The sequence below is a fragment of the Pongo pygmaeus genome, chromosome 1 (assembly GCF_028885625.2).
Source record: "Pongo pygmaeus isolate AG05252 chromosome 1, NHGRI_mPonPyg2-v2.0_pri, whole genome shotgun sequence".
In the NCBI taxonomy this organism is placed as follows: Eukaryota; Metazoa; Chordata; class Mammalia; order Primates; family Hominidae; genus Pongo; species Pongo pygmaeus.
The window spans coordinates 165,962,869-166,084,764 of NC_072373.2; the positions used below are offsets into that span (position 1 = coordinate 165,962,869).

A 121,896-nucleotide genomic window follows, 5' to 3' on the forward strand; every position below is an offset into this window, starting at 1 on the left:
CCCCGCCCCACCCCCCAATGTCTCTAAGTATAAAAAAGATGAAAGTGGCAGAAACTGATTTTTTTTAGGGGAAAAGCAACGAAAACAGAAGAAATATAATCCCTGGACAGGCTGTTCTCTGTGAGAAGATGTGACTTCTCAGGCACTTGTCATGTGGGAGTGGCTGTGGCAAGGATAAAGGGGATGCGAGTATAACCAGCTGGAACAGGGAAAGCTGGTGAGAAGGTTGTTAGGGCGGAAGGGTAAGAGGCTCCCAAGAATGGAGTGCTAGAGCAGAGGACAGGGCAAGTGATTTAATGCATTTCTGTGGACTGAATTTTTGGACTCTGTATTCATTATCTATATGCACCTAAGTATTGCAAAACTTGGCCTAAAATAATATAAATATTTATCTCACACAGTTTCAGTGGGTCAAGGGTTTGGTAGTGGCTTAGCTGGGAGGTTCTGGCTCAGAGTCCATCATGCAGTGAGGTATTGGCCAGGCTTGACTAGGCTGACAAGAGCCACTTTCATGATGACCTACCCACATGGCTATGGGCAAGAGGCCTCAGTTCCCCACCACAAGGATCTCTCCACTGAGCATCCTCATGGCATGGTAACTTGCATCCCCCCGCCCCCCCACACCCAGATTGAGTAATCCAGGAAATAGCAAGATGAATGTGGCAATGTCAGAAATCACACACAGTCATTTCAGCAATATCCAACTAGTAACACAAGTCAGTCCTCTCTGGTGTTGGGGCAAGGGACCTACATAAGAGTATGAATACCAGGAAGTGAGAATCACTGGGGGCCTTGGAGGCCAGCCATCACAGAGATCCTTAAATGTTTGAGGAAGACCTGAAGAATTAAAACTTTTCATTATAGGCCACGTTCATTAAATGCTTTGCTGCACAGAAACTGAACAATTTTGACTTCGGTCTTTATGTGCTCATTTTGGTGCCTTTAAAACCTATTTTACAGATGGAAAATATTAGTCTATGTCAATAACCATTAAGGAGTGGCTGATCTTGGTCCACCCAAATCCGAAACCCACATAGCTTCCACAGGGTGAGACTAAAGGTAGGAAAACATGTTAAGAGGCTCTGCAGTGACAGTCCGTAGTTAAACAGTAAGTGGACTGCAGAACCAGGATGTGATCCCAGTTATTTCTTGCCCTCTAGTCCAAACTCATTCTATTGTTCTGGACAATAGAGTTTCTAAATTTCTCTTTCTCTCACTGTTTGTATTCATTTATTCAATGAATATTTTAGAAGCATAAAAACATTAACCTCTTCAAAGGAAAGGATTCTTTCTTATTAATGTTGCTATTCAAACATCAAAAACAATGTCTTGAACATAGTAGGTAATCAATATATCTTATTTTTTGATTGCTTTAATTTTATTATTAATGATTCATTACCTTGGGCAATGTGTCAGTCATGGTTGTCAGAAAAATAGAAGTTACTGTAGGCATTTCAGGTTGGAAGCGAATTTAATATGAAGAGATAGAAGCTTACACAATCCTTGGAAGGGCTGAGGAGCAATGATTGGGAAGACTGCTGCTCACTACCAAGGAATCTGTTTACCAGGAATCCTGGCAAAGCCGCTACCAGGATCTAGGCGACCCGCAGCACCTAGTGATGATTCTCAGGATGGTACCTAGAAACCCCACAGCTGCCTCCAGAAAACAATGTCTTCCCCTTATTCATCTTCCAAATGTCATGTGAATATCTCTCATTGGCAGAGCCCCTGGTGGAAGGGACTCCGAGAAATCTAATTTCTAGGTTTTCAGTGTCTGTGGTACAAAAGACAGTGATGGGGAGCATACTGACCGTCAAAAGACATTATCTGGTGTAGGTGATTGACGCTTTCAGATTCTTATGGCTAATCTTAAAGGGAACTTGCATTTGCTTATTATGATACGATGTTCTTTGGAGGGCTAACAATTCACGTGACAGCTAAGATCTTCAAAAGAATTATTAGTCTTGTCTTTAATAACGTTAACTATTAACAGTAATTATTATTCATAGTGACAACAACAGCATAAGTCAATCAGTATGATCATGAGTTTTAGAATTCTAGAAACCTAGATGTGAATGTCTGATCTGTGACTTTGGGGAAGTTATTTAGCCTCCTGACCAGGATAAAGATTTCTCATTGGGATGGAGATAATAGAATCTTCCTCGTAGGCTTGTGGTGAGGATTAAATTAAGTAAAACCTATAAAATACCCAGGAAATACTTAAGAAGTGGGTGCTCTTTTTATTCAGTACCAATCACAAAATACTTCAACATACATGATGACATGTGACTAGCCCAATTGGGAGGGGAAACATGAGGAGGAAGAGAAGAGTAAGAGACATGAATTCAAGGAAGGGTCTAGAAGGTTAGAGGGAAAGGCCGAGATGCAGGACCCCGGGTGAAGGGCTATAGTGGGGGTGGCCTGGCAGGCCCCAGGAGAACACTAGGCTTGGAGCTGGCATAACCATCATCTTGTCAACAGCCTCCCTCCTGATGTCTCTGTTTAAATTGGAGGACAGGAAATAAAAACAAGTGCTGAGTCTATAAAGGCTCTGAATGCTAACGTCTGAATGAGGACCAAAGATTTAGATACTTTTTTTTTTGCTAAATATTAAAACAATAGTGTAAACACTGAGGCTTTTCTTTTGCCCCAGCTCCAGCCCCGGAGGCTTCTGTGGCTCCATTTATAACTAACAGATGAAGAGCAGAGACTGTGGGCTTTGCTAGGCCCATTAACTTGGTCTAATTATTGGAAAATGTTTTTTCCCAGTGATTAATCACAGATGAAATATTTCAACTCACTTCATGATTTTTTTCCCTTACCGTTTCCAGAGCAAACATACTCACACACTTCTCTGTTCCTGTCCTTTGCTTTGGGAACAGACACTCCATCACGCACATCTTGGGCAGTCTTGGAGAAGCACCATGCTGCCCCCAAGGAGAGCAGGAATTCAGGGCCACACTTCTGAGAGGGCTACATCCTGGTCTTCAGCACCCCAAAAGCCACCCATTTGGGTGTCCTTAGTTTTTGATATGGGAACTCGATGTTTTCTCAATCAAGTCAAAGCATTTGTAGAAATAAGTTTTATAATTTGTATTAATTTTTAACACATTCTAACTTAATGTGTTCGTTATACACATTTGGATTTAAGTCAATTTCCTTTGCAACTAGGCTGCAACCCCTGATCCTGAATAGAAATTGAGGAGCTGGTGCTTTTCATCACAGCTCTGCCTCTTGTTAACTGTGTAGTTATCTATGTCACTTCTGTAGGCTTCAGTTTCTTCTTCTGTGAACATGGAATAACCTCCCCTATTTCTCGGAGTTGTTATGGATATTAAATAGGTAACATATAAAGCACACAGCATGGTATTTGACAAATAGAAAATGGTTAGTAAATAATTATCATCATAGCTAACCAGCATTAGTCCCAACATCATACAATTAGTAAAAAGCAGAATCAAAATTTGATCATGTACATCAACCTAAGACGTTTCTGCACAACAAAGGAAACAATCAACAAAACGAAAAGGCAAACCATGGAATGGGAGAAAATGTTTGCAAACCATAAATCGATTAGGGGTTAATGTCCAAAATATGTTAGGTACTCATACAACTCAATAGTAAAAAAAAAAAAAGTATTTTAATGGGAGAAGAACCTGAACAGACATTTTTCCAAAAAAGATATACAAATGACCTGCAGATTTATGAAAAAGCATTCAACATCATTAATCATTGGGGAAATGCAAATCAAGACCACAATGAGACACCACCTCACACCTGTTAGGATGACTGTTCTCAAAAGTCAAAGGGTAATAAGGGTTGACAAGGATGTAGAGAAAAAGAAAACATTTATACACTGTTGATGAGAATGTTGATTCGTATAGCCATTATGGAAAACAGTATAGAGGTTCCACAAAAAATAAAAAGTAGAACTACCATGAGATTGATCTGGCAATCTCATTCCTGTGTATATATCCAAAGAAAATAAGATCACTACCCCAAAGAGATATCTGCACTCCCATGTTTATTGCAGCATTATTCACAATAGCCAAGATATGAAGACAACCTAAGTGTTAGCGGTAGATGATTAAAGAAAATGTGATATAGATCATGGAATATTTTTCAGTCTTAAAAATGTCACCATTTGCGACAACATGGATAAAGCTGGAGAACATTATGCTAAGTGAAATAAGCCAGATGCAGAAAGACAAACACCTTATAATCTCACAAACGTAGAATCTAAAAAAGTTGAACTCATAGAAGCAGAGAGTAGAAGGGTGTTTACTAGGAGTCAGGGGGTGGGGAAAATAGGGAGATGCTGGTCAAAGTGTAAAAACTTTCAGTCATAACATGAATAAGTTCTGGAGACCTAATGTCCAGTATGATGACTATGGTTAATAATAACGTATTATATACTCAAAATTTGCTAAGGGAATAGATCTTAAGAATTCTCACCATGCACACACAGAAATGGTAACTCTGTAAGGTGATAGATATGTTAATTAGCCTGATTGTGGCAATGATTTTACAATGTATACATGTATCAAAACATCACAATGTGTACCTTAAATATATACATTTTTTTTCTTCTTGAGACAGAGTCTTGCTCTGTTGCCCAGGCTGGAGTGCAGTGGCACTATCTTGGCTCACTGCAACCTCTGCCTCCTGGGTTCAAGTGATTTTCATACCTCAGCTTCCCAAGTAGCTGGGATTACAGGCATGAGCCACCACGCCCGGCCTACAATTTTTATTTGTCAATTATACCTCAATAAATCTGGAAAAACAATACAAATGATATACACACATACATGCATAATATGCAGCTGGGGAAAGAGATCCATACAGGGAAGTAGATACCACTCTGTTAAAAATAGTTATTGCTTGATGGTGGGATAATAACAATTTTGTTTGATGGATTTTCAAATCTTCTATAATGTAAATTAAATAGTTATAAATAAGAAAGAAGCAAAAAAAGATTTGACCCCAGACAAGACTAAAAAACCCTCTGCCCTTTCTACATAGAATTCTGCCTTCCAGCTGGGTGAAGGATTCAAGACTTGTTTCTTTGCTTTACATACTTGCCAGCCAGAAAAAGAACAAAGACTTGGTTATTTTCATCCAACAGGTGAGGTGGGGGGATAAACCAGACCCCAAAGAGCAATGAAAGGAAGCACGTGATAAGAGGACAAATAAGAGGAAAAGGAAGTACCAGGGTAGCACAGAGATGAGGGGAGGCTTAAATTAGGTTTAACTTGAGATTTGATAAGCAGGAGGCAGCAGGGGGCTTCTTGTTTGCACTTATTCTCTTAATTGACAGACATCCTGGAGCCAAATCTTTCTCTTGAACTAGGGGTGCAGACTTAGGTTGAAGACCTCGCTTTGCACTTACCGGGTATGTGAACTTGGGGCATCCCTTCACCTCAATCTGGGTCTCGGTATCCAGTTTAATAAAAAGAGGGAGTTGGACTCCCCTCAACTTCAGCTTGTCCTGGGAGAATGTGGTGCTATTTTCATGGTCCCACGACATTTTGTAGGGTTATCTTGTTTTACTTTGGGCTTGTTGATTCTAAGTAAGAGAAACCCTATCAAAATCAGTTTAGAGGCCAGGTGCAGTGACTCATGCCTATAATCCCAGCACTTAGGACAGCCAAGGTGAGAGGATCACTTGAGCCCAGGAATTTGAGACCACCCCTGACAACGTAGCAAGACCCTGTCTCTACAAAAAAAAAAAAAAAATTAGCCAGGCAGGCATCGTGGCACATGCCTGTTGTCTCAGCTGCTCTGGAGGCTGAGGTGGGAGAATCACTTGAGCCCAGGTGGTCGAGGGTACAGTGAGCAGTGATCACCTCACTGCATTCCAGTATGGGTGACAGAGCGAGACTGTCTAAAAAAAAAATAAGTTTAGAGAGGTGAGGGGAAGTATATATTACATGACTCTAAGAATATATACCTCACTTTTACCCAAGAACAGAAAAACATTCTGGTTTCATAACTGGAAAAGCCCAAGGAGAATTCTCTCTCTCTCTCTCTGTTTGGCTCTATAGTTGCTTTTTCTTGCTACATGTCTGCTTGCCTCTCATTTTTCTTCGCAAACAAGATCTCTCTGCTTGTTCTTTAATATACGAAGCCTCAAAACATGCAGCCCACCTACCAAAAAACAACCCTGCCTTGGTTCCCATAACTTCACAGATGCATCTCCTACCACTCACTAACTCAATTTGTGCCCCAATTCCACAGTCTTGGAAGGGAAACATGATTGGCCCATCTGTGGCCAGGGAAAGCTGCTTGGTCTGACCATCTGTGAGTAATGATCCCACAGTGGAGGCCAGTCCCTGTCCTTTGGCAGGGTACAGTAGGAGTAGGATGGGAAAACCATTCTGGTACTTGTCCTTTCCTGGCATTGGATCAACTTCAGTTCCATTGCTCCCACACCAGACTGTGAGTTCCTCCTTCATCTTTGCATCTCCTGTGCCCAAAAGAGGGTCTCAGAAATCACAGTACTTGTGGAATTGAAAGGATACAAAATAAAAACAACATTGAATGTCCACATAGCTCTTTACAGTTTACATTGCAGTTTTCATATGCATGATCTCATTGGACTCTCACAGAACTGCAAGAAGTAGGTATTATTCTTACTCTCGGTTTACATCTGAGGAAAATAAAGCTAGCTCAAAGTCACATTACCATTAAGTGGTGGAATCAGGACTCAACTCTCAATATCATGGCTTGAAATCCCAGCATCCAACTACATGGTACTAAGGATTCTCTGGTCCTAACATCAACCAATACAAGGACATTTATATCATTGTGTTTAAAAAGCAAAAAACAAAAAACTCCACATTCCCATGTTTCTTGGTAATTATTTCCATCTCCCAATGTTAGCTTTGTTTCATTATATGGCCAATAAGATGTTGCACTTCTAAAAAGCATACCACATTGGATCTCCTTTTATCCTCAAAGATATATTTCACTTGAAAGTGGGGAGAATGGAGAGGAATTAAGACCCTCACAATAAAAAAGAGGAAGGCTCATGAAGAGTGGTCTGGCTAGTCTTTAATGAGAAGCATCAGACTCCACTATTGAGGCCATCTGGGGTGGGGGCTGGGAATCTGACTGAGGTTTCCAGTATAACTGTAGTCACAGGCAGTCCCAGGCATCTGCATGAGTAGCCCTCTACTATTGAAATGTCAGGAATGCCTTTTATTTCATTGACTGGTATAGGCCATGTCTTTGGCTGACTTGGTAGTGTTTGAGTAAATCCTGACCAAGGCTTTCAGCTTTCATCCCTGGGGCACTGCTGCCTGGATAATCGAATTCTTTCAGAGGTACTGTCTTTTTTTTTTTTTTTTTTTTTGAGACGGAGTCTCCCTCTTTTACCCAGGCCAGACTGCAAGCTCCGCCTCCCGGGTTCACGCCATTCTCCTGCCTCAGCCTCCTGAGTAGCTGGGACTACAGGCACCCGCCACCACGACTGGCTAATTTTTTTTTGTATTTTTAGTAGAGATGGGGTTTCACCATGTTAGCCAGGATGGTCTCGATCTCCTGACCTCGTGATCCGCCTGCCTCGGCCTCCCAAAGTGCTGGGATTACAGGCGTGAGCCACGGCGCCCAGCCAGGTACTGCCTTTTAAGAGCAATAATACACATATTATTATTTATTGATTACCCTGCAATGTGTCAGGCAGGTAGTAAACAATTTATCTAATAATATTCATTTAATTTTCCTCACAACCCCATGAGATAGAGTAACATAGTCCCCATTTTATAGTCCCCATTCAGGGTCACTGAGATCTACAAAAATAGAACAAGATCCCACAGCTAATAAATAGCAGAACTGTCATTTAATCAGTTAGCCCAGATTTGGTTGGCCCCAAAGTGAATGCTCTTAACCATTGGGTTCAGGGTCTCCTAAACCTGGAGGGGACATGTGGAGCAAAACTAGCTATGAACCCAATTTTACCTATTCCAAAACCTGTGCTTCAAAGAGAACACTCTGCTTTTATATGCTTTATAAATTTAGGTTCTACATAACATTTTTTTTTAAGCTTCAAAGCAAAAACTATAATAATTGTTGTATTAAGCTGCTCTTGCATTGCTGTAAAGAAGTACCCAAGGCTGGGTAATTTATAAGGAAAAGAGGTTTAATTGGCTTGTGGCTCTCAGGCTGTACAGGAAGCATGGCCCTGGCATCTGCCTCTGGTGGGGCCCTCAGAAGCTTACAATCATGGTGGAAGGCAAAGCGAGTACAGACGTGTTACATGGAGAGAGTGGGAGTGAAAGAGAAGGGGAGGTGCCATACACTTTTAAACAACCAGAGATCAGGTGAACTCAGATTGAGAACACACTCATCACTCAGGGGATGGCACCAAACCATTCATGAGGAATCTGCCCCCATAATCTGAACACTTCCCACCAGACCCCACCTCCAACACTGGGGATTACAATTCAACATGAGATTTGGAGGGGACAAATATCCAAACCATATCGATTGCGATAATGACTTTGAAACGTACTCCACTCCACTGTCATTCAGAATTTCTCCCAGTTGTTTCTCACCACCACATCCACCTATTTCCCCTTCTTCCCAGGCATCCGGCTAGACCACCTGTCCCCACCTTCTGTGTGCTTATGAGTGGCCATGTGACTGAGTGCTGGCAGGTGGCCTCTCCGAATTGTTCTCTCTGAGGCAGAGAGAATGCTGTGTGCCACATCAGGCCCAGTCCTTCCCTTTCTCTCTTCCCTGTCTGCTGGCTGGATATCTGCCCCCAGGGGGACCTTGGAAGCCACATGTTGACAATGGCAGAGCCTCCGTCAGTCTGGGTCCCTGAAAGATTCCGTGAGGCAGAACACCCATCCTCATGCCCTCTACCAATTCAACTTTGCTAGAGTCAATGAAATTTCCTAGTTAATCCACAGCATACTCTCCCCCTCCTGCTGGAACTTGTTTATAAATAAAAGGCTCATGTTTGAACCAGGCCTTGCTTCACAACGAGGCTCACACCATAATATTCTGAAACCTGGTCCATGACCTCATTTACCTGTATGTAGTGATTAGGAACCTTTGGCTGCCACCATCCCAACTCTGTTACCACCCGAATTATTTGTTTTCTACCTATAGCCAAATTGATAACTGCGAAGCATTCTCTCCACTCTTGCTTAGAAGACAGCTTAAACTGATTTAGCCGTTTTCTTCCTGCCTTTTGGCCACATGGTTCTCCCTCTTTTGTTTACGTCTAATTTTTCCATCCTCAGAGCTCTAGAGTAAGACTGTACCAGAGAGGATCCCATCATTTTAAAGATTTCGCAGAGAACTTTAAGATTCACTAGTCCACGTCTCTCATTTTACTGATGACAGAAGACAGGCCCAGGAAGATAGTCACTTGCTATGGACATACAATAGTTAGTGACAGAAGTGGTGCTAGAACCCAGGGCCAGGGCTAGGGTAGGGTGAGCAAGGCACCCAGGATGTACAGTTCAGGGAGGCACTCACTCGCAGCTGCTAACCCTGGGTTCATGACCAAGAGCCCTCTGTGATGTTCTTTTCTATAAGGAATAGCCATGTCTACAGCTGAGTAGTGTCCTCAGACTGCTTCTCGCTCCTAAAAACTCAGGAGCAAAAAAACTTCTCTTTATTTTGAATTGTCACTGCCTGTTTTAGTTCATGCTAATGTAACTCCCTTGGAAACTTTGTACAAGAGTATAGCGCACTCCATTAGACAAAAACTACACTCAACATTCTTTGCAAGGCAGACCTTTCTTTCTTGGCTTACTCATAGATAGTTTGAGATTAGGCTTCTGTGACACTGTATCCTGAAGACCTGAAAAGAACAAACCCTGGTGTGGCTGAATAAGAAAGAACTTCTGCCTGTCTTTAAGGTGGAACATCCATCTTTTCCTGCCCTTGGAACTTATGCTACCAGGAACTTACGGAACTTATGCTACCAGCTCTCCTTGTTCTCAGGCCTTCAGATTTGGAGTGGAACTTACAACACTGGCTCTCTTGGTTCTCAGGTTTGGGGACTCAGATTGCAACTACACCATTAGCTCTCCTGGGTCTCCAGCTTGCCGACTGCAGCTCTTGGGACTTCTCAGCCTCCATATTTATGTGAGCCAATTCCTTATAATAAAATTCTTTCCATATATATGTATGCATTTTCATGTTATATGTTTTATAGCATATAAAACATATGGACTTGGTTGGTGCATGCATATTTGTGCATGTTGGGGTGTGCGTATGCATATTCCTATATATTCTTTTGGTTCTGTTCCCTGGAGAACACTGACTAGTACTTCCACTATTCCTGCAGCTGTGGGATGGGCACAGGGAATCACCATAATGCTTAACATCGATCAAGTGATTACACCCCAGGCCATGTTCTAAGTGGCTTACTTCTATTGACTTATTTAATTACCATAACAATTCTACGATGTAGGCATTTTTATTGTAGCCAGTTAAAAAAGATGAATTGGAGATACAGAGTGGGTAAGTAACTTGCCCAAGGACACACAGCCACCAATGAAAGGTCTGAGTTTGCACCCAGGTGATCTGACTGTAGAACTTGAGATGTAACCACTCTGCTTTACTGACTTTCTAAAATGGAAAGGAAGTGGTGGGGGAATGAGCAAGACAGGGAGGAGCTAACGGATGATACAAGAGAGGTCTTCAGCGCCCAGATCATAACGAATTTTGTGAGTGTCTGCAAAGTTCACGTAACCGCTTTAAGTGCTTCTTTCAGAGACTCTCAGGATCTATGTATGTGCACGTTTTACCCCTCTCGCCTGGCCCAGTTGGTTGAACTGGATCCAACTTGGGCCAATAGTAATCTTTTAGGAATTAGGAATTAGGACTGAGCAGTTCTGGATTGGTCTGGACAGGACTGTTAGAACTAAAGGGAGTACATTCAGGAACGGTGGGAGCCACATTCTGCCCGCCTGTGGCCTCGAGACGCCTGGCCTTGACAGAAAAAGAACTATAAGTGCAGGGGAAAGCAGGGAAGATTGACGATGAGTCTCCTTCTGTTCTAGGTCCCAGCAGATCCCTGATTCCAGCCTTCAGGTCTGTGAGGGCCTCCCAATTCCCCCGTTTCCTTCTTATATTAGGGCCCATTGATATGCGGCACTTGCTGCAAACTCCTAGGGATTTTGTACACCCAGAGCATGAGCTTAAACTGTATTTGAAGGTGACAGGGGCCCTCAGAACGATTTAAAAACAGGTAAGAGAAAGAGGGGACAAAACTGTCTTGTCTGTACCAAAGGGTGGAGATTACCGAGAGGCGAATCTGGACTCAGAAAAAAGAAGAACTTCCTAAATTAATGCTGTCCAAAACCAGAACAACTCGATTCCTGAACTGTAAGATTCCCTGGCACTTGCTTGGTGCAAACCCAGAATAATCAACCACGTAACAGAGGAAATTCAAGCTTCAGGAGGAGCAGGAGTGACCAGGGATGACTTCTGGTGTGGCTTCCATATTGAGGTTTTGTGATCCTGTGACTCTGGACTGAGGCCTGGACAGTTTTCAGCCGGCTCTTTGTTTCTGGTGAGGAAAGAATGCCTGGTTTAGAACACACAGTTGTACCAGCTGCCTATGCATGAGAGCGGCTGTGAGAAGATGCTGGCTGCATGGGCCCTGCACTGTCAGTGTGGAGGCAGGAGCCAGGGCCTTTCTTGTTTCAATAAACAGTGTTTCTTCCTCCCACCTGCCATGATGAGCTGGCCAGTTCTGTGGGTATGTTAATGAGCTTCTCTCTGGTGACAGAGACACAGCATAGGACACAGCTCCTCTGGCCCCTGAAGGGCAATTAAGTCCCAGTAGTGTCTGAGAGCCTAATGGCTGGCTTCTGGGACTCCACTCACTCTTGCATACATATTCTCCTTCTCTCCATCCCCACAAATATTGTAGCTGTCTCAGGTTCTAAAAGCAATAATGACTTCTTAGTAAAGACATTCTGAAAAGCCTAAAGAAAATAGAAATGATTCAAAATCCTACCTCTCAGAAATAGCTACTACTCACTTTTTTGGTGAACCCATGGCCCCTCTCTCACACACATCTCTCATTTAATGATCTCATCCTTGGAGCTGTTGTGTAACCTGCTTTTTCACTTAATCACCTCTCCCAGACATGTTTTTATATGTCAATAAACACAGACAGCCCTGATGCTCCTCACTTCCCCCTCTTCTTCCTGTTAGTTTTCCTGCTTCATGTGGATTGCCTGTCTAGCCCAGCCAGCCAAACGGGCTTCCTTCCCTGAGACATCATTAATTGAACAAAAGCCTCCACAGACTCGGGGCTGGGCACCAAGGCAGCCGCCCACTGCCCAGAGGCTGCTCAACCCTTCTCTGCCACAACCTTCCTGCTGAGGCTTTGCAGAGACCGGCTGCCAGAAAATCACAGTGAAAGAAAGTGACAACGGAAATTTCTTTTGGCTCCTTGGCTGCCTTGTCTTGCTCCTTCTTTATGGAATTCCTGGTTTGTCTCTAATTATCTAGCACCCGGAGCTTCAGAGCAAAGCCACGCTTCCAGCCACTTGTCAAGGGAATTGAGACACTATAGAAAATGCACGAACGTGGCTTTGGACCCATAGACGCTTGGCAGATGAGAGCTGTGGCTCCTCAGCATGAAGAAGGGTGCCTGATTCACAGGGGAGATGCCTGATGGGGGGGCTGCTGTTGGCATCCCCACGGGAACGTTTGTCCTAATGGGGGCCTGACTCCCTCATCACTGGCTTGTCCCAAAACAACAATCAGTGTTTCCAAACCTATGCCTCCTCTTTGGATTTTTGTTTTTCCTCTAGTTGGAGGGAATAAAAATAGCCCATGATTTCTCAAGCTTGACACTACTGACATTTGGATAGCGTAATTCTTCGTTGTGAGGGGCTATTGTGTGCATTGCATGACACTTAGAAGCATCCTGGTGTCTATCCACTAGATGCCAATAGTATGTCCCTCAGTGTGACAACCAAAAATATCTCCAGATGTTTGCCAAATGTCCCTGGCAAGCAATGTCACCCCCGATTGAGAACCACTGGGGTAGAGGTTAACAGGGTGAGCACTGCAGCCAGACCAGTCTGAGTCCAGGTACTGGCACTGACCCTTGCTTAACTGTGTGACCTTAGCAAAGTTACGTGAACATTTTTGGTCCTCAATTTCCTCATCTTTACAATGGGGGAAGCAACTATATCTACCACAAGGGGTTGATGAGAGGATTAAATATTATGAGGGAAGTTCATTGGTTAACAAGAGACTCAGGCCGGGTGCAGTGGCTCACGCCTGTAATCCCAGCACTTTGGGAGGCCGAGGTGGGTGGATTACGAGGTCAGGAGTTCAAGACCAGCCTGGCCAAGATGGTGAAACCCCGTCTGTACTGAAAATACAAAAAAATTAGCTGGGCATGGTGGCAGGCACCTGTAGTCCCAGCTACTCCAGAAGCTGAGGCAGAGAATTGCTTGAACCCAGGAGGCAGAGGTTGCCGTGAGCTGAGATCACGCCACTGCACTCCAGCCTGGGCGACAGAGCGAGACTCTGTCTCAAAAACAAACAAACAAACAAACAAACAACAAGAGTCTTAAGGAATTATCCTATTTTGTTTTCATAGTAATTGTTTGAGGTGGTTAATAACAATATCCCCATTTTTCAGAAGAGAAAATTGAAACTTAGGGACATTGGATGACTTCCATAATTAGTAAGTGGCCTATGATGTTAATTCCTAGAGAAAAGGAACTTCCCGACCACGCCTGGGATAGGTTACTTATATGCTGAGATACCAATTTTCTAAACTTAGGGGTGGCTGGCAGAGGCTGGTGTGTCGGACCCATGGACTAGTTATCTCAGTTTATCCAGCGTACTTCATAGATGTCATCATTTTCTCTGTATGCCAGATTGTACATGAAAGCCTTATGTACTCCAAGGCATTGTGCAAATGCAAGTTGTTATTATGGTACAGACCTGTCCCTCTGAGAATGTAAATACACAAGGATAGGTGTCTTTACTCTGTAGAAATTGGACCTTATTGACCTTGAAAATCCTTTTTACTGCTTAGGATTTTATGGATCCAACATCTTACAAGTGAAGATGCTAAGAACCAGTGTTGATGATGGGGAAAAGGAAAGAAAGGCTGAGAGTAGCCAGAGCTGAAGAGTTGGGAAGGGGCTAAGACCCCAAGACAAACAACAGGACAGAGTGCTTCCACAGATGTTTTGATGGGAGGCTGCTTCCTTTCTGAAGATAGGTCTCTCTTCTGATCCATCCCAAACTTCCAGAATCAAGACTTAATTTTGACCAGGTGTGGTGGCTCATGCCTGTTATCCCAGCACTTTGGGAGGCTGAGGCGGGCAGATCACCTGAGTTCAGGAGTTCAAGACCAGCCTGACCAACATGGTGAAACCCCATCTCTACAAAAAAATACAAAAATTAGCTGGGTGTGGTGGCACATACCTGTAGTCCCAGCTACTTGGGAGGCTGAGGCAGGAGAATCGCTAGAACCCAGGAGGTGGAGGTTCCAGTGAGCCGAGATCAGGCTACTGCACTCCAGCCTGGGTGACAGAACAGGGCTCCATTTCAAAAAAACAAAAAGGATTCAATTATGGGTGAATAAAGAAATGAATAGATAAGTGGTAAACACAGCAAAATGTTAATAATGGCATCTAAGTGGTGGGTGTTTGGGTGTTCATTGTAACGTTATTTCACTTTACTGTATGTTTGAATTTTTTATATTAATAATAAAAAGAATTTAATCTCTGGTAGAATCAAATATAAAGTAAACAAGAGAAAGTATCCAGAGGCCAGAGACCCTGTCTGAGGATATGTACAGGCATCAAGACCTCCTCTTCTCACTCTGAACCAATGAACTCCTGGGCAAGTGCTGCTGGGCTGTGGTTGCCCCCGCTTCAGTGCCATGTCTGTGGTCATGGAGTATAGGGGTGGCGTGGCAAGGGGCAGAGGGGAGGACAAAGCGAAGACGCATTGGGTCATGCCCCCAAATGCTACAATTTTTTATTTTTATTTTTATTTTTATTTTTTTGAGATGGAGTCTCACTCTGTCATCCAGGCTGGAGTGCAGTGGTGTGATCTCGGCTCACTGCAACCTCTGCCTCCCAGGTTCAAGGAATTCTCCTGCCTCAGCCTCCCGAGTAGCTGGGATGAGGTGCCCACCACCATGCCCGGCTAATTTTATTTTTGTATTTTTAGTAGAGACGGGGTTTCACCATGTTGGCCAGGCTGGTCTCCAACTCCTGGCCTCAGGTGATCTGCCTGCTTTGGCCTCCCAAAGTGCTAGGATTACAGGCGTGAGCCACCGCACCTGGCCAACTATGATTTGATTCCTGTGCTGTCTCATTTCTCCTTGCCCCTGTCTGCCTTCCCTCCCCCTGGAAGACACTTGCTCACTATGTGAGTGTGGAAAATCACAATCTCTCTGTGCCTCATTTTCCTTATCTATAAGGTGACAATTCCTGCTTAATGTTGTTTTGAAAATGAGAAAATAATGTAGCTCTTCGTGATGTCTAGCACAAAGTACATTCTCAATTAATGGAAGCTATTAATATTATCATCACTATTATATTTCCCTATTATCCTTCAGCCCTTGTTTATAGACATCCAAATTTCCATATAATTGAAAGAATGGTTTACTTACATATACAATTCTTTTTTTTTTTTTTTTATACGGAGTCTCACTGTCACCCAGGCTGGAGTGCAGTGGCACGATCTTGGCTCACTGAAGCTTCCACCTCCCAGGCTCAAGCAATTCTCCTGCCTCAGCCTCCTGAGTAGCTGGAATTACAGGCGCGTATTACCACACCGGCTAATTTTTGTATTTTTAGTAGAGACGAGGTTTTGCCATGTTGGCTAGGCTGGTCTCAAATTCCTGACCTCAAGTGATCCATCCACCTCAGCCTCCCAAAGTGCTGGGATTACAAGCATGAGCCACCGTGCCTGTCCCATATAGAATTTTTGACACTGGAAGGCACCGGCTGTCTGGCTCCTAAGTGCTAGGGTAGCATTGTCAGTCTCCCAGAAATTTATTTATATTAGTCAAGCTCATAGAAGGCTGAAATATAAACCCAAATGTCAATTTGTTGATTTACTGAGAGAAATATAGCTGTCTCCATTGTACAATAAAAAGAGACAGAGAGAAAGAAATATAGATCAAAGGGTCTAAGGTCTAAGGTCTCTTAGCCATTTTCTAACTAAGAGAAGGGCTTTCCTGATTTATACAGTGATGAGTTGGCTTAACATAAGAATGGATTGTTGATTTGCAGTTTAAGAGAACAAATTTTTTTCCTACAGCAATCATGCTAGGAGATTAATGAACAATAAGATGCTTATCAGCTTTCCAGCTTTTGTGGTCATTCCATGTTTTATAGTTGGAAGTTACTTTCCTGTTAGATTAAACAGGAAGTCTGAAATGAAGAGTCTTAGAAGAATTTTTTGAAATCTTGAATATCTTTAGAATCTTCTTTTTCTTTTTTTTTTTTAAACATGGTCTCACCCTGTTGCCCAGGCTGGAGTGCAGTGGTGTGATCATGGCTCACTGCAGCCTCAACCTCCTGAGCTCAGGGGATCCTCTTGCCTCAGCCTCCAGAGTAGCAGGGCCACAGTTGTGTACTACCACACTCAGCTCATTTTTAAAATTTTTGTAGAGACTGGGTCTCTCCACGTTGCCTAGCCTGGTCTCCAACTACTGGGCTCAAGCAATCTTCCCACCTTGGCCTCCCAAAGTGCTTAGATTACAGGCATGAGACACTACAACCAGCCCTAGAAGCTTCTTGATACTTCTTGATAACATAATATTTTTTAAAGTCATATTTATTTAAATGTATAATTCTAAATCTATCATTTACTATGTGGGTAGTATAGGCACATGATTAAAAAATCGAAAGTATAAATGGCATGGCAATGATGGGTCTCCTTTCTACCTGTGTAGAAGTCACCCACTCTCCCTTCTTACAGGAAATCACTTCTGTTAGTTTTTTTACCTATTCTTTCAGAGATATTTCATGCATACATAAGTAAACAGGCTATATTATAGTTAAATACATCCTCTTACCCACCTGTCTAGACTCTGGGTCCTTGTGCTTCTGAGGACTCTGAAATGTAAATGTCTTCCAGCTGCCTTTCCTTATCTCACTGAGGAGGAACTGACTAGCCCAGTACTCTGAATGGTCATGGTACCTGTGTCAACAAGATGATTTCCTCTCAAGCCTTCCGATTAAATGCCATTGTGCCTTATGGCCTATATTTTCATTTAATTTTAGTGAAGGCTGAAAGAAAGATTTTAAGTTTGTAATTTATGTTTCCACACACTGATATCAGACACAACAACATGCAACTTTGATTTTGAAGTGAGCAAACAAAGGAATCAGCTTTCATTTTATTGGTGCTAAGTCAAGTTCCTCACACAGAAGGTGTATTGATTAAAGTATGCCGATTTTGCTGGGCATGGTGGCTCACGCCTGTAATCCTAGCACTTTGGGAGGCTGAGGCAGGTAGATCACCTAAGGTCAGAAGTTCGAGACCAGCCTGGCCAACATGGTGAAACCCCTTCTCAACTAAAAATACAAAAAAATTAGCCGGGTGTGGTGGCGGATGCCTGTAATCCCAGCCACTCGGGAGGCTGAGGCAGGAGAATTGCTTGAACCCTGGGGGTAGAGGTTGCAGTGAGCCAAGATCACACCACTGCACCCCAGCCTGGGTGACAGAGTAAGACTCTGTCCCAAAAAAAAAAAAAAAAAAAATTGCTGATTTTATAGTCCGTTTCTTGGAGAAAAATCTGATCTACTTTTTTTTAAGGGTACAACCTAGTTAATTCCAAGTACTTTTTACACTATTTTTTTTATTTTGAACATATTATGAATATTTATTTAAATATATTTTTAATGATGCAATGTCATAAACTCTGGTCTATTGTAGGGGAGACCATCTGAGACAAGATAGAAGTAGTAGGCTGTGTTTTCCACAGACGGTCACCACAGTGTCTCCCATCCCACATGCTGCTTTATGATGTGACCTTGCTATGCCCTCCATCAAGAGGTAGAGCCTCTCACTTAGAATCTGAGCTGGTCTATGAGTCAGTTACTAGTAACTAGTAGAATGCAGCAGAAGTGGTACTGTGTAATTTCCAAGGCTAAGTCAAAAAACATCCTGTATCTTCCCCCTGGCTTTCTTAGGCCTCTCCTTGAGTAAGCCTTGACAAGAGCCTTGAGACCTCTGTGCTGGAGAGGCCACATGTAGACACTTCAGTTGACAATCACAGATGTCTCTAGTCTTCTAGCCATCCCCACTATGGCACTAAGCATGTTAATGAAACAGTCTCACACTCTTCAGATTAGCCCATCTGCCAGCTGAGTACTGCAGCCAGGGAGCAGAGGAGTGACCCAGCCATGCCCCACTGAAATTCTTTTCCCACAGAATCCATAAGATGTAATAAAGTGGATAATGTTTTAATCCTTTAAACTTTGAGTTTGTCCCACAGCACCAGTAACTGGAACGAGGAGCTTGGGGAACATTACAATTTTAAGAAACATTCAACTAATATAGTGTTATCTATATGTTGGGCACTATAAAGATTCTGGGGATTACAGCAAACAGTCAGATGAGACCCCTATTTGCAAGGAGCTTCCAGATCACTTAATGGAAGTCAACTTGCAGATAAGATAAATACAACCAAATAATTTTATAGGTGCTGTGGTAGAAATATATATGAAATAATATTGGGGGGCATAAAGTAGTAATGGGAAACAACTTAAGTCACTCAGTATTCTAGAAGTTTTGCTACCTTTTCTTTCTTCTTTCTTTCTCTCTTTTTCTCTCTTTCTCTCTCTTTCTTTCTCTTTCTTTTTCTCTCTCTTTCTCTCTCTTTCTTTTTTTCTCTTTCTTTTTTTCTCTCTCTCTCCCTCTCTTTCTTCTTCCTTTCTTTCTTCCCCTCCCTCCCTCCCTCCCTTCCTCTCTTCTCTTCTCTTCTCTTGTCTTTTTCTTTTTCCTTTTCTTGACAAAGTCTCACTTTTCACCCAGGCCTGAGTTCAGTGGCACGATCTCAGCTCACTGCAACCTCTACCTCCCAGGTTCAAGTGAGTCTCCTGCCTCAGCCTCCCCAGTAGCTGGCGTTACAGGTGCCCACCACCATGTCCAGCTAATTTTTGTATTTTTAGTAGAGATGGAGTTTCACCATGTTGACCAGACTGATCTTGAACTCCTGACCTCAAGTGTGATCCACCCGCCTTGGCCTCCCAAGGTGCTGGGATTGCAGGCGTGAGCCACCACCACACCCGGCTGCTGCCTACTATTTCTTCTAGTCCTCAGCTTCTGACAAGAATATGTTGACTAGAGGTAGGAATAGAAAACACCGTTGTCTCATTTCTAATCTCAGAGGAAAAGTTTTAAATACTGTAGAGGATGAGGTTAATGTTTTCATTTTTGTTTTGTAAATACCATATCAAACTAAGGAAATCCCCTCTATTTCTTAATATATTTAATCTTGAATGAGTATTGAATTTTGTCAAATGCTTTTTCTGTATTTATAGGTATGATACGATTTTTTCCCTTTATTCTGTTAATGTAATGAATTACATTGGTTTTCAATATTAAACCACTTTCACAATCCTGGAATAAATCTGATTTGATAATGACATACTTTTAATATGTTGCTGGATTTGATCTGCTAACATTTTAAGATTTTTTATATTTATGTTCAGGAGAGAGATTGGCCTGAATTTTCCTATCTTATAAGTAATGTTCTTGTAGTTTTTTTTTAATCTCAAGGCTATATTGGCATCATAAGATGAGTTGGAAAGTATTCCGCTTTATTATTGTTATATAGGAAACTTGGTGCAAAATGATATAATTTCTTCCTTTAATAATTGAAGAATTTACCAGTGAAGCCAGCTGGGCCTGTATATTTAATTGTGAGAATGTTTCTAAGTAAAAAATTAATTTCTTTATTAGGAATAGAACTATTCAGATTTTTTATTTCCTCTTGTGCCAGTTTTCTAGGCTGTGTTTTTCAAAGATGTTGGCCATTTTATTTAAAATGTCTACTTTGTTGGCATCAAGTACTTACCATATTATCTTTTTAATGTCTACTGAATTTGTAATGATCCCCTTTTCATTTCGGATTTGGTAATTTGTCTTTTTCGTTTCTTGATTACATTGCTAAAGGTTTTCAAAGAATATTTGGTTTTCTTGATTTTCTCTATTTTGCATTTGTTTTCTATTTAATCCACTCTCTATTATTATTGTCTTCTATTTTCTTTAGGTTTACTTTGTAGTGTTCTTATATTATTTTTTATTATTATTATACTTTAAGTTCTAGTGTACATGTGCACAACATGCAGGTTTGTTACATAGGTATACGTGTGCCATGTTGGTTTGCTGCACCCATCACCTGATCATTTACATTAGGTATTTCTCCTAACGCTATCCTTCCCCCAGCCCCTTTATATTCTTAAAGTTAAAAATTAGATTATTGATTTTTTCACCCTTTATTTCTAATATGTGCATTTCAGGCTCTAATAATATCTCAGCAATAGCTGCAACCTGGGTACAGAAATTATCTCAACCTGGCTACAGAAATTAGCCAGGCATGGTGGCACACTCCTGTAATCCCAGCTACTCAGGAGGTTGAGGTGGGAGGGTTGCTTGAGCCCAGGAGGCAGAGGTTGCAGTGAGCTAAGATTGCACCACTGCACCCCAGCGTGGGTGACAGAGTGAGACACTGCCTCAGAAAAAAATTTCAATTCAATTTCTTCCTGCTTCAATCTTGGGAGGTTGTGTGTTTCCTGAAACCTATCCATGTCCTAGTTTGTGCACATAGAGATGTTCATAGTAGTCTCTGAGGATCATTTGTATATCTGTGGTATCAGTTGTAATGTCACCTTTGTCATTTCTGATCGTGCTTATTTGGATCTTCACTATCTTTTTCTTGATTAATTTAGCTACCAGTCTTTCAATCTTGTTTGTGCTTTCAAATAACCAACTTTATTTTTCAAAGATTCTATTTGCTTTTTTTTTTGTTTTTTTGTCTCAATTTCATTTCATACTGCTCTGGTCTTAGTTCTTTTCTTCTGCTAGGTTTGCGTTTAGTTTGTTCTTGTTTTTCTAATTCCTTTAGGTGCAACATTAGGTTGTTAATTTTTTATCTTTCTTTTTTATGCAGGCATCTAGCACCATAAACTTTCCTCTTAACCCTGCTGTTGTTATATCTCAAAGGTTTTGGTATGTTGTGTCTCTATTTTCATTTGTTCCAAAGAATCGTTTGATTTCTGCCTTAATTTCATTGTTTCCCCAAAAATCATTCAAGAACAAGTTGTTTAGTTTCCATGTATTTGTGTGGTTTTGAGAGTTCCTCTTGGCATTAATTTCTGATTTTATTTCACTGCAGTCGAGAGAAGATGTTTGAGATGATTTCAATCCTATTGAATTTATTGGGATTTGCTTTATGACCAAACATGGTCAATCTTAGAAAATGTTCTATGTGCAGATGAGAAGAATTTATCTTCTTTGTTGGGTGGATAATTCTATAGATGTCTATTTATTAGGTCTATTTGGTAAAGGGCAGAATTCAAGTCCAGAGTTTGTTAGTTTTCTGCCTTGATGATTTGTCTAATGGTGTTGGTGGAGTGTTAAAGTCCTCCACTATTATATGGCTATCTCTTTTCTTAGGTCTAGTCTTATTTGTTTTATAAATCTTGGTTCTCTGATGTTGGGTGCACATATATTTAGAATAGTTAAATCTCCTTGGGCCAGGCACAGTGATTCACATCTGTAATCCCAGCACTTTGTGGGGCTGATGCTGGAGGATAGCTTAAGCTCAGGAGCTTGAGACCAGCCTAGACAACATAGTGAGATCTCATCTCTACAAATAATTAAAAAAAATTTTCTGCGCATGCTGTCCTGTGCCTGTGGTCTCAGCTACTAGGAGGCTTAGGTTGGAAAATCACTTGAGCCTGGGTAGTTAAGGCTGCAATGAACTGTGATTCTGCCACTGCACTCCAGCCTGGGCAACAGAGACTCCATTTCAAATAAAAAATCTTTTTGTTGCATTGAACTCTTTATTATTACATAATGCCCTTCTTTGTCTTTTTTTTTTTTTTTAAACTATTGTTGGTTTACATCATTGTCAGCAAACTATGGCAAGGACAAAAAACCAAACACCGCATGTTCTCACTCATAGGTGGGAACTGAACAATGAGAACACTTGGACACAGGAAGGGGAACATCACACACTGGGGCTTGTTGTGGGGTGGGGGTAGGGGGGAGGGATAGCATTAGGAGATATACCTAATGTAAATGATGAGTTAATGGGTGCGGCACACCAACATAGCACTTGTATACATATGTAACAAACCTGTTAAAGTATAACAAAATATATATATATATAAAATAAACTATTGTTGGTTTAAAATCTGTTTTATCTGACGCAGGAATAGAAACCTTTGTTCTTTTTTGTTTTCTATTTGCATGATAAAACTTTCTCCACCTCTTTACTTTGAGCCTATGGATGTAATTACATGTGAGATGAGTCTCTTAAAGGCAGCAGAAGATTCCACCTTGTTTTTTTCTAATTGAGTTTGTCACTCTATGTCTTTTAAGTGGAGCATTTGGGCCATTTATGTTCTAGGTTAATATTGATATGTGAGGTTCTGTTCCTGTCATAGTGTTGATAGCTAGTTGCTTTGTAGTCTTAGTTGTGTAATTGCTTTATAGGGTCTGTGGGCTTTATACTTACGTGTGCTTTTATGACAGCAAGTATTATTTATTTGTTTCCATGTTTAGAACTTCTTTGAGCATTTCATATAGGACTGGTCTGGTAGTGACAAGTTTTCTTAGTGTTTGCTTGTCTGGAAAAGACTTTATTTCTTCTTCATTTACAAAGCTAGTTTGGTGGGATATGAAATTCTTGGCTGGCATTTTTTTTTTTTAAAGAAAGCTAAAAATAATGCCCCCAATCTCCTCTGGTTGTAAGGTTTCTGCTGAGAAGCCTGCTGTTAGTCTGATGGGATTTCCTTTTCATGTCATTTGGCCCTTTTCTCTAGCTGTCTTTAAGAGTTTTTCTTTTGCATTGACTTTGGATAGTCTGATGACTACATGTCTTGGGGATGGTCATCTTGAATGGTATCTCACAGAAGCTCTCTGAATTTCTCATATCCAGATGTTGATGTCTCTAGAAAGATTAGGAAAATTTTCCTGAATTATTCCCTCAAATATGTTCTCCAAGTTGCTTTTTCTTCTCTCTCAGGAATACCATTAAGTTATAGGTTCAGTCACTTTATACAATCCCATATTTCTCAAAGGCTTTGTCCTTTTAAAAATTACTTTTGTCTTACTGGGTTAATTTGAAAGACTGTTCTTCAAGTTCTGAAATTCTTTCTTCTGCTTGGTCTAGTCTATTGCTGTAGCTTCAAACTGTACTTTGAAATTCCTATAGTAAGCTTTTCAATTACAGACATTTTATTTGTTTTTTTCTTAATATAGCTATCTGGTCTTTCATAACCTGAATAATTTTTCTGATTTCTTTGTATTGGGTTTCAATTTTGTCTTGGATCTTGTTGACTTTCCTTGTAATCCATATTTTGAATTCTTTTTCTGTCATCTCAGATATTTCAGTCTGGTGAGGATTCATTGCTAGGGAGCTAGTGTGATTCTTTGGAGGTACTGAAACACTCTGGCTTTTTATACAGCTTGAATTCTTGCATAGATTCCTTCTCACCTGAGGAAGCTGCCACTTCTTATCTTTGAATTTGCTATCATTTGATTGGGCTTTTAACATTTTTAAATTATTTCTTCCCTTCAGGGTATGACTAAGGTGTATATTGTATATGGTGTATGTTGTATAATGTATGATCGTTCGGCTTTGCTTCTGGTTGTTTTCAGGGAGCCAAGGCTCTGTATGTGTTCCTTTCTCAGATGCTGCTTGTAGCAATGTATTAGATATAAGGGCTGACACACTATCTCCTGCAGGATTGAGGGTGTAGAGGTCTCAGGAGGCTTATCTCATGGATTAGCACAAAGCCCTTGTGATAGCAGGTTTTTTGTTTGGTGGTGCAGTTCAGGCTGCAGTCCAGACACTTAAGAGTAAGAGCCAGCATGAAGGCTGGTGCTGAGTGGAAGCACTTGTCCTGACTAGGGTGGTAGGAAGAGATGATGATGGGGTGCACTAAGGTCTCAGGGGAAGGATGAGATTGCACCAGCTCTTTGTCCTGAGCTGGCAGGAACATGATCTGCTTTCCTATTATGACACTGTCACAGCACTCATGACCTGTTTACAAAGGCTTTGTCTTTTGATTCCCAGCTGCAGTGTGTCCAGGGACCATGGGTACATGTCTCTGAGGGCTACTACTAATATGGGGCTTGGGGCAGAGCCCCTTCCTCCAGGCCTCACAACTCTGCAGTCTGTCCTCTGTTGTTGGGGTACTGCTGCTTTATGTATGGAGGGGGAGTTGGGCTTCATTCTTCATGGAAGTCCAGGCAGACATTTCAGCAGGGGTGGAGCCACGCAAAAAGTGTGGAAAGTGCTTTCTTTGAGTGCATGTTCACTGTCCCCAGCAGGAAGAACCACTGCTGCACCCACAATAGCGTATGGGGGTGGAGGCAGGAGATGACCCCGCCCCGCATCTGTTCCTGGACTTTGGTGTTGCCGCCTTCAGTGGTTGGTGCTGCCGCCTTCAGTGGTTGGTGCTGCATTCACATTTCCTTTGTTTCAAGGGGGCTTTGGTGAGCTGCACTCCTTCCTCCCTTAGGAACAGCCCACACCAAAGGTTAGATCTCCACGGGTCCCACAACTCCCCAGGGCCCTGCTATGCTTGCCAAAGTCAGAGCAGGTTGCAGGGTATGTTTGTGGGGAATCTGGTGGTTTGGTGGCTTAAGGGTTTAAAATCCCCAGGTGGGGCAGTGGCACCACCACTATAGCACCTACCATCTCAGTTTGGGTCTGAGGGGTGTGTGAACCCACCAGAGTGGGCTGGATACCTGGCTCTGCCCTTGGGAAATCCTCAAATTGCCACTGACAGTATTGCCCTAGGTCATGAGGGCAGAGGGGCTCCCCAACAGTTTAGCAGTCAGCAGAATGTCAGAGGAGTGAGAGGAAGAGAGAAGAGAAGCACTCCCACCTACATTTTCCATGTGGCTTTGAGCTCCTCTGGTGTTAATTCCCATAGACACGTGAACCCAACTTTTACTTCTTCAGTCTCATGACATTGCTGGAAGCTCTGTTGTATTCTCTTTCTATGATTAGCTGTCTTCCACCCATCTTCTTAGCCTCTCATCTCACTCTTTAATATTTAGCAAATAGGAAAAAGTCCTGATCCAATTGTCAGGTTCAAGTCAGTAATATTTCCTTCTTTCTAGGATCTTGATCCTTCATATCCTGGATGCCTCTTCAACTCTTATGACTTCAAGAATATTTTTTAATATAGCTTTTTTTTTCCTTATCTTGATTGTGTTGCTACAAGTTACTCCATTATAACCACAGTTAATTTAATTTTAAATGTAGAAAGATTCCACATACATGACTAATATATTCCCTCATGAAGCCATCTATTAGTTCTGTCTTACAATAAAACCTCAAATATATATACAGAAATCTTAGATTCTCAGGTTACCAGAATGAACTTGGATATAACCAAAAAGGTTCAAATAACTAGACACTATAAATGTTACCTAAGATGGGAAGTCTTAATAATACAGTTCCAAAAATGGCTCTGATGGTTTTAAGGCAAATTCTTTAAAAAAAATCCATAAGGGGTAAAATTTTACCCATGAAAATTAATCTCACTTTACAAAGCAGTAAGTGAAAGAAAGAGGATTAGCCCAGTGCCTGATGTATGTGTGCCTAAAAATGTTTATAAGATAAATAAAAGAAAATGGGTTGGAGCTGACAAGCTTGTAAAGGGGATTCTGATACTGAAAAACCATAATGCTTGAGTTCCGCCAAAATTAAAAAAGAAACTGATAAGGACTGTGAAGATGATGATTCCTTTGAGTGAAAGAACAAGCTACTTTGATCTTTCATTCAAAGAATGGTTTTACGGAAAGATGGTCATATTACTCTACACAAAAGTCATGCGACTGAAATTTCTCTCTACTTTTATGAGGAAAAAAATGGCAAGATAGCAACCAGATGGTAAGAAAAACAGGTTTAACAAACCTCAGATTAGCACTTAAATAACTCAGAATACAGATTCAACTGCTTCGACAGACCTAAAATAACATGCTTTCAATTATATAGATCAGGAGTCAGCAAACCATGGTTTTGGGAACAAATCTGGCCCACTACCTGTTTCTGTAAATAAATTTTTATTGGAATATAGCCACACCCATTCTTTTATGAATTGTCTGTAGCTGTTGTAGAGGTGGTAGCTGTGACAGAGATTGTATGGGCTGCAAAGCCTAAAATATTTACCATCTGATCTTTTACAGAAAATAGTTGCCAACCCCTGGTATAGCCATTTTTCTTTTGTGTAAACCTATGAGCAGTTATAGGGGCTCTGCTTTGTGAAGTCCTCAGCGCCCCAGGATCTTTCTATCTTGTCACTTAACCTTCTGTAAGATGTTGCTTTTGTCTTCATAGTCCAAGCTCACCATGAGGTCTGCATGACGTTCCAGTCAATCTACATCTATTGTATAATAAGCAAAATGGTCTTCCAGTTAAAAAAAAAAAAGGTTAAACTAAGTTCAATATATCCTGTTTATTAAGGTAGAAAAGCAACATATTTTAAAAATACTTCCATTTTTAATTCTCTGTGCTTAAAGGGGAAACTTGATCTTATATACCTCTCCTTCCAGGCATCATGGATAAAGGAAGTGTTGCAGTATAAAAGCTGGAGAAAGGACATTCTTTGGAATCAGACAGAGATCAAGCTGAATTTCTCAACTTTGTCCCTAAGGAAGTCAATTTTTTTTTTTTTTTTTTTTTTTTTTTGAGACAGAGTTTCACTCTTGTTGCCCAGGCTAGAGTGCAATGGCGTGATCTCGGCTCACTGCAACCTCTGCCAAGCGATTCTCCTGCCTCAGCCTCCTGAGTAGCTTGGATTACAGGTGTGTGCTACCTTGCCCAGCTAATTTTGTACTTTTAGGAGAGATGAGGTTTCTCCACGTTGGTCAGTCTGGTCTGGAACTCCTGACCTCAGGTGATCCACCCGCCTCGGCCTCCAAAAGTGCTGGGATTACAGGCGTGAGCCACTGTGCCCGGCTGAAGGCCAATTTTTTAAGCCCTCTGTGCTTCAGTTTCTTTGCCTCTAAAAATAGGTTGCTAAGTGAGATAGTTTAGATATTTGCCCCACCTACATTTCATGTTGAAATTCAATCCACAGTGTTGGAGGTGGGGCCTGCTTGGAAGTGATTAGATAATGGAGGTAGACTTCTTATGAATGGTTTAGCACCACCCACTTGGTGCTGTGACTTCTCACAAGATCTGGCTGTTTTAAAGTGGGGCACCTTGCCTTCTCTTTCTCTTGTGCCTGTTTTCACCATGTGATGTGCCTGCTCCCCCTCTGCTTTCTGCCCCTGTCATGATTGTAAGTTTCCTGAGGCCTCCCCAGAAGCTGAGCAGATGCCAGCATCTTGCTTCCTGTATAGCCTGCAGAACCATGAGCCAATTAAACCTCTTTTCTTTATAAATTACCCAGTCTCAGGTATTTCTTTATAGCAATGCGAGAACAGACTAATACACTGAGTAAGTAGTTTTGAAGAGTAAATCCGATGTATATGCTGTGCTAGTAGGTTCTCTATAGCTGTTGGCTTCTTTTCTTTTCATGAGTTTTTTACTTGTGCCAATACGAACTTGATCCTTGGAAATGTTAAGCAGACTGAAACCTCATTGGTTCCCATCCATAGAAACATACCAGGCCCTGCACATATTCATATATTTATTATAAACAACTTTGTGTAAATCTCATTTATGTATAAATAATTTGTGAAGAGCCTAACTGGGAAGTACATCTTTCTGCAGACACTAACACTCAGGAAGCCTATGACCATTCTTAGGTAGTGGGGCATTTGTATTGGAGAGCATCATTGTATACTCTACTTGAAAAGCCTATAATTAATGTCTTAAACCACAGTATATAATATAGTGTGACAGGCTTCTTTTGTGTTAACAAGAAGTTACTCAGTAATTCATTTCCTAGTCCTCTTACTGGAAATCATGATAAAATAATGTGGTTTTAATAAGGCTCTAATATGTTTTTCCAAGAGAATTCTGCAGTGCTTTAACAATTATCATACCACAACTTTAAGGCACTATTGCTTCAAGAATAAGTATAGCTTGTTACCAAAGGAGATGATATGTTCAGGGCCAGGAATGGGAAGTCTCAAACATGTTATACAATTAAATATAGAGATTTAATTGATGAATGCTTAGAACAAAGACAAATCTGAGATTTTAGCATGTGAGATGAAACAATGGTTCCCCTTCCCTGAAAACTACTGCTCACTAAGGAAGAAATAAAACAAAGAAAAATATTAATGCTTTAAGCACTAATTGCTTTCAATGTAGTAACTAACCTATTTCAGGTGCTTAATAATATTTCTCTGCTCTTTGGGGTCCTTTGTTCATCTTAATGGGACTAATTTTGTTTTGATGTTAATTGTCCTTTAATATTTTGTTTAATTGTGCGATATGTCTCTAGGTTTTTTGAAAAAGGGAAAGAATTAATTTTAAGCAGAAAGCCAAACAAACAAATGCATATGATTCATTTTCCCTGAAAACATCTGAGTATTGCTCTGTATATGACTAACTAGACTTATCCTTCAATGAGCCAAGTATTTTTCTTATACGCACATTATAAAATTTAGCAACAAGGAGGATAAGTGACCACCAACATTGATTTAATTCAATAAACATTATTTAAGCACCTATTCAGTGAAGACAGAACAAGATGCAGCACATGAGGATACAAAGGTAGATAAATGGTTCTGTGATCTCATAGTATGATAGAGACAAATGCATACAAAAATGGTATTGATATATGGGCATCCATGAAAATATAATAACTTTCATTTCAATTAGGCTTTTATGGTTCATGATATGGTTTGGCTCTGTGTCCCTACCCAAATCTCATTGTGAATTGTAATCCTCATGTGTTAAGGAGAAACCTGGTGGGAAATAATTAGATCATGTGGTGGCTTCCCCCATACTGTTGTTCTCATGAAATCTGATGCTTTAAAAGGGCTTGGCACTTCACCTGCCCGCCCCCACCCCCTCCGCCACCAACCCACTGCAGCCATGTAATATGTACCCTGCTTCCCCTTCACCTTTTGCCATGATTGTAAGTTTCCTGAGGCCTCCATAGCCATGCAGAACTGTGAGTCAATTAAACCTCTTTTCTTCATAAATTCCCAAGTATCATGTAGTATCTTTATAGCAGTGTGAGAATGAACTAACACAGTTTACAAAGGACTTTTGTGTTCCATTCTTATTCATTTAGATCCCACAAAAATCCATGAAGTATATGAAGACTGTTATCTCAGTTTTACAGAACACTGTGGTTCAGAGTTGTTGACTACCCTAAGATTATATAACAAATAAGAAGGAGAGTCAGGCTCCAAGTCTTTCACTCAATTCTCTGTATTATTCTGCTTTTTGTATATAACATGAAAGGACAGGGCATTAGTGAGTTCTCTTTAAGTAATGCTATGGACTGAATTTTTGTTTCTCCAAAATTCATGTGTTGAAGCCCTAATTTCCAATGTGATGGTATTTCAAAGTGGGACATTTGGGACGCACTGGGAACCTTTGGGAGATAATTAAGTTTATCTCCATGAGGGTAGAGCCCCATGATAAAATTCGTGCCCTTATAAAAGAAGAAGAGACCAGAGCTCTCTCTCTCCACCATGTGAGGATACAGCAAGAAGGTGGCCATCTATGAACTAGGAAGAGGGTCCTCATCAGGTACCTAATCTGTCAGCACTTTGATCTTGGATTTCCCAGCATCGAGGACTATGAGAATAAATGCCTGTTATTCGAGCCATACAGTCTATGGTATTTTGCTACAGCAGCCCAAACTCACTAAAGCAAATGTTAAGTCCAAGAACATATGCATTTGTCCTGTCAGGGAAGGCTGACCTGCTTATGTCACACCCAAATCATTTTACTGGCTTCTCAAGCCCTGGATGAAGTCCAAGTTCCTGGACCTAGTAGATGAGGCCTTCCATCTCTGGTGGTTTTTGCCAGAAACTTTGGCTTTATGTTTGCCATTCTCATCCTTGACCTCCCGCAGTACGTTGGCACTTGCAGTTCCTCATGCACTTCACATAGTTTCCCACCTTTGCCCAAGTTGTCTTCTCTGCCTGGAATGTATTTTTGTCCCATTTAACCAGACAACCTCCTATCATCTTTAAGACTTGGCTATTCTACTTCCTATTGGAAGCTTTTCAGACTCTACCAGAATCAATTTGGTTTTCCTCCTCTATGTTTCCATAATATGCTAATTGTATTTTCCTCATTTTAGTATACTCATGTTTATGAGCCTCTTTCCTTTCGTAAACTTAAGTCGAATGAGGGCAGGAACTAGGTTTTATTTTTCTCTGGTACCTCTCACATAGAAAGTGCTGAGGGCTGTACAAATGACCAGGTTCATTAAAAACATAATCACCCCTGAAGTGAGGCTCAGGACTGTATATGACAGAACAATATAGGTCTTATATATTTTAAGGGTTGCAATTGGTAGATAAGAGAAGTTGCTCACTGGTTACATCAGTCTATCTGCCATCCCCTTTAGTCTGGACTGGAAAATGTAGTAAAGACAGAATACAGTAAAATCTTCCTAGTAAAGAAGAGGCAACTAAATAGAGATAGTCTGAAATGTTGAAATAAGCAAATTATACTTTTATTAAAAGAGAATAGTAATATTATAAAAAGTTTAAATCAAAGATGCTTTATTCCTAGAAGCAGATAATTAGAGGTAGATAAAACACAAACAATTGTCTAGGTCAGTCCTAAGGTGTAATTATTACACACACACACACACATACACACACTCACACATGATACTGAATTTCACTGCTAATACAAACAATGAGAATAAGAGTAACATAGTAATCCTATTACTACATTTCTCTATTCCAGCAGTTACCCTTCCTTTCTCCTAGTTGGACAATTAGTACCTTTTCCTTTTATTTTTTCCGACTTCATTGAGAAAAGGGGTGTTGTACTAATAGTAGCACCTAGAACCCTGACTCCCCTGTTCAGGAATGGGGGTCGATTGTGCCACTTGGGTCACCAGGCAACCCAAAGAGAAACTCTGAGGCCATCTGGCCCACCATATTTTTCATCTTCTCCCAAACTTACCATGACCCAAGCTAAACTTGATTTCTCCCCAATTCCCAACCTGTTCCTCCTGCAATCCCTATCTCAGTAAACAACAATTCTATCTTTTTAGTTGTTCAGGTCAAAAGCCTTGGGGTCATTCTTGACTTGCCTATTTTTTTCATATCCTATATCCAAACCATTAGAAATCTTGTAAACTCTGCATTCAAAATATCTGATCACCGTCCTCATCTTCACTGCTACTACCCTGGTTGAAGCCATTACCATCCTTCCCTTAGATTTTTACACTAGTCTCCTAATTGAACTCACAGCTTTGCCTCTGCAGCCTATTCACTACCCAGCAGCTCGAGGGATCCTTTAAACTATGTCAGATCATGTCCTACCTCAGCTCAAAACATTCCAAAGGTTTTCATTTCACTTGTTTAAAATTTAAAAATGTACAGGGTTTTTACATGACCTCCTGCCACTGACCTCACTGTGTTCATTTCTGCCTCAGCCATGTGGGCCTTTTCCTTGTTCTATTATAAAACACATGAATAGACTCCTGCCCCACGGTTTTCCTTCCTGCTCTTCTCTAGGCCAGGAAGGCTCTTCCCATAGACATATGCTTAGACCATTCTTTTTCTTCAGGTTTCTGTTCAAGTGTCTAAGATGAGAGAGGTGTCCTGTGCACAGTCTACTAAGTTCCAGCCCTCTTTCCTCGCATTTCCTATCACTCTATTTTGTATAGTTAAAATAAGGGATAATCAAAGTATGATTTCACAAATCACAAAGAGTATTGCCATACAAAGATATTTTGTTTCTTTTTGAATCACCTAAAGAAGAATAATGAGAACAAATCTAGAGGGAATACACTTGATAGATGACGTACATTAACCACAGAGTGAGTTCCAATTTTGTTAGAGTCCAGTTATTCGTCTAGTTGCTCAATTAGGATAGAAGCAGGGCCTCTGTGGAAAGTAAAGTCTAAGCGAAATTTGAGGCATACTGTCAAAGGAGAGGTTCTCAGGAGAGATGACTTGACCAACACAGGAGAGATCCATGAAGGCACCTAAGGTCTCGCGATGCTAGAGGGCAGTGCTAGTGTTAGCCGAGGAGGCTTTAAGCTCAAAGGCTAACTAAGCACGGCCTTGAAGAAGTGACTGATAGAGTGTATACTGCCACAGGCTGAGCATTCAATGTCTGCCAAGCTCTTGAGTTTATATGTATTTTGGAGTCCGTAATTCATGGATGAGTTAAGGTCAGTAACTAATGGATGAGGTCTGATAATGTGTGACATAACATTCTCAAGGGGAAGGAGATTACACTTCAAATTCTTATCATAGCAAAACTTGTCACTCATGTAGCAAACTATGTAAGTGTTTGGAACAATTTCAAAGCTTATCTAGATGTGCTTTTCTTTATAACTCTTATTACCACCTGATCTGTTATATACACAGTATATATTTGTTATTACATTTATTACCTCTTTTACCTCTAAAACAAAATTAATATCTGCGTGGAAAGGAACTTAGTATTTTACCCTGAAGCATCTGGAGGAACTAAAATGTACCTGGCACTTGGTAGGCACTCAGTACATATGTGTTGACTGAATAAATGAATGAATAAATGAACATATTACTTATACTGCAAAAATTGAAAAGATTAATAATACTTCATAATGGTGACGATATGGAGAACTAGCATTATACTCCGTTGGAGGATGAATTATTTTAGATTGCTAATTGACACTTGGAAATATCCATCAAAATAAAACATAAATATTCCCTTTGCTCCAGCAACTCAATTTCTAGGAATTTCCACCATAACAGTACTAGTTCACAAAGAAGATGGCCAAACAACAGTTACAGAAGTATTTTTTTCAAGAATAAAATAAATAAAAACAACCTTAATGCCCATCAATAGGGAATTAGTTAAATAGATTTCGTTGTATTGGAAAACGGTTTTGAAAGCAAACAAGGCAGATCTCTATGTTAATGCTGCCTGGGATCTGGTGTTGAGGAAATAAATAGTAGGTTGTAGAAGTACATGAATAGAATGGTCCTTCTTATTTTTTTCAAAAAGAACATTACATAGGTTTACATGTACACATGCTTACACACATTAGATGGTACGTGGTAGGATGTCATCAGCTTGGACTGGTGATTATCTCTGAGGGGCATGGGAAGGTGATTTTGCTTTCTGATTCGAGCACTTCTCAGCTATCTGAGTTTTTTCATCATTATTTTAAATGATGGAAATTAAACATTTTTACTTTATTTAAAAATTATTTTTCAATGCCAAGTTTCTCAGAAAGCCTAAAAGAGCAACAAAGATCGATATGAGGACTTGGTTTGAATATTGGCTCTGTAACTTACTAGCTATGTGACCTTTAGCTATCAACTTAATCTCTCTAGAAATCACATCCATTACTTGACAAGGAGGCAGGCAGCATATGACTCCCACCTGGTTGTACAATGGGGAACATTTTGGACACTGAACCACACTAAGGAATAGTAGACAACTGAATAGATGAGATTTTGGAGAGGAGGTTAGCATAATGCTGTTTCATGTCATTTAATATTGACATTAATAGGCTCCATAAAGCTTCTTCCCTTTTTATCCAGGATGTGAACCAGACATCTTTAAGATTGCAGCAGTTAATTTTATCCATTCGAGCTTCCCAATCAATGCTTTTACTTGGAAAATATTTATGCTTAGGATGCTGAAAAGCTTTCTCTGCAGTCAGGTCCCTAAGGCATTCTAATATCACTTTCTAGAGTTAAGTGCTGAGGCCTTGGGACCTTGATGTGAGAAACAATAAATAATAATGACTACAGCACTTGGCAAATATAATGCTCTAGGCAAAGTTGTAGAAAGAATACTCAAGCATGCAGAATAAACAAGATAATATATATAATATAACTTTCTCAGTTTTTGATCCTAAAAATTAGAAGCAAAAACAGCAGCTGTAATTTTGAACGTTCGACAATCACCTTGCAAGCATTTTGTATATCAACTGTCATTGCTTATTAGTGCACGTTTCCTTTTCTTTTCAGTCTCTGTCTCTCTATTTCCACTTGCACTCACCAACCTCATCCTGTAAAGCCCTGTTTACCCTCAGAATCAACTGCTGAGCTCTCCCTCTCAAGGTCCTCGCTGGTATCCATTTTCTATGTACCCCCAGAAGATTCAACTTCCCACATCACTAATTTCAATATGTCCGTCTTCAGCTTAAGTGTTTCCTAATAGATGCAGAATAAAGTTTAACTTTTTAAAATTGGTACTCAAGGCTTCTTCTCTAATCTGTTTCCCTCATTTTGTCATAAGAGAAAGAGTAGAGTACGTGGTGTTAAGAGACCTGGGTTCAAGTTTCAACTATGATTAGCTTGTTTGGATTTCTTGATCTCTTTTAGCTTCAGTTGTCTCATTTGTAAAATGAGATTTATAGTAATGCCTATCTCTCAACGTTATTGTGAGGATCAAATGAATCCATGCTTGTGAAAGCACTCTAGACAGTAGGCACTGTAAAACACAATAATAGTAATAATATTTATTGAATACTTGTATGAATCCAAACCTCACAGCAACCTAGAAGACTTATTACCATTTCCATTTTATAAACAAATGAGGTACACTTGGGTTAAATAAGGCATCCTGGTTACACAGTCAGGCAGTGGCACAGCTAGAAGTCAAACCCAGGCATGTGGCCCAGAGTGCATGCTCTCACCACTCTGTAGCACTGCCACTGGACGTGGTGACTGCCCCTTCCTGACAACGAGACAGTCATTCAGGCTCCCATGCCAGTTAGTTCTCTGTTCTCAATCTTTTGGAGCATACACACTCATTAGATGGATCTATTAATAATTCCTCTATTTTCCAGCGTTCAACAGGATAGATGGTGCCCAATGATCATTTCTTGAATAAGTGAGTATTATCTAATTCCGTATTCTTCAAACTTACCCATTTATAAGAATCACCCTGGGCACTTGTTAAAAATACACATTTCTTGCACATTAAAACCACAATGCGGTATCACCCCTCTCACCTCTCAGAATGGCTATAATTAAGAAGACTGAAGATAACAAATGTTGGCAAGGATGTGGAGAAAAGAAAATCCTTGTATACTGTTGGAGGGAATAGAAATTAGTATAGCAATTAGGGAAAACAGTACGGAGTTTCCTCAAAACACTAAAAATAGAACCACCATGTAATCCAGGAATTCCTGGGTATATATTTAAAGGATATGAAATCAGTTTGTCGAAGAGATCTGCACTCCCATGTTCATTACAGCGCTAGTCACAATAGCCAAGATTTAAAATCAACCTAAGTGTTTATCAAGGGATGAATGAATGAAGAAAATGTGGGATACATACACGATGGAATACCATTCAGCCTTAAAAAAGAAAGAAATCTTGTCATTTAAAGCAACATAAATGAGCATAAAGAACATAAGTGAAGCCTGGGCATGGCGGCTCAAGCCTGTACAGCACTTTGGGACGCCAAGGCGGGTGGATCACCTGACGTCAGGAGTTCGAGACCAGCCTGGCCAGCATGGTGAAACCCCATCTCTACTAAAAATACAAAGATTAGCCAGGGGTGGTGGCACATGCCTGTAATTCCAGATACTTGGGAGGCTGAAGCAGGAGAATCACTTGAACCTGGGAGGCAGAGGTTGCAGTGAGCAGAAATCGTGCCACTGCACTCCAGCCTGGGCAACAAGACCGAAACTCTGTCTCAAAAAAAAAAAAAAAAAAAAAAAAAAAAGAAAAGAAAAGAAAAAAATGAAATAAGCCAGGCACAGAAAGTCAAATGCTGCATGATCTCATTTTTATGGGAATCTAAAAAAGCTGAATTCAGAAGCTGAAAGCGGAATGGCAGTCACCAGATGCTAGGGGTTGGGGGCACCTGAGGGGATGTGGATCAAAAGGTACGGAACTTCAGGTAGAGAGGGGGACTAAGTTCAAGAAATCTATCGTACATCATGGTGACTATAGTTACTGACATATTTTGTCTACTTGAAAATTGCCAAGTGATTATATTTTAAGTGTTCTCACCACAAAAAAAATGATAAATATGTGAGGAAATGCATATGTTAATTAGCTTGATTTAGCCATTCCACAATGTATACATATACCAAAATGCCATTCCATATGCAATAAATATATATAATTTTATTTGTCATTTTTAGAAAAATAAAAGTATGCATTTCTGTGCTCTATGTGAGACCAGCTGTGAATCGGTAACTCTGGAGGTGGATGGAACTAGATAAATCTAGTGTTTTATAAGTTCCTCAGGTGATTCTTTTAATCAGATAAGGCTGGCAAGTACCAGTCTAATTCAATACATCTGAATCTCCCGGGAAGCTTTTCAAACCAGGCAAACCCATTTTTATCTCCACCTGCCTTCAGAGATTCTGATTAAGTCTAGAATATGTCTTGAAAAAACTTCTTAGGTGATTCTTATGCTTCCCTTTCCCATCCCTGCCTCAGTTAAAAACTCATTTCTACTTGTTTCAGTGTATAATGTATACACTGTGGTCCACAACTTCACACTTCCACCCCAAAAGAGACTGAAATATGGATGCTTTGGGAGGCCAAGGCGGGCAGATCACGAGGTCAGGAGATCGAGACCACCCTGGCTAACACGGTGAAACCCTGTCTTTACTAAAAAATACAAAAAATTAGCCGGGCATGGTGGTGGACCCTGTAGTCCCAGCTACTCGGGAGGCTGATGCAGGAGAACGGCGTGAAGCCGGGAGGCGGAGCTTGCAGTGAGCCAAGATGGTGCCACTGCACTCCAGCCTGGGCCACAGAGCGAGACTCCGTTGCAGAAAAAAAAAAAAAAATGAAATATGGATGGTAAGCTCTGTGTTTTATAATTTTGAATCCAACACATGCCAAGGACATAATGGCATAATGGTTGTTCGGTTGAATTAAAATTTCTGTTTTATTCCCTTATCCATCCCTGGGTTCAAGTTTAAACTATGATTAGCTTGTTTGGATTTCTTATTTACTCATTTTATAACTTAGTTACTCATTTTCTGCCTAACTACCTTTTGACCTGGCCATGTGTCCAATCTTTTGGTTTAATTCACTTGTGTCTTTTGCCACTTAGCTATCTCCCTACCCTGGAATCCATAGTCAGTGCCTTCAAAACCCACCCTTATTGGAATCCTACATTATTTCAATTTGCACACCCTAATAATTCAGGCCATTTGTTGACCCTCAATGCCAATAAGCCTCTGCGCTTGTCCTTCTTTTTTAAAAATATAATTTATTTGTTTTAATAAAAGTAGAGATGAAGTCTTGCTATGTTGCCCAGGCTGGCCTTGAACTCCTGGGCATAAGTGATCTTCCTGCCTTGGCCTCCTAAAGTGCTGGGATTACAGACATGAGCTATTGCACCTGGCCATTGCCCTTCTTAATGATATATACCCAACAAGGTCTGTTCTGCTATAAATGAATCATAGATCACCCTATGATATGATCAAACACACGGAGTGCTCATGCAGAAAACATCTCCCTAACAGACCTGCCCAGGTGCCTAGAATTTCTAATACGATGCCTGTACATCTCTCCAGAACAATGTGAACATGACATGGGAGCATATTAACATCCTCATGAACACACTAGTTTATCCAGGCAGCTGAGAAGAAGGCCTAAGTGTAAAACATGGCTCTAGTCAGATGGCCTGTCTGGCACGTAGGCAGACACTCTAATAGGCACTCTGAGATACAAGCGTTCATGACCCAAGAAGGACATAGAAAAGGGCAGAGATATTTGGTCAAGTTGAAAAAGGAAGACCCAAAACTTAGCTTGCCATGGAACACTTTCTGAGAGTTAGGAATCTAACACTTTCTAGTCATTTGATTTATATAATTTCTAACTCCACAAACTCTCTTAATCTGATGATTTTAAGATGCCCATTCTTATTGCTGCTCATTTAGTTTTTTTCGTCCTCTCATTCACTCTCCAGACCCACTCTTATTTCTTTTCCTTGTCTCTAAAATCTTTTAACCATGCTCTTTTCCCTCAGGATTTTCCTGATTTTTACTTCTCCAACTCTCCTTGAATGTGAGATGTTGTTAGTAAAGAAAAAAAAAAAAAGACAGGGAAAAAAGATTTCAAGTTGGAATTCATTATTTGTCTGCTCTACTATTGTGTGTGTGTGTGCATGTGTGAGAAACTTTGAGACGGAGAGAAAAAGGAAACAGAGAGACAGAAAGGTTAATTGATTCTGTATTTTCCTTAAAGAGAATTAGGAGTTCACTGTGTTATGTAATTATATAATATGATTGGATTTATTTTTTTCTTTCACTTTTTTCTTTTCTTTTCATCCCTCCCTTTTCCTTAAGTTGCTTTGAATTACAATAAAGGCTAAACAATCTGCCTTTGTATGCAATTTGTGCACAAGCTGCCAAGCTGGCTGCCAGGTTTAGTCCTGATGTGATCAAAAATGGTTGGGTTACAAAGCCACTGAAAAAACCGGTTTTCTACAGGAAATAGAAATTTATTAAAATCAGGCCTCCCCAAATGCCCTGGCTGTTAGGCTGGCAGCCTGCCAGGTCAGCAGGGCTGGAAGAGAAGGAGATGAGCAGATGTGATCGTGCAGCCCCTACTCAAGCCAGGCGGTGGGCGGGGAGCACTGCAGGGTCCTAGAGAAGCAACTGTCATACAAACAAAAGAATCTCCATCAAGAACACCAGAATTGTGGTTTCCCAATCCCTGACATTTTTAGGTTTTCTGGGGTGTGCCATTTGGATTCTGGCCATTCATGGGCTCCCAAACTATATTTCAAAATCTCTAATTTTTCCCAGCAGAATAAAATGTTAATACCCTTACAGGGTCTTGGGTTCTAACGTCAACAAAGATCCTTAACTTCTTTGAGCCTCAGTTACCTCATCTCTACACGGGGAATAATACCTACTCCACGAATTGTGAACTTAAATGAAATAACAACTGAGAACTGATAAGTATTGCCATTGTTATCTCCTTCCACCACAGGATGGGCTATCCCAGGCAACTGGCTGCCTCTCATTAACCACTGGTTTGGATGCTGCTTTGGTTCCGGGCACAAGGCCTAAAGAGGCACTGGCCTGGCTCTCCTGGGTTTCTTCCGACACTGTGATAATACTGACACTTACTCAGGGCTTACTTGAATTTGGACCAGCAATTGCTCTAGGTGCTTTAGAACTATTAACTCATTTAATCCTCACATAAAACTTCTTAGTGGTTACTACTCTTATCAGATTAGGAACCAGGACAGAGAGAGGTGTTGCTCACCCACGGCCAATGTTTGGTGGTGTTCAGAAGGGAATCCAGGCAGTGTGGCTCTAGAGCTGTGCACTTGAATGCAGTGCTGTAGAACCCAAACTCTTTCTTGTTAAGGAAGTTTTTAATGTGTACTTTTCAGAGCATTAGCATCTAATGCAGTGCTGGGAATTTGGGAAACAGATAAAAGACAGATACTGCAGGAGTAATAAGGGATTGGGGAGGAGACGCAGCTCAGATTGTTCTGGGGTGGGGAGCAAGCACATCTTGCGATCAGACTTTCCTTGGGATGAAGTGCCTTGGCAAAAGTCTTGGGGTCAGAGCCCACTACATTTCCCCAGGCCTGGTCTCTTTCCCACTTCCTAAGCTTCCTGCCTAGCTCCACTCCTCTTAAGTTTTCTGAGCAGCCTTTGTGCCTAATTCTCTTGCCTCCTCTTTCCACCATCTTCAGACACAATAATTCTAGCTAGCATTTATTGAACCTGATACTGTGTGAAGCACTTTGTATGCATTTTATTATTTAACTCCAATAATGACTCTGTGAAATAAGTATTATTATTTTCTCCATTTTACAATGAGGGAGGTTTTCTCCATTTTCTCCATTTTACAATGAGGCTCAGAGAGCCTTTGTAATTTGTCTAGGGTCACATCACATAGCTTGGCGCACAGGTCTGAACTGAATCTGGCTGAATCCAGAACCCAGCTTTTTCCATTTGCGATCAGATTAAAATGGATATTAAGTTTGGCCCTGGCAGGAAAAAATAGTCAGTCAGCCTGTCTGTGGGGATCTCAACTTATTAGCAATATCTTGTCCCATTCAAAATGTCTTAATCCTTTATTTTAGTAAATGGGTCCATCATCCCTCATGTCAACCAGAATCCCTGACCCCTCTCTCCTAGAGTCCAATTCATCACCAAGTCTTCTACACAACCTGGAATCCATCCGCTTTTTGTCTTCTCTCTGCTCTGCCCTTGGCAGGTCTCCATCACTTCTCATGTGGTTCCTGTCTCAAGCATGGTCTGGCCCCTGCCTCTTTCTCTTACCTCATTTCTCTTACCTCTTGCCCATCAATTCTGCAATACAGTTATAGCCAACTATTTTCAGGTCTTCTCAGGTGTTGTGTCCCCTCACCTGTGTCTGGTAGGTTGCAAGGCAAGCTGTTCCCTTGGCCCATGCACTCTTCCCCATTTCTCTCTATTGCCCAGTTAACTCCATTTATTCTTCAGAACTCAGATTAAATGCTGTTTCATGCAGGGAGCTTTTCCTGAGCTCTTAAATCTGGATTAAGTGTCCTCCTGCCCCCATGACTCCCAACCCGGCTTGAACTTCACCCATCACACCACTTCATTTTATTCCAACTCAATAAATATTGTTGAATATGTACATAAACGAGTGAATAAACAAAAGAATGAGCTGATGGTCCCTTGTCCCCTCCAAAGTCACTGCCATTGGTCAGGAGTGAGAAAGTAAAACCTAGACTTGAAGTTCCTGAAGAATAAAAATGGAGTATCCGCTCTTCTGTTTGTTCTCTGCTATGACTGCCATATTCTCCAATTTACAAACACATTGATTCAAACACCAAAAATGTATGAGGCCAATCCCTTATCCTACCTCAATCCCAGGCAACCATAGCTGGGAATGGTGATCACTGCATCAGATGAGCAATATTTACTCTGCTACACTTCCTCTTATTAAATCATACACCAGAAAAAAGATTAAGCAACAAAAAAGAACAAAGATACTTTTGTACACCAATGAGAACACATAGAATGATTCTGCCTCCACCACGAAAGCACCGTTGTCTCTGCCTTCTCTTCTCTGCTGTCCATGTAGATGCATTACAAAGGGACTTTAAGGCAACATTTAAATAATTATTGAGTACCTAGTACATGTCAGACACTGTTGAAGGTGCAAGGGCTACAGCACTGAGGAAAACAGACAGAATTCCAGTCTGTATGGAACATAAATTCTAGAGCCAGGAGAAATGAAGGCAGATCTCCAAATATGGTTATGATGATCAATTTTTTTAAAAAATGATCTATACACATTAAAAATTAGAAGTGTCTTACTTTTTACCAAATAGACAAAGAACCTGTCTTGGCATAACATTTGGGGGCAAGTTGCTTCTAGTTATCTAGGACAGTCCTATCCTTTCACAATTCACATTGCATAGTAATGATCTATTATTGAAGTATATCCTGGACTATCCCTATTGCCTAGTACAAGGCCTGGCACATAAATGAACAACTGGAGACTTTTTTCACCCTAGTAGTAGAGAGAGGTTTATATTGATTTATCTATGCTTTCTGTACTAGATTGCAAAAGTAACCAAAATTCTTAACTCCTCCTTTCATTTATGTCCTTGGTAATATGGCTTCGTGGTCCTTCCCATAAAGAGTTTTCCTATAAAGACTCGATTCGCCCTCCCCTCAAGTCTAGTCTGGACCTGTTTTGGCCAGTAATTTAGCAGAAGTAATGATGTGCCAGTTCTGAACCCAGGCCTCAAGAAACCTTGAACATTTCCTCTCTCCCTCTGGATACCAGTCCAGTTGCCCCATGACCAAGCCTGTGCTAGTCTGTTGAAGGATGAAAGACCAAGACGAACAAAGACAAGCTGTCTCAGTTGAGTCCCCGTAGACCAGACAGACTTCAGCTAAGCTGGATGCTGACTGCAGATACATGGACGAGCCCGACTGCTACAATCTGAGAAGATGACTCTGACCCAAATTGCTGATATGAAGGATTGTGAGTTAAATAAATGGCTGTTGTTTGAGCCACAAAGTTTCAGGGTGGTTTGTTACATAGCAAAAGTTAGCTTTTGTGATCAATAAATCCACTGCCATGCCCTTATAGATGTTAGGATGGATTAATGAGGATTTGTGTGTATCTAAAACCAGAGAACCCTTGTTCACAGAAAGATTGTACTTACGACTTAACTTTAGAACAAACTGAATGTGGGGAAAATTCAGATTTGGGGAAAATCGTGAGCTGGTTTTTTGAAGCATAGAAATTAATGTTTTTCTTTAAATTCACATGATCTCTTTTTAAACTGAAAGACAAATTGAGTTTGGAAGAGTCCATCTACTTGGATCTAAGTTTCCCAAGCTTTGTAATAAAATTCAGACTAAAGAAGAGTCCAAATCTTTTATTCATAATTAATTGTGTATTTTTTTTTTTTGCCAGAAGGAGACAGGATATCATTTAGATGCTCAAACCAAACTCCTGGGGTGCTCCTGGGGTTCATGTCCATTTAAGCTTTCTTGAGAGCCTAAGAACATTCTTTAGATTTCCTTTGATATGGCTCCCTTCTCACTTTTGGCCAAATTAATAAAATTAATATATTCAACCCCAAGTTAAAGATAAAAAAGAATTATTGAACTTTTCTGATTCTTTCTTTGTGAAAATTAAATGTTTTATGTGGGACAATGGCACACGACTTAAAATTTTATCAATCAGCCTATCAACTGGGGGTCCCCAGGTCTAGAGGAACTGGATACTTAAGTCTCAGAATGTTCTTATTGACAGAGTGAAATCAGCTGTGCAACTCAGAGCTTTTCTAACATGGCAAAGTCTTGAATGTTGAATCTTATTCCCCACCAAACCCCCAGGTCCAGAACACTGTAGTTTACTGCCCCTAGATATTAACCAAATTGCTCTTGATCATAGAGCACCTGTTCTCCCAGGCCCTGTCTAGGTCTCTTGGATTCTAGACCTGCATCTTACACTGCTGAAGGCTGACATTAGGCCATCTCTTTCTGGGGCCACCTGGACTGACCAGCCTGACTGCTGCTACCTGTGTTCCACTGTGTTATGACCTAAGAACATCCTAATTTATGAGGTGTTAATGGACTGTTTACACCATTGAAGCCTACAAATTCTGAAATGCAGCGTGGGCCTAATCATCCCACAGTTCACTTATTCTAATCTATTTTAAGACTGGGAAGAAAGTACTTAAAGGAAAACCCAGGATTAGGTCCCTTTTATGTTGATTGATTTCACAGAAAATCTTAGAAACCCCTGTCCTAGCCCACCCAGAATATTTGGTCACCTAACCAAGATGTAAATGCCTAGAATTCTCTGTCTCCCATCCTCTTCAAAGTGAGTCAGATATTTCGGCAAGTGCAAAAATACAATAATGTAAAATATTTTTAAAAATATATAAAATTATCCTTTCACTTATCAGTTATTAATGCATATTAAAATGTAGTAAAGGCTATTGTAAACTACCCATTAAATCATCAATGAATGACTAAATAAGTATGGATAAACTATATTATTAACAGAACTGACTTTTTAAAATTTTGCTACCAGTTTGGTTTCTAGCATTGAGGACACTGAGTCACCCTTTGCTCTAGAACAGAAGTAGCAGCCAGCATCACTTCCCTTCCCTCTTCTTCCTTTCCTCCTATCTTGAACAAACAGATGAAGTCTGGAACTGTATCAGCCTTTTTTTTTTTTTTTTAAGACAGTCTTACTCTGCTGCCCAGGCTAGAGTGCAGTAGTGTATGATCATAACTTACTGCAACCTAGAGCTCTTGGGCTCAAGCTATCCTCCTGCCTCACCTTCCTGAGGTGCAGGCCACCATGCCCGGCTAGCTATAAAAAAATTTTTTAGTAGAAACAGGATCTCACTATGTTGCCTAGTTTGGTCTCAAACTCCTGCGTTCAAGCAATCCTTCTGCCTCGGTCTTCCAAAGTGCTGGGATTACAGGTGTGAGCCACTGTGCCCAGCCTTCTAGCAGACATCTTGTAATCAAGAAGCAAAAGGCATGGAGACAAAAGCTAGCATCCTAAAAATGGTAGCGAGGAAAGAGAAGAAGCTTGGTCTTTGATGGCTTCATTGCCTAACTAGCTGGACCAATGCCAGCAACTGCCCACCTAAGGGCTCCTTATTTTGTGAAAAAAAAAAAAAAAAAAAAAATGAGTCTCTACCTCTTTAATCCTCTAGTAGGTCTTTTGTTATTTGCCACGGAATGTAGGAAAAAGTTGACTCATATGACACAATACGAGAACTCAGTTATTTAAACAATTTTGAACACTAAAGTAATATCATCTTATTAGTAGCCCTCACTGGTGACATTGAGGTTTATTTTAGATATATTCTAAGTTAATTATTGCACATACACTTACTTAATGAGAACAATATCTTAGTTATGAAGTTTTCCTTAAAAATGGATGGCAACTTGTGAATGCATCTAGTATATATAATTTTCTCCTCTACAGAAAATATTTTTTTTCTATCAGTGAAGCATTGTTAACATGAGCTAGTTGTTGAGACATGCAAAAAGCCTCAGGAGATCAGGATGGATGTTGTAATTGTATTTGTTGAAACAGAATTCAACTTGTAAATATAATTACCCTTGGCTGTTCAAGTGATCACTTTTCATTTAGATTCCAGTCTGGTCCTTAGAACTTGAAAGTGAGACGAAGAGTCGGGGAGAGGGTTTGAACATTGAGAGGCCGTAACAAAGAATGAAAAGGTCTGGGGTTGGTTAGTACAGATCGCAGAAGGGTATAGAACATTTAAAATTAGCCTTCAGATCTATTAAGGGATACTGCTCAGAAAATGAGAGCCAGCTGCGCTCCACCTTTTATGATGAAAACCCCAAATCAAGTGGGCTTATACTTTTGCATCTAGGAATCAGATTAGCCAAAAAGAACTCTCTCCTGGGAGGTGGTTAAATACTGGAGTTGAATATTTAGATAAGGTTTGAGATCTCACCCTCTGGAGAGAGTGGCTTAAATTTAACTCTAGGTCTCCGTATATTCTGAGTTAACTGCCAAATAACAGAGATGCACAGGATCCCCCTTCATCTCCCAGCCGACACCATCACTGTCATCTCCTCGTTAGGGGCATCCATGGCCTGTAAGGGAGCAGCAGGGAGGCAAAGGAGGTCTAGGTGGCCGGCAGGCCCCGAAGCTTTCTAACTGTCAGCCCCTAGGGAAGTCCCTCCCTCCCTCAGGTAGGAGGGGGAGCAGCTCTCAGTGGATGCACTGATGTCTGGAAGTCATTAAACAAAACTCAGGCTCATTCTCATCTACAAGAGGGTGGTTTCTGTGTGGTCCTGCCTGAAGCCAGTGGTGAGGACTGACTGATTTCTCCAGGTTGGCTCTATGATTTTATCAACGTGAGTAATTTGTAAGCTCTGGGCTATTTTTCTTTCAGTAAATCTTTCCTAGTACTGAGTAAACATCTTCCTTGGGAGGGAAAACAAAGTATTCCGCTCTTATAAACTGGTCACGTGTCGCACGAGCCTTTAAAAGCATAAAGAGGCTTGGTGCCTGGCTTCCAGTGAAGAGTGTCTCTTAAGACTTAAGTGCATGAAATAGCTAACTGGCGCCATCTGGAGGGGAAGTGGAGTCTAAACAACAACGCAAGTTTAAAAAACATTGACAATGACGTACCTGCAAAATTTTATAATATTTATTTTCTTTTATTTTTATTTTATACTTTTAAGACGGAGTCCTGCTCTGTCGCCCAGTTTGGAGCGCAGTGGCGCGGTCTCTGCTCACTGCAACCTCCGCCTCCCGGGTTCAAGCGAATCTCGTGCCCCAGGCCTCCGTAGCAGCTGGGACTACAAGAATGCGCCACCACTCCCGGCTGATTTAGAACATTTCAAAAAATGAAATTCCCTGCTTCTCTCTTCTCTCTTTTCAGAATCCATCCAGACTGATCACAAGGGGGCTGGGGCCTCGCGTTCCTATAGAACCTTAACTTCAGATCTGGTATCATATCCAGTGGAGGGTATGAGTCAGTTGAGCTTTACAATACATGACACACTCCGTTATCAAATGGCACGATTTGGCATGCCATATTAATCATATTTGAAATTAATCTCAGAATTACATTGTGTCTCAAAGTGTCATCCACTAATCGTCTTCATCAGAATCAGCTGGGATTTTTTTTTGTTTTTGTTTTTGTTTTTTTGATGGAGTCTCCCTCTGTTGCCCAGGCTGGAGTGCAGTGGCGCGATCTTGGCTCACTACAAGCTCCGCCTCCCGGGTTCACGCTATTCTCCTGCTTCAGACTCCCGAGTAGCTGGGACTACAGGCGCCCGCCACCACACCCAGCTAATTTTTGTATCTTTAGTAGAGACGGGGTTTCACCATGTTAGCCAGGATGGTCTCGATCTCCTGACCTCATGATCCGCCCCCCTCAGCCTCCCAAAGTGCTGGGATTACAGGCGTGAGCCACCGCGCCTGGCCAGCTGGGGTAATTTTTAAAACTGCAGGTTTATAGACTTCAGTTCAGGCCCTCTGAATCTTAATTTCTTTCATAGTGCATGGGATCAATTAACTAAATAGAAGTAAATTTTGGTTTTTATTTGATCAAACACAAATATAGCGCTTACTATAGGCCAGGCGCTATTATTAGCACTTCATAAATATTAATGTATTGATGCATTTATTTGTTTTTTCTCAACAACCATAGAAACCTAGGTGTATTTGTCCTGTTTTGTTTTTTTTGAGACAAGGTCTTGCTCTGATGCCCAGAGTGGAGTGCAGTGACATGATCACAGATCACTGCATCCTCGATCTCCCAGGCTCAAGCAATCCTCCCACCACAGCCTCCTGAGTAGCTAGGACTATGGGCATGTGCCACCAGAAAGCTCTACTACATGTATCTGGTCTCTTGATACTTTCCTGGCTAGCTAAATATTTAGCTAAATATTGAACCCGGAAGGCAGATCAATAAATCTGACTGAGAAAAATGAGTGAATACTGGTGAGGTAAGCAGAGATGGGGGTCAAAGGCAGAGACATATTTTAGAATAGGAGAGACCCAAGCATATGTGTAGGTTGAGACAATATGGCAAAAAGAGACAGAGAAAATAAAGTTATAAGAATACGAGGAGATAGAAGGTCAAGGCTGAAGAGAAAATGGCATGTACTCTGGGATAAAACAGAAGAGAAACATTAGTAAATAGCGACATCTCATTGCTTGAATATGGAGGAAACAAGACAAGAAACGAGGCAGATGTAAGTCCATGTATAGATCCCGCTACTTGGGGTCATGTCCAGCCTCTGAAGCTCTTAATTGCTCCCCTCCTATCCCAGCCTCTTTCTGACCCATTCTTTGCCTGCAAAAACTTGTGTCCAGTAGCCTAACAACTGTGGGAGTGTCACACCATTGATTGGCATATGGCAATGAACACCCCTAACTTTGGTAACTTCGTTCTAAAGGAGTAGCACTCAAAAAAGTCAAAGCAACATCTTTACTGATTTGTACTTATATTTCTGATTTGTACTTATATTTCTGATTTGTACTTGCAGTGAGCGGGTGAGAACAACTTGAAAAAAATGAAATCCAAGTTCTGAGAGTCTTCCAAAATTGCTCCACAATGCTGGGCTATGGCGGAGGCTGTTTATTTTTTTAATCTGATAATGTTCTGCTTAATCTTCTAAAGTATTTGTATTGAGAGTGTTGGTCCAGGAGATCAGATCTTCCACTTCCTCTTCCCTGGGCTCATCTGTGTCATTTTCATATAATGAAGTGTCACTCTTCCACCCCTCCTCTTCTGTTTCATAAATGTCTGTGATGCTGTTTATTGCAGTTGGTGACTCAAGAAAAATTTCATCTGTGGTGGGAATTATAAAAAATAGAAATTTAATAGACATAACAAGAAAAACAATGAAAAGAGAAGTGTTCTTGCATTTGTAGGATAATGCCAAAGACCATCTGAATGAATGTGAGCAAACTTTTTTACACTTTCTAAACTTCATGTTTTATAAGTAAATTTATTTGTCAAAAATCATTCTTTCCATCTTGCTCAATCTTTTGATGCTTTGTTAGTTCATTCATTTAGCATACATATTTACTGGGTCTCTGCTAAGGGCCAGTTGATGTGCAAAGGAAAAGCTGCTTTGGGAGCACAGGGAGGGAATCACTATGTCTAAGTGAAAACAGACTCGGACTTTGAAACAGGAAGACCAGTTTGTTAGACAGAGAAGGGAGGTCAGAACACGTTAGATAGAAGAAACAGCACACATCATATAAGCACAAAGGTATGAGAGGACTTGACAGGGTTAGGGGTGATCAGAATGGATTCTCCCGCACTTCCACTGTGCCAGGTGCGGTGCTAAGCAGTCGACAGCTATAATATTATTTAACTCAGACACAACCCTTGTGATGGGTAGGTATTATTATTCTTATTTTACAGATGAAGAAACTGAGGCTGAGCGACCTATAGTAACTTGATCAAAGATATCCAGCTAATAACAAGACTCGTCCCAGATCTGTCTATCCAAAAACACAATGTTACAGTACACAGAAAGTTTCGTGGAGCTGGAAGGGAGGCTGAAGCCAGATCAGGAAAGCCTCATATGTCATGCAAAGGACTTTCATCTTTATCTTATAGGCCTTGTAAACAGGGAAATAAACTGATTATACTTTTCAAAAGGAGAATATGGATATAATGTCTATATTTCTAGATCTATATTTCCACACAGCATGGGGACCTTGCTTTCTGGGGATGAACTCTAGCTGGTACTATTTATGTTCTGTTAACTCTAAAATCTCACTGCATTCTCTTCCCTTTTACCTAGTTGTCACCGGATTCACTGCCGATTATGGGTTCCAGGACAAATTTTGTTTGCCTCATATGTTTATTTCCCTCACACATGAAATAAACCCTGTAATATTTGCTGTCTTCTAATGCTATAGACATGGGCTACAAGTGACTTGTTTTCCTTCTGTCTTTGCTTTATAGAAAGATACACCGACAGACCGGGCATGGTGGCTTACACCTGTAATCCCAGCATTTTGGGAAGCCAAGGCAGGTCGATCACTTGAGGTCAGGGGTTCGAGACCAGCCTGCCCAACATGGTGAAACCCTGTCTCTACCAAAATACAAAAATTAGCCGGGTGTGGTAGCAGGAGCCTGTAATCTCAGCTGCTCTGGAGGCTGAGGCAGGAGACTCACTTGAACCCGGAAGGCAGAGGTTGCAGTGAGCTGAGATTGACCCACTGCACTCCAGCCTGGGTGACAGAGTGAGACTCCATCTCAAAACAAATCAAAGAGAGAAAAATACACAGAGAGATTTGAGTTTACACAGTCACTATTATCCTATGGTTATCCTGAGGCCCACAGTGATTTTTAATTTTTTGTACTTTCGGTACTAATATTTAGTTGTAATTAATTTAAAACTAAATTCAGTCTGTGCCTTGAGAAAAGCATCTACTTTATTTTCCATGAACATATTATTGATGGACTAACTCCAGTTCTTTCTAACCATGTTTGGGCCTTTCTGACTCCACATGCTTTTGATTACAAGAAATATAAAGCCAAGTCAATCCAGTTTAAACAATAGGAGAGTGTTTTATCTCACATAAGAGAACAGCCAGAGTGGAGAGTAGGATTGAATGTTGCAGTGACTCCACAATGTCACAAAGGACACAGCTCTTTTTACTGCTTGCTTTGCTAACTGAGGTGTTGTCTTCATCTTCAGGTGCATAGCAAGAGAGCTACGGCCATTCTAGTAACCACACCGGACACAGCAACATCCAGAGGAAAAAGCGATCTTCTCACCAAGATCTCATTTTTAAGAGTGGACGAGAAAACCATCCCCTGAAGCGCCCAGCATATTTCCCCTCAAGTGGGATCCTGTCACATGCCATTTCTTTTAATTTAATTTAATTTTTTTTTTTTTTTTTTTTTTTTTTTTTTTTTTGAGGCAGGGTTTCACTCCCGTTGTCCAGGCTGGAGTGCAGTGGTGTGCTCTCAGCTCACTGCAACCTCTGCCTCCTGGGATCAAGTGATCCTCCCACCTCAGCCTCCCAAGTAACTGGGACTACAGGCATTCACCACCATGCCCAGCTAATTTTTTTTTAGTAGGGATGGGGTTTTACCATGTTGGCCAGGCTGGTCTCAAACTCCTGACCTCAGGTGATCCACCCACCTTGGCCTCCCAAAGTGTTGGAATTACAGGCGTGAGCCACTGCGCCCCGCCCCATTTCTAAACTAGTTACTGGGAAGGGAAATGGGATCACCATGATTGGCTGAAGTGAGTTGCTGGCGTGGAATGAAAGTTGGGAATCAACCACCTTGACTATTTGCCCTCTTAGTTCCTGCCCTGTTAAAAACTCCCAGGAAGCATAAAAAGAAACCTGGCTAGATCAGCAGACTATAATGCAAAATAAATATAGAAATGTTTCTTTAGAACATAAAAAACAATATTATTTTGAATTTCTCTCCTCCAGGAAATCTTAAGCATTATAAATCCCTCTGAGACACCTTGGATTTGGTGGTTGGAATCAGTAATACAGGTGGGGATTTTGTTACTATGTTAACAAAATAAGTTATGGAAGCACAAATTCTAACTGCCTTATATTTTCCATGCCTTTCTTGGGTTGGATCATGGAAACTCTGCCTCTGATAATTTATTTTTAATCTGAAAATAGTTTAGCTAATAAAGATATTAAAATCTGTGCTGACTGATGGGCTCTGATGATTGCCAAATGGTTTATTTCTATTCAGTCCTGTTTTCAGCCTGGGTTCAGTTAGGAAAACAGAGCCACTACAAGTAATACAAGAGTGAGAGTCTAACACAGGAATGTGGGATTATCCAGCTGTGGGAGGACCCAGGGGAGTGAAGATCTGGAAGCTACAGCTGGAGAATTGAAAAAAGAGCCGTGACCCACTTTAGCCTGATGCACTGACATGAGTGGGAAACCAGGAGCTCATGGAGTACAAGAAGCTGCACACATTTAGCCACCCAAAGTGGGAAAAAAACGATGAGTTCATGGGGATATTTGTGCAGCCACCATGTCTGTGAAGTGAGGCTGTGGAGAGATGTGTGAAAATGCCATATCTGAGGAACCCGCCATGCCCGATGTGAGCAACTTCCCAAGCATAATGGCCTCGACTTCCCTCCTGCCTGCCAAATCTCTGGTGAGTTTCTCCTTTTGGCAAACTATGACATGCCATCCTTCTCTGCAAAAGAGGGACACACACTTCTTTCCTTTTCTGAGTCATACTTCCCTTTGATATCCTATATAAGTTCACTCTCGCTACATAATAACTCTCTTGCTACATAATAAACAACCACAAAATCTTAGTGACATACACAGCAATAAGTATTTGTTTTGGTCACATGTCAGCAGGTCAATAGGTGGTTGGCTTCTTTGGCTGGGGAATGGCTGGGAAACGTGGGTGGGCAAGCTCAGATCTGTGCCTTGAATCTTTCTCTGTGATTAGAGGGCCAGTCCAGGCACGCTCTTGTGATGATGGCAGAAGAGAAAAAGAGCAAGCCAAATCATGCAAACCCTTTCCAAACCCTGGGGGCACACTGCACCCACTAATATTCCACTGATGAAAACAGGTCGCAGGGAAAAGCTCAAAGTCAAGGCACAAGGAAATACATTTTGTTCATGTGGGTGGAGCAGGAATGAATATTTCTGAACAATAATCAAATTTACCACAACCTCTCAGGTATAGTTTCTTCCAGAGTAGACAGAAAGAAGAGTCTATTCCATGATTAAAGACGACAAGGCTCAGCACTGGAGAGCTAACCAGTTTCTGGACATTAAACTTAAAATGTTGTCCCTTCCAGCTTGCCTTTTTCCCACTTATCATGGGTTTTCACCTTTTTTCCCCCCAAATCACAAGGCAGATAAAAACATGACAATTTTACTTCATCCTACTGTTTACTTACTCATTGATAGCTACTGTATGCCAACCACTGTGCTGTGGAAGATTGGGAGGTGAGCAGTCCCTTCCCTCAAGAATCTCACTCTTTTTCAAAGGAGACAGGCAGTAAAGAGAGTGATAACACAGCATGTGTGCCGAACAGACTCCAAGATGGCCCCCAGAATCCCTGCATCCTGGTATTTACACCTGAGTGTAAACTCCTCCTTTCTGAGTGTGGATAGAACCCATGACTTCTAACCAATAAAACAGGATGCAAGTGATAAGGTCTCACTCACATGATTATGCTACATCACATACGACTCCATCTTGCTATCAGACTTGCTCTAAAGACTCTTGCTGGATAAAGTAGGAGGCCAGGCTGGGAGAGCCCACATGGCAAGGAACTGTGTGCAGCCCTCAGCAGCTGAGGGAGGCCTCCCGCATATAACCAGCCAGAAGCTAGGGCCCTCATTCCTAAAGACAGAAGAAAATGAATTCTGTCGATAACCTCACTGGGTTGGGAAGCAGATTCCTCCCCCATTCAGACCACTAGGATGAGAATGCAGCCCAGCCAAAGCCTTGATTGCAGCTTTCTGAGACCTTAAGCAGAGGATTCAGCTAAGCTGTGCCTGTACTCCAGGCCCACAGAAACAGTAAAATAATAAATGTGTGTTGTTTTAAACCATTCAATGTGTGCTAATTTGTGACACAGCAATAGAAAACAAATAGAGAATGATACGGCTATGGTAGAAGGGCTATGATAACCCACAGAGAAAGTTGCCTAGAAAAGGTAATACCCGAACTGAATCTCAAAGGATGCATAGGCATTAGAAAGTAAAGAAGGGGAGAGAAGAGCATTTAGAGTAGGGGTATGAGAAAACACAGTGTACTGCTCAAACTTTTTTATGAAATGAGGTAGGGAACAAACAATCATGACCCACTAGCTTAGTGTAGCATTTAGGTTGTGAAGGGGAGAGGGAGGGACTGTCAGTGCAAAGACAGAGACAAGTATTAGAGCATTAAGGATTTTCTGTGTCAAAGAGTCTAAATTTTATCCTGAAGGAAAATGGGAAACAAAGTATTTTAGACCTGGTAAAAACATAAGCAGAGCTGAGCTATAGAGACATAGCTTTGTCACCAGTCTGACAAAGCATAGACAGAAATTACTGTAATCACCTCAACTTAACCAAGTGATCTCTTCCACTGGTGAAGATGGTGGGGATGTTGAAAGACAGAGATTGCAGAGAGGAGTAGGGAAATCATGGAGAAAGCAAAGAGCAAGGCTGGAGAAGGCAACATTTCCTACCTCACAGGTACCCTGAAATCTGGAAGAAGGCAGAGTTGAATGGAGAAGGCTGAGGCTGGTAATACAGAGAAGGAAATCTGCGTGGCACACCAAACAATTAGGAGGGAGAGAGGTGGATACTGAGCAGGGAAAAGAAACTTGGAGATGTGGGGGCAGGGCCCTTGGAGAATCACTGAATAAAGGTGATTGCCTGTGCCTGGCATTTATATGCTGTTATGTTTAGTGGCCAGGTGACAGGAAAAAACAGTAACTATTTTTTTTTTGTACTTTTCAGTTCACAAAGAAATTGTCTATACATGGAGTCACTTAGTCATAAGAATCCTGTGAGTAAGGGCAGAATTTTAGCAACTAGGATTTGTTGAACACCTTCCACGTACACAGTACTAGCTGAGGATGAAAAAAACTAAGTTCAGAGGTTGAGTGACCTTTCCATAATAGCACAGAACTGGAATCTGAACCTAAGTTCTCTATCCCCAAATGTCATGCTTTCCCCTCTATACCAGCTGACTTCCATGGTAAGTTACCAGCTCTCCCTGCTGAAGACTCACTCTCAACCTATCCCAACAAGTAAATGTTAATTTTTAAAAGAGCACGAAAAACAACTCAGCATTGTTTCTTTCTTTTCAGCCATATTGCATATATCTTTGAATATACAATGAGTTTTAGGGATCAGTTTATTAGTGCTCTGTGTGTTTTGGCTGCTTTTTCATATTTTGAAACTTAGCCTTAAAATTTCAAATTGTATATCAACCTATTAAAGGGTAGTAAGCTTGAAAATATAAGTAATTCAATTCTGTCAAAGTTCCAATTCCTATGTGAGTAATTTACCAAATTAATTTGGAAAGTCAGAAAAAGTTAAAGCAACCTTAAAAGGAGAACACAAGAATTAGCCCTCATATATTCCAACTTATTTAAATGGAAAAAAGTTTAAAGTTATGCATATTATGCATAATATGTTAGTTATAAAAGCAAAACAAATAGAGTGAATCGATTTACTTAGAGTTGGCCAGAGCTTAATTTCTTCCATTGAGTGATTGACTTCATGAGGCATTCTATTTTTTCTAGCAAGCCAACACTTCATAACCGAATACCTAGAAAGAGAAAAAGAAAAATGAACTAAATCCCCAAATGAATTTTGGTAAGGGTATATTTACTTCTGAGAAAAATAAATGAAACAAATGAAACATAAAAGTAGAACAATAGGCTTTGAATATGGAACCATTCTGAGTGTTGACTAATTTAATGGTAAAGTAAAATTATTTCAATATGTGCTTTCCAACAGAATAGAAGTTGGAAAAGCAAATGAATATGACATAAGTTTACTATTGTAAAAGTAATAAAAACATCATGTGGTATAGCAAGGTATATTAGTTTCCTTGGGCCACCTTAACAAATGACCACAAACTTGGTGACTTAAAATAACAGAAATGTAATCTCTCATAGTTCTGGAGGCTAGATGTTGGGGATCAAGGTGGCAGCAGGGCCTCCCTCCCTCGGAAAGCCCTAGGGAAGAATCTTCTGTTGCCTCTTCCTAGCTTCTGCTGGCTGTCAGCAATCCTTTACATTGCATGGCTTATAGCTGCATCACTCCAGCCTCTGCCTCCAATGTCACATGACCTTTTCCATGTGGGTCTCTGTAGTTCTGCTCCTCTTATAAGGACAATAGTCATTGGACTCAGGGTCCACCTAAGTCTAGTATAGCCTCATCTTAACTAATTATTATTTATATCTGCAAAGACCCTATTTTGAAATAAGATTCTGGGGGGACAGGTGTTTGTTTTGAATCATGTGGGACATGATTCAACCCACTACACAAGGGAGAAATTCTATCAGAAAAATTAATGACTCATCCTGGATAAAACAACAGGCTTATGGGAGACATCAATGAGCCCAAGTCAAGCTATTAGAGCATTTCCTTGGAGAAAGAGTTTACATAGGGAAATGAAAAATTTTACAAAATTTTTTTGGGGGACGACTACTTTTTGGGATACATGATGAAAAGAAAACTTTTGGCAACAAAGTTTTCTTGAAGAAAAGTAGATGGCATAGAAATGTTTTTGTCAAAAACAAGAAATGGGGAAAGGATTCCCTATTTAATAAATGGTGCTTGGAAAACTGGCTAGCCATATGGAGAAAGCTGAAACTGGATCCCTTCCTTACATCTTATATAAAAATTAATTCAAGATGAATTAAAGACTTAAATATTAGACCTAAAACCATAAAAACCCTAGAAGAAAACCTAGGCAATACCATTCAGGACATAGGCATGGGCAAGGACTTCATGACTAAAACACCAAAAGCAATGGCAACAAAAGCCAAAATTGACAAATGGGATCTAATTAAACTAAAGAGCTTCTGCACAGCAAAAGAAACTACCATCAGAGTGAGCATGCAACCTACAGAATGGGAGAAAATTTTTGCAACCTACCCATCTGACAAAGGGGTAATATCCAGAATCTACAAAGAACTTAAACAAATTTACAAGAAAAAAACAAACAACCCCATCAAAAAGTGGGCAAAGGATATGAACAGACACTTCTCAAAAGAAGACATTTATGCAGCCAACAGACACATGAAAAAATTATCATCATCACTGGTCATCAGAGAAATGCAAATCAAAACCACAATGAGATACCATCTCACACCAGTTAGAATGGCGATCATTAAAAAGTCAGGAAACAACAGATGTGGGAGAGGATGTGGGGAAATAGAAACGCTTTTACACTGTTGGTGGGAGTGTAAACTAGTTCAACCATTGTGGAAGACAGTGTGGCGATTCCTCAAGGATCTAGAACTAGAAATACCATTTGACCCAGCCATCCCATTACTGGGTATATACCCAAAGGATTATAAATCATGCACTATAAAGACACAGGCACACGTATGTTTATTGTGGCACTATTCACAATAGCAAAGACTTGGAACCAACCCAAATGTCCATCTATGATAGACTGGATTAAGAAAATGTGGCACATATATACCATGGAATAGTATGCAACCATAAAAAAGGATGAGTTCATGTCCTTTGTAGGGACATGGATGAAGCTGGAAACCATCATTCTGAGCAAACTATCACAAGGACAGAAAATCAAACACTGCATGTTCTCACTCATAGCTGGGAACTGAAAAATGAGAACACTTGGACACAGGGCGGGGAACATCACACACGGAGGCCTGTCGTGGGATGGGGGGATGGGGGAGGGATAGCATTAAGAGAAATACCTAATGTAAATGACGAGTTAATGGGTGCAGCAAAACAACATGGCACATGTGTACCTATGTAACAAACCTGCACTTGTGCACATGTACATTAGAACTTAAAGTATAAAAAAAAAGTTTTTGTCACACAAGTGTACCTCACTTATACAATATTACCAGAAAATTCATTCATTTAATAAATATTCATTGAACACCAACCTTGTGCCAGACACTATTTTAGGAGCTAATAATATAGGAAGAACAAGACAGACGAGGTCTCTGACTTCATGGAAGAGACAAAAATGAACAAATATAAAAATCATGATAAATCAGTAGTGATACATGCTATAGTGAAAATAAAGCCTCCAATAAAATATCGTGTGAAAGTAGTGAGAGCAGACATCCTTGCCTTGTTCCTGACATTCAGGGCAAACATTCAGTTTTTTTAGCATTATATATGATGTTGGCTATAGTTATGAAAATAAATATGCTTTATCAGGTTGAGGAAGTTCTTTCCTATTCTTAATTTACTGAGAGTTTTTTTTTCAATGTGTGAAAATCTCCTTGATCTTTTATTTTAAAACTCTCTCCCATCTTTGATAGATTTTAATTTTAATTTTATATGAAAATTTTATTGGGGTGAAATTCACATAACATATAATTAGTCTTTTTTATCTTCAACTTTTATTTTAAGTTCAGGGGTACATGTACAGGATGTGCAGGTTCGTTACATAGGTAAACGTGTGCCATGGTGGATTACTGCACAGATCATCCCATCACCTACATACTAAGCCCAGCATCCATTAGCTATTCTTCCTGATGCTCTCCATCCCCCAACACATCCCCCTCATCAACAGGCCTCAGTGTGTGTTGTTGCCTGTCATGTGTCCATGAGCTCTCATCATTCAGCTCCCACTTCTAAGTGAGAACATACGGTGTTTGGTTTTCTGCTCCTGTGTTAGTTTGCTGAGGATAATGGCTTCCGACTCCATCCACGACCCTGCAAAGGACATGATCTCATTCTTTTTTGTGGCTGCATAGTATTCCATGGTGTATATGTACCACATTTTCTTTTTCCAGTCTATCATTGAAGGGCATTTGGGTTGATTCCATGTCTTTGCTCTTGTGAATAGTGCCGCAGTGAACACAGGCATGCATGTGTCCTTATAACAGAATGATTTATATTCCTTTGGGTATATACTCAGGATTTGAACTGCTGAGTCAAATAGTATTTCTGCTTCTAGGTCTTTGAGGAATCACCACACTGTCTTCCACAATGGTTGAACTAATTTACAAACCCACCAACAGTGTAAAAGTGTTCCTTTTTCTCTGCAACCTTGCCAGCATCTGTTGTTTTTTGACTTTTTAATAATTGCCATTCTGACTGGCGTGAGATGGTATCTCATTGTGGTTTTGATTTACATTTCCCTAATGATCAGTCAAGTTGAGCTTTTTTTCATGTTTGTTGGCCGCATGTATATCTTCTTTTGAGAAGCTTCTGTTCATGTCCTTTGCCCATTTTTTAATGGTTTTTTTTTTCTTGTAAATTTGTTTAAGTTCCTTGTAGATGCTGGATAGATGTCAGATAGATAGATGGCAAAATTTTTCTCCCTTTCTTTAGGTTGTCTGTTCACTCTGATGATAGTTTCTTTTGCTGTGCAGAAGCTCTTTAATTAGATCCCATTTATCAATTTTTGTTTTTGTTGCAATTGCTTTTGGCATTTTCGTCACGAAATCTTTGCCTGTGCCTATGTCCTGAATGGTATTGCCTAGATTTTCATCTAGGGTTTTTATAGTTTTGAGTTTTACATTTAAGTCTCTAATCCATCTTGAGTTAATTTTTGTGTAAGGTGGAAGGAAGGGGTCCACTTTCAATTTTCTGCATATGGCTAGCCAGTTTTCCCAGCACCATTTATTAAATAGGGAATCCTTTCCTCATTGCTTGTTTTTGTCAGGTTTGTTGAAGATCAGACAGTTGTAGGTGTGTGGTCTTGTTTCTGAGTTCTCTATTCTGTTCCATTGGTCTATGTCTCTGTTCTTGTACTAGTATCATGCTGTTTTGGTTACAGTAGCCTTGCAGTGTAGTTTGAAGATGGGTAGCATGATGCCTCCAGCTTTGTTCTTTTTTGCTTAGGATTGTCTTGGCTACTTGGGTTCTTTTTTGGTCCATACAAATTTTAAAATAGTTTCTTCTAATTCTGTGAAGAATGTCAATGGTAGTTTAATGGGAATAGCATTGAATCTATAAATCACTTTGGGCAGTATGGCCATTTTCACAATATCGATTCTGTCTATCCATGAGCATGGAATGTTTTTCCATTTGTTTGTGTCCTCTGATTTTTTGGAGCAGTGGTTGTGGTTCTCTGTGAAGAGGTCCTTCACTTCCCTCATTAGCTGTATTCCTAGGTATTTTATTCTTTTTGTAGCAATTGTGAATGGGAGTTCATTCATGATTTGGCTCTCTGCTTGCCTGTTGATTGGTGTATAGGAATAATAGCAATTTTTGCACATTGATTTTGTATCCTGAGACTTCCCTGAAGTTGCTCATCAGCTTAAGAAGCTTTTGGGCTGAGACGATGGGGTTTTCTAGACACAGGATCATGTCATCGGCAAACAAAGATAATTTGAAGATAACTTCCTCTCTTCCTATTTGAATACCCTTTATTTCTTTCTCTTGCCTAATTGCCCTGGCCAGAACTTCCAATACTATGTTGAATAGGAGTAGTGAGAGAGGGCATCCTTGTCTTGTGACAGTTTTCAAGGGGAATGCTTCCAGCTTTTGCTTATTCAGTAGTTCTGTTTATGTGATGAATCACATTTATTGATTTGTGTATGTTGAGCCAACCTTGCATCCTAAGGATGAAGCCAACTTGATCACGGTGGATAAGTTTTTTGATGTGCTGCTAGATTCAGTTGGCCAGTATTTTATTGAGGATTTTTACATCAATGTTCATCAGGGATATTGGCCTGAAGTTTTCTTGTTTCTTGTATCTCTGCCAGGTTTTGGTATCAGGATGATGCTGACCTCATAAAATGAGTTAAGGAGGAGTCTCTTCTTTTCCATTTTTTTTGGAATAGTTTCAGTAGAAATGGTACCAGCTCTTCTCTGTACCTCTGGTAGAATTCAGCTGTGAATTTGTCTGGTTCTGAGCTTTTTTTTTTTTTTGGTTCGTAGGCTATTATTGCCTCAATTTCAGAACTCATTATTGGTCAATTCGGGGATTCGATTTCTTCCTGGTTCAGTCTTGGGAAGATATGTGTGTCCAGAAATTTATCCATTTCTTCTAGATTTTCCAGTTTATGTGCATAGAGGTGTTTATAGTATCCTCTGTTGGTTGTTTGTATTTCTGTGGGATCAGTGGTGATATCTCCCTTATCATTTCTGACTGTGTTTATTTGATTCTTCTCTCTTTTCTTCTTTATTAGTCTAGCTAGTGGTCTATTTTATTAATTTTTTTCAAAAACCCAGCTCCTGAATTTGTTGATTTTTTTAAGGGTTTTTTTGTGTCTCTAGCTCATTCAGTTCCCCTCTGATCTTGGTTATTTCTTGTATTCTATGAGCTTTGGGGGTTGTTTGCTCTTGGTTCTCTAGTTCTTTTAGTCGTGATGTTAGATTGTTAACTTGAGATCTTTCTAGCTTTTTGATGTGGACATTTAGTGCTATAAATTTCCCTCTCAACACCACTTTAGCTGTATCCCAGAGACTCTGGTACATCATCTCTTGGTTCTTATTTCTTTCAAATAACTTCTTGATTTCTCCCTTAATTTCATTATTTACCCAGGAGTCATTCTGGAGCAGGTTGTTCAATTTCAGGAGCAGGTTGTTCAATTTCCATTTAGTTGTGTGGTTTTGAGTGAATTTCTTAATCTTCAGTTCTAATTTGATTGCGCTGTGGTCTGAGAGTCTGTTATGACTTCAGTTCTTTTGCATTTGCTAAGGAGTGTTTTACTTCTGATTATGTGATGAATTTTAGAGTAAGTGCTGTGTGGCAATAAGAAGAATGCATATTTTGTTGTTTTGGGGTGGAGAGTTGTGTAGATATCTATCAGGTCCACCTGACCCAGAGCTGAATTCAGTTATTGAATATCTTTGTTATTTTTCTGTCTTGATGATATGTCTAATATTGCCAGTGGGGTATTAAAGTCTCCCACTATTACTGTGTGGGAGGGGGAGTCTAAGTCTCTTTGCAGGCCTCTAAGAACTTGCTTTATGAATCTGGGTGCTCCTGTATTGGGTGCATATATATTTAGGATAGTTAGCTCTTGTTGTCAGATTGAACCCTTTACCGTTGTGTAATGCCCTTCTTTTCTTTTGATCTTTGTTGGTTTAAAGTCTGTTTTCAGAAACTAGGATTGCAACCCCTGCCTTTTTCTGTTTTCCATTTGCTTGGTAAATTTTCCTCAATCCCTTTATTTTGAGCCTATGTGTATCTGTGCATGTGAGATGGGTCTCTTGAAGAGAGCATACCGATAGGTCTTGGCTCTTTATTCAGCTTGCCACTCTATGTCTTCTATTTGGGGCGTTTAACACATTTACATTTAAGATTAGTATTGTTATGTGTGATTTTGATCCTGTCATCATGATGCTAGCTGGTTATTTTGCAGACTTGTTTATGTGGTTGCTTCATAGTGTCACTGGTCTGTGTACTTCAGTATATTTTTGTAGTGGCTGGTCATGATTTTTCCTTTCCATATTTAGTGCTTCCTTCAGGAGCTCTTGCAAGGCAGGCCTGGTGGTGATGAATTCCCTCAGCATTTGCTTCTCTGAAAAGGATCTTGTTTCTCCTTCACTTATGAAGGTTAGTCTAGGCAGATATGAAATTCTGGGTTGGAAATTCTTTTCTTTAAGAATGTTGAATATTGGTCCCCAATGTCTTCCAGTTTGTAGGGTTTCTGCTGAGAGTTCCACTGTTAGTCTGATGGGCTTCCCTACAGGTGCCTTGGCCTTTCTCTCTGTCTTCCCTTAACATTTTTTCCTTCATTTCAACCTTGGAGAATCTGATGATTTTGTGTCTTGGGGTTGATCTTCTTGTGGAGTATCTTATTGGGGTTCTCTGGATTTCCTGAATTTGAATATTTGCCTGTCTTGCCAGGTTGGGGAAGTTCTCCTGGATGATATCCTGAAGTATGTTTTCCAACTTGGTTCCATTCTCCCAGTCTCTTTCAGTTACCACAATCAGTTGTAGGTTTGGTCTCCTTACATAATCCCATATATCTTGGAGGTTTTCTTCATTCCTTTTCATTCTTTTTTCTCTATTCTTGTCTGCCTATCTTATTTCAGAAAGATAGTCTTCAAACTCTGAAATTCTATCCTCCACTTGATCTATTCAGCTACTGATACTTGTGATTGCATTGTGAAGTTCTAATGTTGTGTTTTTCAGCTCCATCACGTTGGTTATGTTCCTCTCTAAACTGGATATTCTGGTTATCAGCTTCTGTATTGTTTTATCATGATTCTCAGCTTCTTTGCATTGGTTTACAACCTGTTTCTTTAGCTCAGTGAAGTTTGTTATTACCCACCTTCTGAAGCCTACTTCTGTCAATTCAACCATCTCAGCCTCAGCCCAGTTCTGTACCCTTGCTGGAAAGGTGTTGCAGTCATTTAGAGGAGAAGAGGCACACTGGCTTTTTGAGTTTTCAGCATTTTTGTGTTGACTTTTTCTCATCTTTTATGGGCTCATCTACCTTCAATCTTTTTTTTATTTTTTATTTTTTATATTTTTTTGAGATGGTGTCTTGCTCTGTCGTCCAGGCTGGAGTGCAGTGGCACAATCTCGGCTCACTGCAAGCTCCAGTTCCCAGGGTTCATGCCATTCTTCTACCTCAGCCTCCCAAGTAGCTGGGACTACAGGCGCCCACCACCACGCCTGGCTAATTTTTTGTATTTTTTAGTAGAGACAGGGTTTCGCCATGTTAGCCAGGATGGTCTCGATCACCTGACCTCGTGATCTGCCTGCTTCCAGCTCCCAAAGTGCTGGGATTACAGGCGTGAGCCACCACGCCCAGCCCTACCTTCAATCTTTGAGGTTGCTGACCTTTGAATGAGGTTTTTGTGGGGTCTTTGTTGTTGTTGTTGTTGTTTTCTGTTTGTTTTTCTTTTAACAGGTAGGCCACTGACTGTTAGCAAATGTGGGGCTGCTATGGTTTGCTGGGGGTCCACTCCAGACCCTAGTTGCCTCCGCTTTTCTTATACTTGGCAGTAACACCAGTGCAGGCTGCAAAACAGCAAAGACGGCAGCCTGCTCCTTTCTCTGGAAGCTCCATCCTAGAGGGGTACTGACTTATTGCTGGCCCAAACACTCCTGTAGGAGGTGTCTGGAGACCCCTATTGGAAGGTCTCACCCAGTCAGGAGGAACAGGATCAGGGACCCACTTACAGAAGCCATCTGGCTGCTTTTTGGTAGAGAACGTGTGCTGCATTGGGGGGGACCCTTCCTCGTCCAGACCACCTGGCCTCTCCAGAGCCAGCAGGCTGGAACAGCTGAGTCAACTGAACCACAGAGATGGTGGCCACCCCTCCCCCCAGGAGCTCCATCCTAGGGTGAGATCAGAGTTCTGTCCATATAAGCCTGGCTAGGGTGACTGAAGGCCCCCTACAGGAGGTAGTGAAAAGGAATGGACTGGGATCTCGATTAAAGAAGCAGTCTGGGCACAGTCTGGCAAAGCAGGTGTGTTGTGTTGGTGGAGAGACCCCTCCTCGTCTGGAATGCCTGGACTCTCCAGAGCTGGCAGGCTGGAATGCTGAGTCAACAGAACTGCAGAAATGGTGACCGCCTTTTCCCCCAGGAACTCACTCCTGTCTTAAGCAGACAGCCTGTTGCTGCTGGTTGGCTGGAGTTCCAAGCTAGTGGGCCCCAACTTGTGACGTGCTGTGAAAGTGGGACCCTCAAAATGGTGCTGCTTGGCTCTCTGGATTCAGCCCCCTTCCTAGGGGAATGTATGGATGGATCTGGTGCCTCACTGGGGGATTCTAGGACCGGATTATGTAAAACACCTGAGTCTCTGTGTGTGTGTGTGGCTGTTCTGCTAAGATTACACACAGCTCTGTATATTGGACCCAAGGCCCTGGTAGCAGGGGCTCATGACGGGATCTCCTGATCCATGAGTTGCAAAGATCCGTGGGAGAAGCATGGTTTCCTGGGCAGGGTCACACACTCACTCACTGCCTCCCTTGTCTTGGGGTGGGGATTTTGTTGGCTTCATGCTGCTCCCGGGTGGGCTCTCGCCTCACCCTGCTTTGCCTTGCTCTCCATGGGTTTAACTGATTGCCTAGTCAGTCCCGATGTGAGAACCTGGATACTTCAATTGAAGGTGCCAAATTCACTTGCTGCTCTGAGTTTTTTTCTTTTTTAAATCAGGAATGGATACTGAATTTCTTTTCATCTATTGAGTGGATCATATGGTTCTTCTTTCTTATACTAATTTACATTGTTTGAAATTTTCAAATGTTAAACCAAGGTTACATTTCTAGTATAAACTCCATATAGTCATGATGAATTATCATAGTTATTTACAATTATTTATCAAAATTAATCCTGACCAAGTACAGTTTATATCAGGAATGTAATCTTGATTTAACATTGCAAAAAATCTAACAAATTTTAAAACTATATTATATATGTTATATATATATTTAGATTAAATATACTAAAATTTTTGCATCTATGTCTGTGAGGCATATTGATCTGTAGTTTTCATGTACTGTCTTTGGTTTTGTTATTGAGGTAATGCTGACTCTGTAACACGTGCTGGGAAGTGTTTCCTTCTATTTTCTGAGTTTGTGTATATTAATGTTTTCCTTAAATGTGTGGGAAAATTCTCCAGTGAAGCCATCTAGGTTTAAAGTTGTCTTTGTGTGAAGGCTTTTAACTATAAATTCCTTTATTAGATATAGGATTACTCAGGTTATCCATTTCTTTTTAAGTGAGCCTTGATAGATGTTGCCTTTCAAGAAATTTGTTCATTTCAACTATGTGGTTGGATTTACTGGTCAAAAAAAGTTTTTATTTTACCTTCATTTTAGAGAGATCTTTTCACTGGTTATAAAATTCTATGTTTAATAATTTCTTTCAAGCACTTTGAAGTTGTCATTTATTATATTTTGACTTGCAAGGCTTCTGACATGAAGTTTTTGGTTATTCTTATCTTTGCTCTTTATGTGTAACATGTGGGGTTTCTTTTTATCCTTTGCTACTTTTAAGATTTTTCTCTTCATTTCTGAGTTTCAACAATTTGATTACGATGTACTTTGGTATGGCTTCTTTATATTTCTGTTTCTTGGGATTCATTGAACTTCTTGGTCTGTGAATTTGCAGACTTCATCAAATTTGGAAAATTTTCAGTCATAATTATTTCTCCAAATATTTTTTCTGTCCCCTCCTCTGGAACACCATTTATATGTATCTTATACCACCTGATATTGTCCCACAGCTCACTGAGGCTCTTTTGTTTCTTTTCAGTCTTTTTTTCTATCTTTTTTTAAAGTGATTATATTGCTACACTTTCAAGTTCATGGGTCATTTCTTCTGCAGTGTCTAACTTGCTGTGCTTCCCATTAAGTATATATATTTTTAAATATTTGATTTATTTTTATCTCTAGATATTCCACTGGTCTTTTGTATATCTTCCATTTCTTTCATCATATTCATGTTTTTCTTTAGATACTTGAGTATATTTTATAAGATGTATAGTAGCTGCTTTAAAGTCTCTATCTGTTAATTCTATCCTCTCTATCACTTATGGATCTATTTGTATTGATTTAATTTCTTTTGGTTATGGGTCATATTTTTCTGCTTATTTGTATGACTGGTGATTTTTTTTTTTTTTTTTTTTTTTTTTTTTTGAGACAGAGTCTCACTCTGTCACCCAGGCTGGAGTGCAATGGCATGATCTCGGCTCACTGCAACCTCCACCTCCTGGGTTCAAGCGATTCTCCTGCTTCAGCCTCCTGAGTAGCTGGGATTACAGGTGCCCACCACTGCACCTGGCTAATTTTTTGTATTTTTAGTAGAGACAAGGTTTTGCCATGTTGGCCAGGCTGATTTCAAACTCCTGACATCAGGTGATCTGACCGCCTTGTCCTCCCAAAGTGCTGGGATAACTAACAGGCGTGAGCCACCACACCCGGCTGACTGGTAATTTTTCAGTGGGTTGCTGGACATTGTAAATTTTAGGTTATTAGGTGCTAAATTTTGTTATGTTTCTTTAAATCTGATTGTTCTTCATTCTGGCTCACAGTTCAGTTTTTTGTGAAAATCAGTTTGATACCTAATATGGCCCCACTATAAAGCACAGCTCTTCTAAATTTTAGTCAATGTCTGTTAAATTATAATGTCTCTCCACTCTAGCTGGCAGGATTTCCAGCTCTTTGTGAATCTTGTGTAAGTTTAAAAAAACCGTTAGGATTTTATTTTCCTCAGGGCAAATATGACTTTAGAAAACAACATAACTTGATTTATACCTTTTCTTCCCTATTGACAAATCTTTGTCTTCAAAAAATTACATAAGCAGTAATTCCTTCTTTATTCAACCATTTGCCTTTATATAATTAAAACCACAAACTATAAAAACAAAAATTTTTAATGTCACTAAAATATGCAAATCAAATGACTGTGAAGTAAAATGTCATAATAGTAAGTTAAAAAAAAAAACAAGTAAAATGACAAACACTAATGCTTGTTCATTTTTAAATTTCTCACATAGATTGGGGCACCACAAATTGTAACATGTTCTTGAAAAGGAGCTTTACATGTATAATAAGAAGAATAAAACTTATTGTACCCTTCCATTAGTAATTTGACTTTTGGTAACATTTTCTAAAAGAACTTTTTTGCTTCCTTCTCATTCCTGCCTCCTTCTGATAAAATGCAATCTCATATGACTCTGGGGAATATACCCCTTCCCGCCTCAACCCTGCTCAGACAGAGAACCTGAGCAGGACCTAAGCCAACCCATGTATCGTATTTCTCTGGTCACAGGGAGAGGGACTGAGGGGAGAGAAAGAGGGACAGGAGAGGGAGGAAGGCTGTAGAAGGAGAACGAACCCATTAAAATGTGGGAGCAGAACACCAAAGAAGGAGTTCTAGGAAAAAAAATCATATGTATTTGTGACTCATATTAAAACTGTCTTAGTTCATTTGGTGTTGCTACAAATACCTGGGAGTGGGTAATTTTATAAGGAAAACAGGTTTATTTAGCTCGCAGTTCTGCTGGCTGGAAGACTGGGCATCTGGTGAAAGCTGTTTCCACTCACGGCAGAGGTGAAGGGGAGCCGGTGTGTGCAGAGGTCACAGGCAAGAGAGGAGGCAAGAGAGGGAGGGGAAATGTCAAGCTCATTTTTTTTTTTTTTTTTTTTTATGAGACAGGTCTTGCTCTGTCACCCAGGCTGGAGTGCAGTGGCACAACCATGACTCACTGCAGCCTCAACCTACTGGGCTTAAGTGTTCCTCTCTCCTCAGCCTCCCACTTAGCTAGGACCACAGGCATGTGCCATTATGCCTGGCTAATTTTTAAATTTTTTGTAGAGATGAGGTCTCACTATATTGCTCAGGCTGGTCTCAAATACTGGCTTCAAGCATTCTTCTTGCCTTGGCCTCCCAAAGTGCTGGGATTACAGGCTTGAGCCTCCATTCCCAGCTGCCAAGCTCTTTTTAACAACTAGCACTCCCAGGAACTAATGGAGAACTTACTTATCCGCCATACTCCTCCACCCTCCTTCCCTGCCCAAGGGAAGGCATTAGTCTCTTCATAAGGGATCTGCCCCCATGACCCAAACACCTCCTATTTTCCAACATTGGGATCAAATATCAACATAAGATTTGGGGAACATCTAAACTAGCACCATATATGTTTGTGACTCATATTAAAATTCCTCTTTTTCAGGAGAGAGGAAGGGAGAAGCCCTAAGCCATGGTGTTTATAGTAGGGGTAGTTCCACTGGATTTTGTGCTACAACCAGAAATCCATGGTAACATTTTGAGGCTACATTGGAGAGCGAAATTGATGGAATGAATTATATCCATAAGAGGGGACCAATAAAGAATACTGAATTCATAAAAATCAGCTGAAAGAACGGAGTGTGTTTATTCTAAAAAAGAGATGTAAGAGGAAGTAGGAGAAAGACATGATAACTATCTTCTGAGACTTCGAGGGCAATTTCACAAAGCAGAAATGGCCTTATTTGTGTTGTTTCCAAGGACAAGTGGCAATATTTTCTTTTCTGCCCTATATAGCCTCCTTTGAATACTGCCTTCCACCAATCCCCAAGGCCATCCCCAGGTCCTCAGTGTCTGACATGGTGCCTGCTTGATCTAAGGAAAAAAGCGTGGCTTGTGGTATCTGGCAGGCCTGCATTTGAATTTCAGCTTTGTTACTAAGTATATAACCTTAGGGAATTTTCTTTAACCTTTTCTGCACATCTTCTTTATGAAATGGAGATAATTTCCCATTTCTGGAATGGCTGACTATCAAAAGGTGTTAGATACAAGCTAGAACTGAAGAGGATTAGAGCTATTTAATGCTTCTTGAATTATCAAGCTTCTTATCTCTAAAAACATCCAAGCAGAGACTAAATAGTTGCTGGGCAAAAGTCATTTTTTCCTAAAGGATTTTCCTGCCTTTGTTTATAATTTTTCCCACGTCTGTATTTAAAAATACAGGCAGTGTCCATTCTAATGCTAATTCACTTGTTAACCACAAGATGGCAGTCAAGATTTAATTTTGGGGAATAAAACAAGCTAGCACTCCTTAAAAAAATGCATTAAATACATAATTAAGTAAACTTATAAAAAACATGTTTAAATTCAATAACCCTGAAAGGACAGCACAAACATATATTAAAAGAATCTACTCAGCATGAATGTTTTCCATATAAAGGGGATCAAACATAGGTACACCAAAAGAAAGATTACTTATCTTTTGTGAGTTAATACATGCTCACAAAATCAGACACCAAAGAAATGTAGAAAATATATTTATTAGCCCCTTAATTTAAAAGACAGGACAACTAAGTCCAGAGTATGATTTACAAATATAAGAAAGTTTTTTATTGGTATTTGATATTGCACGGATGTTCTTTTTTTACATATAAGAAAAAAAAGAACTAACATTGTTTAATAATAGAATTTAATATTGAGAAAAAACACAACTTTTTCACAAAAGGTAGACTTGATTGGGCTTGCAATTGGGTAGGCAATATTTTTACGCTTACCTGAACAATTTAAACTTTTAATAAGTACATATTAGTAGGCAAGTAAGAAACAGTTTAGTTTTAATTTGAAAATAAAATTTATGTTTATCAGTAACCTCAGGAAAACTCGCTAATCTCTGTGCCTCCATTTCTCTCACTGGTAAACTAGAGATAATATCCATCTCCACCTTTACGGAACGTCTGGGGCGTCAGGGGTTGGGAGATGGGTCTTAGGAGCGGTCATCCATTGAAAAGGTTAGGAATCAGGTCTTGGGCTGTGAACAAGGCAAGCAAAGTGGTCTGACTTGGAGTACAGGTTGATTTGTTGTGGCTTTGAAGGAGGCTGATGGGTATTATTGTGGGTTACACTTACACGTGTGACTGTCAACTCCACAGGATGGCCAATATGAATTAGGAAATGAAGGGAGAATGCCGGGCATACAGGAAGTACTCAGCCATGTTAGTTCCGGTTCCCTCAATACCTCCTCAGTATAAACAAGAAGCAATATTCTTTTCTAAAGCGACACCAAATGTAAACCACCACCAGAACTGATAAGTTTTATTTAGACAACTTGCTAGCTGCCAAAGCTTAGAATACTGATAAAGATTTTTCTGTTGTCACAGAAGCAATCATTAGCTAGAGTATGGCACAAGCATAGTTTTATATGTGCATAACCAAGAACACGCGAAAGAACAGCTTTCATTGCTTTCTGATTTTATATCTTTTACTATTTCTCTGGAGAACTTAAATACAAACTACTGATTAGATTACAGATTCATATCCTTTAGCGGAAAGACAGCACTTTCATGAATACAAAAGACACTCAAGCCAATAGGAAAGAAAAAAGGCTTTAGAAAGGAACACCAAACCAAATAATTGATTAATGAATATTTATGAGCTGCTTATAATGACAATGTTTCTATTAATAGTAACAGACTTGCCAAATTAGAGATTTTGCATAAAATATTCATGATAGCCATTTACATTTCCAGTTTTCAATCACTGTTTCCAACTACACCTTAGAACTCCCAAAATAGAACCCTAAATCTTTACATTGGAATGAACCTTAAAAGTTTGCAACTAAATTTTATTTTTCTAAAATGAACTGCCTTCACATTTAATCCTAATACTAATTGAAAAAACAGGGTGAGGATGCGTTTTTCAACTAACATTAATTGAGTGCCTACTATTTGCCAGGCACCATGCTAGGTACAGAGAATGCAAAGGGACACAAACATCCTTGTCCTGGTCCCTCTTCATGAACAGATGAATTTCCACATCACACATGCTGAAAGACGTGGGAACAGAGAATATGGAGAGAGAGGATGGGGTAACTGTGAATGCCTGAGCTTGTCAGTGACTGCAGTGACTGTCTCCACAAAAAGATATTTGGGCCAACTCTTCACACCATCTTTGTGAAGCATTTCACCAGGCAGAAGAAATGATGGCAGTGGAATAGAGAAGGAAAAAGAACTAGAGGCATATAGGAACTACAATAAATGTGGTTATGATACGTGTTGCTTTCTAACCTGAGAAAAGACAAATTTTACATGTTTCCAACAGATTGTTTTTATTCTCTGAAAAGTAGGCTGGCATTGTCAGGCCTCTGAGCCCAAGCCAAGCCATCACATCCCCTGTGACTTGCACGTATACGCCCAGATGGCCTGAAGTAACTGAAGAATCACAAAAGAAGTGAATATGCCCTGCCCCACCTTAACAGATGACATTCCACCACAAAAGAAGTGTAAATAGCCAGTCCTTGCCTTAACTGATGACATTACCTTGTAAAAGTTCTTTTCCTGGCTCACCCTGGCTCCAAAAGCTCCCCCACTGAGCACCTTGCGACCCCCACTCCTGCCCATCAGAGAACAAACCCCCTTTGACTGTAATTTTCCTTTACCTACCCAAATCCTACTCTCTTTTCGGACTCAGCCCACCTGCACCCAGGTGATTAAAAGCTTTATTGCTCACACAAAGCCTGTTTGGTGGTCTCTTCACATGGACGTGCATGAAATTTGGTGCCGTGACTCGGATCAGGGGACCTCCCTTGGGAGATCAATCCCCTGTCCTCCTGCTCTTTGCTCCATGAGAAAGATCCACCTACGACCTCAGGTCCTCAGACCAACCAGCCCAAGAAACATCTCACCAATTTCAAATCCAGTAAGCGGCCTCTTTTTACTCTCTTCTCCAACCTCCCTCACTATCCCTCAATCTCTTTCTCCTTTCAATCTTGGTGCCACACTTCAATCTCTCCCTTCTCTTAATTTCAGTTCCTGTCATTTTCTGGTAGAGACAAAGGAGACACGTTTTATCTGTGGACCCAAAACTCCGGCGCCGGTCACGGACTGGGAAGGCAGCCTTCCCTTGGTGTTTAATCATTGCAGAGATGCCTCTCTGATTATACACCCATGTTTCAAGGGTGTCAGACCACGCAGGGACACCTGCCTTTGTCCTTCACCCTTAGCGGCAATTCCCGCTTTTCTGGGGACAGGGCAAGTACCCCAACCCCTTCTCTCCTTGTCTCTGCCCCTTCTCTGCTTTTCCGGGGACAGGGCAAGTACCCCAACCCCTTCTCTGCTTTTCTGGGGACAGAGCAAGTACCCCAACCCCTTCTCTCCTTGTCTCTACCCCTTCTCTGCTTTTCCAGGAGAAGGGCAAGTACCCCTCAACCCCTTCTCCTTCACCCTTAGCGGCAAGTCCCACTTTTCTGGGAGAGGGGCAAGTACCCCTCAACCCCTTCTCCTTCACTCTTAGTGGCAAGTCCCACTTTTCTAGAGGAGCGGCAAGTACCCCAACCTTGTATCTCTGTGCCCCAATCCCTTATTTCCACACCCCAACCTCGTATCTCTGCACCCCAATCCCTTATTTCCACACCCCAACCTCATATCTCTGTGCCCCAATCCCTTATTTCCACACCCCAACCTCGTATCTCTGTGCCCCAATCCCTTATCTCCGCGCCCCAATCCCTTATCTCCGCGCCCCGACCCCTTATCTCTGTGCCCTGACCCCTTATTTCCATGCCCCGACCCCTTATTTCCGTGCCCCGACCCCTTATTTCTGTGCCCGACCCCTTATTTCCGTGCCCCGACCCCTTATTTCTGTGCCCCATCCCTTATTTCCATGCCCTGACCTCTTATCTCTGCGCCCTAACCCCTTTTCCCACTTTTCTGGAAGGTAAGAACCCCCGAACCCCTTCCCTCCATGTCTCTACTCTCTCTTTTCTCCAGGCTTGCTTCCTTCACTATGGGCAACCTTCCACCCTCCATTCCTTCTTCTACTCCCTTGGCCTGTGTTCTCAAAAACTTCAAACCTCTTCAACTCACACCTGACCTCAAACCTAAATGCCTGATTTTCTTCTGCAAAGCTGCTTAACCCCAATACAAACTCGACAGCAGTTCCAAATAGCCAGAAAATGGCACTTGGAATTTTTCCATCCTGCAAGATCTAAATAAGTCTTGTCGTAAAATAGGCAAACGGTCTGAGGTGCCTGACATCCAGGCATTCTTTTACACATCAGTCCCTTCCTAGTCTCTGTGCCCAGTGCAACTCGTCCCAAATCTTCCTTATTTCCCTCCTGCCTGTCCCCTCAGTCCCAACCCCAAGCATCACTGAGTCTTGCTAATCTTCCTTTTCTACAGACCCATCTGACCTCTCCCCTCCTCGCCAGGCCAAGCTAGGTCCCAATTCTTCCTCAGCCTCCGCTCCTCCACCCTGTAATCTTTTTATCGCCTCCCCTCCGCACACCTGGTCTGGCTTACAGTTTAGTTCCGTGACTAGCCCTCCCCCACCTGCCCAGCAATTTACTCTTAAAAAGGTGGCTGGAGCCAAAGGCATAGTCAAGGTTAATGCTCCTTTTTCTTTATCCCAAATCAGATAGCGTTTAGGCTCTTTTTCATCAAATATAAAAACCCAGCCCAGTTCATGGCTCGTTCGGCAGCAACCCTGAGATGTTTTACAGCCCTAGACCCTAAAAGGTGAAAAGGCCATCTTATTCTCAATATATATTTTATTACCCAATCTGCTCCCAACATTAAATAAAACTCCAAAAATTAGAATCTGCCCCTCAAACTCCACAACAGGACTTAATTAACCTCACCTTCAAGGTGTACAATAATAAAAAAAAAAGTTGCAATTCCTTGCCTCCACTGTGAGACAAACCCCAGCCACATCTCCAGCACACAAGAACTTCCAAACGCCTGAACTGCAGTGGCCAGGCATGCCCCCAGAACCTCCTCCCCCAGGAGCTTGCTACAAGTGCTAGAAATCTGGCCACTGGGCCAAGGAACACCCGCAGCCCGGGATTCCTCCTAAGCCACGTCCCATCTGTGTGGGACCCCACTGAAAATCAGACTGTTCAACTCACCTGACAGCCACTCCCAGAGCCCCTGGAACTCTGGCCCAAGGATCTCTGACTCCTTCCCAGATCTTCTTCGCTTAGTGGCTGAAGACTGACGCTGCCCGATTGCCTCGGAAGCCCCCTAGACCATCACGGACGCCGAGCTTCGGGTAACTCTCAGAGTGGAAAGTAAGTCCGTCCCCTTCTTAATCCATACGGAGGCTACCCACTCCACATTACCTTCTTTTCAAGGGCCTGTTTCCCTTGCTTCCATAACTGTTGTGGGTATTGACGGCCAGGCTTCTAAACCTCTTAAAACTCCCCAACTCTGGTACCAACTTAGACAATACTCTTTTAAGCACTCCTTTTAGTTACCCTCACCTGCCCAGTTCCCTTATTAGGCTGAGACACTTTAACTAAATTATCTGCTTCCCTGACTATTCCTGGACTACAGCTATATCTCATTGCCGCCCTTCTTCCCAATCCAAAGCCTCCTTTGCGTCCTCCTCTTTATCCCCCCACCTTAACCCACAAGTATAAGATACCTCTACTCCCTCCTTGGCGACTGATCATGCACCCCTTACCATCTCATTAACACCTAATCACCCTTACCCAACTCAACGCCAATATCCCATCCCGCAGCACGCTTTAAAAAGATTAAAGCCTGTTATCACTCGCCTGCTACAGCATGGCCTTTTAAAGCCTATAAAATCTTCTTACAATTCCCCCATTTTACCTGTCCTAAAACCAGACAAGCCTTACAAGTTAGTTCAGGATCTGTGCCTTATCAAATTGTTTTGCCTATCCACCCCGTGGTGCTAAACCCATATACTCTCCTATCCTCAATACCTGCCTCTACAACCCATTATTCTGTTCTAGATCTCAAACATGCTTTCTTTACTATTCCTTTGCACCCTTAATCCCAGCCTCTCTTCGCTTTCACTTGGACTGACCCTGACACCCATCAAGCTCAGCAAATTACCTGGGCTGTACTACCGCAAAGCTTCACAGACAGCCCCCATTACTTCAATCAAGCCCAAATTTCTTCCTCATCTGTTACCTATCTCGGCATAATTCTCATAAAAACACAAGTGCTCTCCCTGCCAATCGTGTCCGACTGATCTCTTAAACCCCAGCACCTTCTACAAAACAACTCCTTTCCTTCCTAGGCATGGTTAGCGCGGTCAGAATTCTTACACAAGAGCCAGGACCACACCCTGTAGCCTTTCTGTCCAAACAACTTGAGCTTACTGTTTTAGCCTAGCCCTCATGTCTGTGTGCAGTGGCTGCTGCTGCTTTAATACTTTTAGAGGCCCTCAAAATCACAAACTATGCTCAACTCACTCTCTACAGTTCTCATAACTTCCAAAATCTATTTTGTTCCTCATACCTGATGCATATACTTTCTGCTTCCCGGCTCCTTCAGTTGTACTCTTTGTTGAGTCTCCCACAATTACCATTGTTCCTGGCCCAGACTTCAATCTGGCCTCCCACATTATTCCTGATACCACAACTGACCCCCATGACTGTATCTCTCAGATCCACCTGACATTCACCCCATTTCCCCAAATTTCCTTCTTTCCTGTTCCTCACCCTGATCACACTTGATTTATTGATGGCGGTTCCACCAGGCCTAACCGCCACACACCAGCAAAGGCAGGTTATGCTATAGTACAACCCACTAGCCCACCTCTTAGAACCTCTCATTTCCTTTCCATCGTGGAAATGTATCCTCAAGGAAATAACTTCTCAGTGTTCCATCTGCTATTCTACTACTCCTCAGGGATTATTCAGGCCCCCCTCCCTTCCCTACACATCAAGCTCGAGGATTTCCCCACCCAGGACTGGCAAATTAGCTTTACTCAACATGCCCTGAGTCAGATAACTAAAATACCTCTTAGTCTAGGTAGATACTTTCACTGGATAGGTAGAGGCCTTTCCTACAGGGTCTGAGAAGGCCACTGTAGTCATTTCTTCCATTCTGTCAGACATAATTCCTCAGTTTAGCCTTCCCACCTCTATACAGTCTGATAACAGATGAGCCTTTACTAGTCAAATCACCCAAGCAGTTTCTCAGGCTCTTAGTATTCAGTGAAACCTTTATATCCCTTACGGTCCTCCGTCTTCAAGAAAAGTAGAATGGACTAAAGGTCTTTTAAAAACACACCTCACCAAGCTCAGCCACCAACTTAAAAAGGACTGGACAATACTTTTACCACTTTCCCTTCTCAGAATTCAGGCCTGTCCTCGGAATGCTACAGGGTACAGCCCATTTAAGCTCCTGTATAGACATTAGGCCCCAGTCTCATTCCAGACACCAGACCAACTTAGACTGTGCCCCAAAACAACTTGTCATCCCTACTATCTGCTGTCTAGTCATACTCCTATTCACCATTCTCAACTACTCATACATGCCCTGCTCTTGTTTACACTGCCATTTATGCTATTTTTCCAAGCCATCACAGCTGATATCTCCTGGTGCTATCCCCAAACTGCCACTCTTAACTCTTGAAGTAAATAAATAATCTTTGCTGGCAGGACTATGCTGAATCTCCTTAGGCACTCTCTAATCAGATATCCTGAGTCATCCCAATTCTTAGACCTTTTATACCTGTTTTTCTCCTTCTGTTATTCCATTTAGTTTCTCAATTCATCCAAAACCATATCCAGGCCATCACTAATCATTCTATACAACAAATGTTTCTTCTAACATCCCCACAATATCACCCCTTACCACAAGACCTCCCTTCAGCTTAATCTCTCCCACTCTAGGTTCCCACGCCGCCCCTAATCCCACTTGAAACAGCTCTGAGAAACATCGCCCATTCTCTCTCCATACCACCCCTCAAAAATTTTTGCCGCCCCAACACTTCAACACTATTTTGTTTTATTTTTCTTATTGATATAAGAAGGCAGGAATGTCAGGCCTCTGAGCCCAAGCCAAGCCATCGCATCCCCTGTGACTTGCACGTATACGCCCAGATGGCCTGAAGTAACTGAAGAATCACAAAAGAAGTGAATATGCCCTGCCCCACCTTAACAGATGACATTCCACCACAAAAGAAATGTAAATGGCCGGTCCTTAACTGATGACATTACCTTGTGAAAGTCCTTTTCCTGGCTCATTCTGGCTCAAAAAGCTCCCCCACTGAGCACCTTGCGACCCCCCCACTCCTGCCCACCAGAGAACAAACCCCCTTTGACTGTAATTTTCCTTTACCTACCCAAATCCTATAAAACGGCCCCACCCTTATCTCCCTTCGCTGACTCTTTTTGGACTCAGCCCGCCTGCACCCAGGTGATTAAAAGCTTTATTGCTCACACAAAGCCTGTTTGGTGGTCTCATCACATGGACGCGCATGAAAGGCATGAACTTTCCTCTCCTCCTGTCCCCAGGAACTAAAATTTATTGAATGCCTATGTGTGACACTATATTAATTTTTATTTTATATATATAACTATATATAATATACACATTTATATATAATTTTTGTTCATATCTCTTGAATGAAATCATATATATAAAATAATAAGCGTCAAGTGCAAAACAACTTTGCAAGATAGGTAAGGTTATCTCCATTTAACAGATAAAAAAACAAGTTCAGAGTGGTTAAGAATTTCTCTAACATCTGCCTGACTCTGAAGCTCATGTTCTTCCCCCATGCTGCTTCCAAAGAAAGATTTTTCATCTGCAAATGAGGGCCACAGTAAAGTTTTAAAAGCATGAATAATAGTGAACTTTATGAGTGCTTGCCATGCACCAGATACTGTTTGAAGCATTTTACATATATTAATTTATTTAATCCTCACATCTTCCCTGGGAGGTAAGTACACTTATTACTGCCACTTAACAGATAAATCTGAGGCACAGAAATAATCAGTGACCTTGCTCAAGGTCACAGAGCTGGTAGTTGGCAGAGCCAGAATTCAAATCCAGACAGTCTGGCTCCAGTGCCCCTGCTCTTAAGAGCTCCACATTCCACCTTTTAACTAACCAAATCCTAGCTCTAGACCAGCAGCAAAGACCTTGCTGATCCAAGGCAGAAGGTACAAAGTGGTAAAGAGGTCTTAGGTTCCCAAATAATAGTGAGAAAAAAGAATTCAGTGTGGCTTAAGAATAAGGTATTGATTGATGAGGGGAGGGAAGGAAGTAGCAGGAGAGACAGGTTTCTCTTTTTCTTCAATGCTATGCAAATAAAGGGTTCTCAATTTACATTTCCTGTTTTTTTGAAACAGGAAATTTCAGCGTAAGGAAAGCATTTTTGAACATTAAAAATTGAGAGACGCATAATATGGCATGCACAATATAGACAACATAGACCAATTACTCATGTGCATAGATCCCCAAACATTTTCTACTAGATTCTTTTTTTTTTTTTTTTTTTCCATTTAACCCTGAGTTGACACAGCACATGTTTCAGAGAGCACGGGGCTGGGAGAAAGGCCATAGATCAACAGCATCCCAAGGCAGAAGAATTTCTCCTAGTCAGAACAAAATGGAGTCTCCTATGCCCACCTCTTTCTACACAGACACAGCAACAACCTGATCTCTCCTTCCTTTCCCCACACTTCCCCCCCCTTCTTTTCAACAAAACCGCCATCGTCCTCATGGCCCGCTCCCGATGGTCGCTGTCTCTTCGGAGCTGTTGGGTACACCTCCCAGACAGGGCGGCCGGGCAGAGGCGCTCCTCACTTCCCAGATGGGGCGGCCAGGCAGAGGCGCTCCTCACTTCCCAGATGGGGCGGCCGGACAGAGACGCTCCTCACTTCCTCCCAGATGGGGTGGCAGCCAGGCAGAGGCGCTCCTCACCTCCCAGACGGGGCGGCCGGGCAGAGGCGCTCCTCGCTTCCCAGAGGGGGCGGCCGGGCAGAGGCACTCCTCACTTCCCAGACGGGGCGGCCGGGCAGAGGCGCTCCTCACTTCCCAGACGGGGCGGCCGGGCAGAGACGCTCCTCACTTCCCAGACAGGGCGGCTGGGCAGAGACGCTCCTCACTTCCTCCCAGATGGGGTGGCAGCCAGGCAGAGGTGCTCCTCACTTCCCAGACGAGGCGGCCGGGCAGAGGCGCTCCTCACCTCCCAGACGGGGTGGCCGGGCAGAGGCGCTCCTCGCTTCCCAGACGGGGCAGCCGGGCAGAGGCGCTCCTCACTTCCCAGACGGGGCGGCCGGGCAGAGACGCTCCTCACTTCCTCCCAGATGGGGTGGCAGCCAGGTAGAGGCGCTCCTCGCTTCCCAGATGGGGCGGCCGGGCAGAGGCGCTCCTCACTTCCCAGACGGGGCGGCCGGGCAGAGACGCTCCTCACTTCCTCCCAGATGGGGTGGCAGCCAGGCAGAGGTGCTCCTCACTTCCCAGATGGGGCGGCCGGGCAGAGGCGCTCCTCACTTCCCAGACGGGGCGGCCGGGCACAGACGCTCCTCACTTCCTCCCAGATGGGGTGGCAGCCAGGCAGAGGTGCTCCTCACTTCCCAGACGGGACGGCCGGGCAGAGGCGCTCCTCACCTCCCAGACGGGGTGGCCGGGCAGAGGCGCTCCTCGCTTCCCAGACGGGGCGGCCGGGCAGAGACGCTCCTCACTTCCCAGACGGGGCGGCCGGGCAGAGACGCTCCTCACTTCCTCCCAGACGGGGTGGCAGCCAGGCAGAGGCGCTCCTCACCTCCCAGACGGGGCGACTGGGCAGAGGCACTCCTCATTTCCCAGACTGGGCGGCCGGGCAGAGGCGCTCCTCACTTCCTCCCAGACGGGGTGGCCAGGCAGAGGCGCTCCTCACTTCCCAGACGGGGTGGCGGCTGGGCAGATGCGCTCCTCACTTCCCAGACGGGGCGGCCGGGCAGAGGTGCTCCTCACTTCCTCCCAGACGGGGTGGTGGCCGGGCAGAGGCGCTCCTCACCTCCCAGATGGGGCGGCCGGGCAGAGGCGCTCCTCACCTCCCAGACGGGGTGGCCAGGCAGAGGCGCTCCTCACTTCCCAGATGGGGCAGCTGGGCAGAGGCGCTCCTCACTTCCTCCCAGACGGGGTGGCGGCCAGGCAGAGGCACTCCTCACCTCCCAGACGGGGTGGCCAGGCAGAGGCGCTCCTCATTTCCCATATGGGGTGGCGGCCGGGCAGAGGCGCTCCTCACTTCCCAGATGGGGCAGCCGGGCAGAGGCGCTCCTCACTTCCTCCCAGACGGGGTGGCGGCCAGGCAGAGGCGCTCCTCACCTCCCCGATGGGGCGGCCGGGCAGAGGTGCTCCTCATCTCCCAGACGGGGCAGCCGGGCAGAGGTGCTCCTCACTTCCTCCCAGACGGGGTGGCGGCCAGGCAGAGGCACTCCTCACCTCCCAGACGGGGTGGCCAGGCAGAGGCGCTCCTCATTTCCCATATGGGGTGGCGGCCGGGCAGAGGCGCTCCTCACTTCCCAGATGGGGCAGCCGGGCAGAGGCGCTCCTCACTTCCTCCCAGACGGGGTGGCAGCCAGGCAGAGGCGCTCCTCACCTCCCAGACGGGGCGGCCGGGCAGAGGCGCTCCTCACTTCCCAGACGGGGTGGCCGGGCAGAGGCGCTCCTCACTTCCCAGACGGGGTGGCCGGGCAGAGGCGCTCCTCACCTCCCAGACGGGGTGGCCAGGCAGAGGCACTCCTCACTTCCCAGACGGGGTGGCGGCTGGGCAGAGGCGCTCCTCACTTCCCAGATGGGGCAGCCAGGCAGAGGCGCTCCTCACTTCCTCCCAGACGGGGTGGCGGCCAGGCAGAGGCACTCCTCACCTCCCAGACGGGGTGGCGGCCAGGCAGAGGCACTCCTCACTTCCCAGACGGGGTGGCGGCTGGGCAGAGGCGCTTCTCACTTCCCAGATGGGGCAGCCAGGCAGAGGCGCTCCTCACTTCCTCCCAGACGGGGTGGCGGCCAGGCAGAGGCACTCCTCACTTCCCAGACGGGGTGGCCGGGCAGAGGCACTCCTCACTTCCCAGATGGGGCGGCCGGGCAGAGGCGCTCCTCACTTCCCAGAGTGGGTGGCCGGGCAGAGGGGCTCCTCACATCCCAGACGATGGGCGGCCAGGCAGAGACGCTCCTCACTTCCGAGACGGGGTGGCGGCGGAGCAGAGGCTGTAATCTTAGCACTTTAAGAGGCCAAGGCAGGAGGCTGGTAGGTGGAGGTTGTAGCGAGCCGAGATCACGCCACTGCACTCCAGCCTGAGCACCATTGAGCATTGAGTGAGCGAGACTCCGTCTGCAATCCCAGATCACTCGAGGCCAGGAGCTGGAGACCAGCCCAGTCAACAGGGCGAAACCCGTCTCCACCAAAAATACAAAAACCACTCAGGCGTGGCGGAGCGCGCCTGCAATCCCAGGCACTCTGCAGGCCGAGGCAGGAGAGTCACAGGAGCCTGAGGCAGGGAGGCTGCAGCCAGCCGAGATCACGGCAGTACAGTCCAGCTTCGGCAACAGAGGGAGACCAAAAAAAGGAGAGGGAGACCGAAGAAGGAGAGAGGGAGAGGGGGAGGGGGAGGGGGAGAGGGAGGGGGAGCTACTTGATTCTCTATGAATTGTCCTCTTTATCATACCCCACGTATTTTGATGAACACAAGACTTTTGATAATTACTTCAAGAGAAGTTGAATTTTGCCATTCTTTAGATTTTTTAATTTTACTATACCTCTAACATTTGCATAGTCAATATTTATGCCACAATAAAATGCAGATAAATATAATATCTTTTTAAAACGGTATTTAAATGGTGGAGTTTTTGACTAATCAACACCAGCGTTTCAAAGCAGCAAATATCATTTGATCTAAATATATTCTCATCAACCACCAGATGGCATAAGGTGTGAGGGTTTTATTCTGACAGGGTCACTATGCACATGATAATTTGACCTATAACTTTGAAATAATGTATTTGGAAAAATGTTCCAGCACTCAAACAGCTCACAATTATTTTAGCCATGTGTAGAAGTGGATGGATAAATTGAAAATGACATGGTTCTACTTTTTCTAAATTTTTGGGTTCTGCGGGATGTTGGCATTACATAATGAATCGATGATCAAACAAATAAAACAGTTCTGTTAAAGGAAATAAAAAAGGAAGTCACGTCAAAGAAAAATTAACCTTATATTCTAAGTAGGTTTCCGCAACTCTAAAAGAAACTTAAAACATGCCTTCAGGAAAAAAACATGCTTATACTCCTTCAAATTTTGCTTGATAAAAACTTTCTACTCCCTGTAATTTATCCTGAAAGCAGAAAAGTATATCAAATGCAAAAGCTTTTCTCTACTTTAGCTTGAAAGAAAGTTGTTACAGAATCAACAGAAGAAAGAAAATCCAACTGAAAAACTCAGTCTGAACTATACGATGTTAAAGGATAGGGAAGTATATTTTAATATACTCAATTTAAAAAAAATATATTCAATTCCTCAATTGCTTCACAAATTCAAAATACAGCACCGTTATCTTTATTCATCATGTATTTCCATCTAGAAACGAGGGCACATGGTTAACAGTAAATTGAAGAGCTAAAAATTGAGATAAATGAGATAAATGCAAAAAATAGGATCTTTAATTCCCCTACCTTTATGGTAGCACACTCACTGACTACCTTGGAATAAGCACACCAGAACAAATGACTAGCACAACACAGCCAATACCACAGAACTGAAATGGCATCTTTGCTGTAACATGATAAAGCAGAAAAACTGCCTTCAGGGGTCAAGAGACCAAAGATGAGATTAAAGTTCCTTCCTTAATGTGGTCTAAGAGTCAATGATTTCTAAAGATATAATAATTTATGTTTGTATTTTACTATATCCTTCCTCATTAGATTTAATATACTTGGTTCTTGAATGAGAAATCTGTGGGAGAAGAAACAATGTTTGGAGCTAACAAAAGGATGAAAAGCTAATTGATGATACATAGTTTTTTGCTTTTTTTTTTTTAAAAAAAAGCTATTTCTAAGTCACATGTTGATAAGGATGATGGAAATGAGAGTAAGAGAAATAATGGGGAGGATATTATGAGATTTCTCCACTGCGGATCGTGTCCTATCTCCATCTTTGGCAGCAAGTATGTAGCACAGATATTTCCTGCCTGGGTTCATATGAAAGCAAGAAATGATCGTTTCTTTCATTCTTGTTCTTATACTGAGAAAAGGGTATAAGTTGTTATTTCCAAGGGTTTCTTCTGTTATTTCCAAGTTGGATAGTAGAAAGTGGAATAATAGACAATTCAAGTTAATGTACACATTCAAGGCACTTCATATTTCTTACTTTAAATTCCATTCTTTATGGTGCTGTAGATCCATTTTCTTCCATTTGTAATACTGTCCAATGAAATTTGGATCTTTGAGCACTGAAATTAGAATATTAAAAAAAGAAGCTATACATACATTCTTTAATAATAGTTAATAGTTAAAAGTTAAAAATCATTCACTTCTCATTAAGTTGATATGTGGCAATAACATACACTATATAATTCAAGTCATATTACAATCCTTAGAAACTTTCCAAATTTCTTGCTTTTATTGGAACATCATAATATTAGATATTGTTTGAAATAGATAGATTGTGACTTGGAAGTTATTTTCATTATAATGAAAAACATTATATATCCTTTATCGTGTTAAATAAAATTTATAGGAGACCATTGTTTTGGACCAAACACCTACCTTAGGCATTAACAGACCAAACCAAAATGGAGTCACTCATGCTAAGTGTTATGCAATAAAACTGAAACTTTAAGGAAGCAGGACAATCCTAAGCAGATCAGTTTTTTCAAAAGAAGAGATTCACAGCCACTGGTCAGAAGGGGCCCAGTCAACTTGAAGTGGCATGATAAGGAAGTCCCTGTGCTTTAACCCTTACAAGGAAAGTAACTGAAGTGCCTTATGTTAACCAATCCACTTTTTGTATTATTCTGTTTTCTTATTCCTGCTCTAGCTACCTCATAAAAACTAACTGTTCTGCTATGCTCAGTAGACCACTTATCTGTTTTTAAGATGAGATGCTGCCTGATTCATGAATCACTAATGCAAGCCAATTAGATCTTTAAATTTATTGAAATATAGCCTGGCCAATGTGGTGAAACCCCATCTCCACTAAAAATACAAAAATTAGCCAGGCGTGGTGGCACACGCCTGTAATCCCAGCTACTCAGTAGTCAGAGGTTGCAGTGAGCTGAGATTGTGCCACTGCACTCCAGCCTGTGTGACAGAGTGAGACCCTGTCTCAAAAATAAAAATGTAAAAAGAGAAATTTTGTTTTGAGCAACAATAATGAAGAAAGTATTAAAATAACTCATATAAAACCGAGACATCATAGTTTAACAAAATTCTAATTCAGCACTTCAAGTAGAAAATTAGAATTTTGAAGTTGGAAATGACATTAAAGACCTTGCTTGATCCTTCACAAAGCAAGAATCTCCAACAGATGTTCATCCAGGTTCTGAATGAATTACTTGTGAACTACACAAAATGCACCACTTTGTAGCTGGGAGACTGCCCATTCCATTGGTAGGTAAGGGTTACAATGTCCTTCCTTAATCTGACTGCTGTGAGTTTCCACTGGTCTTAGTTCTAACCTCTGGAGCAATACTAAGTTCATCCCTCTCCCACAAGAGAGAGTCCTCTGATAGCTCACAGGGAAGCCTCAGTTCTTTTAACTTTTTCTTAGGATATGATTTTCTAGAAACTTAACCATCCTTAATGCCCTGGTGATAAACTCTTTTGATGTTCCTATTAAAGTTAGTGTCCAGAACTGGATCAGGACCTTGAATTGGTTTGAAGCAAAGATGCAAATGGGCTTACTATCTCCCTTGCTCTGTGCACTATCAATTCAGCTCAGACCTGCATTAGTATTTTCTGGAACTCATATTACATCACCACTGGCTCTTAAGCTTGTGGTTAATTACAAGCCTACACCTTCAATCAAATTCACATAAGATTTATTAAAAACCTACTATGATTAACAACAGGTGCTGGAGAGGATGTGGAGAAATAGGAACACTTTTACACTGTTGGTGGGAGTGTAAACTAGTTCAACCATTGTGGAAGACAGTGTGGTGATTCCTCAAGGGTCTAGAACTAGAAATATCATTTGACCCAGCCATCCCATTACTGGGTATATACCCAAAGGATTATAAATCATGCTGCTATAAAGACACATGCACACGTATGTTTACTGCTGCACTATTCACAATAGCAAAGACTTGGAACCAACCCAAATGTCCATCAATGATAGACTGGATTAAGAAACTGTGGCACATATACACCATGGAATACTATGCAGCCATAAAAAAGAATGAGTTCATGTCCTTTGTAGGGACATGGATAAAGCTGGAAACCATCATTCTGAGCAAACTATCACAAGGACAGAAAACCAAACACCGCATGTTCTCACTCATGGGAGGGAATTGAACAATGAGAACACTTGGACACAGGATGGGGAACATCACACACTGGGGCCTGTCATGGGGTGGGGGGAGGGGGGAGGGATAGCATTAGGAGATATACCTAATGTAAATGGCGAGTTAATGGGTGCAGCATACTAACAGGCAAATGTATACATATGTAACAAACCCGCACGTTGTGCACATCTACCCTAGAACTTAAAGTATAATAATAAAAAAAACCCTACTATGTTTAAGGCACTGGTAATTTTTACATGAAATATTATTAAGCCAGATCATATGCCCATATATACTTTATCTATTTTCCTATTTCTTATTATTGTTCTGAGCTTAGCTTACAGTCTTGAACTATTTAACCAGCTACATGCTCTCCATCAGTCTTGTCCTTGTCTGGGGCTTTCTTCTTTTTCTTCTTCTTCTTTTTTTTTTTTTTTTTGAGATGAGGATCTCACTTTGTCACCCAGGCTGGAGTGCAGTGGCATGATCATCGCTCACTGCCACCTCCAGTTCCTGAGCTCAACGGATCTTCCCACTCAAGCCTCCCAAGTAGCGGGGACTATAGGCACATGCCACCATGCCTGGCTAATTTTAAAATTTTTTGTAGAGATGGGGTCTCCCTATTTTGCCCAGGGTGATCTCAAATTTCTGGGCTCAAGAAATCCTCCTGCTTTGTCCTCCCAAAGTGTTGGGATTACAGACGTGAACCACTGTGCCCAGCCTGGCGCTTTCCTCTTAATAATGATGAATTTACCCCTTTTAGCTTGATGACATTTGCCATTGATAGAAAAAAAAAATTTTAACTGAATAGTTTCCTTTTTTACATGATTTTCACCAGCAATATTTTTGTCTGTTCCTTAATTTTCTTGCTTCAAACACAGGTAAGCACACATACATACATATTCTTACAGACGTTATTAATACTTTTTATTGGTATTTGGATATATGCTCCTCCCTTCCATTAAAGAAGTAAATCTTAGCTTCCCAGAGTTCTTATGAGGTTTCATTATTTCCTTTAGATGATTATAATAATTAACATTAGCAGATTTTTCTTTTTTTTCTTTTATTCTTTTTTTTTTTTTTTTTTTTTTAGATAGTCTCACACTGTCACCCAGGCTGGAGTGCAGTGGTGCAATCTTGGCTCACTGCAACCTCCACCTTCCAGATTCAAGTGATTCTCATGCCTCAGCCAGTGAGCAGCTGGAATTATAGGCATGCGTCACCATGCCGGGCTAATTTTTGTATTTTTAGTAGAGATGGGGTTTCACCATGTTGGCCAGGCTGGTCTCGAACTCCTGGCCTCAACTGATCCACCTGCCTTGGCCTCCCAAAATGCTGGGATTACAAGTGTGAGCCCACTGTGTCCAGCCAGAATTTTTATTATATGCTGGGCACACGTAAAATAGATATGGTTACCGTTAGAATACCCACTGTACAGATGGTCAAACAGACATAGAGAGGTTGAGTAATGTCTTCTCATTGGGACTCTTCATTACTCTTAGCCAAAATTTAAAATTTAATCTCTCACGAATGCTATTTCCTTTTGAGGTTTCTATTTAAGGATAATTCATATCTTTCTTAAACTTTTTGAGATTGCCTTTCCTCATTTTATATTTGAATATGTATGGCTGTCTCTTCCTTATATATTATGAAACCCCAAATGACACGGTCATCTTTCCTGAATAGTCCCATTAGTTTTACATCATTGACTCATTTTCTTCATTGCTTTCTCCATCATCTGAGAGATGAAAATGCCACAGTACTTTGTACAAATTTTAACACTTCTCATATTTTATCCCTATGGTTTTTTTTCACTCATCTGTCTCTTACCACTTGTCTGTAAACTCCTTGAAGAGCTTACCACAATGTGTCTTCTTGTCTCCTACACACAGCCAATTGTCTAGATATAGAAGGTGCTCAACGAATGACACTGATCGGAGAGAAACAATGAAAGAATGAGGATGGGAGAGACACAGAGAGAAGAAAGGAACCATGTAATTTTAGCAGAAGTTTTGCACATTGAAATTCCTTCATCACTATGATATCTTGCGTTTGTGGCAGTTTTGTAATCTGTGGTAGGAAAGCATCCTCTATTGCATCCACAATATAGTTCTTCTTGCTTTTCTGTTGTGCCTTCTGCAGATTCCAGGGCATTGCTTCTACTCTGCCTTTTTTTTTTCTATGATACATCTCTTGTCCAACATCTGTACGGGTTGCCCTGAATTTTTTTTTTCCACTGCTAGGATGGTCACATCCAAAAAAAACAATAGCACCAACTTGCCTCAGCATGTTCTATTTTCACACATGCTATCTCATGCTAACCATAGAGCAACATAAAGTAGGATAGAATATTTTTGTCAATCAATAGAAATGAAAACCAAAGTACAAACAGTTAAGTGACTACCTTAAATTCACTTACCTACACGTGGCAAAACTGATACAGGGCTAAGGAGTTTCTAACTTCTGACATCATTCTTTTTCCACTAGGACCTTCCCAGCCTTGGATGCACATTGTAGTCACCTGGGGAGCTTTAAAAACTACTACTGCCTGGTCCTACTCCCAGAGATCCTGATGTAATTGGTCTTGGGTGTGCCCTCTATATTGAAATTTTTACAAGCTCCTCAGGTGGTTCTCATGAGCAGTCAAGACTGAGAACCACTGCATTAGAGTCAGATGATACTGCTTCTTGCATCTAAATGTGTTTTGGAGACACTTGCCCTTATTGCTGGCTTAACGACTCAAAGAATAAAAGTCTCCTAGGGTGAAGCAAACATCCCCATCATGCTTCAGGCTGTTTGGTCTGTCTTGATGACAGCAAACAAACATCAGGAAGCCTAGGCTCAGTATTACAGAGTACACTGGTCTGGAGGAATTCTTTTCCTCTAACATAAACATTTCCTTATGGGGATCATATTCTGTCATTAAGGCTCTGTTGCCCACAACCATATGTATTGGTATGTTCTCTGCCAAACCTTTTACTTGCCATTCTATAGCAGTGGAGAGAGAACAGTGGATCCTTGGTACATTTTCCATACAATTGCCTATGCTTATGAACTAAAAATTATAATTATTTACAAATATGCTGCATGTACTTCCGAGTTTGAATTTAAATCTCATACATACAGAGAGAACAATTTGATATGATATTACAGAGGCAGTAGAGTATCAGAGAAAGAGCAACAAATGTGGAGTGAGAAGATGTGGTTCCAGTCTCTGGACCACAGCCTACCGAATTAATTGAGAACACACTTATTGAGAACTTACTGTTCACTTATTGAGAACTCACTATATGCTGGGCACTGTTTTAAGTGCTTCAACCCTATAAAGTATGTGCTGCGATTATTCCTATTTTATGGATGAGAAAACTGGGACACAGAGAGGTTAAGAAACTTAACTAAAGTCACATAGCCAGTAAATGGCAGACCCAAGATGAAACTCTGGTAAATCTGACTCCAGGATGTACATTCTTTACCAACATATGATATTCTCCCTCACATGTGTAACCTTAGGTAAATTACTTAGCTCTTCAGTCTTAGTTTTCTTATCTTAAAACAAAATAATAATAATAATAATAATGCCTGGCACATAGGGTTGATATACCACCATGCGTGACATATATTAGGTGCTTAATAATGTTGGTTGAATAAATGAATAAAAGAATGATAGATTGGGATGGCTAAAAATATATAGGAGCATACTTCATAAACTGCATTATACAAGAATAAACTTACTATTATGATGATGCCAACGACTATGTATAGATTTGTGGCACAAGATAGGGAAAAGAGTTAATACCCCAAATCAAAATTTAACTACTTACCACTACTCATAAAAGATAAAGCTCTTAAAAATATGCACAAGAGTTTAATAATCTTTCCAATGCTAAGAATGTAACTGTAGAAAATGAAGTTATTAGAAGTTTCTCTTATATTTCTGAGTTGTTGAAGAAGCATTCTATAATCTAAAAGCTTCATCTTTATTATTGCCAGGAAATTAGGCCATTAAAAAGGACAGTGTTGGATCTCATCCAGCTGAACTATCAAAAGATAAAATGGCCAGCAGCACATGTAAAGTTTACATTTAATTTTTTTAAATTAAGTGCTGGTTATTATTCAAGGAAAGCTCTTGAAACATTCTTATAACAATTCCCTAGAGGAAGAAGAGGCAGGGTGATTGTGAAATCATGCACCAAGTGCTAGATTCAAAGCCTCACAAATTCATTTGGGCTAGAGATAACGATGGCCAGTTATTGCCTTTACAAACAGGGATGAGTTACATACTAGGTTAGTGAAAGATGTAGAAACAACAAAATTAAACATTTTGGGGCCAAACTCTTTTTGAGGAAGAAACTGTGGTCAGTGGAGCCTTATTATTTCCTTCCATTTTTTAATTATTCTTTATTGCAAGACAATTATTCCCAAATCTCCTTAAGTTTTGGCACATGCTTCTATTTTTTTTTTCCTCTAGCAGTTTGGAGTTTCCAAGTGGTCCTATATATTTACATGTTATTCTAGAAAGCACCATCCTGTAACAATCTGTTTTTTGGTGGAAGGAGTTTGACTGTGAGTGGTTCCCTAGAGTGTGCCAATTAATGTCTCTCAACACAGTGTTTGTGTAATTAAGGGTTATTGCCCCTGCAGGCTATATGAGCTGCTCAGTGCCTCATACATAGTAGGTACATACAGCAGATGTGTTTGCTGAATTGACTAGGCAGCATTCAACAACAAATCTTTGACCTGAATTAACCATTCAAGTACTCTGGTATCAAAAATAATTAATATTTTATACTGATAGAGCTGCTAAAGATTGTACATCTTGATGTACCTTAAATTGTTTTGACCTGTGAGTGAGGATGGTAATATATAATCACAAAATAATTAATAGCCAACCTCCTGAAAGAACATGTGATTTCTTAAAATTTATTGATCTAATTTACCTTTTAAGGATATTTATTAAGCTTAGTACTATTTTTTGCCCTCATTTGTACCTTAAAACTTGATACTATTTTTCACTATAGGAAACTATCATAATGATGTGATGAAATATAAAGAGACCTCAAATTAAGGCAATGGTCATGAGGGTGTAGTAGAGTGGAAGCGTTCACAATGTTGCAGCAGATAAAATCAACAAGGCTTAATGAGAGAGATAAAGAGATGTAGGAAACATCTAAGATTCTGGCTTTGGTAAGAAAATGTAAAAATAGTGATCTACCACTAACCAAGAGAGGGAATAAAGGAAGAAAGATTTGGGGGCAAGATGATGAATTCACTTTGAGATATTTTGAATATGAGATGCCTATAATACATAGGTGAGATGTCCCCTGCACAGTTATAAATATGCATGGAAAATTCAGAAGAGGGATCTGGCTAGGGATGCAGCTTTAGGAATTGCTGGCCTGTAGGCAAATGAAAACCATGGTAGGGGAAGAGGTCTTTCAGAGAGAGTAAGCAGAGAGGACTGAATGAAGAAGATATTGCCAAGGGAAGAGGCAGCAGAGTGCTTAGGAAGGGAGATGAAAAGCCATGGATGTATGGTCTCATGTAAATCAAGGAGAGCACAGTAAGAAGAGGACTAAAACGTAATCACTGCATCTGGGAATTCAGAAGTCTCTGCTACTGCTACTGCAGAATGCACCATTTTAGAAGGATGGCTGAAACAAAGTCGTATTTCAGTAAGTGTATGCAGACTGGACAACCTACTTTCATCCAGATAATGAAATAGTACTCTAAAGAACCAATTAAATGGAGCCAGAAAGTTGTCCAGCTCTCTCATTCTGTCTTTTTAATTCCTGATGTATGATGGTAACAGATGATTTTTCCTTTTAGATTGATATAATTGAATAGCCCTATGTTCTTATGTTTTCTTGCGGAATTTCTACCTAATATTTCCTGTGGCGTAGAGGAGAAATAAAAAGGTTCTCTCTGGTGTGAAAGCTTTTCTCTGGGGTAAAGGTAGTAAAGTAAATCTCATAAGATTGGGGACTTTTCTGTTATTCCTCCAATTGACATCTTTCTTTCTGGCTTTTAATCAGACTTCAGTCCAGGGCTCTATATAAAATAACTTTGTATTCTTCTTTGAGAGGCTGAGGCGGGAGGATTGCTTGAGGCCAGGAGTTCCAAACCAGCCTGGACAACAGAGTGAGACCCCCATCTCTAAAAAGTAAAAATAAGGCCAGGTGCGGTGGCTTACACCTGTAATCCCAGCACTTTGGGAGGCCGAGGTGGGCGGATCATGAGGTCAGGAGATCGAGACCATCCTGGCTAACACACTGTAACAACGTCCCTACTAAAAATACAAAAAATTAGCCGGGCATGGTGGCGGGCGCCTGTAGTCCCAGCCACTCAGGAGGCTGAGGCAGGAGAATGGCATGAAACTGGGAGGCGGAGCTTGCGGTGAGCCGAGATTGTGCCACTGCACTCCAGCCTGGGCAACAGAGCCAGACTCCATCTCAACAACAACAACAACAGCAACAAAAAGTCAAAATAAAAAAAGTAGCCATGCATGGTGGCTTTTGCCTATAATCCTAGCTACTGAGGAGGCTGAAGCAGGAAGATCGCTTGAGTTCGGGAGTTTGAGGCTGCAGTTAGCTATTATTGTGCCACTGCACTCCAGCCTAGATGACAGAGTTAGACCCTATCTCCAAGACAAAAAGTTAAAATTAATTTTTTTTGAAAAAAAGAACTAAAGTAATAGTTGTTGAATGAATAGTATATAGAGCCTACAGAGAAGTTTATCACTCTTACATAGCAGATGTGTGTCAATTAGTCTTTGAAAGCAAGAAAAATGTTAACAGATTAACATATACCAAAAGGACATAGGATAAGGATAGTTCACCTTACATGGAGTTCTGTAGTATTCGGTGGCTTTTGATGTAGCTATTCTGGACCATGTCTGGTAGTAATCACTAAATGAGGTTGTTTTAATTGGTCTGAAAATATAAATATAAATCAGACAATGGGAAGTTTGTAAATTTTCTTTTTAAAATTATTGTACTGCTATACGGACTGTTCACATAATATCTTGTCACAAGATATGAAACTGACTTGCAAATTGTAACATGTATTTTTAACAATTGTATCCAATATATTGATTCCACCAATAATGAATACAAATAACGAAAAAGAAAATGTCCAAATCATTTTTCAATGATAAATGTAAATATGGAGCCACATGTATATTATAAAAAGAAAAATACAGGTTTAAGACATCTGCCTTTCATGACTAACATTAAAAAAGAACTTTAAGCAAAGCATTATACCTGTCAATTTCTCATTCTATAAGAAACAATAAACATTTTTCTTGAACTTCAATGCCAAATTCTAGTAAACACCCCTTATTTCTTATAATGAGGACAGAATACAAATATTAGAATTGAGATTAGTTTTGTTTTTACAGAGAATCTGGCTATTTTCAAAGAGGGGAAAAACAGCTCTTTTCTAATACTCCTGGCTGCTACTTTCCCCTCCCTGTGCTAATATTACTATGTCCTAATGAAGAGCAAAGATTGTTATAAGGTGTTAAATGAAAACTATAAAGCAGTCCCTTAAATAACTGCATTTCCAAGCATTTTTCCACAAACTTGCAGAGATTCTCAACACTCTGTAAACAAAACATTACTTAAGCATATTTTTTCAGACATGTGAAATCACTAATTAACTGGCTTAAACAGATGTTTAGACATCCAGTGCAATATGCCTTATGCCTGTTTTCCAATTTAAGTTCTTAGCTCTTTGGAAGAAGAAGCAAGTTTTCAGTCAGAACAAGTATATTAGCATTAGTTTTTATAGGTAAATCATAGGTACCTTAAATTAAGTATTTGACTCAACTTTTAAATTAATGAGGCATTATCTAAATGTGTTAATTCATTCATTTATTTAAATAACAATTATGCACACCTAATTTTAAGACTAACATTTTTCGAATGTGTTATTACTTTTACAATCACACTTAAGTAGAAATTTGAAACTTGACGAAGATAAATTAATCATTACTATTATTGCTTCCAGAGCTGCATGCTGTGCTGTAGACGACTAAATGATATACTAAACTAACATGAATTTGCCAATGAAATGTCTCAGCATTTGGCAACAGAGGTAACAAAATGAAAGGCTGCATTATATCTCCTGCATGAAAAAGCTTGTGATCAATTTGCTGTCACAGATCATTTAGCAGACAACAATGACTCAAGAGGAAGGAAACTGTCAACACACTGTCTCATGAAAAAAAATACACCATCTTCAGGCACAATCGTCTCCATTGTTTTTTGTCTGACCACGACCCATGACCTTTTCCCTTCCCAGGGTGTCCTGTTCAATTTCAAACTGTTAGCCTTCAGGGGCTTTCTGTTTTTTCCTCCATAATAATTAAAAATATTACCCTAAAAGGTATAACTTTAGTGAGGTTTGAATATACAAAGCAAAATGTCTTACACATTTGGGAGTTTTTGAATTTTCAATTCTATAAAGGAAACAGCCCCTTAAAAAAAGAGAACAGTAAGTATATTTTACTATTATTCAGATAAAGTAAGCTTACAGAGATATATGCAGCATAAAAATACACGTGTTGATAGTTTCAACCAATGATGGGAATTTACTGAGTATTATCATTGACGTTATGAATACAAAAAAGTAGAAGACATAATTTTAAACTGAACATTAGAATTTGTTATCCTGTTTGAAAAAATAAGATATATACCTGGACTAGTGAATTGAACAGCTTTATATATTAACACGATAAAGTGTTATATAGTTTAACGGAGACATTTGGAGAATACAAGAACAGATACTTCTCTCCTCTGGCAGTGGCAATAAGCAAAGAAGTCGGAGGAGGGAGATGTAATTTTTTTTAAGTCGTCAGGGAAAGAGTCATTTGGGATACAGGTCTGGAAAAAAAATAAGGGGGCACTGTAGGCCAAGGGAAGAGTATTAGTAATTGCTCAGATGGGAGAGAGCATGGCGTGCACATACGTACATACAGAGGATGTTGGGGGAAGAAATTATAGAACAATTGACTAGAATGGAGACTTCATATTCACAGGAGTTGGAATTGATAAGTGAAACTGGGCAGTGCAGGGTCCTCAGATTTAGGCAGAGAACGGGTTAGAGTTAATTCAGTAATCTTCATCTTGATTTGTTGGGTAATAGACAGCCATCAGTAGTTCTCGAATAAGGCAAGTAAATTATGGAACCCATGTTGGAGCAAGACTTTTCCTTGAAAGTAATAAGCAGGGTGGAGTATAGAAGGGAGATTAAATGCCAGGGGACCAGATAGGAAACAAACGCAGTAATTTAGGGATGAACTACTGAGAGCTAATAGCACAGTGGCAGCAAACGTTATGAAAGGCAGGAGATGAGTTGAAGGCAATGCTAAAAAATTGACTGGACTGGTTGGTTGCCTGACAGAGTGTGAAAAGTGAAGGAATATTACAGTCAAATATTCTTCTAAAGCCCAGAAATCTGGTTAGTTTTGCTGTTAATAGAAAGCATCAAGAGAAACTGAAGTAAAATATGAGTTTAATTTTAGATATAGATTTCAGGTGATGTTAGTACAGACAAGTCAAAATGATCTTCAGGAGTGTGATTAAGACACTGAGATTAGAAATAAGAGATTTGGGTCAAATCAACAAAATCATCGATAGAGGAAGCTACCAGAGAAAACCACCTTCAAAAATGTTAGTAAGTATTTGGAAAGAAAGAGAAGAAACCAACTTATAATTAAGAGGAGCCAATGAAGGAAAGAGAAAGGTTCATTAGGGGAAGAAGAAAATCATGGCAGTGCTATTTCATGGAAACAACATCCCAGCCACAACCAAAGCCTAACAATGAAACCCCTAAATATCTCTGGTTGGAACCTTCCTGTCCATCATGACCTAGTTGTTTAGTATCATGGATACTCAGGGTCTGGAATCAGTTGGCCTGGGTTAAAACCCTCTGGAGCTTCTACTTGTTAGGTGTGTGGCTCTGGAGCAAGTTATCTAACCTCTCCAGGTCTGTTTCCCCATCTATAAAATCAGGAGATAAAACTTTCTGAAGTGGTTGTTGTGAGCACTCAGTGAAATCACGCATGAAAAGAGCCAAGTTTAGCGCCTCTTCAGCACTTAAGTGTCAGCTGGTCTCCATTGCCTTGATAAGTACCTCATCATTTCTCTCCTATTAACTCTAAACAGCTTCCTTGTAGTTTTTCTACCCCTAACTCTCCTTATTCTAGGTTATCATACCTCTGCTTGAAAACCACATTTGGTACTGAGGCAGGAGGATTACCTGAGGGTCAGGAGTTCGAGACCAGCCTGGCCAACATGGTGAAACCCCCGTCTCTATTAAATATACAAAAATTAAGCCGGGCGCAGTGGTTCATGCCTGTAATCTGAGCACTTTGGGAAGCTGAGGCGGGCAGATCACGAGGTCAGGAGATTGCGACCATCCTGGCCAACATGGTGAAACCCTGTCTCTACTAAAAATACAAAAGTAAGCTGAGCATGGTGGCGTGTGCCTGTAATCCCAGCTACTCGGGAGGCCGAGACAGGAGAATTGCTTGAACCAGGGAGTCGGAGGTTGCAGTGAGCTGAGATCGCGCCACTGCAATCCAGCCTGGAGACAGAGCGAGATTCCGTACTCAAAAAAAAAAAAAAAAAAAATTAGCTGGGCAAGGTGGCACGTGCCTGCAATCCCAGCTACTTGGGAGGCTGAGGCAGGAGAATCGCTTGAACCTGGAGGCAGAGGTTGCAGTGAGCTGAGATTACGCCACTGCACTCCAGCCTGGGCGACAGAGCAAGACTCTGTCTTAAAAAAAAAAAAAGAGAGAGAGAGAAAGAAAAGAAAAAGAAAACCATATTTGGTTATGTAATTCTATATGAAAACATCTAAATACTTTCAAATAGAACTTGAAGCTCTTCACCATCTGGCCATTTCCATCCTTTTCTTCTGTTATCCATCCCCACATCCAGAGGCTCCATCATACAGAATTTCTTACTAATCCAAGCACACCGTGGTATTACACTCCTCTTTCTGTGAAAGCTATTCTAGAGACTCCTGTCTCCTCTGTGCCTGTCAAACTCTTACTCATCAAAGTTTGGGTCCAGTAAAAATATTTTGCATATGAAGGCTGTCACAGTGGACATTGTGGTTGCCTCCTCAACAGCTCTTGCATTCTTCCCCCATTATGTAGATACCATACACTCTGATGGGACTGACCCCACCTCTGGCTCTAAATTAGAGCCTGATGGGTTCGGGGCTGTCTGACCACGGTGCCTAATTCAGCAACACGAATTTGACCTAAAAACATCCAATTAGAGCAAAGTTATAGTCGTTTTCTAGTACATCTTAATATCTAGGGGTATCTATGCTCTAACTTTGTTCTTCAAAATTGCCTTCTCATTCTATGTCCTTTGTACTTTTAGATATATATTTAGAGCTTGCTTACGAATTTCCAGAAAAAAAAAAACTGCTGAGATTTTGATTGAGATTGAGTTTAATCTACAGTTTAATTTGGGAAGAACTGACAATATAATAATATTGAGTTTTTCCCAAGCCACAAACATTGGATATTTCTACTTCTTTAAGTCTTTTAAATTTTCTCTCAGAAATATTTGTGGTTTTCAGTACAGATGTCTTGCACATGTTTTGTTACATTTTGATGCTGTTGTAAATGGTATTTTATTATCTTTTTTTTTTTTGAGATGAAGTTTTGCTCTTGTTGCCCAGGCTGGAGTGCAATGGTGCGATCTCGGCTCACTGCAGCAACCTCTGCCTCCCAGGTTCAAGTGATTCTCCTGCCTCAGCCTCCCGAGTAGCTGGGACCACAGGCATGTGCCACCCATGCCCGGCTAATTTTGTATTTTTAGTAGAGACAGAGCTTCTGCATGTTGGTCAGGCTGGTCTCAAACTCCCGACCTCAGATGATCTGCCCACGTTGGCCTCCCAAAGTGGTGGGATTACAGGTGTGAGCCACAGTGCCTGGCCGTAAATGGTATTTTAAAAATTTCAGTTTCTATCTGTTGATTATGAGTATATAGAAACATAATTTTTAATCTTAACTTTAATCTTATACCACGAGTCTTTGCTAAATTCACTAATTTTCAAGTTTTTTTATATTCATTTGGATTTCAGTATGCACATAATCATGTTATCTATGAATAAAGACAATTTGCTTCATCCTTTCCAAACTTTAAAATTTGTATTTATTTTCCTTGCCTCATTGCACCAGCTAGATCCTCCAGTACAATGTTGAATAGAAGTGGTGGTAGTAGACATACTTACCTTATTCCTAAACTCAGGAGAAAAGCATTCAACATTTCACATTTTAGTATGAGGTTGGCTGTTGGACTTTTGTAGATTCCTATTACTGAAATAAGGGAATTTCTGTTTCAGTTTGCTAAGAATTTTTATCATGAATGGGTGTTAAATTTTAACAAATACTTTTACTGGATTCACTGAGATAATTTTATGGCTTTCTTCTTTATTTGGCTAGTAAATGTGTTACACAAATTGATTTTTGAATATTAAACCAACCTTGCTTTCTTATAATCAGACCCATTTGGTCATTGTTATCCCATTTTATCAGTGGATTCAATTCGGTAATATTTTGATTACAATTTATGCATCTATGCTAATAAAAGGTATTGACCTATAATTTCCTTTCTGGTAGTAATCGCAGATTTTAGAATCTGAGTTTGGAGGTTTGGAAATGTAGTCATTTTCTCTACTCACTGAAAAGGTTTGAACACCTTTTTTTTTTTTTTTAAAGTTTTATTTTGAACAACTTTAGAAATATAAGAGAGTTGTAAAGATAATTGAATATCTTTTTCTTCTTTTAAGAGATGGGTCTCACTATATTGCCCAGGCTGGTCTTGAAATCCTGGGCTCAAGCAATCCTTCCACCTTGGCCAAATAGCTGGGATTACAGGCCCAAGCCATCTCACCTGGCTTGAATAGCTTTTTAAAATAAATTTTATTGCAGCATAATTTACACTCAAAAAAATGCACATGTTTTAAGTGTACAGACTGATGAGTTTTGATACAAAAGTGTACTTCTGCATAACCATTACCTCATACAAGATGTAGAGTATTTTAATTATTCCAGAAAGTTTCCTACTGCCCCTTCCCAGTCAATCTCCCTTGACATTCTGGGTAATCACCGATCTGATTAATCTGACAGATTAGTTTTGCCCGTCCTAGAACTTCATATAAATTGAATCACATAGTATGTACTCTTTTGTTACTGTGTTTTTTTTCACTCAACATAATGCCTGCATACTTATTCCCTATTGTTCCATGTATCAATAATTAATTCATTTTTATTTGCTGATAGTATTCTTTATATTAATAAAGCACAATTTATTTATGCATTCAACTGTTGATGGACATTTTGATTGTTTCTAGTTTGAGATATTATAAATAAAGCTGCTATGAACATTTGTGTACAACTGTTCTCATGAACATATATTTTTCATTTCTTTTAGGTATATACTTAGGAGTAGAATTACTGGATTACAGGACAGGTAATGTTTGATATTATAAGAAACTTAAACTGTGTTTCAAACTTGTTGTGGGCATGTAAAGTGATAAAACAAGATATGCAGCAATGTACGAAAGCTCCAATGACTCCATATCTTTACCAACAAATGGAATTATTCATCTTAATTTGAGTCAATGGTGTCTTCTTTCAATCTTCTCCATCTCAGTAAATGACAGCAGAACCCACCCAGTTCAACCCCAAATCTAGTAATTATCCTTGGTCCCACTTTTTCTCACGCCCCACATTGAATCAGTAATTCTCCTTCAGCCCAAGCCTTGAATCCACTCATTTCTCCTCCTCCATACCTACGCCCAAACCCTTGACTGAACCACCATTGTCTTGCCCCTGATCAACCAAAAAAACCTAATAACTCTTCTCTTTGCTTCCACCTTAGATCCTTCACAAACTATTGCCCTCATAGCAGTTAAAAGTACTCCTTTTAAAAGTTAAATCTGGTTCTGTCTCTCCCTTTCCTAAAAGCTGTTCAACAGTGTCCCAATTTCCTTACCTGGTATAATAAAATTAATCTAAATTCCTTACATGGTTCATAAAGTCCTAAGTGATTTGGCCCAGCCTACTTCTCTTACCTCCATCTACCTCTCTTCTCTTTTCCCCCTTGCTGTGTTCTAGCAACAGCAGCCTTCTTACTGATTCTCTCACACCATACAAGTACTCAATTTAGGGTCTTCACATTACTCTCCCAATTTTTTACTCCTTTTTCCTTTCAATTTCACAAATCTTGATTTTTCAAGATAATACCATTTACAAGTTTACTTCATAATGGTTCTTGAGTTGTCTTTGACTAAAGTTATTATAATTACTTTCTATGTACTTAACTCATTTAATCTTCATAGCAATTCTATGAAATCAGTACTATTATTACTAGCATTTAATATATAAAGAAACTGAGACACAGAGAAATTAACTTTTCTTAGTCACATAATAAATGGAAGAATTGGGATTCTCTCACTTGCTATTCTAGAAATGCCTTTCAGGTGTGTGTGTGTGTGTGTGTGTGTGTGTGTGTGTGAGATAATATCATATACAGTATTTTATAATGCACTCTTTTCATTTACTTTTTTATTGTGGCAAAAACACATAACTTTATCATCTTAACCATTTCTAAGTGTACAGTTCAGTAGTGTTAAGTGTAGTTACATTGTTGTGCAAGAGATCTCTAGAACTTTTTCATCTTGCAACACTGAATTTCTGTGTCCAACTTTTCACTTAATTTTTTTTTTTTTGACACAGAGTCTTGCTCTGTTGCCCAGACTGGAGTGCAATGGCGCAATCTTGGCTCACTGCAACCTCCACCTCCCGGGTTCAAGCAATTCTCCTGACTCAGCCTCCTGAGTAGCTGGGATTACAGGCATGTGCCACCATGCCCAGCTAATTTTTGTATTTTTAGTAGAGACAGGGTTTCATCATGTTGGCCAGGCTGGTTTTGTTTGTTTGTTTGTTTTTAATTTTTTTTTCTTTTTATTATTATTATTATTATACTTTAGGCTCTATGGTACATGTGCGCAACGTGCAGGTAAGTTACATATGTATACATGTGCCATGCTGGTGCGCTGCACCCACCAACTCGTCATCTAGCATTAGCTATATCTCCTAATGCTATCCCTCCCCCCTCCCCCCACCCCACAACAGTCCCCGAAGTGTGATGTTCCCCTTCCTGTGTCCATGTGTTCTCATGACAGGCTGGTTTTAAACTGCTGACCTCAGGTGATCCACCCACCTCGGCCTCCCAAAGTGCTGGGATTACAGGCATGAGCCACTGCACCCGGCCCGCTTACTTTTAATGTTAGCAAGTATATCTCCAGAATCATATCCAAAGGCTGCTTTTTGGACATTATTGCCTAAACCAATATTTGTTTAGTCAATCAGTTTTGTTGGACATTCTGTTTTCAATTTCTCATGAGGTATAATTCTATGATGAATATTTTTGGAATCTCTATATATTAGTTTAAATATATCTTTAAAGATAAATTTCTAGAAGTGGAAATGCCGTGTCGAAGGCATGCATTTGTCTTAGGATTTTTGATATGAAATGCAAAAGTTACACTCTTCTGTCTGTATCCCTCAAGTTTTGTCTTGTGCCTGCCCCTTTAAATGATTTAGCCACTCGCATACAGATGTATATTTAGCATGTTCACCATCTATGTTTCATTTTCATCTCCTCTCTTGATTATCAAGCAACCAATCCTCCCCTCCCTTTCCTCTTCTAGCTTTTATCTCAGCTCCTGATAATCTTATTTTGGTTGCCCCTAGCATTCATGATTCATTTTAACTTTTTATTTAGGTTGTCAAAATGCATTCCCCTGGGTCAGGCTGTTGGAAAGATGTCCTGTTGTAGCTCCATTCCTGTTGAATGTGCTGTTGAATGTGCTGTTCCCTCTGCCTAGGATCCCCCGGCCCCAAAGTCTATAGGTGAATCCCCATTCTGCCTCTAGAAGTCACTTTGGCATCACCTCCTCTGAAAATTTGTCTTTATGTGTTCATCTCCCAATCCCTGCTAAGCCTGAGTAAGATGTTTCTCCCTCTGTGCTCCCCCAGCATCTTGATCTTACCTCTATCATAGCACTTACTATATTATATTTATGTTCTACAACAATAAACAGTCGTGGCCCAATAAAATATTGATTGCATTTAAAAGAGGCAGTTCCATTTAAAAGAGTCCCCAGAGATGGATGACTTAGTGAAAAACTGAAGGCCTGTGAAGGAAGCCTAGAAAAAATAAAAACCACAGGGGAAAAGGTTTCTGCTAAATATGACTCATTTTAGACATGATTCAATCTGCCCTCAGCATTCTTCCCTTAGCCACGATCTTGATACCTTCCCTGTGATCTTCCAGCTACATTCTCTGGTGGCAAATACTGTCTACATTGACCTAATGGATCGACAGGCCTACTTCTTGCACTGTCTCCCTTTCAGAAGAGGAACATCTTCTGATACCATGCAACAATTAATACAAAATAAAACAAATAATTTGTATTTATGGAATGGGGAAAAAAGAAGAGGGCTTCCAATGCTAGAATATAAATCTCTTGAGGTTAGGGATGACATATTAATCAGGTGGGTATCCTCACACTGGGGCACAATGCCTGGTATACAACATATGCTCAGTGAATTCATTCTAAGTACATGGATGACTGCAGTACATTTTAAGTACATTCTAAGTACTAGCTGTTCTCCCAAGGGCTGAAAACCTGTCTGTAAGTGGTATCCTGTAGACCACTGCAAACATCCCAGATGACTAGCACAAGTTCAAGTCACCTTCAATTCCTGAACATCAACTAGATTCCCCCAACTATACTGTACCCAGTTGAATAGATCTTGCCTAAGTTTTGCTATGTCTTTTAGAAACAGGGAATCCAACTGCCTGAATATATCTTTGGAATACATTTCTACAGCCAGGCCAGTTCTTCTAGCTCATGAAGTAATGCAAAGTTCTAAGCATATGGCACTAGACACACAATATTAACAGCAGCATCTTTCTTTGAATAATTTCTGCAAGATCTTACTGTGAATGCATTATTTAAAAACTAAGAACTAGACATAACTGAGCTCTATTTCAAAGCAACTGTACCAGGGGCAAACATTAGAATTCATAGACACAAACAAAGTGCAGCCTGATATACAGCATGAGTCTAGAGTATCATTGAAATCTAGACTGCATTGCCTCAAATAAGTACTACCTAAAGCCTTCTCTAGGAAGTTCAGGCTGGCACAAGGTGAATACCACAAATCAGATCTGATTCTAGCACCATTTATCCTTGGTTTGGCTCAGAGGACCTGCTGAAGCTGAGACCACAGAAGGTCTTCTGCTCTGTTCTTACTGCCTTATTAGTAAACGCAGGTACTGTATCTTTATGAACTGCAAATAACTATACCATAAAGAGTAATAACTTTTGATATCTAGGGACATTCATGTTTTAGGTGATAAAACCGCCTTTATGCATTGAATGACTATTTATCATAGGCCTATTTTGTGCCAGGATGGTCAACCACATTGACACATTTAAGGGGCGGCAATGCCCTCTATTGAATACCAACTTAGTGTACCATTAACTAGATTATGCTTACCTTTCTGCAATTTTTCAACATTTTTTCACGAAGATAAACCACCTAAGTTTTTTGGTTTTTTTTGTTTGTTTGTTTGTTTGTTTTTTGAGATGGAGTCTCGCTCTGTCGCTCAGGCTGGAGTGCAGTGGCACGATCTCGGCTCACTGCAAGCTCCGCCTCCCGGGTTCACACCATTCTCCTGCCTCAGCCTCCTGAGTAGCTGGGACTACAGGTGCCCAACACCACGCTTGGCTAATTTTTTTGTATTTTTTAGTAGAGACAGGGTTTCACCACGTTAGCCAGGATGGTCTTGATCTTCTGACTTCCTGATCCATGCGCCTCAGCCTCCCAAAGTGCTGGGATTACAGGCGTGAGCCACCGCGCCCGGCCATAAGTTATCTAATTTGACTCAACTTTTATACAGAGCTAGTCAAGGAAATATGAGCTAAAGTAAACACTGTTACAACACTAGTTAATTGGCTGTTTTCTAAATCTGATTGACTATCAAGATAAAGCTGATGGAAATGCTCAAGAAATTAAATGCCGCTGAACCATATGTGTGTTTCTAGGCCTACACCTTGTTCAGGTGTTCAAGGTGAACTGATGCCACATTTATAGGCTGTCTCCCAAAAGGTACAATGGCTTCAGCCCTAACTCTTACCATTTTTATCTAGACTTATCTTCTCCTAAATTGCTTGAATTTTTGTGATCTATAATGGTCTGTGCTGATTTTGTGGACAATACATTCTTCTCTTTTCAAAAATAAAAAAAAGGCAAGATCGGCCAGGCACAGTGGCTCATGTCTGTAATTCCAGCACTTTGGGAGGCTGAGGTGGGTGGATCACCTGAGGTCAGGATTTCAAGACTAGCCTGACCAACATGGTGAAACCCTATCTCTACTAAAAATACAAAAAATTAGCCGGGTGTGGTGGCAGGTGCCTATAATCCCAGCTACTTGGGAGGCTGAGGCAGGAGAATCGCTTGAACCCTGGAGGCCGAGGTTGCAGTGAGCTGAGATTGCACCATTGCATTCCAGCCTGGGCAACAAGAGCAAAACTCCATCTCAAAAAAAAAAAAAAAGTGAAATCATATAGTTATATTTAATCTTAATTCAACTAGAAAGAATTCAAAATTTTCCACGTTCTTTCTGAAAACAATATTTTAAAAAGATATTATATTTCTAAGTTAAAAACAAAGATTTAATTATGATGAAAAACATAAACAGTTTAAATAAATAGTCCTTTTGGTAAATAAATCGACATAAAATTGTATAAAGAAAAACTTACCTGATACATTTATGTGGGTCTTTAGGTAACTCCTGGCTGTCATCTTTCACTATAAAGAAGAGATATGAAAGGATTCTGGTTTACTTGGAGATTGAATATATGGCTTTATGTGCACTATTTCCAAAGCCTCAATAAAATGGTAATAAAGGAATAAAAATAAGGTATAAAATCTCAAGGAGAGCAAAAGAAAGATGACAAGAAAATTTTTCAAGATAGAAAGCAGATGTCAAGTGGTAACTGTCTTAGCAGGCCACAGAAATTTGAGAAAAAACTGCATGATGAGAGGATACCAATGAAAAGCAAATGGATTCGCACTTCAGAACCTGTGAAACAGTTCAGGAATCGAAGGTGCCAGATACCTCTGGAAGGAGGGGTAAGAGGGAGAGCACAGACACCAAAGACTTATACCCTCATCCTGTGCGATCAGATGATGACCACTGCTCACACAAGAAGGAAGAAATTTAACCTCTGGAAAAACTGGGCCAGAGAGACTCAGGACTGGAGGACAGTAGAAACAAAACAGGACGGAGTAAGAAGCTGAAAATGGAATAAATCACATCGAACAGACAAGATTCCTGATTCTTTCGCCTTGTCCAGCTGTCAGAGTATTAGCAGTGCTCTCTCTCTCTCTTGCTTGCACTTGCTCTCTCTCTCTCTCTCCACAAGACTGGCAGATTCCTCTCAGGAGAAATAGTTAAGTCTAATGAAATGGCCAGGTTCTCACTGAATAATTCTACAATGAAATAAAACTGTCAACAAACCCAGCCTGTATTCAGAACTTCCAGTCTTTTTAATAGTCCATTCATCATATGTCCATCATAAGAATGGATAGTCAAAGATCACTAGACATTTGAGCAAGGTCAGTACCATAAAACAGAACAATCCTAACCACAAAAAAGAGAAAAATAGGAAACAGAAACATTTTTCTCAAAATCTTCCAGAATATACAACACACAAAAAGACAGATAATAGGAGAAATTTGGTTTTAAAAAATTAGAGGATTGGCCAGGCGCAGTGGCTCACACCTGTAATCCCAGCACTTTGGGAGGCCAAGGCAGGCAGATCATGAGGTCAGGAGATCGAGATCATCCTGGCTAACACGGTGAAACCCCATCTCTACTAAAAAAATACAAAAAAATTAGCCAGGCGTGGTGGTGGGCACCTGTAGTCCCAGCTACTCGGGAGGCTGAGGCAGGAGAATGGCATGAACCCAAGAGGTGGAGCTTGCAGTGAGCCCAGATTGCCGCGCCACTGCGCTCCAGCCCGGGCGACAGAGCGAGACTCCATCTTAAAAAAAAAAAAAAAAAAAAAAATTAGAGGATCAGATCAATAGACCCAACATTCAAATCAGAGCAGATCTAGAAGAGACAATAGGAAAAATGAAGAGAGAAGAAATTATAAAAGAAATCACATAAGAAAGTTTTCCAGAACTGAATGATTAGAGATTGAGATTTCAATAGCTTATCAAATGTCCTATGTAATGTGGAGGCAGGGAAGGGGAGGATACACAAAGAAATATTATGAAAAATTTCAAATCACTGGGAATAAAAAGAAGGTTTAAAAAGCCTCCAGAAAAAAAAGAATAAATCACATGTGAAAAATTGGACATTGGAATGAAATTAGACTTCTCAAGAGCAACACTAGAAACTAAAACGTAGTAAAGTATTTACAATTTGGAAAGAAAACTATTTCCAAACTAAAATTTAACCAAACTATGAGCATGTGACAGTAACGTAATTACATTTTTAGGCATGCGAGGTTATAAAAGGTTTAGCTCCCAGGTACTAGGAAGCTCCTAGAAGATGTGCTCCAACAAAACAAAGGAGCAAAATCAACCACAAGGAAAATGGGGGATTGAGCAGCAAGCAGGAGCTCCAACCCAGCAGGCACCAAAAAGGCCATCCCAGCACACCTGCAAGAGAACTGCCAATTCAGAAATGAAGAGGAAGGATAGAATGCCACAGGAAAGAGGGCTCCAAAAACAAAACAGACTCGATGCTGATTGAATACCTAGTAGCTGTTTTATAGCTTTGTCAGAAAGTTTATAAGAAAAGATAGTATACACATAAAAAACAAAGGAATGTAAAATCAGACCTTCAGTACAAGAAAAGAAAGATAATCATTTATGGTTTATCTGTGACAAGTATTTATAAAGTCATATTAATGTAACCAAATCATATTAGGAGGATGGGGGAGAGGAAATGTGGGTAGGAATGGTAGTATAAAAGCAAAATCTTTGTATTTTATAAGATGAAGTCTATAAATAATATCTAAAACCGAAAAGCCCAGAAATATTAGTATAGAATCAACTTAGAAATGTGGTGGTAAATGCCAGATGAAACAGCTAAATGTGTTGAAAGCTATTGTTGCCTCTGGCAGGCAGCACTCAGGGATAGAGGACATATTTCATTAAAAACCGATTCCTATTATTTGTCCTCTAAAACTATAAACATATATTTCTTTGATAGAAAATAAATACTTAACATTTCTCGTTAAAACTAGCAACTTAGAAACTGCTGAAAAGTTACTGGACTATCTGGTATAATGAAATACAAACAGGAAAAAAGAGGTACGTAACTTGAGCAAATAGATCCACATTCTATCATGCTGTTAAACTCAGTTTTTTAGTATCTTATGACATTTGTAAGTAACAGAATATCTGTAACAAAACTGTAATCATCAACAACAAAACTGGCTCTGAATGATGGTGCCAAAAAGCTCAGTTTCTTGAACAAGTAAGCAATGCTACTGGACTAAATTTTGTTTTCCCCTGACACCCACAAAGTATATTTCTCAGGGGAAGGGGTATTCTTACACCTAACCAAAGAAGTATACTCATTTTAAAAAGAAACGGCAACCTGGAATCCTGTGAGACACCACCTGCTTCAATTGTAGAGACAATTTGCTTTAAAATTGCTCTATTATTAAAAGGATTTTTTTAAACCCAGTGAACAAACTGGGAACGTGAATTGGAGAAGAATCAAATGTCTGTCACAACATTTTCTTAATCACAAGCAGAATATGATGTATTTGTAGAATTATCAGGTTTTTAAAAAGTATATCACACAAATTAGTATTATAATCTCCCTAATATTTCTATATTCTCCTTTATTCTAGTATTATGACTCAATGTCAATTATAGCTTATTTAGATGAGCATCTGAAATGTATTAGATGATCCTCCTTTTTTATCAAAAACTATAGGAATATACTTGGCTAAGAAAAAATAATTACCTCAGGCTTAGCTACCATCACTCAGCTTTACTCTTTTTATACTCTTGTATTTTTCTTCAACCAAAGGTTTTAAAAATGATATGAAACTTATATTTTAAAAAATCAAAGCAACTATGACAAACAGAAGATAAATATTACTTGATAATATAACTACATAGAAATCAAAATTCACAAGGATGAACTGAAAAAAGGGGCAGATAATCACTTATATGAAACCTAAGAAAGCTCCTAACAAATTAGAAAGTAAGTAGCAATACTCAGAATCTATGAGGCAAACAGTTGTTATACATTTTCTCCAGACCTTCCTCCTCCGAGTTTTCATAAACTAGTTGAACAATAGGTTGGAAGGTATTTAAAAGGCCCCCTTATCCAATTCTTGGCACCAGAGCTTTTTATCAAAGCAGCTCTTTGATAACATCTCTGAAAAATGGTCATTTAGCTCTATCAAATAAACACTAGTTACAAAGAATACCTTTAGTAATAGAAAGTTTACTAACTGCCAGCCTGGCCTTGTCCATTCTTTTAAGCAACTTGAATTATTTAAAACAATTCTTCCTCATATTTGGCCAACTGGGACCTGGATGGACTTTACCATTAAGAATGGCGCAACTATAGAGTCATTTGCTTTTAGGAAAGATCAGCTTGTCACCCAACTGGCTATATAATTGTTTGTTCAAACTGGTACATTGCAGGTGAAAGGAGGTACTGGAAATAATTATACCAGGACTTTCTCAGGCAGTCTGGGGGATGTGAGCCCTCTAAGAAAGGAAAAGGGGCCAGGCCACAAGGAAAGGAGGCTGTCAGGAAACGGGAAGGTCATCGGACCTCCACACTGGGTTTGAGCTTAGAGCTTGGTCTTCTTGTCAATACACCGAGGCAAAGACCTAGCTATTCAGGGTAGGCAAACATAACAAATGTTGGGGAAAAGTTTGGGTAATGAGCGACATTTACATGTCTGCATATCACATACCAGGCTTAGACTTAGGACAATAAAATTAATTCCAGACAACTGATCATGGAGTAAAGTCCCTGACACATTAAGGTATGTTCTGATACAAGGCAGGGCCAAGCCTGTGTATGTGAACTTCAGTTCTGCTACAACCCAGCAGGCCTGGGAAAGTATGACTGACGTATAACTTTAGTGTTTGTTCTATGTTAGTTTTCTGAAGCAACTCAGAAGAAATCTTTTTCCATAGGAAATCCCTTCGAATATTTGAAAACAGCTTTTACAACTACCCTTTATCTTTTCTTCCGTTGGCTAAATATATATAGTTTCTTCAGCCTTTAGAAATGTGAGGCTCCAAGTGGAGCCTACTGGTATTCCAGATGAAAGCCCACCAAGCCAGACAAGGGTACAATTAGTATATAACACATACTTAGAAGAAGGGAATTTTCTATTACTGCTTCACCTTAAGCTTGTGATCAAATAGCTCCCCCAAGAACTTTGTCGTAGAATAAAGTTCTATGGTACTGGAAAAGATGCTTGATCAACACCGTTTGATTTGTATCAGACCCAAAAACCCTGCAGAGGAGGAGCAATTGAACTTGGTCACAATTATACAGACTTAGCTAATGGATTGGGAGTCCTGGAAGGGAAATAGAAAAAGAAACAATGTAAATCTGAGAGAAAAAGTGCTATAAGAAATCAAGGCCTGTTGATTGGGAAGGTAATGATACCAGCTACTATGCAAGGTTGCTGTGTGCTACCAGAAGAAGGTGGGGCAGGATATAAAGGAAATAACTATGTCAGTAGGGGCCCAGCTCTCAGCTGTGGGAAACCCTTCTGTGCACAAGAAGCCAGAAGCAGTGCTCTACTACCTGGAGAGAGAGAGAGAGAGAGCACACAGGGGCAGTGGAGGCAATGGAGTTAAGAGTCATAACCAGGCTGCTGGCAGGATACCAAGGGTATCAGGAAAACACTGCTCAGTGGAGCAGAAAGACTGAAGAGCTTCAGGCTCTATTTCCACATGGACTCTTAGAAGGAATTCGTGGGGAGGGAACTCTCCAGAAAAAAAACATTGGCATCTTGCTAATCAAGAAGAAAAGTGGTACAAATCAGTAAGATCTGGAGTACTGCAGTTGAAGTCTGGGAAATGCCCATTACAGATTGAAGAGTTAAAATTAGATGTCATATCTTTATGATGGGTGGACTAGTTTCATTTGGCACCATCCATGCATATGACCATAATATTTAAAGATACGGAGCTTGAGATCTTTGATGATCTTTAAAAAAGGATCACACTGATTGGTTTCACAAAGAGTTACAGTAGGAGAGATCTTAATACCATTTCATTACTGAAAATGGATACAGAAAATATTTCAAATATTCCCTCATATAACAATTATTTCCTAGATCACTATGCTATAAATGTTTAAAGTATAATTGAAAATTGCCAAATAACAAAAAGTAGGTACTTCTTTTTTTTTTGAGATGGAGTTTCACTCTCATCGCCCAGGCTAGAGTGCAATGGCATGATCTCGGCTCACTGCAACTTCTGCCTCCCAGGTTCCAGTGATTCTCCTGCCTCAGCCTCCCGAGTAGGTGGGATTACTGGCATGTGCCACTACGCCCAGCTAATTCTGTATTTTAGTAGAGACAGGGTTTCTCCATGTTGGTCAGGCTGGTCTCGAACTCCGGACCTCAGATGATCCACCCACTTCAGCCTCCCAAAGTGTTGGGATTACAGGCGTGAGCCACTGCACCTGACAAAAGTAGATACTTCTTACTTTGTAATGGCCTGTTGAAAAGTCTTAGAATTGTTCTGTACAGAGATTCATCTTTAACCAGTATTCTGGCTGCTTCCAAATTCACTGGATTCTCTAGCACCGGATTAGAAAGCATAACCTATAGGAAAACACAGACAACATATAATTTCAAAAGTAAACTTTTTTTAGAGCAAAAAGACAAACCAATATATACAACTTTCAATAAACATTTATTAAATGCTTACTATGTATGGATCTGGAAATAGATTAAAAAATAACATGAGACATTGTCTGTACTCTCAAGAAACCTAAACTTAGGCTCATGAATGTACTATAAAATCGTGATAGATCAAAAAACACGTTACAAGTTCCTTTCTGTAACTTATTCCTTCCTAGCATATACATTTAAATTGAATTTAAATTAAGATTATAAAAATTTTAGTTGATGGTGGTTAGTGTATTTAAAATTCAAAATATTTTAAACAACATTTCAAGTATACATCCCTTGAATAACAGTGTGATAATTGAAAATGTATCTCATTTGTTATTAAGAAAGAAGTAGTTAGTAATTATGGTCTCAACTTGTATTGCCCATCACTGTAGGCACAGTCACAGGTGGTTATTTACATTAAAATTAAATAAAATTAAAAATTCAGCTCCCTAGTCACAGTGGTAACATTTCAAGTGCTCAGTAGCCACATATGACTAGTAGCTACTGTATTGAACGGTGCAGATATAGTGGACATTTCCATCAATGCAGAAAGTGCTACTGTGTAGCACTGACCTTCAAAGGAATATTGAATAGCTATTAAAATATTGATTATAACCATATGGAAGTTACTTGAGAGGCAATGTTAAGTGAAAAAGAAACAGGCTATATAGTTTACATACTCATGTGCCACATAACAGTTTTCACTCAACAACAGACGGCATATATCATGGTGGTCCCATAAGATAATAATACCAAATTTTTACTGTACTTTTTCTATATTTAGATACACAAATATTTACCATTGTGTTACAATGGCCTATAGTGTTTAGTACAGTAACATGTTGTATAGGTTTGTAGCCTAGGAGCAACAGGCTATAACATAGCCTACATATGTATTAAGCTATACCATCTTGGTTTGTGTAAATACACTCCATGATTTTCAAACAACGATGAAATGTTTAACAACTCATTTCTCAGAATGTATCCTTGTTGTTAAGCACATGGCAATATACATACCATAACTGCAACAATGTAAAAATTCAGGTTCATTCATTCATTCATTTTATTTAATATCTACCAAATGTCAGCATTGTCTTTGGTATGCTCCAGGAAATCAAGGATGAATTAGACCTGTTTCCTGATTTTGGGGAGCTTGCAGTACAATAGGGGAAGACAGATAAGTAAGCAGTGTGTGCTTTATAGTATTAGTGTTCTAACAGAAATCTGCTCAGGGTACTGTTGGGTGTGTAGCAAAGGAAGCTCCCCCAAAACCAAAGCTATCAATTCTCCCTAGGAAAATAAATCAGAAAAGGTATCCTAGAGGAAGACTCATTTGTTCTAACTCTTACAACAACATGAACAGCTGCTTGCTGGACAGACTGAGGAAGAGGAGAGGAGAAAATGAGTTGCCAGGCAGAGGGGAACTGGAGACTGACCATTTCTAAGGTAACTTTAGAACTCTGAATGTTTTTTGATCTGAATTGAACCAAGAAATGTGAGTGCAGAAAAGCATGAAGATATAATTATGAGCAGGATTGCCTGGTGTGTTAGGGAGAGTCTAGGTGTGAGGATTAGATATGCAACAGAACTAGAGCTTACACCTGTGGAGAAGGTGGGATCCACTGAAAGATTTTAAACAGAAACACAGGAGAAAAGAGCAGAAAGCTCTTTCCTAGTAACAGTAAAGTTAAGGGTTTTCTTTATAATTGTCAGTGATTTTCTTTTCCTTCCCATTATCTTAAAAATCTTTTGTAATGTGGGCATATTTGTTTTATTAATGTTTTTGAAAAATAAAAAGACAAAACTGTGTTATCTACTGGCTTTCCATGATATATTTGGCAACATTTTGGTGTCACTTTGCATTACTGTTTAATAGTAAGAACAATCATAATGTTAACTAACTAGAGGTTCAGCATCCTAAATCTGAAAATCTGAAATCCTAAATACCCCAAAATTCAAAACTTTTTGAGGACCGACATGATGTGCAAAGGAAATGCTCACTGGAGCATTTCAGATTTCAAATTTTCAAATTTGGGATGCTCAAATGGTAAGTACATATAATGCAAATATTCAAAAATTGGAAAAATTCCCAATTCCTAAGCATTTCAGATAAGAAATACTCGGCCTGTATTAACTATTGAGTTATTTTCTCGGACCAAGCACACTTCCGAATTCTTTACATGCATTAATTAATTTCCTCCTCACAGATTACATGAGGTAACAACAGCTCCATTTTACTGATGAAGAAATTGAGACATTGAGAAGTGGAAAAATTTGTCCAATGATACAAAGGTATCAAGTGGCAGAACCAGGATGTGAAGCCAAGCAATCTAACTCAGAGCCCCACATTTTCCTTTTATCAAATTATTCTGCAATTCAAAATTTTCACCAGTTCATTCTGGTTTTCCCTTACTCATTACATTTTGGGATCATTTTGCTATTCTTAGGGAAGACTCTAGTTTAGGTGGATGAGATCAGAATATGTCTCAGTTTAAAGGAATCCAAAGGATTAACCCCAGATTTCTGCATATCACACTCACTCACTCCCTTAAAATTTTTGCTCAAATGTCTCTTTCCTAGAACATAGCCTCACACAAGTAGATCCTTAATACATATTTGTAGAATGAATGAATGAACTGAACATTGAATCTTTCCTAAAGATTATATTTTACTCAGTATGCTAAGATGACTAGCCAGGAAAGTATTATTTTATTTATTTTCAAATATAAGAAATAGAAGAAATGCAATTTATACTATAATTCTATATTTAAAAACTCAATTATGCCAGAATATTTTATATTCCAAGTATTCTAGATAATCCAAATGTAATTATTTATCTTCAGATATTATTGGTGATAAGTAGGTCGTGGATAGATTATTGCTAAGCTAGATCTAAGAGGTCAAAGCAAGTTCACTGAAATAATTCATTTTAGCATCAGATGAGAAAGGAGGCATTTTTAAGGACCAGAAATAACACAACACTGGGTGGATGTGGTGGCTCTTGCCTGTAATTCCAGCATTTTGGGAGGCTCAGGTGGGAGGATCGTTGAGCCCAGGAGTTTGAGGCCAACCTGAGCAACATAGTGAGACCCCATCTCTACAGAAAATTTAAAAAATTAGCCATCCATGGTAGGGCATGCCGGTGGTCCTAGCTACTTGAGAGGCTGAGGTGGGAGGATCACTTGAGCCCAGGAGGTTGAGGCTGCAGTGAGCCAAGATTGTGCCATCGCACTCTAGCCGGAGTGACAGAGCAAGATCCTGTCTTAAAAAGAAAAAAAGAAAAGAAAAGAAATAGCACAACACTGAGGTATGCTTCTAAGGACCATGGGTCCAGTGGGTAAAGATGGCATTTGAGAAACAGGCATCTGAGGAGAGGAGAAAATCCTTGGTATAAATTGTTCACTGGGTGTGATGTGAACACTAATGAGACAGAAAGTAGCTAACTAGCACTGTCAGAAACAAAAAACAAAAGTGAACATTTTAAGTTGTAGTCATTTGATCCACTTCTCTCAGGAAGGCAAGGTCCGTAAATGAAGAAAGATCTAAAAGGCTTGCTCAACATCAGGAAGTGAAGTTAGGAACCAAAAGAAAAACTAAGGTTATATTTTCAGAATTGAAACCATCTAAATAATTATTTTATTCTTTTATAAGATATGTATTCTTTGGTCTTGAGAGGCCTTAACTATCAATTTCACTTTAAATAATAGTTTTTATAATTTAAGTAAGTTCTACTTTGTAGCCTTCATATAGAAGTATGGATTTAAATAAACTTCTCAAATTCTTTAAATACTTAAATATGCATTGTATATTTTAATCCTTGTAGTTTGAATAATTAGGGTAATTAAAAGTATTAAAGAGAGGATCACATGAAATCCATTCTTACCTGTAGGGCAAGTAAGATGCTGCTCAATGTATAGTTTGTATTCCACTTCTCAGGGTTGTCCAAAAAGTCTATACAGGGCTGACCAGTGTGTGGGTCTACTGTATTAAAATAATACATTAATATTTGCATTTATAATAAATTATTATTTAAAACTTACAAACATCAAAATAATAAGCCAGAAAAATTATCTGCATTTACTCTTCCTTTTTCCTAGTTCTTCTCTCTGTAGTGAGAAGCACTATACCCATCCCTGGTTCCCACCCATTACCATGTTGTTTTAGCTGAATACATAGGTGCCCCTACTGTTTTTCCTATCCTATCCTTTAGCAAGATGTGGCCTTGTGACTAAGTTTTTGTTGTGGGACATAAGGATAAGTGTGCAATTTCTGAGTCATTTTTTAAAGGAAGCTGGCTTTCCTTCTTTTTTTTTCCCCTTCCCCCTGACTGGAAATGGTGACAAACAGTAAATGCCTTAGTCCCAGAAATGGAATCCTCACATTGAGGATGGGCACAACTTCCCTCCGGCGTTGGCCTGTTATATTAAGTTGGAAAGATGTACAGGAGCTTGGCCTATGCCCTAACACAGTTAAGTCATTTAGTGTTTGAAAAAATAAAAGAATAGAGTTAAATAAGAAAAATAAAACTCTAGAATGACTAGAAGAAACTTAAAATGACTATTTGATTTTCGTTTGGGAAAGGACCATCTAAGATGAAAGACAACTGCAAAAACCTCAAAGGACAAGATTAATAGATCTTAAATATAAATTTATTTTAAATCATAAAAATCTCTAAATCCCAGATGTGAAAAAACAGCATAAACAAAGTTGAAAATTAATGACAAATTAGAGGAAATATTTGCAACACCTAGAAAATGTGATAACATTGTCAATTGTATCATACAAGTCACAGAATAAGAATCAACAAATGTGGGAAATGTTTACTTCTCAAGTATTCGAAGAAGTGCTTATTAAAATAATAGCAAGACTCTTAGCAAATTGGCAAAAAAATTTTCTTCAAAGTTTCAATGGCCAGAATTGGAAGGTGCTAAAATAAGAACTTTATATATGCTTTTTGGTAGGAGTATAAATACCACCGAAAGGCAATTTGGCTTTTTATATAAAGACTTAAAACTGTACATAGCCATCTTTTGCGGGGCAGGCGGGGGCAGGGGTTGAAAGCTAGTAAATAACCCTTCTCTCCCCTCAAGTTCATATGTAATTATAAAATAGATCAAAGTATTGAAAGGTGGAAGTAAAAACATCAGCTTCATTGTGCATAAGACTGAAATGGAGAACGCACTTGATGAATGGCTTTAATCAGGCTCCACAAAAGTCCCCCTGATTTGAACTTAACTCCCAAACTGAAGGCCTGCCTAAGTTTCCTGCCTGGAGCAAAAGAGACTGTACCCAGTATGGTTAGAAAGAGAGAGTGTTGAGAAAGTTCTGGGCCACATATGCTCAATTCTTTCCTTCATCTCCCTAATCAGATAAGTGACTTCTAGGAGGAGTGATGGGGGAAAAAAAAGAGCAGTCACAAATTTTCCTATACCTTCCCTCCTAGAGACTAAAGTTCCCTCTACTTTATGGAAGTGGGAGGGATGAGGACTAGGGGATAAGAATACCTCCCCCCATTGAACTTAATCCAATAATTCTAACTATTTTAAACAAATAAAGGCACATGTATGTAATTAATTTTGTGTTATAGATACCAAAAATAGGTTTTAATTACAATAAAATAATGTACTTGGGAAAAAAATAACATAAAAAATCTAATGTAAAATATGAATGCTCCCCTGCCTACTAATTCTACTATTCAAGACTAATATTCCCAGTGGGTCTATACAAATATACACACAAACACATATATGTATACACACCCATATGTGTGTGTTTATTAAATGGGAATATATTTTACGTTTTATTGTTCAAAGTATTTTTTCACTTAACAATGTATTTTCAACATACTTCTGGACATAAATACTTATTCAAAAAATATCTGAATACCAGATATGCCAGGCAGTGAAGATTCTAAGGATATAGCAATGAGCTAGACCTAAAAGGTTCGTAGACCGTCCTCATTCTGTTTAGAAGCAATACATGTGACTGTAGGATATTTCACTTATAATTCCCGTGTTAATGGAGATTGAAGTTATTTCCATTTTTCCTATTTCTAACGTTGCTGTTGGGAATAAACATCTTTTTTTTTTTTTTGAGGCAGCATCTTGCTCTGTTGCCCAGGCTGGAGTGCAATGGCACAATCATGGCTCACTGCAGGCTCGACCTCCTGGGCTCAAGCAATCTTCCTACCTCAGACCTGAAGTAGCCGGGACTACAGGCACATGCTACCATGCCAAGCTAATTTTTTTATTTTCTGTAGAGACAGGTCTCACTATGTTGCCCAGGCTGGTGTCAAACTCCTGGACCCAAGCAATACTCCCCACCAGCCACCCAAAGTACTGGGATAGCAGGTGTAAGCCACTGAGCCTGGTGGGAATAAACATCTTTAAATACAACACACTCTTGCACATTTGTGCTAATATTTCTACAGAATAGTTTATAAACATGGCATTATGGGAATTTAGGGATATATGCATTTTATACCAGATTAGAAACTGTCACACTACTTCCTCAAAAGGTCATGATTATATCAGAGGAACAATGTCTACCCATGCCTACTAAATATGTATGTTATACTTTGACATTTTATGAATATGTGATAAATAACAATATTTTTTGTTTTAATTTGCTTTTATTTTCTTACTAGTCAGATTGATAGTCTTTTTATGTTTATTTTTGTTGTTTATTCTATCCAGTGTTTTATAGCCTTTGTCCATTTTTTAAATTGCTTTATGTTCTTTTTTATTGATTGACAAGTGTTCTTCATATGATATACATATTCCGTTACATGCATTGCAAATATTTTCCCTCAGTTTGCAAAAGTCAGTGTCTTTGACCTCTGAGTATAATGTCCTGGGCTGTAGAGAAGTTTTAACAGGTTTTGCAGTTTAATGTGTCATATTTTCCAAACAGTTACTGGGTTTTATCATGCTGAGAAAGGTCTTCCTCACCAAGCCCATAAAAATTCTATTAGATTTCCTTTTTTTTCCAGCATTTAAATTTTTTAGATTTTTGATCCTTCAGGAATTGGTTTTGTGTATAACTTTAAGTAGCAATCTAACTTACCTTTTTTTAAAAAAAAGTTAATCTGTCCAGTGCATCATTTTTTTATAATAATGAAAAATTAGATCCAACTAAAATATTGAACAATACAGGAATGGTTAAGTGTATTGTTGAACCATTTAAGACTATCTTTTGAAGAATGTTTAATAATGCAGAAAAAAGACATATAGTTTTAAAATTAAAAACCTAGGCCAGGCGCAGTGGCTCACGGCTGTAATCCCAGCATTTTGGGAGGCCAAAGCGGGCGGATGGTCAGGAGTTCAAGACCAGCTTGGCCAACATGGTGAAACCCCATCTCTACTAAAAATACAAAAACTAGCCAGGTGTGGTGGCACACGCCTGTAGTCCCAGCTACTGGGGAGGCTGAGGCAGGAGAATCGATTGAACCTGGGAGGTGGAGGTTGCAGTCAGCCGAGATCACACCACTGCATTCCAGCCTGGGCGACAGAGCGAGACTCTGTCTCAAAAAACACACCATAAAATAAATAAAATTAAAAACCTAGAGGCAAAACTTTATGTGTAATACCTCAACTGTATAGAAAAAATTCATACATAGAAAAAAGGAAAATAAGTTTGGCAAAATGTTGACAGTATTTTCTCTTTGCATTAGGATTTAAGGTGATTGTTAATTTTTTCCAGCCTTTTCATATTTTCCCCAATGAGAGTTCTTACTTTTAGAATCATAATAAAGTTCTTAAAAAGAAACATGATTATTATAAGAAACAAGGATAATAGGGACAAAGCCTCTAATGATAAAAACGTCATTTAGTTCTTACCATTTGGATGAAAAGGAATTGTTATAAATTTCACAACTGGAGGAGCATAGTTGTACTCCGATGTAAAATGTATTGTCAGTTGGAAGACTAAACCTATAATATAGAAATAAACATTTTTACTAAAGTGTCATGTTTATTGATTAACTGTAACCTGATTAACACTGGAGTTTCTCCCTATGGTTTAGTCTTTCCACAGTTTTATTTTTAAGTAAATTGATTCATAGAGTGCACAGACTCCTTGGATAGTAAAACAGACACTTCACAATCTATTATAATCATACGTTTTCAGTCTCTTTCCCACTAGTCCTTTCCATCTACTACCTTTGTCCCCCTAACATCTACCCCCTCTGTTGCATCTCGTATTGACTGAACTCACGTTCCCATGCTACACCCTTTCTTGTCTACACGTCTTTGCTGCGCTGTTTACTCTGCCCAAATTTCCTTCTCCTTCTTCTGAACCTGGCAGATTCTTCAGGACTCAACTCAAATATGATTTCCTTGGGAAGACATTCCTGACTCCCTCAGGCATAATTAACTAATCCTCTTCCTCTTTAGCATTCTGTTCAAAATCCATAATAATGTATATTTTATTGTAATTATCAGCTGATGTGTTTGTCTCCCCTGCCTCACTCAAGGAATCTATCTTATTAATCCACAATTGAAAGAAAACATGATCATTAAAGTTTATAGTGGCTTAGTGTTCTTGAGATTTTTTGATTTATGAAAATTTGGGGGAAAATCATAAAGGAAAAATGAGAAGTAACTGTGGGGTTTTGAAGCCAATAGGAATTTTGATAGTTATTCCCTGATCTCATGGAAGACAGAAGATATTCTCTCAATTGATATGCTTTATTGTGTCTGCTTCTTAAAAATGTAATAAAATTAAGATTTGGCATAAAGAAAAATACCCCAAATTTCCATCTATGTTGACACATGGCAAAAAAGTCATAAATAAAAAAATAATGGGAATTTTTTAGAATTTTAGACAACTGGTATAATGCAAACTTATGCATGTGAAGAAGAATTTCAGGAAATTTATGTAATGCGACCTTATCCTATATAAAAAGAGGATGGGCTAATAATGGTATAAAGACTTTTTAAAAAAATAGATTGGTTTTGAAAATACAAACCCTGCCAAACTGAATTCTGTAGACCTTCAATTTCAACTTCCCATTCCATCATATCTTCACTTACAGGGTTAGCAGTGATACCCTTGAAGTTAAAAACAAAATTAAATCAGATAAAACTTATTAAGTATTTACTGAAGTTTTGAAAATCATATACCAGGTCACACTGAATTCTAAAAACTCTAAATTTTCTTTCCTTGATAAGTTTATTTATTTGCTACTCTGGGGAAGTGTTACATGTCTTATCACACGGAAGTTAATATAGATTCCAGAAAACATATGCAATAGTAAATAAAAATAAATCATAAGTGTGGAAATCACAAGTGGGACTAGAAAGTCAAGATTAGGATGTGTGGCTTATATACTGTTTGCGTAAATCAATAACCAATTTAAGACTCAAATTTTAAAAGAAAGAAATAGTTGGAAAGTGCATGTTTCTTCAAAACATTTTAGAGCTATATGAATGCTATATGAAAGGCATGAAGTGGGAACATTTTCATTAAGAAAAAATCCAAAATTACACTTGTATATAAAAGCAAAGTTTTCCTATACTTGAGGAGTTGCTCCAATGGAGGGACAAGAATGTATTTCATAGAAAACCTTATGAATTACATTAAGTAGCACACTTACAAACACATAAAAACACTTCTGAGCACCCACATGGTTATTAAGTATGTTAGTGCTTGTCTGGGTGAGCCCTCTCTATTATCTATATTTACATATTCCTTCATTGGATTCTCTTTCAACAGAGAACTACAAAGCTCAGGATGAGCAGAAACAATATCAAATGTTAGGTCCATGCCCCAGGAATGTTTGCTGTTGGACTCCATAATTGTTCCTAACATCTCCAGTGAAGGCAGTACTTTTATAGCAGAGGTAAAAGCTGAACAATGCCACTGAACTACACCTGAAGCAATTGTGGGAAGCACTCTATACCTTCCATGGACAGCTTTCTTTCTATTCTTTCTCTTAAGCACTCCCTCTTCACCCCCTCTTCCATTTTTCATTTTCCGTAAATCAGCCTGTGGCACCCATGGACATTGATAACCTCATTGGTGGTGTTTAAGGCCAAGGACATTGCTTCTTTTGTGTTAAAACTATAAAGGGAAGGCATTTATGTGTTATGCTGGTAAAAGTGCACTAGACAGTAAGCAGTGGAACACAGGAATTAAGAACTAGGGCTTTGAAGTCCGAAAACCCTGTAATGGAATCATGGGGCAAAATCTTTACAGAATATTTCTGAGGCTTAGGTTTTTGGTAGGTAAAATGAAATACTACTTATTGTATAGTATTATAATTAATGAGCATAAGCCTGCACCTACTAGTCACTAACTACATGACAGACCCTGATATTCAGTGCCTAGATCCACATAAATTACTCTGCATAATATGTTCAATATTGTTAAGCATTATTATTTTGAATAATAATTGTTATTAATACGAAACACATTACTTCAGTGAAATGGATTTATTAAATAACAATACTGTAGTGGCAAATCAGGTTTAACTAAATTACTACTTACAGAATAAAATGGGTTAAACTGCCTCTGAAAAATTATTGCACAATGAAACACATCCCTCCACGTGCCCAGTACTTACCTTATAATTGTTCTCCTTGAGATCACAGAAGTCTCTTTGCAGCAAGAGGTAAGCTCTGCCGTGCATGATAGGCAGTGGAGGGTCCGACACTTGTCCCCAAATGTCTCAGGTTTACTCTGAGGCAGATGTTTGAAGTTATGGGTCACTTTCCCACATTTAGTAAACTGATATAAGTTACTTGCCTTCTAGAACCTCAGAACGGTACCAAGATAAGTGGCTTCTAAATTTGGGATATAACAATGACTTTTTCTCCTGCCTCCTCTAAACGAGAACTTCCCGAAGGAAGACTTGGGCACTTCCTCATCTGCGGCGTTTCACTGCAGTGCCAGTTCACAGCCCAGTCTCAACAAACTTGGATGAGCAACGGAGACAAGCCCGTGTCGTCGGCGCGTGAGTGGGAGTGAGCGGTGTACGCCTATCAAGGTCCTAGCAGGTTGTCTCTGCTTCACAGGTGCAACCACGCAGCCACGCACCGGAGGAAGCAAATCGGTTGGCAAGCAACAGGCCCCCGTGGGGCCGCCGAGAGACGGAGGCAGGGGGTTGGCCGCTCTCACCCAATCAGCGACAGGGGGCAGGCCTCTTGCTATCTCCACAGCCAATCCTACAACAGTTTCCCCTTTGAAAGGCCAGTGAGATTCGTGGTCAAGGCAACACCACGCCTTCTCAGGCCACGAACATGGGCTGTACAAAACTAGTGTAAAGGATGGGGTGAGGTCCCAGGACCCAGAGTGTAAGTCACAGAAGCCGTCCCACGAAGTCCCTCTTCGAAATTATCCTTCCTTTTTCTTTGAATATCAAAAGATATAGTAAGTGACTGGTAGGTACAGGTCTGCATAACAATATCTTAACTTACATGGCGAGTTACCATTCACAGTAGTGTGCATGTTATTATGTCATCAAATCCTACAATCACCCTGGGAAAGTGCTCCAGAAACAGGGAACTGCTTAAAATTTCTCTGATTCCCATATCTTCCCGCACAGTTTCGCACTTGCTGTTCCTTCTACCTAGTCGTTTACCACATTCCTTCCAACACTTCAGCCCTCATTTCCCCTTCAATCACTCATCCTTCAGATTTTAACGACTCTTTAAGGGATCCTTTCTTTTGCGATCCCACAGGACCTTCTATTTGCCTCCTAGTTAACATTTGCCATACGGCATCACAATTGTCTATTGTCTTCACCAGAGTGGGAACTACTGAAAGACACAGTTCCATTGCCAGTGCCAACTACAGAGCCTGGAATCTTTGTTCAGAGTGCTTTCTTTTTTTACTTTTTACTTACTAATTTTATGGAATCCGGATGTTCATTTGGTCCATTCATTTTACAAATATTTATTAAATACTTTTTTTATGTGAAAGATTCAAATGAAGTAACTGTCTTTATGGCTCCAATATATAATAAACAAGTATACAAAACAAAAATCATGATTTCAGATCGTGATAAACCTTATGTGGACAATAATAAAACAGTAACATGATAGGGATTGGGGTAGGTCATTAAGGATTAGAAATGGTGGTCAGGAAATGCCTCTGTAAGGAATGGGGTTTTGAACTCATACATGAAAGATGAGAAGGAGCCTGCTACATGAAATATTGAGGGCAGAAAGTTCTAGGAAGAGGAAAACAGGATCTTTTTGAGTCAGGAAAGAGCTTGTCTTGAAGAGGGAACCAGGGAAGGTCAGGGAGGTCGTGGAGGAGCCTGGAAGAGTGTGATAAAGATGGGGCACTACACAGTAGGAAGTTTGGGCTTTATTTGAATAGCTATGGGAATCCATTGGATGGGTT

General features: G+C 40.3%; 1 protein-coding gene across 4 annotated transcripts; it reads right to left on the reverse strand.

Annotated features, from left to right (window-relative positions):
- Nucleotides 1–47,709: 47,709 nt before the first annotated feature.
- On the reverse strand, nt 47,710–121,278 carry UBE2U (ubiquitin conjugating enzyme E2 U). 4 transcript variants are annotated; one of them, XM_054493571.1, is made up of 10 exons: nt 120,113–121,269; nt 118,517–118,598; nt 117,387–117,479; nt 113,432–113,526; nt 109,359–109,476; nt 103,399–103,447; nt 91,375–91,463; nt 82,401–82,482; nt 54,438–54,532; nt 47,710–48,085 (listed from the first exon to the last, which is right to left on the reverse strand). In XM_054493571.1, exons 1-10 carry the CDS (start codon nt 120,176–120,178, stop codon nt 47,901–47,903), a joined length of 954 nt encoding a protein of 317 aa, XP_054349546.1. In that variant the 5' UTR covers nt 120,179–121,269; the 3' UTR covers nt 47,710–47,900. The 4 variants fall into 4 exon arrangements, with proteins under 4 accessions (XP_054349546.1, XP_054349538.1, XP_054349557.1 ...); XM_054493563.1 differs by having other exon boundaries at nt 113,432–113,529; XM_054493582.1 differs by lacking the exons at nt 91,375–91,463; nt 103,399–103,447 and having other exon boundaries at nt 113,432–113,529; nt 120,113–121,278.
- Between the last annotated feature and the right edge of the window lie 618 nt (nt 121,279–121,896).

Bases quoted from the DNA above. Each gene is read 5' to 3' on its own strand.
- UBE2U (XM_054493563.1), bottom strand. From the start codon at position 120,178: ATGCACGGCAGAGCTTACCTCTTGCTGCAAAGAGACTTCTGTGATCTC. The intron at 118,599-120,112 runs GTAAGTACTGGG...TTTAACTTCAAG, and splicing joins TCAAGGAGAACAATTATAAG to GGTATCACTGCTAACCCTGT. The intron at 54,533-82,400 runs GTAAGAAATATG...TTCTCTTTCTAG, and splicing joins CATAAAGAATGGAATTTAAA to GTATTCGGTTATGAAGTGTT.